Here is a 139,711-nt window from a genome sequence, read left to right on the forward strand (position 1 = left end):
CCTTTTAAAAATGGATCAATTAAGAATTAAGAATTCACATTATACAAATATTGCATTACAAAATTATTCTTCCTTCATAAAAATAGTATGTGAGCTTTAAAGGAACTAAGCTTTTTGCTCAAAGTATTTTTAAAGTAATAATTTTTCAATGAGGATATATGATTTATAAACAGAAATGCCATGAATCATATTAAGAACATAGCCATTGCAAGGAACATGATATAATTTTAACTGATAATTTGCATGAATAGTAAGGAATATCCAAAAATTTTATTGTTTTGTTTTATTAAAATTCTTTTTTAAGATAAACCATAACTTCAACCTAGAATATACTAAATTGTTTAACTTTTAACATTAAAATTCACTTTCAGAAACAGCCTGAATGCCTCTAATTCTGTTACTTTGAATATTTATTGAGGGATTTTCACATAATTACTGAATTTTTCAATTTTAATAGACATTCAGAGTTCAGCTAAGCCCTTTGTCAGTAGCAACATGTTTATATTATTACAGGCACACCTCGAAGACACTGCACATTTGGTTCCACGCAACATCAAAAAAGCAAATATTAGCATAAAGCAAGTCACGTAAATTTTTGGTTTTCCAGTGCATATAAAAGTTAGGTTTACACTATATATTATACTATATTATTTCTAGCTTTGAAATATTGCAATTACCAAAATGAGACCCAAAATGAGCAAATGCTGTTGGAAAATAAAACCAATAGATTTGCTGAATGAAGAGTCACCACAAAATTTCAATTTGTAAAAAAACACAAAATCTGGGCAGCAGAATAAAATAAAGGGCAAGAAAATAAGGTGTGCTTATTTTAAAAACAGAAGGATAAAAACGTGAAACTTTAAGATACTTAAAATTAGATAACTCTGAAATATTAAAGGATTAAATTATGATAGCTGTTGAAACATTGATATCTAGGGAAAGAATATTTACTGAATTTTACTTAAATACCAAGTGAAAACAAAAGTCTTGAAGACTGAGCAGGATGTATTTTTACATGAATCACTGGATATTTTTAGTTTTATTAACATCAAAGCCAAACAGGGTCCTATCAAGAATAGTGACTATATTGTACATCAAATTTTTGACATCATGACATATTGATAAAATGCATAAGGAAAAACTGCTGGGTAATACATATCAGCAGCTGTTAATGCAGCAAAAGTCTTTTTTAATTTTCATTTCCAAAATAAGGTAATTTAGGAGACAATGTGTTTATGTTGTGAGCCTATGCACTAGAAGCAGGATTGTTGATGACAATATTGTTTAATTGTGCATTTGCACATAATTTAGCCTTTTAGATAAGTATACACTACCAAAGTATTTGTTTAGTGATATTTTTTTTGCTCTATATACATATTTTATGCTTTCAGCTGATTTTAATACTTTGAGGAATCACTCTACCAAGAGCTAGTCTTCAAAAATATTAGCAAGAGAACAGATTAATGAGCAATGCCTGCCATTTGTATTTTTACCCGATCTCTGAGTCATATCCCTGAAAATGGTTAACAATCTTTCCTCTGATTTGGCCCATTACGACCAAGGACAACATAAAATCATTTTCTATTCCCATTTTTTAGTCTTGCAAAACTTTATTAAGGTAGTGTTCATTCAAAAATATATAATGAATTGATAAGTATGTATTAACTGGAAATTCATACTATATTGAGAGTACTATCCTAATAAATCAATTATGTCAGCATCTTCCTCTCTTACCACAATGGGTAGAACTCTAGGGACCAGGCAGCATTGAAATGGTTGTTCTTGCATGAAAGGGGATGTTAGGAAAGCCTTGGCCCTTTACGTGTTTTACAAGCAAATCCCAGGGCTTAAGTTATTAGAAACATGAATAAAAGCAATGTTTTACCCACCAAGAAAATTACAGACTGTCATCTATTACATTTACTACACTTAAATAAATGTGATTGAGGTGTAACTGTCTTATCAGAAGCTATTATCAAGAAATCTGAAACCGTGAAATACATACATTGATGAATGGAGGATTCATGTAGAAAATTTCTGATAATTCTAGTGACATTTAAGTATGAATTCCTGAGAGATAGAACATTGAGATTGCATTCATGTATAACTATAATAGACTTTTTTTTTTGATTTTTCTGAAGTTGGAAACAGGGAGGCAGTCAGACAGACTCCTGCATGTGCATGACCGGGAACCACCCGGCACGCCCACCAGAGGCGATGCTCTGCCAATCTGAGGTGTTGCTCTGTTGCAACCAGAGCCATTCTAGTGCCTGAGGCAGAGACCACAAAGCCATCCTCAGCACCCAGGCCAACTTTGCTCCAATGGAGCCTTGGCTGAGGAGGGGAAGAGAGAGATGAAAAGGAAGGAGAGGGGGAAGGGTGGAGAAGCAGATGGGCGCTTCTCCTGTGTCGGGAATCAAACCCGGGACTCCTATAAGCCAGGCTAATGCTCTACCACTGAGCCAACCTGCCAGGGCCTACAATAGACTTTAAAACTATTTGAGTGACTTAAAAGAGGTAAAATTCTCAGAAAAATAATAATAAACAATTATTTTCTATTAGGTACATTTTATATCACTTCTAAAAAATATCACTACCATTCAAATGTTCTCACTTTCTTTCAATATATATCTCTTGACTCTATATATTCACAAATGGATACTTAAGTTGAATTTTTTTTTTAATTTTGACATTAAACATGCAGCAAAATGAACAGAAACTTAGTTATTTATGTCTATGCCTGAACACAAATTGTTTGAAAAAATTTATTTTTAAGTTGAATAAAATTGTTAAGAATATTTTTGTCTAACTTCTAACAAATAGATTTTTTACCAATTTTTAAAAACTTTTTTTTTTTTTGCATTTTTCCGAAGCTGGAAACGGGGAGAGACAGTCAAACTCCAGCATGCGCCAGACCGGGATCCACCCGGCACGCCCACCAGGGGCGATGCTCTGCCCATCAGGGGGCGATGCTCTGCCCCTCCGGGACGTCGCTCTGCCGCGACCAGAGCCACTCTAGCGCCTGGGGCAGAGGCCAAGGAGCCATCCCCAGCGCCCGGGCCATCCTTGCTCCAATGGAGCCTTGGCTGCAGGAGGGGAAGAGAGAGAGAGGAAGGAGAGGGGGTGGGGGTGGAGAAGCAAATGGGCGCTTCTCCTATGTGCCCTGGCCGGGAATCGAACACGGGTCCCCTGCACGCCAGGCCGACGCTCTACCGCTGAGCCAACCGACCAGGGCTAAAATCTTTTAAAGTAATTATAGAGTATGCAGATCAAATCTAATATGTATGAGCGTTCAGATATATTCCAGTATTATTTTTGACAAATAAATGTAGAGTGGGGAAATACGGTTAAATGGTTTAAATACATAGCTTGTTTTCAGTGATATGGAGGAAGATTAAAATATTTTATAATTATTCAAAAGCATAGGTAATGATCATAGTCTGAAAATTAAGCATCAATATGTTGTCTTTCTAAAATAGATATTTAATTGGTTGCACTACTAATTTATAGAAATTAAATCTAGGATATTTCAAAATTTATCCTGAACCAGAGAAATACAATTAATTTTCATTCAAAAACACTATGGCCCTAGCCTATTAGCTCAGTCGGCTGGAACGTCATCCTGTATACCAGGAAGGTTGTGGGTTCAATCCTTAGTTGGGACACATATTGGAAGTGACCAATGCATGCACAACTAAATGTCATGAGAAAAAAAATGCTTCTCTCTCTCTCTCTCTCTCTCTCTCTCTTTGTCTCTCTTCCTCTGTCTCTCTAAAATCAATTTTTAAAAAATTCAAAAATAAGTATGAATTATCTTCTATGTGTAAGCCATTATGCTTAGCACTAAGAAAATGAAGGTGAATAGGATAGTTCTAAGTCCTCAGAAGACACTGAATAGATTATCCAGACATAAAAAAATATAACTAGATTTATGAGATTAGAGATACAGGCAGATGTCATTGTACCACAAATGCTAAAATAGAATTTGAAAGTATCAGCAAAAATTAAGTAACAAAAGTGAATTTAAAAAAAGTTTTGCCTCTTTTCCTCTTCATTGTACACCTTATTGAGAGAGCACAGATGAGTGTTATTTGGAAAATGTCAATAATGATTATTGAAAAGGGGTGAATAGAACAAATAAATGATGATTGATGTTTCATTTAAAAACAAGAAAGCCATTAGTCATCTAAAAAGCAGAACTTCTCAGGCACTGGATTAAAAATCAGCATTCTAACTACCTTTAGCAAGTCATTTAATCTCTAAACTTTTGTTGACATATATACAAAATGGAGATTGTACCATAAGGTTGCTGTGACCCATTTCTGATTACAATGTTAAATGGTTCAATGATTATTGGAAAGAAAACTGAATTTTCTCTTTTCTGTCTTTTTCCTTCCAGTGCTTTCATGGCTATCCATGCAAGACTCAAGGATTTCTACTTTGCTGCTATGGATGTAGATGAAATGAATTAGTAAGTAAATTATTTTCATTTATTGATTCAACATATATTTATTGAGCTTCAACCACATGTCAGGTACCATACTAAGTCCAGTAAATACAACGTCATATAGCCACATAAGGAATATTACCAATAATATTGTAATAACTGTGTATGGTGTCAGGTCGGTACTAGATTTATTGGAAGGATCACTTCATAAATTATATAAATAGCCACAGTGCTGTAACCTGAAACAGATATAATATAGAATGTCAACTCTAATGGAAAAATAAATACATTTTTAAAAAGATATCTTGAAGAGGTACAATCAACAAATTTGGTTATATGGATTGAGAGAAAGGGAAATGTCAAGAATGAAAATTAGGTTTCTGACTTGTATGACAAGATAGATGTCATTGTAATTGTCAGTAAAATAAATAACACTGGAAGAGGAGCCAGTTTCAGGGGCAAAATTATCAGTTTGGTTTTGGACATGTAGAGTTTGAAGTATCTTTAAGACATCCTATGGAGTTTCAAATAGCAGTGCCTTTGAATCTGGACCTCAGAGAATAGGACTGAACAAAACTTATAATTTGTGAATAATCTACATTGACATAATATTTGATTCCATAGACATAGATGAGAAGAGTTAGGATAATGGTTTTCAAACCTGTGTGTACATCAGAATGAACTGGGAAAGATTCGTTAAAACACAGATTTCTGGAACCACCGAACATTTCTGATTCAATAGGTTTAGGATGGTAGCTGAGAATTCACTCATCTAACCAACTTCCTTGTGTTCTCAGGACACAGAACAACTGATCTAGGGCAAGGGCATAAGAATGAAAAGAGTGATAAAAGAAACCTAAAAAATTCCAACATTTAACAGATTAGTAGAGTCCACAGAAATAGAGTCCAGAAAGGTAAGGAGAATTGCAATGGTAGCATAGCACAGTTGTTTGATATGCTGCTAGGGTATTGTAGCAGATATGTATAAGCACAGCTAACATGCAGTAATTTCTCCCTAAGGAAGGAAAAGCAAGGTTTTCCATGGAATTAAGGATGTTATTTTTATTTTTTACACCTACATATTATTTTGCATTTCAAGCATTGGCTCCAGTGGTGAACATATATGTAAATATCTATAGATAAAAGCACGTGTTCATATCCCATCACTTAATTTCTTTCCTAAAATGTGCCTTATTTTAAGGACCAAAACTTTCAATTATGGCTGTTTAATGTCTATTTTATTGGGCTTCTCAACATAAAACTAAAAACCAGAATGAATTTGGACAGCTGGCACACTGTCTCTCCTTAGCATTTATCAATAACCACTATACTTTGACTGACCTTTAGACCACAGAGTGAATAAAAAGGCACTCCGGTGTTGTTGGGAAAAAACTGTCTCCTGTGTTGTTGTAAAGCCATGTGGTATGATTGAAATTAATTGGCTTAATCGAAATAGAACAATGAGCTTCTTTTTTTTTTCAGGCTGATATTGCTTTGGTAAAAAATGTATATATCTTGCTTGATTAGATTTATCCAGATTTTCTTGAATTATACAGAATGAATCATGAAACTGAAAAGTTACTTTATGATTATCTTGCCTATTCTTTTATCTGTAAACTGATTACAGTTCTGTTTCATGAATTAGTTTAAAGTTCATCATCTTAGCAAATAAATAATATTTTATCTATTTCTGTACCAAGAATGGTCTCTATAAAAGTTGATTAATGTATTTCTACTTTGATAACAAAAAAATGCCCATTTGAATAAAATATGCACTACAAAATATTAACTCCAATTAGGGAAAGCAGCAGATTATTGATATTTTAAATTACATCCTACTGATTTAAAGTGTGTTGACTAAAAAATGTGTTTTAAATTCAAGTTTCTATACCTGTATAGAAAATTGTCAACTTAAACTTGTATCAATCTCATTATTATTTCATCTGTATTCCAAACTAAGGCAATACAATTAATAATTTCAAAGGCATATTTGCTTGAGTGTTATATACATAATAATGGATAATGGATAGGGGGTAAGTTCCACTTCTAAATAAGGAGAAGTTAATAAAGTACTAGACTTACCTTCTTGCATGTAATAGCTAAAAATCTGTACAAAATACATGACAGAAAGATATTCGGTACAGTGCGCATTAGGAAATGAATAACAGTAATCCCAGAGACAATGGACACAAAGAACTTGAACCATATTTTCTGCCTTGAGAGAGTTTCCAGGACAAAGAAGAGGAAAGGGAAGCTCAAGCAGGACCTAGCAGACTTCCTGAGTTGAGGAGACAAGAGTGAAGAGTCGGAGGATACCAAGAGAGCTATAATATGTACAGAAAAGAACTAGAGAGGCAAGAGATGCACAAAGAGAGAGCTCTACAGATCTGCATGTTTCCCCTCTAGTATTCAACAAAGTGTTTTTCAGCACATGCCTGTGAGAAAACGACCCAAGGGTGGAGAGAGAACCACCTAAAAGGATTAAAGGAAACTTCCCAGATAGGTGTCCACCTTAAGGACAGGAAAGGTGGCAATGCATCCAATATTCTGGCCAGGCTGAAGATCTCTGAAGGACTAGCATCTGTTCCACTTGACTTTAAGTCATTATAGAACTAACACACTTGTTTTGAAACTACTGAAAAAGTGTTCATTATGGCACATTAAAGATCCTGGAAGATGCAAAAGTTATTTTAAGTGCATAAGAGGCATGCAGTAACACTACAAAAGAATGAGCAAAGACTTGATCTTCCAGGGTGCAGAGGAGTTGAGAAGTATAAAAAGGATATTGGACCTTTCTTTTGACCCCAATGATGGAGATAGCAGAGAGATTAAGAAGACCCAAAAACTTGAGAGCAGCAGAGTATATGGCTCCCCTATTGATGAGAAAATTAATATGCTCACCTGTGACGGAGAGCATTACCCAAGGCTCAGCTAATTTGTTGTTGTAAGGTGGAGCCTGGTTTGATGCTGGCCCGTCAGTGCCATCTGAGGGTATAGAGGGAGCCTCGCCAGAGGTGGCAACCAAAAGATGAGAGTGACCGTTTTTGAGGTGAGAACGCTCTCTCTCCTAGTGCCCGGAACAAACAGTGTCTGCAAGTTTAGCAAGGAAGAGAGTGGGATTCTTACTAGCTCCATGCAATTACTATTACAATAATGCTTACTTATTAAGACTTGCCAGATTCTGAAGGGATTAAACAGAAATAAAAATATAAATGCCCTAATATTGCTTTTAAAGATATACTTTACTAAATTGCTTTAAGAAACAAGTTTTCTTGTATCTGGAAAACAAAATATTTAAAACTAACAATATTTTGAACAGAGACAGAAAAATAATTCTCAGTTCATTTAGTCCTAATTAATATCTGTTTATGTTGATTATTTGTTAGTACTTTTAGGAATTTAGTTATTTCCTAGATGTTCATAAATCTTTATCTGATTCAAAGGTATGATTTGAACATTTATCTTTAGAAACCTATATTTCAGAACAAGTCCGAGTCCTTTCCATGGATCTTCTTGAATATGTAATACATTGGTAAAACATTAGATTAAAACAATGGCTGCCTCTAGATGACAAAAGGAAAACCTTGAAATGAAAGGGGTATAAACTTGAGTATAATGCAATTCATAAAGGAATTTGTTTTTATAACAACATTTTCAGATAACAATCAGAATTACAAACAAAAGTATATTAGAATTGCCTGATCAGGTGGTGGCACAGTGGATAGAGTATCAAACTGAGACGTGGAGAACCCAGGTTTGAATGCTTGAGGTCACCAGCTTGAGCATGGGCCCACCAGCTTGAGTGTGGAGTCACTGGCTTAAGCGGGGTATCATAGACGTGACCCCATGATCACTGGCTTGAGCAAGAGGTCACTCTCTCTGCTGTGGTCCCACAGTCAAGGCACATATGAGAAAGCAATTAATGAACCACTAAGATGCTATAATGAACACTTGATGTTCCTCATCTCTCTCCCTTCTTGCCTGTCTGTCCTTATCTGTCCCACTCTCTGTCTCTGTCTCTGTCACAAAAAAATAATAATAAAAAATTAAAAAGATCTGAAACAATAAATCACATAGAGGTAAACATAGGTACTAAATTTGTGGACCTTGACCATAGAGAATATTTTATGAATTTGACCCCTAAAGCAAGGGAAGTAAAGGCAAAAATAAATGAATGGGACTATATCAAACTAAAAAGCTTCTGCACAACAAAAGAAAATTACAACAATGCAAAATGGAAGTCCACCAACTGGGAGATCATATTCACTAAAAACAGTTCTGATAAAGGGTTAATATCCAAAATATATAAAGAACTTACAAAGCTCAGCAACAAACATGCAAACAATCCAATTAAAAAATGGAGAGGGCCCTGGCCGGTTGGCTCAGTGGTAGAGCGTCGGCCTGGCGTGCAGAAGTCCCGGGTTCGATTCCCAGCCAGGGCACACAGGAGAGGCGCCCATTTGCTTCTCCACCCCTCCCCCTCTCCTTCCTCTCTGTCTCTCTCTTCCCCTCCCGCAGCAAGGCTCCATTGGAGCAAAGATGGCCCGGGCACTGAGGATGGCTCCTTGGCCTCTGCCCCAGGCACTAGAGTGGCTCTGGTCACAACAGAGCGACGCCCCGGAGGGGCAGAGCATCACCTCCTGGTGGGCAGAGCATCGCCCCCTGGTGGGCGTGCCGGGTGGATCCCGGTCGGGCGCATGTGGGAGTCTGTCTGACTGTCTCTCCCCGTTTCCAGCTTCAGAAAAAAGAAAAAAAAATGGAGAGAGGACCTAAACAGATACTTCTCTCATGAAGACATAGAAACAAGATATAAATAGATATGAAAAATACTCATCTTTGCTAGCTATTAGAGAAATGCAAATCAAAACTATAATAGGATACCACCTCACACCTGTTAGATTGGCTGTTATCAGCAAGACAGGTAATAACAAGTGTGGAGTGGTTGTGGAGAAAAAGGAACCTTTATTCACTGGTGGTGGGAATGTAAACTGGTATAGCCATTATGAAAGACAGTATGGTGGTTCCTAAAAAAATTAAGACTAGAATTACCATATGACCTAGCAATCCCTCTACTGGGTATCTATCCAAAAAACTCAAAAACATTGATATGCAAAGACACATGCACCCCCATATTTATCACAGCATTATTCACAGTGGCCAAGACATGGAAATAACCAAAGTGTCCTTCAGTAGAGGATTGGATAAAGAAGATGTGATACATGTGTACAATGCAATACTACTCAGCCATAAGAAATAACATATTGCTACTTAGATGATATGAATAGACCTTTTGAGCACTATACTAAGTGAAATCAGTAAATCAGAAAAATCTAAGAACTATATGATTTCATACATAGGTGGGACATAAAAATGAGACTCATAGACAGATAAGAATGAAGTGGTTGCCAGGGGGAGGGGAGTAAAGAGGGACAAACATATGGTGATGAAAAATAATTTGACTTTGTGTAATGGGTACACAACATAATCAACAGTACAAATGCTATAGAGATATTTACCTGAAACCTACATACTCTTATTGATCAATTTCACTCCATTAAATTTAATTTCTAAATAAAAAACAATTTTTAGCCAAAAAAAGAATATAATTATTATTCTCTGTGAATATTAAATTTAGGAATTACATATAGACATTTCTCTGAAGTTCATAGAAAGTGTATTGGAAAGGTTGTAAATGTGGGCCATCAATAATGATAGCCGGAAGGTTTAGATTAAAATGATCTCACATTATTATGATTTTCCTTGTAGTATACCAATTCATAGTTCCTAATTATACTGTATTTTACTGATTAGGAAATATCCAGCCATCAATAATGCAGTTTTCCTTGATCTCCTGATTAGAGAAGGTTCTTATGTAGTTTATCTTGGTCTCAAATCATTATCTTTATTGCTATTACCCTATAATTAAATTTTCTCCCTAAAGAAAGGCTGAAATTATTCTCTTTGTCATTTTTCCACTTCATGACCACCATGATATTTGGTTTCAAACTATATTCCTTTAAATTTTAAGATATTTTTAATAGCAGCTTGAAGCCACATGATGTGGTGGTGGAGATCGTGGGCTCTTGAGCTAGACTGCCTGGATTAAGTTCACCACCCCTTACTAGCTGCGTAAACTTTCTAAACTTTAATTTCCTCATCTATTAAGCTGGAATAATAATAGTTCCTACCTCTTTTGGCTGATGTGAGTATTAAATGAGAATGCTTTGGATATTAGTCAGTCAATGGAGATTGGCTATTATTAACGATTGTTTTTTCTCTTCTTGCTATTTTTTCTCAGTTGGCTTACAGAAATGTTAGACATAGCAATTGGCTCCTCCTTTGGAAAGAATACTGCTAATAGAGGTAAGGACTTTAAAGTCTGTGGTGTAAAATATTTTTGCAATTTTTAAAAATGCAGAAATATGATTTTAATATAAGTTCAATATTAGCACATCTATTTATTTATAGTATCCTTAAAGATTATCAGAACTGGTATTATAATGCATTTAATAAATGCAAAAAGATTACTTTTTGAGTATAAATTCAAGAATTACTGATTTTTGCCAAAATAGTTTAATTTATAAGTTTGGGCTGAAACTGAGGTATAAGCTGTATATTATGTAACCTTTTAGAGACATCATTGATTTACTAAATTAGAAAACAAGTATTTTATGCATGCAATACCCTTTTATATGCTAACCACTTGCTTCTTGGCTCACTTATTATTTCAAATACACAAACAAATTTCGACCCTATTCCTCACAGACTACACAATCTTAAATATAGTGGATTGTATATCTATATGCTGTTTTCTAATGCTGCATATATTACTTTTATTCTCCTAGATAAAAAATTTCTGAAGGGTAAAACATAAGATTAGATTAGTTTAATTTATATAATCCCAAGGTTACTCAGTACTTCCTTAAAATAAATAAATAAATAAATAAATAAATCACCTGCTCACTTGCATTGACAGAAGAATATTTTTTCAAAAGATTTTGATCCCAAGGCAATACAAGTTATTATATAAAATGTTATCATCTATTCATTATTATTAACAATAATTTTTAAATCTTGCATGTAAGCTAATATGTAAAGTGCAGGAATAAAGATGATAAAACAAACAAAAAAAAGCTTACCCAGAAATATTACATTTAAAATTTTACTTGAACTTTTATCAAAAACAAGTATAAATGGGTTACCAAATTACAATATTTACTGAAAAACAGAGGAAGTGCAGTTTTATTGCAGAGTTGGAGTATGTTTCTGAGTATAAATAAATAAAATAATGTAGAAAATTACTTAAAAGGAGTTATTTCTGATAGCTGATTATTTCATATTCCACCAACACAGAGCGCACACATGCACAATAACAAAGTGGGAAAGTGCAGTCCACATGCTAAACTCACCATTATTCTCCTTGTCAAGCTCAGTTTCAGCTTTCTTTATATTGGTAAACATTGGAGGTCTCAGAGTGCTTAATATCTGTATATGGTTGTCTAGTGAAATCATGGATGCAACAATAGTACTAGCCACATGACAGGAATTTCTAGACTTGCTGAAAACAGTGGCCACTGGCATCCCTGGGTAGGCTGTTACCTGCTAGAAGTGAAGGAAATGCTAAGACGTTTGATTTGTCACCTTAACTGTGTTCAAGCTACAGCATATATTTAAAATTATCACAAAGTTTGCCAACGTATAAGTTACCTTTCCATAGACTCTTCAAATCCAAAGCCTGAACTTTTTTTACAGCATACAGAAGCGTAGCTACTCAGATGTTTATGAGCCACAAGCCGATCGTGAAGAGAGAATTCCCTGAGATTCAGTGTTCCATCTGCAAGGAAACCTCTATGGTTAAGTACAAGTTTCATAATTTCAACTTTGGTCAGCCACAGTCAAATAGAGAAAACTGAAATTTTCAGTTGTATAAAAATGTATTTATGTCACATAGCAGTTTCTGTCTGAAAGGCCTTAGTTTGAAAATTGAATACAATCAACCAAAAAGAATGAAAGAATTCATAGGGAAAAATGACAAAAGGAGGACAATAATTTATCTCTCCCTTTACTTTTTTGAACTAGCTGACATAATTAAGACTGATATGTTCAGTGGACATTTAACACATACAGATTTTTGTTTCTTTGAACATTGATATGATGGTATCAGCATAAATTAGATTGAAAATGTAACTTCAAGTAATAAAATTCTTGCCTGACCAGGACATGGCACAGTAGATAGAGTGTTGGCCTGGGACACTAAGGACCCAGGTTCGAAGCCTCAAGGTCACTGGCTTGAGCATGGGCTCATCCGGATTGAGTGCAGGTTCAACAGCTTGAGCATGGGGTCACCGACTTGAGCGTGGGATCACAGACATGACCCCATGGTCACTGGCTTGTGTGCTCAAGGTTGCTGGATTGAGCAAGGGGTCACTGGCTTGACAGGAACTCCCCAATCAAAGCACATATGAGAAAACAATCAATGAACAGCTAAGGTGCCGCAATGAAAAATTGATGCTTCTTATCTGTCTCCCTTTCTGTCTGCCTGTCCCTATCTGTCCCTCTCTCTTTCTCTCTGTCTCTGTCTCTCTCACGAAAGAAAGGAAGGCTGTTAGATTAGCTATTATCAACAAGACGGGTAATAACAAATGTTGGAGAGGCTGTGGAGAAAAAGGAACCCTCATACACTGTTGGTGGGAATGTAAAGTAGTACAACCACTATGGAGCAAAGTATGGTGGTTCCTCAAAAAACTGAAAATAGAACTACCTTATGACCCAGCAATCCCTCTACTGGGTATATACCCCAAAACCTCAGAATCATTGATACGTAAAGACACATGTAGCCCCATGTTCATAGCAGCACTGTTCACAGTGGCCAAGACATGGAAACAACCAAAAAGCCCTTCAATAGAAGATTGGATAAAGAAGATGTGGCACATATACACTATGGAATACTACTCAGCCATAAGAAATGATGACATTAGATCATTTATAGCAAAATGGTGGGATCTTGATAACATTATACGGAGTGAAATAAGTAAATTAGAAAAAAACAAGAACTACATGATTCCATACATTGGTGGAACATAAAAACGAGACTAAGAGACATGGACAAGAGTGTGGTGGTTACCAGGGGTGGGGGGAGGGAGGACGCAGGAGGGAGGGAGGGAGAGATTTAGGGGGAGGGGGAGGGGCACAGAGAAAACTAGATAGAGGGTGATGGAGGACAATCTGACTCTGGGCGAGGGGTATGCAACATAATTTAATGACAAGATAACCTAGACATGTTTTCTTTGAATATATGTACCCTGAATTATTAATGTCATCCCATTAACATTAATAAAAATTTATTTAAAAAAAAAAAAGAAAGGAAGGAAAGGAGGAAGGGACGGAGGGGGAAGGAAAGAAGGAAGGAAGGAAGGAAGGAAGGAAGGAAGGAAGGAAGGAAGGAAGGAAGGAAGGAAGGAAGGAAGGAAGGAAGGAAGGGAAAATTCTTATCCTTATGTGTTAAATTAAATTGTAAAATTATCTCAGAATGTTAGTTGAAAAGGATAAGGTAGGTGTTTAGTTGCTATTTATCCATTTAATGCTACACTATCAACTGAGAGATAAGATTAGTTCTCACAAAATTCTTTTCCAATTTTTTCACTTTATTATTAGATATATTAGAAGAAAAAAAATGTGTCCATTCAGTATCTCTCTATTTTCATTCTATTTGTGGTGACAATAAAAGGGGGTCTTTGCCTAATTGATTGGAACAGACATTCTTTCAAAAAGTTCTCATAAAATGTTAACAAATGATCTTATTAAAAACATTACCTTTTAAACTATGTTTATAAAAAATGAAGTTAAGCACAATTTTAAAAGAATTCCCAAGAATATAAAATGGTTCAGCTACTTAAAGTAATACTCTGGCAGTTCTTCAAATATTTAAAGATGGAGTTACAGTATGACCCAGGGATTATATTCTGAGGTATGTACCCAAGAAAAATAAAAACTTAAGTTCATACAAGGACTTACTCATGACAGTTCACAGAAACATAATTCCTTCCAACCAAAGAGCATAAATAACCCAAATGTTCCATCATCTAATGAGTGAATAAAAAAATTGATATATCCATATACTGGAATATTATTGGACCATAAAAAAGAATGAAGTATTGATATATATATAATATTAATTAAACTTGAAAACATTATGCTAAGTAAAAGAAGTCAGACACACAAAACACATATTATGATTCGATTCTATATATATATAATCATCAGAACAGGCAATTCCAGAAAAAAATTGGTGAATGGTTCCCAGACAGGTCAATCAATGACAATTCTCTCAGAATGAGTTCTTTGAAGGAGTTCCAACGCGTTCAGCCTCTTCCAGTAATGGTCAGGCCCCTGAATTTCATCATGACTTTAGGCTGTTGGAGTTCATGAATAGTTGGATTTCAAGGCTCCTTGGATCTGAAAAAGAGTGACATGGGAATAGGGAAAATTAAAATACAATAAAGCTTGCTGCTCTTTCTGTCCGTAAGAGTATTTATGCCTACTATGTGATATTTTATGATAATGGGTACTATGACTATGAAAAAATTCAGGCAAAACTACAGTCAAAGTTAGGCATACTTATTTTTCATCCACTTTGTATTTAGTTACTTTTCCAAATCATAAGAAATGTAATGTTTAGATTTAGTAGGATCCTGATAAAGTTATTATATAAGATCAAGTAATGATTAAGCTCGTTCAATTTTGTCAATTGGTACATTTTAACAAATGTCCAAGTTAATTTAAAACCTATACTGTAAAGGCAAAAAGGCAATCAGTGCCCTTTTTATATAAACCCTTATAATAAATTTTAGATTTTCACCTAGATTAAATTAGAGAAATTTGTACTGTATAGCTTGATTAATTGATTGATTGATATTTTATTTATTTACCTTTTATTTTTACACCTGAATGTAGGTGTTTTCTGTTTGTTTGTTTTCCTTTGTCTTCTTTTTTAAAATTAGGCTTCTAGTTGCCTAAAGCTATAATTTTTAGTTTCTGTCTCTGATAACTCAGTGTGGACCTTCTAGATGGTTACAGGAAAAGGGAAAGAAAAGCCACTCTGTGTGGTCTGTCACTAGGCAGTTGTTTCTTGTTTCAAGGTTTCTCAATCCACTTACCAGTAGTTGGGGTTTGAACACAGAGAGCTATAGCAGCCTCTTCTTGGGACAGTGCAGTTAGCCCCCCTTGTCTGAAATATCATTAGTCCTTTCTCATTACCTTTTTTGAATAAAATCTTTTACAGTAGCTTGTATCTTTAGGCAGATGAACATTCCTGATTTCTCTTTGCTATCTATCTATTATCTATCTATCTCATATTTTCTCAATTGTTTTCTTTTAATCTCTTAAGTGTTTACCAGATAAACTGCTGCAGTCTTGAGCAGCCATGTTGATAAGCTTCTCTAGGGTGTCCTAGTTGACTTCTGATATGTCCAGACCCACTTCCAGGAGAGTGATGGTGGCCTTCTCAGTATTTTTGAATCTCAGATATTGAGCCTAAAGACCTAGGCATGCAGGAAGCAGCAGTACTCAGTAAAGCATTTTATATACTCCTCAGGGGTCTTAGGTGGGACAGGGATAGATATTCCCCTCCCTCTTACCTTTTTTATTATGCATTGTGCCATTTATCTCTAAGAGTGACATGTATCTTTGTGCCACACCGGAACAGAAGACTAAATGCAATAGCAGCAAGGCAAGCAGCCACATAAGAATTTATGTCCAGAATGACACCTTTTATTATGGTGTCATTTCATGGCCCCTGGGGTGTATGTTCTTATACTGACACTGAGTGTGCCTCACAACATGTGATCACTTCTTAAGAACATTCTCCCTTTACTCAAGGTAGGCAAAAATGTATGAGGAAAGAACAACCCAGGTGGTTTCACCACTTGTCATGGTTCACTTGACTGATCAGGTCCTTCCCACAGCATCTGGAGAGAAGTCACACCTGGCTCTCTTCAGAAGAGCCATTTACAAGCTCAGTGAGTCAATACAAAGGCTGCCCCCAGGAGCATTACCTAGAAATCTAGTCAGTTGTTTCAGCTCAGAACTTGAGGAGGACTCAGCCTTTGAATTCTGAAATTTGTCTGGGAACTTATGTCAACACCCAGCAAAAATAAGAGCACTCACTGCCATAGCACAAGTGCATGCAACTCATCAGGCAGACTGGTGGAACCAGTTAGTAAGTCAAGATTGATAAGTCCAAAACAGTCTAATGACCTGTCACTTCAGTCTGAAGCCAAACCACCGTGATCACTATGCCAATTGTTTTAATATGTTTTATTATTTAGTTATGATACAGATAACATATCAGGAGATGGTTGTCATTGAAAAAATAGTTTATTATAGATCTTAAGAGCAAGTACTACCCTCCCTCTGGGAGACCACACAAGAAATCACCAGGGTTGGTGAGGAGGATTGGGAAAGAGACTTTGTTGTGGCTTCCATAGAAAGAAACAGCCAAAGCAAGGTAAGCAGGCTTTAAATTGGCTATTCTATATAACTCTGGGGCAGAGGAGCTGTCTCTAGTGGTCTGGTACCTGCCCTTGGGGCTACTAAGATAGTTAGATAGTGGCCCGAAGTGTGAGAACCTGATCAAGGACACAGTTGAGGTGTAGGCTCTGAATTGGTTGCTTTGCTTATGAAAGCCTTGCTCATGGATGAGTTATTTACTGTCTCTAGGGACAGGCTGACCTGGAAATGGCAGTCTCTTCAGAGACAACAAGGGCCCAGGTGTCAAAACATCAGAATCCAGAAAATAGAAGACATGGTTACATATTTTTAAAAAGACTTCTCAGTGCTTTTAATAGACTCTTGTACATTATGAAGACAGAAAATGTACAATATTACAAAGTATTAGTCATGAAATTGTGTGTGTGTGTGTGTGTGTGTGTGTTAGAGTTTCATAAGACTAAGGTTTCAGGAAATACACTTTGGGAAATACTACATTAGAATAATCTATCCCTTGAAGAAAAAAGCAATTCTTTGGGGGATTGGATTTGGATAAATCTGTGTGTCTCTGTGTCTGTGTGTATATATAGTGTCTATTTTAGTATTATACTAGACTCATAGATCTAGGATAGAATGTGTAAAAACAAGAGTATTCAATGTGTTGATGTGATGCAATGAGCTGTATCTATTTTTAGATAGTGACAAAGTTTATAGTTTGCTTTCCAAAATTATCTAACGGTTTAATAATGTGTGTTTTATTGCATTATGTAACGTTTTGAACTTGATTTTTCTTTCAGATTGTTTCTGTGAACCCAGCCTTCCACCAGTGTTATGTCGTAGACGTTTCTACTCACTTCGTCTATTATCATCCTTCCATGGCAGAAGCTCTGGAAGACGCCAGAAGACAAAACGAACTAAAACTAATCATCGCCTCCTATCAAGACACTCAAAACGGTATTCATCAGTAGAACTTGGGGATTATGAGTCAAATGGTGATGGTGACCCTCTACCTATAACTAAAGAGTTAGAGAGCACTACTGCCCTTTCTAAGACTAGACACTTCAGGGCTTCTTTGCCTCCTAGATAAAATGCCAGTTAAATCTCCAGGGGCCCTAGAATCTCAACCCTGAAAAGTTACAGGAATTGTACAGGGTGGCAATAGCCAGAGGGAAAGGGGAATTGGGGGGTGGGGAAGTGGGGACAAAGGGGGAGAAATAGAGGTAGAATGGCTTTGCATAGGGTATGGGGGGCACAATGAGGTATGTGGATGGTGTTATATTGAGTGGGACACTGGAAACCATGCTAACACATGAAATTTAAAATAAAAATTTTAAAAATAAGAAGCCACAGGAACTGGCAGACCAGAGGAAAGGGGAAAGGCCCAGCAATGCTTACATTTGTGCCTGGCGATGAGGAACTTAGATGATACAGAAATTCCAATGTGAAAAATAACGTGGAGCCTTTAGTAAATAAATATTCACTCTCCTTAGAACACGGTCGCCCACAAATCTCAGGACATGTGTGTATGGGATCCCTAGAAAAGGCCGAGATCCCAACGAAGTTTAATTTCGAAGAAGAAAGAAGCTCAATTCTTTTCAGAGGAAGGCGCAACCTCCAGTGTCCTCGGGAAGCGCTCCCGGATGCACCGCTGAACAGGGAAGAACCCCACGTTCTCCGCGCTATTCCAGCAGAAGAAAGAGAGGTTGGGCACCATCATCTGCCACTGGAGGAGAATCAAGCATACATCTCGCGCACAAGAGGCCAGCTCCAGGCTTCTGAAGGCCCTTTCCCACTGTTGCCTCAGCGTCCTATGCTCCGGAGGCAGCTCAGTCACAGCTTGCCATCGCAGAGTGACATCGGAAGCCCTGAATTCAATGCACCTGTGTCAGCAGGAAACCCAGAGGAGAGACACTGCTTCCCAAGTCATCATCCTTTGTGTACACGAGGTAAATTTTTGAACTTGCAATAATAACTCCTATTGTAAATTACATAGAATTTTCCAGACAAGTAGATTTTTGTCAGTAAGTTGATTTGCAAAGTCACACCTAGAAATCTATTTCTTTATCCCATAGAAAAATGAGTTTATTCTTGGAGAATTGGTTACAGTCCTACAATTTTAAATCTTGCATTTGGTGTGATTGTAAGTTGTATAAAGTCAATCAGATGCCAGTAATGTCATGTGCAAAGAAACTCTTAAAATATACAGACTTGTTATAACATCAGACATTTTAAATACATAGTATCTTCTTTAAAAAACTTAGATAAGTGGGTGACCTTGAGAAAGGGACAAGTTCTCACTCTGCTACATTTATTAACCCATGGAGCAGAAAATTTGACCCCCTAGCACACCATCACCCAGTAGCTAAATAATGGGGTTAAATTAGAAAATGAAAGAGTTAATGGACCTGATCCTGCTAATTAAAAAAATAAAAATAAATAAATTCTCCATTTTCTCCTGTATGTAAGCACTATACTGGTAAGAAAATATTAGTTGACAAATAATGATTAAGATAATAGTCTTTGCCTAACTAAAGGTAATATTAATAGAAGTATTTATAAGGTATTTTATCATTTGCTTATAATGTATTATTTTTAATTAAATGAGAGGCAGGGAGACAGAGACAGATACCCATATGTGCTCTGACCGGGATCCACCCAGCAAGTCCCACTAGGGGGCGATGCTCTGCCCATCTGGTGCATTGCTCCATCACTCAGCAACTGAGCTCTTCTTAGTGCCTGAGGCAGAGGCCATGGAGCCATCCTCAGCACCAGGGCCAACTTGCTCCAATTGAGCCATGGCTGCAGGAGGGGGCAAGAGAGAGAGAGAGAGAGAGAAAATCAAGAGAGGGCGGGGTGGAGAAGAAGATGGGCGCTTCTCCTGTGTGCCCTGACTAGGAATCGAGCCTGGGACATCTACACACCAAGGCAACACTTTACTACTGAGCAAACCAGACAGGGCCAAAAAATTTTAATTCTAACTCATGTTAGTAACCTGCCACAGTAACTTTTTGAGGATAGTGTCATCAATTAGAAATCTTTCTTAGAAGTAGCCCTGCCAAACCACTAAAGGTAGTTTGAGAAAAGTATCTAGAATCTTGCCCACACTTTGTTTGAAAATCATAATCTTGACATTATGTAGTTTGCTTCTTTTCTTCCATATATTTAGTGTTTTGAGAAGTTATTTATCAGCAACTGAAATTCAAGTGTAACCTAAAGCCAGCTGAGATCACTCATGTCCAATTTCGTCATCAAGATGTCTGAATTTTTTTGGGTGCTTTCATTCTCATGGCTACCCACTCTTAGATTTCATGTTACCACTGAGTTCTTAATCTTACTAGTTTTTCATGCTGCAAAAGAAATAATATTGTGGATTCTTCAGATGTCGCCACTATAAATTCTCAATAGCTAACATCCTCCTGCAATTCCCCTCCCACTGAATGTTGTTCACCCTCTCTCTCCTTTTCCTTCTTCCCACGTCTATTTTTCATTACTTCCAAGTTTCTGTTAATTGTGTGGGATGATTTAGCCAGACTTTTTTCTTTCCTGTCTATCTTTTACACCTAAAATAGTTTATCAAGCTTATTTTGCTAAACAAAAAATTATAGATGGTGGAACTATAGCCATGCAATTATTCGAATGATTGGATTGAGATCAAATTGGCACATATTTGTATGTCGTTCATATTTATAGAATTTCTTCTCAAAACAGAAGTTAGTCTTCAATAATTTAAAAGCAACTTGTTTTTGTTTGTTTGTCTTAGGTAATGCAAAGGAACGAGACAGCACTGAAGAAGACTGGCAAAACGCCAATTTCTCAGCTTCTGGAGAACATCCTCTTGTCCATTCAAGCTTTGAGGAGCCTTCTGCAATGAGGGGTAACCATCCTGAAAATCGTAGCCAAAGTCCCAGGGCCAGTGTTAGAGATCCCAGGCGTAATGCTGCTACCGTAAATGATACTGGGATTCCCCTGCACACTTTTGCAGTTTCCGTGGGTAATTTGGCAGTTCCCGATAATTTCAGAATTCCTACGGGTAATATTGAACAACCCAGGAGAAATGTCGGAGCTTATGAACGTTTCTTAGCCTTTCTTGACCTCGCAAAGATAGGTGAACACCAAGTGTAAAAACTGACACTTGGCAAAGCAGTCCTGATGGTTAAGTGAATCAGCGAAGACACTAAACATAAAAACAAAGCTGTACCAAATCTCACAATCCAAAATAGTAAATGGAAAACCTAAATTCCAAAAGCATAAGTGAATAGATTAATACATTTATTATGGCTTTCGTATCAGCATTTTTGAAATTTGATCTCAGTCTCCTTGCTAGGTTGCTTCAAAAGGCATCCCTTTACTCATCAAGCCTAAATTTCTACTTAGTAAAGGTACAGTATCTTGATCATTAAAAAAAGTAGCAACTAACCTTCAAATAATATTGTACACTGCTTCTTTGAAATTCATTTAAAGATACATACTTCTTTTTCGTGATACGTATACTATGAATTCTAAACATTTATTGGTGGCCTCAAAAATACATGGAGACAACAACTGTAGACCTGTAAATAGCACACATGGTTGTGATGTAAATAATGTACATAGAAACAAACTGACAGCACTACAGGATGCCTGCAACATTGCAGGCTAAAACAAAATCAAGGACAACTTAAATTAGGGGAAGCACCTAACCCCTTATTGTGTGCCTTACCACATAATACAAGGGGTGATGCTCTGTGGTCTGAGTGAAGACTCTTGCCCACTCACCGGTTCCATTTGGCCTTTGAGGAAGGAGGTAGAGGCTAGCTAGCCTCCCTCTCTCACTCCCTTCTGGTTCAAAGTGGTTACTGATCCAGAGCCTTGGCCTCACAAGAAAAGGAAATGTAGTGAGATTTCTTTCTCCTACTTCTTACATTTTCAGACTATAATAACATGAATCTTGTAGGAGGTGGCAACACCACAGAAGTATTGGAAGAATATAGGCTTCCATACTTCAGTTCCTGCCAACCCTTGACTGAGAAAAACCAAACTAACAGTTCACCTTGTTTAACATATGGTCTGTACTATATGCTTTATTCACACACTGTCTTTGTGCAACAAAACTATTACATTTCTAACCTTCAAAAGGAATCGCCTTGCATGTGCAAAAAGAGTAAATTACAGTGAAAAGTGAGAGATGATTTACTAAGAATTAATATTTACTAAATGGCCAAAAAAAAAGAAAGAAAGAAAATGAAAGGCAGCAAAGAAAAGTATGCTTAACTAACTATATATGACACTGACATATAATTGAAGATGGTCGCTAAAGCAAGAAAACAACATCTTAAGGGGGAAAAACCCACTGTTAGTGTTATTCTTTATGCTTATGATTCATAAAATTTTTAATATTGTGTTTAGTGGCTTAAATTTTAAATATAAAAATTATATATAAAATGGCCAGCTGCTTCTTCATTGTAAAAATTTAAGAAATTGAATAGAATTAACTGCTTAAAAACTCAAATGTGAAGGAGGTCTCCGAAAATAATAATCAACTTTGAAAAGAAAGTTAGTTATAGGGTTGATTTCACTCGGCTAAATATTATTAGTTCAGAGTTGAGCAATGCAAGTATCAGTGACACATAGTTATCTCTCTGCAAAGATTGTGCCTTGTCTTAAGGTTTTCTATGTCAAGTAAACTACCTACAGTCATTCAATAAGATCACAATTTTACAGAAAAGTGAGTAAAGAGCAAAGTATCTAATATATTGAATAAGAAAACTTCATTACAAATTTCACACAAATTGGATCACAGATTTTCACGGAAAAAAATTAATTGTATATCTAAATGCATAATGTTGAAGAAAAATAATGAGCCATTTCTAACTCTTTTGCTCTTACTAAATAAAAGATTAAATTAACCTACTTATACTTCTATATATTAATATATATCCCCTATAAAATTAAAAAAAAACACTTGCTAAAATCTATGATGTTTTAAGTTCACCAATTATTATTACATTGAATCCTCTGATAAGAAATTATACCAAATTAATTTTAATTTTTAAATTAAAATGTACAATGTGTATTCAGAGAAGTCCAAATGATTTTAATTCACAAGCTACTGAGCAATTGTGACCTGGAAAATTAAAAGAAAAATTTTCCTTAATAAGTAAAATTTCCTATAACTATAGAAAAAAATATTTAATCCAAAGAAAAGCCAGTCAAGGGTATTCTTTTTGATGATTAATCTACTAAGGGATGAATGTATAATTGCATGTTTGTTTAAGAATGAAGCAAGTTTATACGATATGCATTATTTTTCTAAAATCCAGTAATTGGTAAGAAAGCTTCATTAAGTGTATGTGATAGTTCTAGCTAGTGTCTATATTTTAAGTATGTTTTAGAAGTGAAAATTCAAAAAATAGCAAAGTGCCTTGTTCAGATGTCAGGGGCAAAGAACTTAACTGATCTGAGTGACACTCTAGAGGTAATATAAGAAGAAAAGAGAAGCACAAATAACAGAACAAAACTGTAGTTTTTGAAGTAAATGATGTTTTCTTAAAAATGGTATTTTGGAAGAATTTTTCCCTTTTTTTGCTCTTTTGAAAGTTGCCACTTTCTTCTCTATTAATAGGAATAAATAAGCCTTAAAATTATTTAAATAATCTGATTTACATCTCTAAATTTTATACTCTTTCCAATCTCCTAATTAATTTTTACCCTTTACACATGTTCTTTATCACAACCGTTGCTCCAGTCCATCCTTCACCTATTTCCCTCCCCATCCCAGCCCTGTCTTCACTCTCTTCTTTGCACTCCTCATCTGGGTCCCCACTTCAGCCTGCCCTTGCTCTTACCCTGTCCTACTTCATTCTGGACATCTTCTTCTTCATCTCTCCCTCTCACCCCATTATTCCCCACATTTTTTTCCTTCCCCATTTCTTTCTGAGCTCATACCCTAGCCCTTATCTCTACCCCTCTTCGGCACACCACCACATTCGTTAGTATCACCCTTTTCTTCAGCCTCTTCTTGAGACTCATTCCAACCTTTACTCTAACCTTTGCTCCCACCCATCCCAAGCATCAGCCCATCTTTGACCCCTCAACTCCACCCCAATACTAATCTTCAACTCTCCTTCAATCTTGACCTGCAGAGATAAGGATAGAATATAGACTAGTCTGAGGACCAAAAATGAAATAAAATTGCCTGTTTCTTATGTTTATTGATTACTAAAACAAATCCCCAAGTTGTATTTTCTCGTATTATTTGAAGATATCCCAAATTATAACATTCATAATATCAATGCAGATAAGTCAAAATTATTATGTCAAAGTATGGGGGCTTGATTACCGTTTGTCCCCCGAAAAATCCTTTATAGGGAAAATAGACTGGTTTATTCTAGCCTTTCAAAGATTATAAAAACACATAAACGTGATTTGAAGACTTTTCTGCTTTATTTTATAAAATTTTTGAAGACTTTTAAAATATTCACAGATTTTTCCTCCTTTCTTACCTAAAGAAACACTCATTTTTGGCTCTTTGAATAAATGAACACATATGCATCACCAATTTCTTAATCTAAATTGTAAAATATGTTAATGAAAAAATAATATATGCACTTTGTGGATTATTTTTTCTATTAATAGTAATATTTTAAAATTTTATTTTTTATGCTTACTCACCTCTAATAGACATTATCTTATGCAATGACAATCCATCTAGAAACCAGGTTCTCTATTATTATACATATATATTAGAATAAAATAAAAGGTTATCTTCTAAAGAAAATTCACTTTAAAAATGCAGTGACATTCAAAATTATAGTTTACATAATACTAAACAATGTTAGAAATATCAGCAGTTAATATTACTAATTTATTCCAAATCTTCAAGATATTAAAATTTTTCATAATCCCTCAGAAGTGTATCTAGTCATTCAAAAATAAATACACATAAATTTGATGATTTTAAAGTTGCAGAATTATAGTGGCCAAACTTCACTCTTTAAACCTAATTTTTCAGTACTATGTAATAAGAGTTATTGCTAATACATGTGTAGTACTCAGAGGGATACAAAAGTCTATGAAGAAGAAAAATTAATAAAAAGTGTTACTGATTTGGAGATAACTATTATTGTAAAAATTTGGTAGCAACACCTCTACACATTACACTTTCTCAAACCTTTAAACGCTTCAAGATCTCAGACCAGGTGTTTCAGTTTGTTGTGACTATGATGTTGAGTGCGTTCAAGGAAGTAGCTCCATATTTCTCTTTTGCTACATTTACCACCAGTAATTACAGAAAAAATCTGTCTTTAGTTGAGGGAAAAAAATAACAGCCCTCCAAACCGCTCCGAGAAGATCAGTGAGAGCTGGTGCCAAGCTTGAGGTATAAGTATTCATATGGATTGGAAGTTTTTTGACAGTGAGACATCTGACTTGGTTTTATTTTCAAAGAAAAGGGAGATAGTAAAACACACTGGTATTGTAAAACACTTTCCATTTTGCATTCATACCACATTACATTTTTAAAATGTACATTGCCATTCATTGCTGGCCATTGCTGAATTCTATCTTATTTATTAAGTATCTACAATAATATGATTAAACATTGTACCATTCAAGGTGAAATTTTAATGTATATGTGGTGTGTGTGTGTTGGCCTTTATTGTATTTTTAAATAAAATGTGTTGTAAGGTGATGTGATACATTTATTTATTCAGGGGTTGAATTAATACAGCACTAGTCTCTAGAATTGCTGGTGCCGAATTTATGAGATTATTTTAATGTGGCAAAGTTTACAACAAATATTTTGATATTTTACTAAGTTAAAATTCTAATAAAGAGTAATACAGAGGGGTTATGATAGTGTAAAAACTTATTACTAAATTAATCTTATTTCTGTAGCAAAATTCACCAAACATTCATTAGGTGTGTTTTCAAAAACAGAAAAAAACAAAATTACTTGTGTAACTGCTGATTGATGCGCCCGTGGCTTCTATTTATTTCTTAAATTCAGGGAGGGAAGATAGAGAGACAGACCCTCGTTTGCTCCCTGATGGGGATCCACTCAGCAACCCTCATCTGAGGCTGATGCTCTATCCCCTGAGACAACTGGACAACACAAACTTGATTAGAAACCTTGTAAGCTAAAACACTAGAAAAGTTTGTTGCTACAGAAATAGAAATTAATTACCCCCCTCTTATATCTTTAAAACTAAATTTCAACTCCTGGATAATACAGTTTCTTCTTGTATTTATACCCTCTTGAGACTTATACTATAGGTTACATAAGCTGAATTATTTTCTCTTTCATCTCTTCAAGTAAATAGCATTATTGACTAACTGATGCCATTTTTCCCTATCATTCATCTGCCACATTATCTTGTTAATATTGTGTTTCTGGTAAAATTTAGTGATAGTAAACGTCACTGTGTTATTCTCATTAGGCGTATATTTTCTGGTACATTGCAATGATGTGTAAGGTGCACTGCAAAAATAATTAATTTGCTTAAAAATATATATTTGGCATAATAGTGGAAGGAATATGTTTCTTCCTAAATTCAAATTTGTCTTCTGCTTTACAAATTTCATTTGTAAATTTAAATTTCAATAAATGGTGTCATCTGCATTCAAAGATTGGGTTGTCTTTTTTTCTTTTAGAAGCGCTTTCTTAGCATTACAAACATCCCTAATTGAAATATATTTAATGTAAGGTGGATAATAATAGGCTTAACTATTTCAGTGCTCGAAAATTTAAGCTATACCCCACACAAAATAGTACAGTCACTTAAAAAAATTATGAAGCAAATTTGATGGTACTTTCTTTAAATATTGTGTACTTGATTGTTTAACCTAGTTGTAGGTAAACAAAGCTTATCAAACAACCTCAGGGTTTCTTAGAATCACAAACTTCTATTACATCTCAGGATTTTTTAAAGCATGGGTGATCAGCTAGAACTTTTTTCAAATTTAATTGTATTTGGTGTATATTACATTAGTTTCAGGAGTACAATATAGTAATTTGATGTTTATATACCTTAAAATGTGATCACCACACTAAGACTAGTAATCATCTGTCATCATGCAAATTTATCACAGTATTATTGACTATATTCTCCTTCACTTTTTTCACCAATCCTTCCCCCATCACCCCTCTGGTAACCATCAGTGTAATCTGTCTCTATGAGTCCGTTTTTGTTTTGTTTTTAGTTTCCATATATAAGTGAAACTGTTCGGCAGTATAGACAGATATAAGGGCAGGAATAGGCAAGTGGGTTTATCTCACCCACTGGAGGATGGAGTCAGCAGTCTTAAGGTCTGCCAAAACAAAATCACCAGGCATTCAAACGGCCTTGAAACCCTGTATGCTAGTCTCCATATCAGAGAAGGGGAGCCTTGAAACTTACAGCTAAAAAGTACAACCTCTAAAACCCCAAAAGGCAGGGCACTCAGACTAGCTGAGTTTGTGTGCTTGTGCCTTGTGGCAAGTCCATAGCTTTGCTTGGTAAACTGCTTTGCTTCAATGCTATGCTCTGTCTCTGGCCTGAATTCTTTCTCACAAGTATGACAAGAACCAAAAAATGAGAAACCCCAGGGACTCAGGTCTTTTCTGGTAATAAAACCATTCGATATTTGTCTTTATCTGACTTATTTCACCTAGCATAGTACCTTCTAGGTCTATCCATGTTGTCTCAAGAAATAAGATTTTATTCCTTTTTATTGCTTAGAAGTAGTTTGCATGTGTGTGTGTGGGTGTGTGTATGTGTATGTGAGTGACCTGTTCTTGCACCATTCATTCATTGATGGACACCTAACTTGCTTCCATATCCTGACTGTTATAAATGATACTGCAATGAACAAAAAGGTGCATATATATGTTTTTGAATTAATATGTTATTTTGTTTTTAGATGAACACCCAGAAGTGAAATTGCTGGATTTTATGGTAGTTCTATTTTTTTTCACAAATTGACACACTACTTTCTATAGTGGATGCAACAAATTATACTTTGCCAACAGTGTACAAGTGTTCCTTTTTCTCCACTTCCTCGCCAACATTTGTTATTTGTTGACTTTTTAATTATAGCCATTCTGACTGGGTGAGGTAGTACCTTCTTATGGATTTTATTTGCTTATCCCTAAAAATTAATGGTGTTGAGCATCTTTCCATGTCTGTTGGTTACCTGTATATCTTTTTGGAGAAATGTTTCTTCATGTCTTCTGTCCATTTTTTGATTGGATTGTTTATTTTTTATTGAGTTATATTGAGTTACAACACATTTCACTGCTTACATACAGTCTTTAAAAAGAACGTATACAACTAAGTGAGAAAAAGAGAAAACACAATGAAAAAAGTGAACAAAAAACTTGAACAAGTACTTCATGAAAGATGATATCCATATGGTCTGATGAAATATGAAATGATGAACAGTTTCATTAGACATCTGGCTTTTGCGTGACTTTTCTACCATTTCTTCCACACGCACAGTGAGCCAGTAAGATTGTTCCCACCTCAAGGTTTTTGCATTTGTTTTCCCTCTGCCCAGACCTTCAAATCTCAGCATGAGCGTCTTCCACATTGCAGAAGTATTCTGTGTTCTCCCAAATTAAAATATTTCCAAACCCAACTTACTTACTCTCTATAGCAGTATTTTTCAACCACGGGTTCATGGACCTGGGCCAGTCCAGGAAAGAATTAACATCAGGTGGTTGACTCTTTCACAGACCAGCACAAATTTTCCAGCTGAACTGCACTGGTCTATAGACCAGCGGTTGAAAGCCACGGCTCTATAGTATTTATCACTGTTCACAATGATCTTGTTTCTTTCTTTTTTCGTTTTCTTGATCAAAATTTTACAATTAAGCTCTACCAGATCAGTGATTGTGTTTGTTCTGTTCTCAGCACAGAGAACAATGACAGGCTGTGGTGTCCCATGGGCAGAGATGCGAGTAATCAGACATGAGTGCAGGCACTAGAAGGTGGAATCTCTTTAGCTAATTTAAAATTAATTTTAAAACAAAATAACATTATTGTGCTTCTTCTTCTCACCACATGCTGGCAATTCTAGACAATGTCAGTGATAAAAGAGTTCTCCTACAGAAAATCTCTTAATTGGTCTAACTTCTAAACAAATTTTATGGTATTCTCAACTTTTAATAACATACATGTAACCTTTCAAACTAGTACATTTTGATAACTATCCTTACCAAACGTGGCATGATTGGTGAAAATTAGTTTGAAGAAGTCCCACTTATATAGCCAGTATCCAAACACATGTTGAGTGGACTACACATATTTTTTTTAGAGAATAAATTCACAAAGTTTATGAATTGTTGGATCATAGTTTTGGTGCAGTTTGTCTCCATTCCCCACAGTGCTACATATCTTGGCATTTTAAAAGAAAATTAGAAATGAACAATGACAGCAGAGTTTGTGTAAAAGACAAAGAAATATGACTGGGTTGCTCCAGATCCTGCCATCTTATGTGATCATATTATGTTTTTATTAGTATTTAAAATTTAAAACACTAAAACAGTGCAAAATTTAAGTGTAAATTTTTATATAAAATATAACTTTTAGTTGATACATGAAATATTTTACTGAATTTGAATTCATCTGGTGTGAAACTTTAAATAAGGTTATTAATCAGACTAAAAAATACAGTATGTGCAAACAGAATTAGTCTTGAGTGATGCAAAGCAAAAAACTAAGCTTTAAATTGTTCCTTGAGGATTGGGTCACAGAAATTGCGGAGAAAGACATTTATTAAGCAACAACACAATATAGGAAGAATGGATATTGACATAGACAAAATATTCAACTATTAATTAAAAACAGTAGCAGGAGAAACAACAGAAGACAGTGGTTTGGAATTGCCAAAATAATCAAAAGGGCAGTATCTGAATGCCCTGATAATTTGCACTAAACACTGGACTCTTGTTCCAAAGTAATGGATCAAATGATGCCAAAGTGCTCTCTCATTCAGACATTTTCACTGATTTTTACAGAAAAACAAGAACTTCTGAAGTTTTTATTAACAATTATAGAAATCTATGATTAGCCTGACCTGTGGTGGTGCAGTGGATCAAGCGTCGACCTGGAACGCTGAGGTCACTGGTTCAAAATCCTGGGCTTGGCCCTGGACGGTTGGCTCAGTGGTAGAGCGTCGGCCTGGCGTGCAGGGGTCCCGGGTTCGATTCCCGGCCAGGGCACACAGGAGAAGCGCCCATCTGCTTCTCCACCCCTCCCCCTCTCCTTACTCTCTGTCTCTCTCTTCCCCTCCCGCAGCGAGGCTCCATTGGAGCAAAGATGGCCCGGGCACTGGGGATGGCTCCTTGGCCTCTGCCCCAGGCGCTAGAGTGGCTCTGGTCTCGGCAGAGCGACGGTACACCCCCGGAGGAGCAAAGTATTGCCCCCTGGTGGGCAGAGCGTCGCCCCCTGGTGGGCGTGCCGGGTGGATCCCGGTCGGGCGCATGCGGGAGTCTGTCTGACTGTCTCTCCCCGTTTCTAGCTTCAGGAAAAAAAAAAAAATCCTGGGCTTGCCTGGTAAAGGTATATATGGGAGTTGATGCTTCCTGCTCCTCCCCCCTTCTCTCTCTCTCTCTCTCTCTCTCTCTCTCTCTCTCTCTCTCTATCTATCTATCTATCTATCTATCTCTCTTCACTGAAATGAATAAATAATTAAAAATAAAAAATAAAATTAATAAAAAATGAAATCTATGATTAAATTTCTGCTGTGACACTTTAGTTGAAATTATCAACTTTGGAAACAAACAATCAATGTGTTATTTCACTCCCTGGGAACATACAACTCTAGCCACACTGGCCTTTTTCATTGCTGTTCTTTCTGCGTGAAACCTTCCTCCCTAAATTATTTCAGCACTTTCCTTAAATGTCACCTTATCAGAAAGCCTTTCCTTAATCTATGTAAACCCATATTGTTTTATTTTCCTTCATAGCATCTGGCACTTTGTGACATTTAGTTGACATTTTTCCTCCTGGAACCATAAACTCCATGAGGGAAGGCCCTGTGGTTTGTTCTGTACGTTGAACAAGTGCCTGGTGTATAGTAGATGCTCAGTGACATAGTCTTAGAATGTGAACTTGTCCATCTATCACAGAGGAAACGTTTTCTTTGTGACTATACAGTTATTTATTAAGGCAGCGGGACTTGAGTTTTCAATCCTTATCTAGAGAAATCACATATGCCGGACACAACCGAAATAATGAAAAGCTCTGCACCCAACAACATAACTTTCAACTAGACGTTGGAGAATGTTCTGAAAGGTTTTATCAGAGGTCCAACCAGCCAATCAGAACAACCAAGCATTTCTCCGAAAGACCGAAGACCAACTGTGCAGCCACTTCCCCAAGAAGCTGCAGTGGGGCGGAGAAAGGGAGGGCGGCGGCCAATGGCCGTGACCAGGCGGGGCTCTAAGAGGGGGAGCGGACTTGAACTGTTTTGTCCCTCTTTGCACTCCGTATGAAAACTTGGGTAGAGAGGGTCAGAGACATGGCAGCCGTAAGGGTAAGTGTTTTTAAAAAAACAACTTGCTGAGTTTCTGTAGGGGCAAACAGCACTATAGTAACTCTAGAAGGAACCCTACAACTAGAGGCGGGATGGAGGTGGGGCCGGGAGGAATCGGCAAAGTCCAGGAATCTTCCTGTCTGAAGCCTGGGGCCACCCGCCGCTCCCCTTAGGAGTTCCTCAGCCGGGGACAGTACCCTGCCCAGTGCCCCGCGTGGCACGGCTTATCCGGCGGCCCCTTGGCCACAGGGGGACTGCTGGTCAAAGCGCTCGGCTGGGCGACAGGCAGAAGTTTGGGTCTTGAGCTGAAACAAAGAGGAAAGAGTCGTGGGCATTGGTCGGGGCGCGCGGGACCAGGCCTCATGACCCTTTGAAGGAATTCGTTCAAACGCCGTTTGGCATGCAATACACCCAGGTCAACACGTGGCACGGTGTCTCTGAAGTGCACGGATTTGTATTCCTGTTGTTCATGTCCGGGCTTGAATGCCAAACCTGTTCCCGTTGAGTTCTGTAGGGAAAGTGCCACTTGGGAACCTGTGCACGGGCAGCGCCTGCGCAGCGGACCGCAGCTCCCTAAGTACGTTTCAGGGACAGTAGCCGAGAAATCTCTACATTTGGAGCGCGGTCTTCGTTGCTCTATGCACAGCTTGCAGGACATACAAATAGTGAATAATTCAGTTCAGTCATTGTTTACATTGGCTTCGTATCCGTCTTGATTCGCCATTCTTGCCCCGTTTCGGCAATTCTGACTCTCATAATTTAGTTATCACAACACCCTTTTAACTGGACTCACCCCTAGCCTGGCTCTCCTGGAATCCACTCTCCCCTGCGCCGCCACAGTAGTCGTTCTACTAAAATGCAAACCTCAGTATGTCCCTCCCCTAATTAAAAACTGTTCCTGCCGCTCCATTATCTGCTGTCTGGCGTCAGGTCGAACTCCTGGGTCTGAAACGCGCTGCCTTCGCCTGACCGCCTCACTCCTCATTTCTTAGGAACGCTCCTAATATTGGCACGCCAGGCCTTTCTGCCTTCTGTTTCTCTGGGCCTGATGTGATGTGCCGCTTCCCATCTCTACTGGGTATTTCTTTTTCACACTTTATTTACTCATTTATCAGATAACTGTGTACTACCCCAACACATAACGACCACAAGTGCCGTTTTCAAGATAGTGTCCTGAACCTCTCCCGTTTAGTTTAAATAACTCCTCTTCGTGCTCCAAGAAGACCCAATCCTCTTATCATAGGACCTATCATAGTGCAAGTAATAGACTATTTTTTTTTTACTATCCTACCATCCCTTCTAAACTACTTGAGGACAGTAATTATAACAATTTTTGCATCTGTACCACATAGCACAGGTATCACTTATGTTAGGTACTCAATAAATTCTACATTAACAAGTGCCAGACAATGAGGAGAGAAGACAATACATTAACCACACCATGTAACAAGTGACTGACTCAGAGTCAGGGACTTTTCCTGGCCTCCAGGGCCAACCAGAGTAGTGTGTTGTCACTGAAACTGAGGAAAGGAGGGAGTCGGACAGTCTTTTCATCTGACCGTTAAGAAATCACTGGCGGACACCATTTATCAAGGGCTTACCACAAAGCCAGTTACCATGCTGAGGTGCTTTGTGATTGTCATGTCTCTGAATTCTCAAGACCACCTTTTGTTGTAGACATCATGATCACCAGTTTGCTAATGAAAAGCTTAGTTTGAGAGAGGTTAAGTAAATTGCCCAGAATTATACTGCTCCTGAAAACTGGAGTGAGACAAAGAGGCGTAAGTAACATGGTAGAAAAAGAGGTAGACTGTAATGGGGTTAAGGAAAGGATGGAGGTGGGAAACTGGCATTCATTTAAGCACCTGCTTTCACCAGTGGATTTACATGTATTATTTCAAGAGTTTAATTGTCTTGATGATCCTAAGAAATTGGTAGTATCCTCATTTTACATTAGAAAAAATTTAGGCTTAGAGAAAGCGCTTGATATGTAATACAACTGATAAGTGGAAGAGCCAGATTCAAACAAATTATCTCTGTTTCAAAAATCCATGCTCTTTCCACTAATTCTTGTTCCCTCTGACAAGGTGGTGTATATTACACTTTAGAGAAGTGTTGTGATGAAAGGAAAGAAGGAAATCTTGGGAAGGGGTAGCAAATTCGAGAAAATAAGTCTTTTCATTTAAAAAATGGAGACTATGTTAATGATATCTTAATTAAACTGAGCAAAAAAAGTCAGGAGACCTGAGCAGAAAGGGGAAATATGCCAAGAACTAGTATAGAGGAAAGATAGTAATAGTAATGAGAGCTATTATGTTATTGAACATTTACTGTGATGAGCATTTTGCTAAGCATTTATGTGAATTTTCTCATGTTTCACAGTACCCTATGAGTAGATATTGTTATTATCAGCATTTTCCAGGTAAGGAAACCAAGGCTTACAAAGTTTGAGTCACTTGTCTACAGTCACAGAGTAGTTTGCAGTCGAGCTGGATCTGAAATTGCAAGATCAAAGTCCAGATCATGGGACTTAAGCTTGAGGAAACATCTGTGAGGCCAAGGTACAGAAAAGGTGATCTGTACTAATTTTGAAACCCCAGAGTTTAATACAAAGAGCAAGGTAGAAAGGACTCCTGAAGGATGGTGGATAACTGAAATATACTTTGCATATACCTGACCAGGCAGTGGCACAGTGGATAGAGCATCAGACTTGGATGCAAAGGACCCAGGTTCGAGACCCTAAGGTCACCAGCTTGAATGCAGGCTCATCTGACTTGAAAGTGGTCTCACCAGCTTGAGCACCGGGTCACTGGCTGAAGTGTGGGATCATAGACATAACCCCATGGTTGCTGGCTTGAGCCCAAAGGTCACTGGCTTGAAGCCCAAGGTTGCTGGCTTGAGCCCAACGTAGCTGGCTTGAGCAAGGAGTCACTCACTCTACTGTCGCCCCCCAGTCAAGGCACATATGAGAAAGCAATCAATGAACAATGAAGGTACTGCAAGGAAGAATTGATGCTTTTCATCTCTCTCCCTGCCTGTCTGTCCCTCTCTCTGTTTCCCTCTCTGTCTCGGTCACAAAAAAAGAAAGAGAAAAGAAGGGCAGGGGAGGTGAGGGGGAGGAGGAGAGGGAGAGGGAAGGAAGGAGGGAGGGACGGAGGGAAACTTGGCATACAGCTTGAAATATAAGAGCTTGTTGAGCGGATAGGATGGTGGAACATTGATGTGTGATTAGCCTTGAGGAACAAGAACTGTGATAATGTCTCCTGTTGACTTTTTTTTTTAATGGTTATCTTACTAGATTTTAGTAGAATTTTTTTCTAAATTTAATAAGATAACGTTGGTTAATAACATTATATAAATTTCAGGTGTGGAACTTTATAGTATGATATCTGTGTACTCACCACCGAGTCTCCATTGCCATGCATTTGACCCACTTTCTCTCTTCATGCACCTCTAGCCCCCGTCCCCTCTAATAACCACTATTCTGTTGTCTGTATCTATGAGTTTTTCTTGTTTGTTTATATATTTGCTTTGTTTGCTCATTTGTTGCTTTTTGTTTTATATTCCACATATGAATTAAATCATACTGTTCTTATCCTTTTCTGTTTTGACTTATTTTACTTAGCTTAATATTCTCAAGGTCCATCCATGTTGACACAAATGGCAATATTTCATCTTTTTATGGCTGAGTAGTATTCCATTATATGTGTGTGTGTGTGTGTGTTTTAAAATTTTTAGAGTAGGTGAAGGAATTAAGAAGCACACATTAGCAGTTACAAAGTAATCACGGGGATGTAAAGTACAGCATAGGGAATATAGTCGATGGAATTCTAATAACTATACATGGTGCCAAGTGGGTACCACTAGATTTACCTGGGGAATCACATTGTAAGTTATATAAATGTCTAACCACTATGCTGTACACCAAAGCTAATATAATATTGAATGTCCACTGTAATTGAAAAATAGAAAAGGTAATAAATATGTTAGGGAAAAGAATTGGGCAGGGGTAGATTTCCAGAAGAAGGATTGCTGGGTCACATCTCACACCTGTTAGAATAGCTTTTATTAATAAGACAAGAAATAATAGGTGTTGGAGAGGATGTAGAGAAAAGGGAAGTCTCACACTGCTGGCAAGAATGTAAACTAGTACAGCCACTGTGGAAAAGAGTATGGGAGTTCCTCAAAAAATTAAAAAGAGAGCTACCATAGGATACTGCCGATTTCTTGAATCAGAATGGCTGGCGTACAGACCTACATTTCAAAAGATTGGAAGGAATGTAGTAGTGTCAGATAAAAGCCACTAACATTTCATTAATGCCAGAGTATGACTGAATTTGAGAAAATTTAGGTCCTGAGAAAGAATTTGTTTGTAATAGAACTTTTAAAATCGAAATGTTGCTACCATTTATAGAGTGCTTCCTACATGTCAGACACTCTGCTACGTTGTTGATGCACATTATTTCACTTCATTCTTACCAAAAGTTTTCTAAGGTATGTAATTTTATTACCTGAAAGGACAGGAGTGGAGCAGTGAGGAAATCAAAGCTGCAGTAAGAGATTCTATTCAGAGAAAAGCTTGCTGAGTTCATGATTTTATCTGTATCAAGTTCTGGGTTCTCATGCAGTGGGTAGCCACAATGGAGTTAATGTGAAAGTTGGAGGTGAGATAAAAGAGCAGTGAGATAAAGCACTTGTTTTTTTATTATTATTCATTTTAGAGAGGAGAGGGAGAGACAGAGGAGAGACAGAAGGGGGGGAGGAGCTGGAAGCATCAACTCCCATATGTGTCTTGACCAGGCAAGCCCAGGGTTTCGAACCGGTGACCTCAGCATTTCTAGGTTAACGCTTTATCCACTGCGCCACCACAGGTCAGGCGAGATAAAGCATTTGGATGGTCCATCCACATGGACATTAAAGTCACTAAAAATTATGGCAGGAGTTAAAGTATAAACTAAGATCTTAACCAGGATCCTTAACCTTTGATTGGAATGAAGTGCCCAGGAGGTAGGTAGATGATAGTGCTAATGATGATCAGATGGATGGTGTGAGCCTCTAAGGAGCAGAATTCTCTTACCTTCATGTAGATTATTTTATTGCAATATAACGTACATGTAAAGCACACAAATCCCAAGTCACTTGGTTAATTTTTACAAAATGATCATACTTGTTCAACAAGTACCCAAATTAAAAAATATATATATATAACATTACCAGCAGCCCAAAAACCCTCCCCTTTATTCCTCCACATAATTATCCTCCACTGTACATTAATTTTGCCTTCATATAAATCGAATTACGCATTATTTACTCTGTTATGTCTGGTTTCTTTCACCCAATATTCTGCTTCTGAGATTCAGCCATTATGCATGTAACACTTGTTCATTCATTCTTATTGCTGTTTGCTATTCCAGAGGGGACTGTATCACAATTTATTTACTGTATTTCTTCATGTATAAGATGCACATTTTTTTTTGAAAAATTTGGGGTCTAGAAACTGGATGCGTCTTATGCAGTGGTTGTAGATTTCTTACTTGCATTACCCGCTTTTTTTGTGCTTGTTTTTGTGCTCATTGTTGAAGACAGTGATTTGTCATCAGACACAGATGAGGACAAGCTAACGGGTGGGAGTTCTGACAGTGAAGAGGAGTTGTCTGAATTTTATGATGAATAAAACTTGAGTTCAATAACTTTATGTAATACTTTTTTTTCTAATTTTGGGCCCCAAATCAATGTGCATTTTTAAATGGGGGAATATGGTATTTTAAAAATGGGAATATCCAGGCTACTATAGATTACCATCTTAAATATTTTTAGTGTTGAGCTATTACAGGTAATACTCCTATGAACATTTTTGTGTACGTCCTTATGGTACATGTAAGTGTAAGTTTCTTTTAAGTGTATATACCTAAGAGAAGGGATACAACGTCATAGGGCACATGCAGCTTTGCTATATACTGCCAAATAGTTTTCCAGAGTGCTTGTATCAGTTTACATTCCCATTCAGGAGGGCTCCAGTTCCACTTCCTCACTAACAAGGACAGAGCTTTTTCCCTCAGGACGGAGAAGCAATGGCTTAGAAGCAGCATTGGAAGTGAGCAAGAAGAGAAACTACCCCGTATCCCTGAGACACATTAAATAGCTTCCACTGGAAGGTACAAGGGAAGCAGTGACTTCAGGGGACAGTCATGTTTTGTTTCAGGCAATGAGAAGGGAGAGTAAATGCTTGGAACAGATTTTTATGTTTTGAGAAGTAGCTGGAAGTTTGGTCAATGGGGAAAAAATGCAGACCACTGTAGGAATTAGAATACAGCAGATGATTCCTGACTCGGATTAAGCGTCCAGGCTCGGGCAAAGGGTAGTATGAACAAGAGGGAACTTGGACATCGTAGGTTTTAAGGTTTCAAAATCCCTGCTAATACCATCTGTATATTGTGTCAACTTTAGTCCTTGGCTCTTTCCCCGACTTTGTTTCATGTGACTTATGCTAGAAAATAGTTAGAACCTGACAAAGCAAAGTTTGTACTTGGAAAGACTGGTGGCTATTCCCAGCAAAATCAATTTTTCTGTTTTCTGTCAGCATTGTTGAACATCTTTATTTTTAGTGTAACTTTGAAATTTATGTTTTGAAACCTTTAGCCTATTCAACCATGTTTGTTATAGGTTCCAGGATGTTATTTTATGCCATAAAATAAAATTTATTTGTGCAATTCCCTCCTCCCACACCATGTGACTGAACTATTTCCTGTGATACCATCTTTAGTGATGGTTGTTAGGTGTTTGGTGACCCTCATTGAATATGGAAATAAAAGACTGTTTTCATGGATTGTAACATTCCTTAATATTGTTGCACAATGTAAGTCAATATTTCATAATCCAACTATATATTAGAATTATCTTGGGAAGCTTTAAAAAGGATTGATTTTTGAACCCCACCCTAGATGGGGTATTTTAATGTTTTGGAAGCCCACCAGGTGATTCTAATGTGTTGCTATAAGTTTGAAAACCACTAGTGGGGGTAGGGTATGTGTGGCTTTTATACAGGTTATAGAGAGCAGAATATTAGGCTTTTCCAGATTTTGAAGAACAGAAGCACATTCAAGTAAAACGTAAGTACTGGCTTAATTAGAAGGATACTGAAACTATTCTGCTTCTGTTAATACACATGCTTTGCATACAGACTTTCCTAGAGAGAGGATCTGATTGGTTGGCTAGTTACTAATTACTACAGACTCTTGGGCAGAAATTGCACATCAAGCCCCTTTATAAGACAGCCTGTAGTTAGCTGACTTTGGTTCAAGTACCGATCCCTATTCCAGTTGGTTTTGGCTGGTGAATCAGCCCCAGAGTTTAAAGCGTAGTGGCCTATGTTAGGAATCACAGGGGGAGCATTGTAATTGGCAGGTGTTCTGAAGGGTCTTAAAAGGGCAAGGCAGTAGATGGATAATTCTGGGGTTCATGGTCTGTCTATTTTAAAATATTTTCCAGAAGTATGTGATGAAGTTATTGAAAATATGGTGAAATATTTTTAGAGTTGCTATTAAAAGCTAGCTTATTAAAGAGCTTGCAATTTAAATTGGGAAATTGGTTCCTTGAGGATAAAAAAACACTTTAAGACAACCAGTGTAGCCCTGGCCGGTTGGCTCAGCGGTAGAGCGTCGGCCTAGCGTGTGGAGGACCCGGATTCGATTCCGGCCAGGGCACACAGGAGAAGCGCCCATTTGCTTCTCCACCCCTCCGCCACGCTTTCCTCTCTGTCTCTCTCTTCCCCTCCCGCAGCCAAGGCTCCATTGGAGCAAAGATGGCCCGGGCGCTGGGGATGGCTCTGTGGCCTCTGCCCCAGGCGCTAGAGTGGCTCTGGTCGCAACATGGCGACGCCCAGGATGGGCAGAGCATCGCCCCCTGGTGGGCAGAGCGTCGCCCCATGGTGGGCAGAGCATCGCCCCCTGGTGGGCAGAGCATCGCACCATGGTGGGCGTGCCGGGTGGATCCCGGTCGGGCGCATGCGGGAGTCTGTCTGACTGTCTCCCCCTGTTTCCAGCTTCAGAAAAATGCAAAAAAAAAAAAAAAAAAAAAAAAAAAAGACAACCAGTGTAAGTAGCAGTCTGTGAAGGATAATGAAAGTTGCCTAATATAATTTGAACACGTCAGGAAAAAATGTGACACATTCCTGTAATCTCTCCTGAATGAAACCATCTGTTATACCGACTTAATGGATATCAGTGCTCCAGGCTGAGGCATGAGCTACACACTTAATGTACATTTGGGTTAGTTGTTTTTGGATCTTGTCATTCAGTCATTCTGAAACTCACCAGGAACTTCTCATATCACTAGGCTAACTGGTAGTGCAGCAAAGCTCCTAAGCTTGACTCCATAGTTCACCTCAATCATTCATGTTTCCAAATCCCTACTTGATAACTTTAGGTACACCAAATTCAACTTGTTCAAAATTTATTTTTACAAAATTTGATTTTTCTCTTGTGTCCCTTATTTCACTTAAGTGCATCAATATCTGATCTTGAGATCATAAAGTATCCCCCATATCCAAACTCTTAATAAGCCTTGTGGATACTTTTTTTTTTTTGTATTTTTCTGAAGCTGGAAATGGGGAGAGACAGTCAGACAGACTCCCGCATGCGTCCCACCGGGATCCACCCGGCACGCCCACCAGGGGGCGATGCTCTGCCCCTCCGGGGCGTCGCCATGTTGCGACCAGAGCCACTCTAGCGCCTGGGGCAGAGGCCAAGGAGCCATCCCCAGAGCCCGGGCCATCTTTGCTCCAATGGAGCTTCGGCTGCGGGAGGGGAAGAGAGAGACAGAGAGGAAGGAGAGGGGGAAGGGTGGAGAAGCAGATGGGCGCTTCTCCTGTGTGCCCTGGCCGGGAATCAAACCCGAGACCTCTGCATGCCAGGCCGACGCTCTACCACTGAGCCAACCGGCCAGGGCCCTTTGTGGATACTTTTATCTTTCATTCTCTCTTACTATTTTGCACATTCATTAAAAAAAAAAATGTTTTCAGGCCCTGGCCGGTTGGCTCAGTGGTAGAGTGTTGGCCTGGTGTGCAGGAGTCCCGGGTTCGATTCCCAGCCAGGGCACACAGGAGAAGCACCCATCTGCTTCTCCACCCCTCCCCCTCTCCTTCCTCTCTGTCTCTCTCTTCCCCTCCCGCAGCCAAGGCTCCATTGGAGCAAAGTTTGCCGGGGCGCTGGGGATGGCTCTGTGGCCTCTGCCTCAGGCGCTAGAATGGCTCTGATTGCGGCAGAGCGACGCCCCAAGATGGGCAGAGCATCGCCCCCTGGTGGGCATGCCGGGTGGATCCCGGTCGGGCGCACGCAGGAGTCTGACTGCCTCCCCGTTTCCAGCTTCAGAAAAATACAAAACAAACAAACAAAAAAACATTTTCATGCCTATAATGTGCAGCATATGATAACTTAGATATGAAAAGATGTTCAAAATAATTACCAGATAACTGCATGTTAAAGCAACGAGATAATATTTTATTAAGTTAGAAAAAGAATGCTGGTGAAGTATAAATGTTGGTCAGGATATGGGAATCTAAGCATCCCCCATGTACTACTGGTAGGAGAGATGAGTGGTACAGCCACTATGGAGATCAATCTGATAGATTTAGTGAAATTAAGTATAATATATGCACTTACCCTGTGGCCTAGTAATTCTGTTCCTGAGGATGAATATCACACAGATGTACAAGTTCATAAGGGAAGTTCCACAAGGATGTTGATCGCAGTGTTATTTATGTGGGGGGGAGTTCAAGGCAGCAATGATGTCCCTCTCTGCGGTGGGTAGGTCAAATAGGAATCTGTATCCTGGAGTCCTGTAGAGCAGCTACAAAACATGGGCTGTGTGTATACATAGGAATGCAGATTAATTTAAAGTGTGTTTTTATTGAAAAGGGTAAGATACAAAAGAACTGTAATATACCATTTACTCTGTGAAAAAAGAAAAAGATATGTAACAAAATCAAAAGTACTACATGTACACATTACTGCAGTGTGCATTTTGTAAGACTCAAAAAGATAACTTAAACATATTCCAGTAGCCATCTGTGGAGGAAGAATAAGAGTGTAATTTGGTGATTAAAGGAAACGAGTGAATGAATCAATCAACATTTAAAAGCAGTCAATCAGTTTTGAAAAAGGGAGGACAGCCCTGGTCGGTGGCTCAGTGGATAGAGCATCAGATCCATGTATGGATGTCCCAGGTTTGATTCCTGGTCAGGCACACAGGAGAAGTGACCATCTGCTTCTCTTCCCTCCCTCTTTCCTTCTCTCCTTCTTCCCCTCCTGCAGCCAGTGGCTTGGTTGCTTTGAGGTTGGGCCTGGGCACTGAGGATAGCTCAGTTGGTCCAAGTACATCACCCTCAGGTGCTGAGGACAGCCCCTGATGAGGTTGCCGGGTGGATCCCGGTCGGGGCACATGTGGAAGTCTGCCTCACTATCTCCCCTCCTCTCACTAAAGAGAGAGAGAGAGAGAGAGAGAGAGAGAACAAAGAAAAGCAAGACCAAATTATCATTCATAACAAATGAATTCTAGTGGGTAAAACTGATATGTAAACAATGAATTCTTTTGAAAATAAAAGATTTCTGAAAGTTACTATGGGAGGGAGAAAAAGAGGAAGCTGTGAAAATGTCTACTGAACATGAGGTTGCTTCATAATATTTGTTTATTTTAATTTGTTCATTTAATTCTTCAACAAGTATATATTAGCACCTTCAGTGGGTTAAGAACTGCTAGTTTCCAAGTGATGGTAGATTATATTTATGATTTTAATATTTGCTCTCTTTTACTGTTAGAGGATTGCATACTCCTGTTAGATTTTCTAGTCTTGCCCTTTGCCACAAGAATGGCATTGCAAGTCAGGGTTGCTTCTTCAGCCTGAGTTCTGGAATGAGCAGATGTGTAGAGCAGAGGAGCAACCAACACTTGTAGCCAACATGTAATGTGAGGTAGAAATAAACTTCGTCATAAGCTGTTGAAATTTTGGAGGTCTTTTCTATCTGCAGCAAAATGATACAGAAATATACTAATTATACTGAAATGAATCAAGCGTCGGCCTTTGAGGGCCTCACTGCCTATTTAAGAGAAGCAAACTATACATACATAACACATAGATACAGGTAACAGGACAGCAAGTCCCAGAGGGAGGGGAGAAGATGGGGGAGAGGGTCAAAGGGGGTGTAATGGGGTGCACACTGTTGCGGGTTGAGGGTGTTATATTGACGGAGACACTTGAATCTATGTTAACACAATAAATTTTAAAAAATACTAAAAAGTAATAAAATTAAGGAAAGAAAATGACATCAAATTCAAGAATAAATAAAAATAATTATGAACAAAAGAAAAGAGGCCGGTTTACAAACATAATTATAATTAGTACCCTATAACAAATGCGTAACGATACGCAAGAGGAGTTGTGGGAGCCTTGGGAATTCTGGGAACACTTTAGAACCATGATAGGGGTTTTGAAGTATGAGAAGGCATTTAGTTCAAGGCCATTTACCCCATAGCTCTACACACCCCGTCTACCATAGGCAGGAGGCAGTGAGTTTTTAAATTTATTCTGACATTAAAAAAACATTTTTATGTTACGTTTTTTGAGTTATGCCTTTTAGAATTTGTAAAAAAAAAAAAAAAAGGATTAAAAATAAAAGCACGACAAAAAGTTATCTTTTTTTTGTATTTTTTTTCTGAAGTTAGAAACAGGGAGGCAGTCAGACAGACTCCCGCATGCGCCTGACCAGGATCCACCCAGCACGCCCACCAGGGGGCGATGCTGTGCTCATCTGGGGCATCGCTCCATTGCAACCAGAGCCATTCTAGCACCTGAGGCAGAGGTCACAGAGCCATCCTCAGTGCCTGGGCAAACTTTGCTCCAATGGAGCCTTGGCTGCGGGAGGGGAAGAGAGAGACAGAGAGGAAGGAGAGGGGGAGGGGTGGAGAAGCAAATGAGCGCTTCTCCTGTATGCCCTGGCTGGGAATCGAACCCAGGACTCCTGCACACCAGGCTGATGCTCTACCATTGAGCCAAACAGCCAGGGCCTATCTTTTTATATATATAGATACATTCTTAATAAGATTTAGCAAATTCGGCAGATCCCGGCGCGAATATGTTGTTTTTTCATTCTTGTGTTTCTGAGAAACAAGAGCCTGATGTGTCCTAGTAATTTCTTCAATGTTTGGGCATATATTTGAAAGGCAAACTCTCATTGCCTTGTCAATACAGTACATTGAGGAATTCCTCTCTTTTTACTCTTAATTGTGTTGAGTGCAGAAAACTCCACCATACATATCATCTTAACTTGACACCAAAGGATAGAAGAAACTTGCCTCCAGTCTCTCCAGGCAACATGGGGAGTAGTGTAAACAATCCAGCACCACAGCTTAACAGCCTTTTGTAACCTAATCAGGCAAGTGAGGTGGGCAGTTGGGCAGACTGTCAGCTTACAGCCAATTCCCCACACCTCTGTCCCCCAAAAATCTAAACTCCAAAAACCCTGTTGCTTTTTTGCTCCCTAACAGGCACATATTTCTCTAGAATATCATAGGGCGCACCTGGAAATCTTCTAGGGCACACACTTTGAGAACCACTGGACTAAACTGAACCTCACACAGATAACAATGGTAGATTTCAAAATAATGGTAAGCTTCCCTGTATCAGAATCTTGCTCCTCTCACTTTGCCATTCCTGCTGCCATGAGATGAAAAGTATCAGCTAACTCTTTTGTAGAAAAAGTTTTCAATTCCACAGTTTGTAGTTCCTGGTTATCTTCCTAAATGCTGTCATCTGCTCTCATTCCATAAAGTCTTCACTGGTTAGTTCTTTGCCGTGGGAGTCGAGTAACTCTATGATATCATTTTCACTGATGTTCAACTGCAGTTGATGACCAATAGCCCTTATGGTGCTCTGTTTGTTAGTATGAGTTGCACATAAGTTAGATGTTTGTAACTCAGGGACTTAACTGTAATGAACATGGTAAATGTAGTTGAAACTTCCTGTGTATTTCCCTAATTCTGGTCGCATTTCCCTAGATCCCTGAAACAACCCCAATAACCTCTTCTCTAACATTGCTATACATGATTTTAGACCTTTACTATGTATGCATATCTTCCTAAACTATACAGTACTGTTATGCCTGCTTTTAAGCTTTACGTAAATTCTATTTATGCTGCATTTTCCCCCTGCAGCTCATTTTTAATCAATTAGCATTGTTTGTGATACTCATTCATATTTATACATGTAGTTCTAGTTAATTCATTTTCACTGTGCATACTTTTCTGTTGTATGTATGTACCACACTTATTTCTTTATTCCCTTAAGGGTTTGTTGTGGTCACTTCCCCCAACAATTTTTCTGTTAAAAATAATGTTGGCCTCACCAGGTGGTGGCACAGTGGATAGAGCGTGTCAGCCTGGGATGCTGAGGATCCAGGTTTGAAACCCCAAGGTCGCCCCGCTTGAGTGCGGGCTCACCAGCTTGATCGCAGGATCTCTGGCTTGAGTGTGGGATCATAGATGTGATCTTAAGGTCATTGGCTTGGCTGTAGCCCCCCAGTCGAGAAAGCAGTCAATGAACAACTAAGTCAGTGACACAACTATGAGTTGACACTTCTCATCTCTTCCCCTTCCTGTCTGTCTGTCCCTGTCTGTCAGCCTGTCTTATGTGTGTTTCTCTCTCTCACTAAAAATTAATAAATAAGTAACAATGCTGTTATGAATAATCATATGCAAGTCTTCTAGAACTCGTGTAAGAGTTCCTTGCTCTACCATATTTCACCTTTATGACTTTGGGAAATAACCTGTCTAATCCTCAGTTTTCTCATCTGAACAGTTAGGATAAGAATAGTACTTATTTCCTAGGGTTTTATACCATGAAATAGTAAGTAGGTAATATATGATGTACCCAACCCTAAGCCCAGGATATATAGTAGCAAATGTCCAATAATTTATAGTTGCTGCTATTATTCTTAGTATTTAAAAGAATCTGAACATTCCCAGCACCCAGTGTAATGCCATATTTCTTCTGACCTTCAGATCCCAATTTAAGTCACACCTCCTTCATGCCGGTGGACTGATAACCTGTTTTTCATGACAGTGAACAGGTATTCTATTATAAATTTTTATTAAAATTAGTATGTTCAGCCTGTTTCTTTTTATACTTATTTTATTTATGTCCAACCCTTAATAGTTTTTGATAATTTTAATAATATAAATAATCTTTAAAAATATTAAATGTAATAGTTTATTTGGTCACTATATCCATTATGTATAAAATGTTCTTTCTCTCTTCATTGTTCAAATACAGTAAGCTAGAAATTTGAATGCAGAGCTTATTGTAGAGATTGTCTACTTGGAAACTATCCTGTGAAACAAAAAAGTTTTCGTGACTTAAGAAAAGTTTATTTAATAACCCAATTTGAAAGAGGTAAAATTCTAGTGAGTGTGAATGAGAGTGCTATTTTCACTGATAGTCTATGGAAACCTAACTGATAAGAGTGCGAATTAAGGCATAAGAGAGCCTCAAATCTTTGAGGCTTGAGATACTAAGTGCCTTGTTTTACCGCGATAGCTTTTCTATGGGTTCTGTATTTTTGATCTTAGACTTCAGTCCTTTGAAATAGACTGTTTAGAATGCTGACATGGAAGCCCCAAATTACATAGATACATTTCTCTGCTGCTATTATTTTGTGAAGCAGAACAGGCAAAGTTTTTAAATTTCCTATTTCAGCAAAGTATCTCTTTTTCATGACCAGCATTATAAATAATGTGATAGCTGATAGACTGCTGTTCTCAGTATGTTTAATGATAGACTCTTCTCTTAGAGATGATTCACTCATTTTCTGAAACAACTAAGTACCATGATATATAGAGATCTCTGTTAGTTGCTCACTGGTGATTATTCTAAAAGATGGCACCCTTGGGTAAGGCTTTTATGCTGCTGTCAATAAATAGCTCTTAGGCTATAGCTACAAAAAGAAGTATTAGCAAACCCTCTGTCGTTTCGAGTTTAGTCAGGAAAAAATCCATTAGTATCTCTGTTAAAACAGAAGATGGATTTATTGCTGCTTGTCATTTTCAGAAACTTTATTACTCTTGGAAAATAGTATAGGAAATGTGGTAGTGCATTTCAGAAGTCAGTAAAGAAGAATTAAAATCTTTATCCGCATGGGCAGGCGTGGCTGCACTTGTGCTATATGACCCAAAGGAGTGGAACCAGGACCAGTGAAAATTATATAGACATATGTTCCGTTCAGTTTATGGAAGAACTTTCTCACAGAGTTGTGAAAAAGATGGGATGATATATTAGTGGAGTTTCCCATTGCTAATGGGCGTTATACATAGACTCGAGGGTCACTTGATAACCTGTTATAGAAGAGATTCTACCATCAGGAATGGTTAGAAGGCCTTAAAGGTCCCTTCGCATTCTAAAACCAAAGCAAGTACAAAGAAGGTGATATGACTGAAATACAGCCCTGTATTTTGAACCCAGTCTCTCTTGGACTACTTTATGTTTGATTCAGTAATCGTTACTTTATTCAAGAGTGGTGCTTGATCTTTCAAGTCCCTTTGTGTTCCTCCTATCTCTTACCTATTTCAGAAGAGGCTAAACTATATCAGTTGTATAGTTATGTCCCTTCATTTGTCCTCCTTCAGAATATTTGTACATTAGGTCTGTGGCAAAGGATATTGCCCAGAAAGAACAGCAGTGATGGCCTGACTGGGCAGTGGTGCCGTGGATAGAGCATCAGCATAGGACGCTGAGGATCCAGATTCAAAACCCCAATGTCGCCGGCTTGAGCGTGGGATCATAGACACGATCCGATGATCCCTGGCTTGAAGCCCAAGGTTGCTGGCTTGAGCAAGGGGTCACTCAGTCTGCTGTAGCCCTCATGGTCAAGGCACATATGAGAACGCAATCAGTGAACAACTAAGGTGCGGCAACAAAGAATTGATGCTTCTCATCTCCCTCCATTCCTGTTTTTCTGTCCCCCTCTCTTAAAAAAAAGGGAAAAAAAAGAAAGATCAGCACTGTTGGAGTCAGTCACAGTCCTTCACCTGCTAATGAGGAAAACAATTAGCCCTTCATAGTTAGAAAGGAAAAACAGGGAGAAGGAAGAAAAAGAAGACAGCAAAGGTAAAATAGAATTGAAAAACAATTGGCACCATTCATAATTATTACAATATTTTTACTATATTACCATATTTGAAAAGTAAAATTAAAATAATAGTAATAATAATTGGAACAAATAGTATTGAAAAAAAAATGAAGAGGTGGGGAGAAAAATGGTTGGGAGAAGAAAAAGCAAAAAATGAAAGCAAATGGAAATGGTAGGCTGATTTACCAGGGAGAGCAGGTTGTAAGTTCCCTCTCTTCCCCTCCCAAGTCTGCTGATCCAGAGTCACCAACAGCCCTGGGGTGCTGAGAGTTTCCTTTGGTCAGATCCTTGGACACCAGCTCCACACTGCAAGAGAAACTTCTTTTCATACCTTTCTAGCTTCCTCCGCTTCTGGATTTTTTTTTTTTTTTTTGGATAGAGAGAGAGAGAGAGAGAGAGAGAGAGAGAGAGAGAGGCAGGAACAGCATGTACCCTGACTGGGGATCAAACTGGCAACCTCTGCGCTTTGGGACAATGCTCCAACAGAGAGAGCTATCTGGCCAGGACTTAAGGATGTTTTGATATCTACAAATGAGTCCTTTAAAAATATGTATTTAAATAATTGTAATATAAAGGAATATTTTTCCTACTGGGTTTCTTTCTCAAGTTATTATTGAGCATTCTAACTTAAAAATGCATCAATTAGATAGAAAGTATTAAGTTTTAAAGCATTTATTTGGGACCTGGCCAGTTGGCTCAGTGGTAGAGCATTGAACCGGCATGTGGATGTTCCAGGATCGATTCCCAGCCAGGCACACAGGAGAAGTGCCCATCTGTGTCTCCACACTTCCTCCCTTTCCTTTCTATCTCTTCCCCTCCTGCAGCCAAGGCTCCATTGAAGCAAAGTTGGCCCAGGTGCTGAGGATGGCTCCATGGCCTCTGCTTCAGGAACTAGAATGGCTCCCGTTGCAACAGAACTACATCCCAGATGGGCAGAGCATCACCCCCTGGTGGGCATGCCAGGTGGATCCTGGTCGGGTGCATGCAGGAGTCTGTCTGACTGCCTCCCCGCTTCTCACTTCAGAAAAATTAAATAAATAAATAAATAAAGCAAGCATTTATTTGATATAGTGTAATAATCATCACATTAATTTGACCAAGAAATTGTATCATGGCACAAGCAAAGTAGAATGCTATCTCTAGCGAGAAATAATTGGGTTTGTTCTGTTTTCCACTCAGATCAAGACTTTAGATGGCTGAGGTTTAGTTTTTTGTTTTATAAGAATACTATCCTCCATTTATCTAGCACTAAACGGTTCATAATATTTTTGACTATTATAGTATTTGATTCCTAGAACATTCCTGTGCAAAAAATTTAATAAGAAGAGAAATATTCCGTAAGGTCTTTTTTTGTGAGTCAGGACAAAATGTATTTGTGATGCATTATAGTTGTGAGTGTGAACGAATTGGTTCTTCCAGTGCTTCTGAGAGTGCGCAGGAGCTGGCAAAGGTGTGCAAAATGGTCGGGGTAACTCTATTTTGGGGAACAATGTAGTAGCAACTAAATTCTAAACTGACAACACCTTGAAAATCGTCTCCTATTGGAGTCTTAGTGTCCTCTCAAGTAAATAGTACTCTCAATACAGTGGTCCCTCGTTTATCTCGGGGGTTAGGTTCCAGAACCCCCAGCAATTGGCGAAATCCACAAAGTAGCAACCTTATATTTATTTTAATATATATATATATATATATATATATATATATATATATATATATATATATATATTAAGGTTTTATAAACCTCCCCACACTCTTATAAACCTTTCCCACACTGTTATTAACCTTTCTGATGCTCTTATAAACACTCCTTATGCTCTTAAACACTTTCTACACCCTTAAAACTATGTAATTTTAGCAAAATATAAAATTCTATATGGGTACTCACCAATGAATACTAATATGTTTTACTTAATATTTTATATTTTTATATTTTCAGTTTTTTAGGCTAGAAAATGCTTATTTTACAGCAAAAATTAAAATAATATATAAAAATACCTATATACCGCAACTGAATTTCTTTTCCACATCCCCACAAAGTAGATATAGCCTCATTTACTTGTTATAGATAGCACACACGTGGGTATATGTGTCTGTGTAAAAGGGAGCTGTAAGGTGTGTTTATTACTCAGTAGCTGATTTTTTTTTTCTGAAGCTGGAAAGGGGGAGGCAGTCAGACAGACTCCCGCATGCGCCCGACCGGGATCCACCCGGCACGCCCACCAGGGGGCGATGCCCTGCCCATCCGGGGCGTTGCTCTGTCGCGACCAGAGCCACTCTAGCGCCTGGGGCAGAGGCCAAGGAGCCATCCCCAGAGCCTGGGTCATCTTTGCTCCAATGGAGCCTCGGCTGCGGGAGGGGAAGAGAGAGACAGAGAGGAAGGAGTGGGGGTGGAGAAGCAGATGGGCGCTTCTCCTGTGTGCCCTGGCCGGGAACCTAACCGGGGACTCCTGCAGCCAGGCCGACGCTCTACCACTGAGCCACCGACCAGGGCCAGTTGCTGATTTTGACAGTGGTTAGTGTTCTTCTGACCCTGCTTATCATAAACTGGCTAACATTTAATTAATGTCCATCTGTTGTGCCATTTAATTTTCTAATTCTTAAATTTTTGCTCATCTAAGATAAACGTTTGATGCTTTCAGGTGTTACTCTGTAGTAATCATATCACAGTTACTGAGTGTTCAGAAAATCAAAAAAGAATTTTATTCTTTCATACATCATAAAGCACTTGGCACTTAAAATGTTTTAATATTATTGCTTTACATTTTTAAAATATTTTAGTTTTAGATGCAACTCCATGATATTTTATTTTTCTTTTGTTGATTTTAGAGAGGAGAAGGAGAGAATGAAAGAGAGACATGAACACGGATCTGCTTCTGTGTGTGCCCTGACCAGAGATCAAACCAGCAACCTCTGTGCTTTAGGACAGTGCTCTAACCAGCTGAGCTATCTGGCCACGGCCTCAAATTTTGAAATAAAGTAAAAAGCTATACAAGACACACTGGGCTGGACAGTTACTTTTTCTGGCTAACTTAAGATTGGCTTTTTAAGTTCTGGAGCTTTAATTTTGATGAAGATTGTATCTCAGATGCACCACATACTGAGTTTAGCCTGATCTTCATCATTCATTACTTTTATTATTTAACTTGACCACTGTAATATGCTGTAGCTGTCATTCTTAATGAAGATGGAAGTGTAGATAGTGAACCAGACAGGTTATTAAACACAGATGTAGCCTTAGAATATGCTATCTTGCAAAGGTTTCTGGTGTCATTTGCTTTCTCCTCATAAATGTGAAAAAAAACAATAGGTAACTTCTAAGCTTTGTTGGCCCTGGAGCGTGCTCGAAAAGCAGCCTTTCTCCAAGTGTTTGTCTGCCCTCCAAAGGTCACTGCTGATGCTTGGGACCCTCTGCTTGTCTGCCCCATTGAGCATACAATGTACACTTCTGCACCATTAATACAAAATACTTTCTCATTCAGAGTAGGCATTCAAAAAATATTTTTTTTACTCCTTTCTTATTACTAATGTATTAGAGCACAAGTCTTGTTTTGTTAGCACATTCGACTTCAGATTATTTCACTTTCCCAGGTGTGTTACACATCACAACTTTCTCTTAGTGTTCCTTAATATTTAAATTCCAAGCATAGACCCAATGCTATGTACTGTTTAAACTGACATTTTTAAGGTGTGCCCCAAAGCAGAGACATGGAAGAGCTTGGCTTCTTGATAAGGTTACTGAGTCAATCAATCCCGAAGTTCTGTCTCTTTCTGGATTTCCTTTTTATGAGAGAAGAGTGATTTTTCATTGTTGAATTAAACTCAGTTTGAGTTGGAGATTTGAAAATTCTAACCCAAAGCATTCAAAATGATAACTACTCTATTGGATCATTGTGAAGATTAAAGGATTCAGTGTAGCTAGAGCATCTGGCACACAGGAAGTGTTCCTTAAACAGAACACCCTGTCTCCCTGATCCCTTCTGGTCTCAGCAACGTGAGTGTATTCAAGTATGACGCAAGCATCACTACGAGCTTGCTGAGCTGTTCTGTTTTCCATTTGTAACTTAATTGCTGGTTCTGTGCCATAGTTTGTCCCTCTGCTACTCTCTTATCTTCCATTCAGCTTTCACTTCGCTCTTATCAGCTCTTGTATGTTGTTAGTTCTTCCATTTCTCAACTTTTGTTTCCTACGTCTCGCCTTTTACAAACACAAGTAGTCAATTGGAATACCCTTGCCTACAATATTCAGCTCTTTGGTTCTCCCATTTTGTTGGTTGCTGGAAATTTAGGGATAGCTGTTTGGCCACAAGAGGTTCTGAAATGTAAGGTCTTGTTTCTTTTTCCTCCCCAGGTTTTAGAACTCCTACATGCCTGAAATTTCTAGACAGCTAAAGTCATAACGTGCCTTACAATAACCATGGCTTCTGAAATAGATTTCCACTAGACACAGGAAAGTTCATCTTACGTTGGAGTCATACCATCTGTCTTAGCTTCAGCTATATAACAGAATACCATACATACACCAGACAGCTTAAACAACATTTATTTCTCCCTGTTCTGGAGGTTAGGGAGTCTAAGATCAAAGTGCTAGCAGAGCTGGTTTACGATGAGGGCTCTCTTTCCGGCTTGCAGACCACCACTATCAAGCTTGACTTGGGGCGATGAACCCGCGGCACAGTGTACACAGATGATATATTATGGGATGGTCCACCTGAAACCTATGCCATTCTATTAACCGATGTCACCCCAATTAATTTTCTAAAAAGCTGTATTCTCACATTTGTCTTGTGTGTGCTTGTTCTGGAGAAGGCTCTCATGTCTCTTTCTCTTCTTATGAAAACACAAATCCCATTATGGGGACTCCACCCCTGTGACTTCTAACCCTAGGCATCCCTCAAAGGCACCACTTTCCAATGCGGGCACATTAGGGAATAAGGCTTCAACATATGAATTTGGGGGATACACAGATTCGATCCATAATAGCATGTATATATTTAAATTTTAAAAGTCTTAACAGTAGTCAGGTTTGGTGTCATTGGAGAAAATTGGTTTTTACACAATATCTCCTCCTGCTTTTTCCAGTTTGGTACTGTACTTGATCATTGTGTGTCCTCATAGGGTTGTTAGACTAGAAGTAATAAAGCTGCTATTCAGCTATTTCTATGAATATTATTTTTGGAAAATGCTGGGTGATAGTGGGTAGCAATCAGAAAGCAGCCTTATGTTAATAGTGCAAATAACAGGCTTCATAAATTTTCCCAGTTGGCACTTTTTTGTTTTTGTTTTTAATAAAAATGTCAGTTCAGGGCTGAGGGATAAATTAACAAATGTATAATTTAATAGTTTTCATGTAAAATAGGTCAACAAATGGTGTCTCAGATTTTGGGTGAATTTGTAGAATTTCGGAGATCATTAGTAAATTTAAACATGTTTGTATTTTTTCAGCCTTGTGTTACGTCCTGTAACAGATTTCAGTGTAGAGATCTGTTTGAGGCATGAAGTTGGCTTATTTCAACTGTAAGCCTATAAAATAATATGTAATAATGTATAAACAGAGAGGTTCTCCTGACTACATACATAGTCTTTGCCCTCTTCTCTGAGATCTAACACTTCAGAAAAGTTGTGATGATTTGTAGTTCAAATGGAAATATGAATAATGAATACAAATGATATGATTACTTCATATTTTAGACCTTGGGTCTCACATTTGTCCAAGGCTAGATTACTTTGACTTGATGATCTTCCTTCATTAATTTATAAGAAGACATGTACTTGCTACAAGGCTGGTGACAAGTAGCTACTGCACTGCTACGATACAATTATTGTCTTCAATGAAAATGCAGTCGATGGGGTTCAAACATACAATGAAAAAATATATCTAATTACAGGACTGGGAAAGACTACATGAACTGTAATTGAAAAATAAAATAAAAATGTCAGATCTAGTAGTTCTAAAGAATAGCCAGCATGTCAGTATGAGGGCGATCCCAGAGGGCGATGACAAGGAGACAGGCAACCAGTTAGTTTAGCTTCATCAAAGAATTTTTGAAAGAGTGTAGCAAACAGAAATAAGGCTAGAAAAGTTGTGATGAATTTCCTCAGAGATGGGGCTTGGGGGAGGTGAGGGCATTTCTTTTTTATTTATTTGTGTGTGTGTGTGTGTGTGTGTGTGTGTGTGTGTGTGTGTCAGAGAGAGAGAGGGGGACACATAGGGACAGACAGAAGACAGGAAGGGAGAAGCATCAGTTCTACATTGTGGCTCCTTAGTAGTTCATTGATCACTTTCTCATATGTGCCTTGACCGGGGGACTACAGCAGAGCGAGTGACCCCTTGCTCAAATCAGTGACCTCGGGCTCAAGCTAGTGAGCTTTGCTCAAACCAGATGAGCCCACGCTCAAGCTGGCGACCTCGGGGTCTCAAACCTGGGTCCTCTGTGTCCCAGTCCGATGCTCTATCCACTGCGCTTCCTCCTGGTTAGGCGGCATTTCTTTTTTAAATTTTTGTATTCCTAGTACCTACCTAGCATAGAGTTTGAATAATAGTTCTTTAATGAATGGGGAAAATGTAAATAAAGTGCGTATTCTAGGTTTGTTTTTATGAGACTATTCTCTGGTTTGTAGATATAGACCATCTTTCAGAACCATTCCCATCAAAGGATAAAAGCTGTCATTTTTGTATTTTCTTTTTACTTTATTGAAAGTACAATGCCCATATGTCCCTCTGCACTGGCATAAACAACACCCAACTCTTTTTTCCTCCTGCTTTCAGGTCAGCATATGTGCTCTGAATGAATGGATATAGAGTTAAAACTGGTATGTTTGAAACTAAAAATCATGTAATTAACTTTTTTTACCATTTTAATGTATTTAAATTTTTTAATTAGTTTATTTTAAATGTCACTTTGTCTTGGTTTCAAGTGTACAGAATATTAATTAGACAATCACACACTTTACGGAGGGACCCCCCTGATACCTCCAGTACCGCCTGGCACCGTACACAGTTATCGCTATATTAGGACTATTCCCTCTGCTGTAGTTGACATCCACATGACTATTTTATAACTGCCAATTTGTACTTAATCCCTTCACCTCTTTTCCCAGTCTCCCAACAATCCTGTCCTCTGGCAACCGCCCATCCATTCTCTATATTCAATTTTATCATATATTTTGTTCTTTAGATTTCGTCCATAAGTGAAATCATACGGTATTTGTCTTTCCCCTTATATAACTTAGCATAATACCCGCTAGGTGTATCTATGCTGTTTCAAAAAGTAAGATGTCCTTTTTTTTATGGCCAAGTAATCACAATTTTTCTAGCCGCTCATCTATTCATAGGCACTTGAGTTGCTTCCAAATCTTGGGTATTGTAAGTAATACTGCAATGAACACAGGGGTGCATATGTTCTTTTGAATTCATATTTTGGTTTTCTTTGGTCAAATTCCCAAAGGTGGAATTGCTGGGACATAAAGAAGTTTTATTTTTAATGTTTTGAAGACACTCTATATTGTTTTTCCACAGTGGCTGCAGCAGTCTGCATTCGTACCAATAGTGCATGAAGGTTACCTTTTTTCTACATTTTCATCATCACTTGTTGATTTATTATTGATGATAGCCATTCTGACAGGTGTGAAGTGATATCACACTGTGTTTTTTTAATACATTTTATTTACTTTTTTTAATTGCATTTTGAGAGGGAGAAAAACAGGAAGGGGGAGGACAGAGGTGAGAAGCATCAATTCATATTTGCTTCACTTTAGTTGTTCTTTGATTGCTTCTCATATGTGCCTTTACCAGAGAGCTCAAGCTGAGACAGTGACTTCTTTTTCAAGACAGCGACCTTGAGCTTCAAGCCAGTGGACCTTGGGATCATGTCAATGTTCCTGGGACCTTGCGATCAGGCACGCGGTTGCTCAAGTGGCAACCATGGGTTTGCAAACCGGGGACCTTAGCATCCCAGGCCTATGCCCTATCTTCTGCACCACCACCGACAGGCTCACATTTTGGTTTTAATTTGCATTTCTCTGATGATTAGTGACATTAAGAATCTTCATATGTCTATTGGCAATCTGTGATCCTCTTGGAAAAGTGTCTATTCAGTTCCTCTTCCCATTTTTTAACAGGTTGTTTGTTTTCTTGCTTTTGGCTTGTATGAGTTCTTCATACATTTTGGCTACTAATCCCTTATCAGATGTACTATTGGCCAATATCTTCTTTCATTATTAGGTTGTCTTTTCATTTTGCTGATGGTATCCTTTGTTGTGCAAAAACTTGAAAAATGTATAGTTTGGTGAACCATGTCAACCCGATAAATTTAAATAAATAAATACATATATAAATATTGTGAGAATTGCCATCCCTCAAATAATCACTTCAGAGCTATGTTATCAAAATGTCTCCAGTAACTGGGAGAGCATCCTTGCTGGCATCGGTTTCAATATGCCTTTTATTGACACCTGACATAGGTATGGAGTGGAAATGTTATTTCGTTAGGGACTACCTACTGGGTATAAGAAGTCAAAAGTGACATGTTTTGGGAAAACAGGCCTAGATAAATCATTGTAATGCTGATATGGACTAGAGGGAGGCTGGAAGAGGGACAGATTGAGCAGACTTGCTCTGGTTAGTACTGAGTCTTCACTCTACCCTGTATTTCTGGAACCTCAATCTAAATCAGAGTCATGCCCGGTTTAAACAAAATACTGCTTAATTAGCTCCTGGATCTTTCTTTACTCTGCTCGGAAAATATTAAAAAATGTTTCATAAATGAAATAAAGGCGCTGTTAGAGAACATTTAGAATACTAGAGCCAATGTCTCTTTCAGTTCTGCACAATTACACTTGTATGGAAGCCGAGAGACCTCTCCCCTCCTGATGTTTGTGGATTTCAGCCAGCCTCCTTTCCATTCTAAAGAAGCAAGCTCTTAAACTATCTGTTCCCTGGAAGGCTTTTTGTTGGCCTGTTGAATAGATCATCTTTGGGAATTGCTTTGGTACTTGAATAAACACTGGAACATTTTGTTCTTAGAGCCATTTTTTGTGCATTTAAAATTTAAATCAAGTTATATTCAAAACACAGGTCACTTTGGGTTTACACTAAGCATGAAACAGGGAAAAAAAAGGAACACATAGGGAAAGTTAAGGGTAAAGAATTTGTAATGGGAGGAAATTCGTTTTATAAATTATGTAAATCGGTAGTTTGTGATGTAACCTGATTCACTCAGAACTTCAGATCAACCTTGCCTTTACTTTCTTCATAATATTTATCAATTTATAATATATGATAAATGCCATGTAATATACTTATTGTACTTATTGTTTGTCTCTGCCTCACTACAATGTCTGCTTTGTGAGAGCACAAATTTCTGTTTTGTTCACTGATGGATCCTAAACACAGAGACTGGGGCCAGGCAATATAGTAGTCAGTGTTTGAGAACTGGGTGAACACCATGATCTTAACCACTTCATCCCTCAAATTTTATATTCACTTCTTGCTGTTAGTGTTATATAACTACATTCCATATGAAGGAGGTGGCCTGACCTGTGGTGGCGCAGTGGCTAAAGCATCGACCTGGAATGCTGAGGTTGTGGGTTCAAAACCCTGGGCTTGCCCGGTCAAGGCACGTATGGGAGTTCATGCTTCCACTCCTCCCCCCTTCTCTCTAAAAATGAAAAAATAAAATTTAAAACATATGTAACAAGTAGTTAACTAATTGGTTCCTATACCATCTAGTCTGAGAATGGAATTTTTAGAAGTTATATTTTAAAAATCTTTGAAGAAGTAACTTGTAATGCTTGAGTTTGAAATAAGTTTAAAGGTTAAGTGAAACCCACATGACTAAAAAATTGATTAGGAAATGGAAGATGGGTAACTTTAATTAGAAATATTTTTTTGAAATATTGTCCTCAGATGGGAAAATTGGCAGCGGTGCCCACAGGTCTGATGTTTGCGTCTGTAAGTGTGCATGCGGCCAACGAAGAGGAATCCAAAAAGCAGCTGGTGAAACCAGAGCAGGTAACTTGCCCACAAATGTTTGTGAATTTTTTTATAACAGAAATATGATAAAATAAGTTTTTTATTATGATGTTGTTACTTCTATTCATCAAAAAAATTTTTTTGAAGTATTTGTTAGGCACATTTTCTAAGTTGAGAATAAAAAATTTAGCCCAAACCTCTAAAATCCTAATTCCAAGGAAAAACCACAGGTGTTTTTTCTCAGTGAATAATCAGTGAAGGGTACAGGGTCTTAATACTTTTAAACAGTCTGATTTTTCTTTCTGGAAAAATGTATACAGTTATATCTGATATTTAGAAGCTTTTGTTTAAGAAATTCATTAAGATTTCATTTTTGAAAATGATGTTCAATGTTTTTTTTTTATTATTAAATGTAATGCAGTGACATTGATAAATCAGGGTACATATGTTGAGAGAAAACATCTCCAGATTATTTTGACATTTGATTATGCTGTATACCCCTCACCCAAAGTCAAATTGTCTTCTGTCACCTTCTAACTGGTTTTCTTTGTGCCCCTCCCCTCCCCCCACGCCCCTCTCCCCTTCCTCGCCTCTTGCAAACCCCCACCCCCGTTATCATCACATTCTTGTCCATGTCTCTGAGTCTCATTTTTATGTCCCATCTATGTATGGATTCATATAGTTGTTAGTTTTTTCTGTTTTACTTATTTTACTCTGTATAGTGTTATCAAGGTCCATCCATGTTATTGTAAATGACCCGATGTCACCATTTCTTATGACTGAGTAGTATTCCATAGTATATATGTACGAAAGCTTTTTAATCCACTCGTTCTCTGATGGACACTTGGGCTGTTTCCAGATCTTCGCTATTGTGAACAATGCTGCCACAAACATGGGGGTGCATTTCTCCTTTTGGAGCAGGTCTATGGTGTTCTTGGAGTATATTCCTAAAAGTGGGATAGCTGGGTCAAAAGGCAGTTCGATTTTCAATTTTTTGAGGAATCTCCATACTGTTTTCCACAGTGCCTGCACCAGTCTGCATTCCCACCAGCAGTGCAGGAGGGTTCCTTTTTCTCCACATCCTCGCCAGCACTTATTTTGTGTTGTTTTGTTGATGAGCGCCATTCTGACTGGTGTGAGGTGATATCTCATTGTGGTTTTAATTTGCACTTCTCTAATGATTAATGATGTTGAGCATTTTTTCATATGCCTATTGGCCATCTGTATGTCCTCTTTGGAGAAGTGTCTATTCATTTCTTTTTCCCATTTTTTGATTGGGTTGTTTGTCTTCCTGGTGTTGAGATTTACAAGTTCTTTATAAATTTTGGTTATTAACCCCTTATCAGACGCTATGTCAAATATGCTCTCTCATTGTGTAGTTTGTCTTTTTATTGTGTTCTTATTGTCTTTAGCTGTGCAAAAGCTTTTTAGTTTGATATAGTCCCATTTGTTTATCCTGTCTTTTATTTCACTTGCCTGTGGAGATAAATCAGCAAATATATTGCTGTGAGAGATGTCGGAAAGCTTACTGCCTATGTTTTCTTCTAAGATGCTTAGGGTTTCACAGCTTACATTGAAGTCTTTTATCCATTTTGAGTTTATTTTTGTGAATGGTGTAAGTTGGTGGTCTAGTTTCATTTTTTTGCAGGTAGCTGCCCAATTTTCCCAACACCATTTATTAAAGAGGCTGTCTTTACTCCATTGTATGCCCTTACCTCTTTTGTCAAATATCAGTTGTCCATAGAGCTGTGGATTTATTTCGGGGTTCTCTGTTCTGTTCTATTGATCTATATGCCTGTTCTTATGCCAGTACCAGGTTTTGAGTACAATGACCTTGTAGTATAACTTGATATCAGGAAGTGATACCTCCCACTTTATTCTTCTTTTTTAAGATTTCTGAAGCTATTCGTGTTCTCTTTTGGTTCCATATAAATTTTTGGAATATGTGATCTATATTTTTGAAGTATGTCATTGGGTATTTTAATTGGTATTGCATTGAATTTATAGATTGCTTTGGGTAATATATATATTTTAATGATGTTTATTCTTCCTAACCATGAGCACGGTATGTGCTTCCACTTGTTTGTATCTTCCTTGATTTCTTTTATCAATGTTTTATAATTTTCCGAGTACAAGTCTTTAGTCTCCTTGGTTAAATGTACTCCTAGGTACTTTTTTTTTTTTTGGTTGTAATAGTGAAGGGGATTGTTTCCTTAATTTCTCTTTCTGACTGTTCATTGTTGGTGTATAAAAATGCCTCTGATTTCTGAGTATTAATTTTATATCCTGCCACTTTGCTGAATTCATTTATCAGGTCCAGTAGTTTTTTGACTGAAACTTTAGGGTTTTCTATATACAATATCATATCATCTGCAAATAATGATAGTTTTACTTTTTCTTTTCCAACTTGAATGCCTTTTATTTCTTCTTCTTGTCTGATTGCTGTGGCTAGGACTTCCAGGACTATGTTGAATAAGAGTGGTGAAAGGGGGCACCCTTGCCTTGTTCCTGATCTTAAGGGGATTGCTTTTAATTTTTGCCCATTGAGTATGATGTAGGCTGTGGGTTTGTCATAGATGGCCTTTATCATGTTGAGGTATGTTCCCTGTATTCCCACTTTGCTGAGAGTTTTGATCATGAATGGGTGCTGGATTTTATCAAATGCTTTTTCTGCATCTTATGAAATTATCATGTGGTTTTTCTCCTTCCTTTTGTTTATGTGATGAATCACATTGATTGATTTGCGAATACTGTACCAGCCTTGCCTCCCCAGAATAAATCCTACTTGATCATGATGTATGATTTTTTCCATATATTGTTGGATCTGGTTTGCTAATATTTTTTTGAGGATTTTAGCATCTCTATTCATCAGGGATATTGGTCAATAATTTTCTTTCTTTGTGTTGTCTTTGCCTGGTTTTGAATCAGAATTATGCTCGCCTCATAAAAGGATCTTGGAAGTCTTCCTTCCTCTTGAATTTTTTGAAATAGCTTGAGAAGGATAGGAGTTAGTTCTTCTTTGAATATTTGGTAGAATTCACTTGTGAAGCCATCAGGCCCCAGACTTTTCTTTGTTGGGAGTTTTTTTGATAATAGTTTTGATCTCATTTGGTGTCATTGGTCTGTCCAGGTTTTCTGATTCTTCCAGATTGATTTTTGGAAGATTGTATGTTGCGAGGAATTTGTGCATTTCACCTAGGTTGTCTGGTTTTTTGGCATACAGTTCTTCATACTATTTTCTTCCAATATTTTGTATTTCTGTTTGTCAGTTGTTATTTCTTCAGTCTCATTTCTAATTTTATTTATTTGAGTCCTCTCTCTTTTTTAATTGGTGAGTCTAGTTAAAGGTTGATCGATCTTGTTTACCTTTTCAAAGAACCAGCTCCTAGTTTCATTGATCCTCTGTATTGTTTCTTTAGCCTCTATGTCATTTATTTCTGCTCTGACCTTTATTATTTCCTTCCTTCTACTACATCTGGGCTTTACTTGCTGTTCTTTTCTTTCAGCCTTCTGTATATCACTCTGATTGCATCTATTGTAGGTACACTAAGTGACCATTTATCTTCTGTATAAATAAAACTGTGGAAAAGGAACCCAAGGCAGCTAGTTCAATTTGCTGAGAGCTCTTACTCAATTCAAGTTCCTTCCTTAGGTAAACAAACCTGAGTCATGTACTAAGTTCTGCCCACTCACTCTGTATCTTTGACATTGGTTCGGCACAGAAAGATTCCATCTCTCTTCTACCAAACAACTCTCCAGATGTCAATTACACTTAAATTACTTTCACTTCCTGGATAAGTATTTTAGGAGCTTTAGTCATTATTCAAATGTCCACAGCTTTTAGTTCCTTCACTTTCATGATCATTCTCTGCCAAACACATTCGTGAGGGTTAGCATTTTTTTCAAGTGTAAATATTCACTTCCCTGCCAACCTGCTCTCAGTATTCTTTCTCCATTTTTAGTCTGAGAGGTGATGTTTTTAACCTTTACTTAGCTAGCCCATCTTTGAAAAGCTCAAAATCTAGGTAGGAAGGTCCCAAATAGCTGAATTTGCATATTTCTGATTTTTAAAATAAATTTGTACTGTTTACTATATTATAGATTCCACAAGATTTCTTCATATATAGTCTTTTCCCCAGTGTATTAGTTTTTAGATTTTACTCATTTTAGAGGAGAGAGTGAGAGAGAGAGAGAGAAAGAAGGGGGGAGGAGCAGGAAGTACCAACTCCCATATGTGCCTTGACCAGGCAAGCCCAGGGTTTTGAACTGGCGACCTCAGTATTCCAAATCAATGCTTTACCTACTGCACCACCACAGGTCAGGCTCCCCAATATATTTTAAATCAAACTTAGTTAACTTGTTAAAATCGGTGTGCTAAGTCCTAGGGACTATTTCCAAAGTCAAGACCCATTCCTTGAGAAATTGAGAATTTCTGGAGAAATGAAAATATAATTTACACGTGATATTTCCAAGTACTGTACTTTCATTGTGTAAAGTGAGTTATGCTTCTGTTTGCATCTATTTACATTAAAACCTCTACTAACCAAAACGCTGTATGGATGAGGTGTTCTGGTTAATTGAATCTTCTGGTAAACTTGTAGCTAACCAGAATGTTCTTTCTTAGTTCAATTCATCTTTTAAAACATCTTTTTAAAAAGTACCAATATACCCTTGCCTTATTAAATACCATCTGGTGAATATATTTGAGTATCTCTTTACTAGAAAACTCTGGGAAGGCGTGGGGTGATCATTTTTTTTAAATCACGGAATTTGCAGTGTTCAACTCTGTATAGTGACTGTTGTGTGTATATGTGATTAGCTATCACTGGATGATTCTTTTTAAAATATTTCTATAATACGAGTTTAACTCATTTTCTTGTCATTTGCTTGTTTTCACCAAAAGATAACAGGGGAGAATATTGATATTGGAGGTCTAGTTACATTCATTCAATTTAATTTAAATGTGGTTTTACAGCTTACTGAATCTAATTGTAATTTCTAATCAAGTACAAGCAAGTTGTATTTAGATACTCCATAATGAGATTGTTCTTCCTTGAATGGAGATAGAATTCTCATAGTAGTGTTGAAATATATTTTCAGCTTTATAGTGATATATTTGATAAATAAGAATTGTATATCTTGAAGGTGTACAGCTTGATGTTTTAATGGATCAATATATACACACACATTGTGAAATGATCACCACAGTCAAGCTAATTAACATATTTGTCATTTCGCATAGTTACCATTTTCTTGTGTGTGTGTATTAACACTTAGAGTTATTCTCTTAGCAAATTGCAGGTCTACAATATAGTGTTGTTAATTATAGTCACCATGCTATACATAGTAGTCAAAACACCAAGGTACTAACATAAAAACAGGCAAAAATCAATAGAACAGAATAGAGAGCTGAGAAATAAACTTGTGCCTTTATGGTCAATTAATATTGGACAAAGGAGGCAAAACATACCATGGGGTAAAGGTAGTTTATTCAGTAAATTGTGTTGGGAAAAGTGGACAGATAACATGCAAAAAAAATGAAACCAGGCAACCTTCTTACACCATATACAAAAATTATTTTAAAATGGATTAAGAACTTATATGTTAGACTGAAAATCATAAAAATCCTAGAAGAAAATGTAGGCAGTGAAATCTTGAAAGTTTCTCATAGCAATATTTTTGATATATTGTCTCAGGCAAGGTGAAAAAAAGAGAAATAAACAAATGGCACTACAGCTAGCTAAAAATCTTTTGTACAACAAAGGAAACCATCACCAAAATTAAAAGAAAAACCTCTGAATGAGAGAACATGTTCATCAATGATACATCTGATAAGAGGTTAACTTGTCAAGAGCTTATACAACTCAACTCCCTCCCCAAAAAATACAATCCAATTATAAAATGGGTAAAGGACCTGAACAGACACTTCTGCAAAGAGGACATACAGATGGCCAATAGACATATGAAAAGATGTCCAACATCACTAATCATCAGAGAAATGCAACTTAAAACTACAGAGGGATATCACGTCACACCTGTCAGAATGGCTATCATCAATAAATCAACAAACAAGTGTTAGTGAGGATGTGGAGAAAGGGGAACCCTCATGCAGTGTTCGGGGGAATGCAGACTGGTGCAGCCACTGTGGGAAGCAGTATAGGATTTCCTCAAAAATGAAACTGCCTTATGACCCTGTAGTTCCATTTCTGGGAATATATCCAAAGAAACCTAAAAAATAATTTAAAAGAATAAATGTACCCCTATGTCCATTGCAGCATTCTTTACAATAGCCAAGATTTAGAAGCCGCCCAAGTGCCCATCAGTAGATAAGTGGGTAGAAAAGCTGTGGTGCATACACACAATGGAATACTATGCTACCATAAAAAGAAAACCTTACCTTTTGCGATGGCATGGGTGGACCTGGAGAGCATTATGCTAAATGATTGAAGCCAGCCAGAGAAAGACAGGTGCCATGTGATTTCACTCATATGTGGAATCTAATGAACACAATAAACTAACAAACCACATAGAAACAGACTCAGAGATAGAGAGAGCAGACTAACAGCTGTCCGAGGGGTTTGTGGGGCTGTGTCAAAAAGCTGAAAGTATTAAGGAAGTACAAAGAAAAGCAGAAAACTCATAGACACCGATAGCAGCATGGTGATTAACAGAGGAAAGGTAGCGTGGGGCAGGAAGGAAGGATAAAGGAGGGAAATGGGGAGGGAAGGAGACTTGACTTGGGGAGATGAACACAGTAGACTGTATAGGTGATGTATTCTAGAGCTGTACACCTGACACCTGTATACTCGTATTAACCAATGTCAAGTCTATGAATTTAACTAAAATGTATATATACCATCAGTATTTTTAGTTGTTTTTTGCAGGAATGAGGAGTCCTATTCTGCTCTACTGTTGGAAAAGTAATTTCAACTATTTTATATTTTTGACCTGAAGTGGTTTTTGTTTTTGTTTTTCTTTGTTATTTTTGCCTCTAGCTTCCCATATATACTCCACCGCCTCTGCAATCTAAATATATTGAAGAGCAGCCTGGTAATTTACAAATGGGCTTTGCTTCCGTCCGCACAACGACTGGTCGTTATATTAGCTGGTGCAAGGTAAGCTTATTCTAATGGTTGTTCAGTCTGGGAGGTTTCCGATTTGTATTGCATGCTATATAGTTGTTCCAGTTCCCCATCGATATGGAGCAAACTCCCCCCGAACTTAGTGGTTTAAAACAACAACCATTCTATTAAATTTTGTGATTTTGTTAATCAGAGATGTGATTGAAGTGGAGCCACGTGATTCTTCTGTTGCATGCGTTGTTCACAGAGGTGACTCAATGGCAACCATCAGGTGACTGGGCTGATTGGCAGGGACCAAGCAGCTTCACGGTCAGCTCTGTCAACTTGTCTGTCCCCTATGCTAGAAGACTGGCCTCAGCTGGGAATGTTGACTAAAGGACCTACACATGGCCTCTTGTGCAAGGTGGCCGGATAACCTACATGGGCAGTTCAGGGCTCCCACAGACAAGGTTACAGGAGGCCCTATGCAGGGTTAGCCCAGTTTCTCACCAATCCTCAAGAAAGTCACTTCTACAGCATCCCATTGTTAAGTCCAGTTTTAAAGGGACGGGGAGAAATGCCACCCCTCAGTACAAGTAGCAGCAAATAATTTGTGGCCGTACTTTTCTACTGTACGACTACTTCATAGATTATAGTCCAACAAGTGCTTAGGTCACGTAGCCTGTACAAAACATTGTTTGGCCTGTCACATGAGGCTCTGGGATTACTTCTGAATTGTTTCTTATTTGACAAAGCACAGTTTTTACTTGTTTCATTTTAGCTCATAAAACCAATCTGACTGTAGTCAGCTATTGGGCAAAATAGAATTCACTTTATTTTACTAGTTAGCCTTCAGTCAGCGGTACCCAGCAGTAGGGCATGGAATAAGTTGCTGCAATGCTAATGTTTCATTATCGTGTTGGCATGTGTCAGCGTCCACATTGCCGGTGTCAACGTCATAATGATTATATTGCTACTGTTGTTTTCCTAATTCAGACCTAATAGCTACACAGGTTTACTTCCAGTGTAGCCTCTCCAATTGTGAACCTGTGTGCTTTCTTTCTAATCCATTCTTTAACAAAAGAAAATTCTAAATGATCTGATTGAAATACCAAATTCATTTTAGCCATTCCAGATGATATTTAAAACATCTGCTGAATATGTGGTGTTATTTTTGAAAACTTGTGCCTGTCAAATAATTCTTATAGCACTAGTTGAACTGCGTACACATTTGTGATAGTTTCATCTCAGAGGGAAATGTCTTAACTAATTAGGGTCTGAATCATGCCAGCGATTAGATGATTCACACTTTAATCTCCGGAGACCTAATTTTCCTTACTGTTCTCAAAGTTGTTTTCAATGAGGTAAATTGTTCCTGAGAGATACTTAAATGGCTATTACAGCTATCACCCAATTTAAGGCTAGAAGAACTTTATATTCTGTTAATATGCTGAAATAATTAGGTTGAAGAAGGGCACTTTGGAATGCGTTTCATCTTTGATGCAAAGAATGTTCCTTCTCTAATTTTCCTCTTACAATGTAATATAATTTTTTAAAAATTACTTCTGAGTCAAATTACATTCTGCATTAAACTTAGAACCATGTAGAGCAAATTCAGTTTCTACTCCAACTCCTTGATGATGTTTTGAAATTTAGAGAGCAGTGTCCCCTAGTGGTAAAAGTGAATTCCTAAACACAGCTAAGGGAATTTTTTTCAGAAGTGACAGTTACAAGATTTCCCAATTAACTTGTCAATAGGTATTATATGAAGGTGAAATTTTCTCGGGCGACAGTCCCTAAAGAGAAGTAGCTCAGTGGCAGTCAGGGACTATGCTGGCTCCTACAGCCGGAAACCACAGTGAACAGAATCAACCGTGTGGGTCTGAGCAACATAAAAATATCTGAGACAAAATTACTAATACCAAGATATCTCAATAACAATAACTTATTCCTTTCCCATCTAATATACTTATTTCTATTTTCTTTGCATTGAAAAAAGTGTTTAATCCCATGGTTTGTTAGCATCTATTCTAAAGGAGACCATATATTTAGATTGTGTTTTCTGGTTCCTTCAATGGAGTACAGCACAGCTATGGGTAGTTATAGTGGATAAGTCATTTCATGCTTCATTTTTCTCCAGATGTAATTGAGATAGTGCCTATCACTCAATAAATGTGTTTAACTATTTTTTTTTGCATTAAAATAAATTAGTTGGAATCAGGTAAGAGGAAAAAAATTTGATTTAAAGCTTTAATCCCGGCCCTGGCCGGTTGGCTCAGCGGTAGAGCGTCGGCCTGGCATGCGGGGGACCCGGGTTCGATTCCCGACCAGGGCACATAGGAGAAGCACCCATTTGCTTCTCCACCCCCACCTCCTTCCTCTCTGTCTCTCTCTTCCCCTCCCGCAGCCAAGGCTCCATTAGAGCAAGGATGGCCCGGGCGCTGGGGATGGCTCCTTGGCCTCTGCCCCAGGCGCTAGAGTGGCTCTGGTCTTGGCAGAGCGACGCCCCGGAGGGGCAGAGCATCGCCCCCTGGTGGGCAGAGCGTCGCCCCTGGTGGGCGTGCCGGGTGGATCCCGTCGGGCGCATGCGGGAGTCTGTCTGACTGTCTCTCCCCTTTTCCAGCTTCAGAAAAAATAAATAAATAAATAAATAAATAAATAAATAAATAAATAAATAAATAAAATAAAGCTTTAATCCCTCCATGGGTTAATTAATCTTGGTTTATAGACAATATATGTGGCTATTTAAAAACAGGATGGATACTAGCCTGTGTGGGGTGATTTCTATCCTGAAATAAATGTCTTAATTAGGTTTTTTTTCTTCATTCTAATGAGCACTTTAAAAAGGGAGATGAACTTTTCTTTAGGCTTTTTGTTGTTTTTTTCTCCACAAATCATTAAGATGTTGCTGCTGCATCTTTATTAATCAAATCTTGCTTCTAAGCTAAAATCTACCTGTCTTTATGCTTTCTTTAAATTCCAGTCAGTTTTCTAGGCCATTATAAAATCAGATGATAAATCTTTGTGTTTCTGCAATAATTTTTTATATGAGCTGTTCTTATTATTTTATAAGCAGTCCTTTACTTATATAAGGAAAATAGTCAACAAGTATTAGCCATGTTAAAGAGAGTGAAAACCAAGAACTGAAGAGAAGCGACGTTCAACAAATGTCCTGACACAGAATGAATAGGGAAATTCAATTTGGGTGCAATGCTAAGTCAACGTTTTAGTTAAATCTGAGCGATGTCAACTGTTTGATTTAATTATCAGCATTTTCAAAAATGTAAATATCCTTTTTCCCATTTTTGCGTAGGGTGTTTATGTCTTTGTGAAAAATGGAATAATGGATACAGTACAATTTGGAAAAGGTAGGTGGGCGAACCATTTATAATTAGGAATGTTCTGTTTTCTTTTTACCTTGTGAGGTTTTTAATGTGAACAAAATAAGCATGGTATCTCCTCCATTGTCTGTTTTAACAACTGTAAGGATACTTTGCATAGCAGTTTATGATAATAATAAATAAAGCAATAGTACCTATAATTTTTTGGCTATAATTGTATGCTAAGTATTTTGCGTAATTTATCTAATTTAGTTGGTATAGCAGTTTTGTGACGGTTAGTATTCTACTTATTCCCCTTTTACAGATGAGGAAAATTGAGCTTTAGAAAGACTGAGTTGGTTACCAAAGCTGCATATCTTGTAAGTGGCAGCATCTGCACTGAGACTCTTTTAGATTATATCCTCATAATGTATTTGGCCTAAGCCAATTGTCAAAATGAGTATAGGGAGGACACAGAGATCAGCTAAAATGTATAAGTCTCCGTGATACTGATGATAATATATATATATATATATATATATTATCATCAGTATCACGGAGACTTATTATCATTATATATTATCATTATGTAACATACATGAGAATTAAGTCCAGATTATATTCCTCATCCATCTTGAGAAATATGATTAAATAAGTGATTGCTTTTAAATAATTAGTTAGCATAGAGGAATGTGGTTTTGGACCACAGAGAACCAATACAATTTAAATATCTAAAAAGCCAAGAGATCGAGACTTCTGCCCACTCTCCATCTTCTTTTTCTCGAGATTCACTCTTCATCCTGAACTTCTTGGTTTAACCAAGATCAACAGCAGCTCTGAGGTTACGAGGCAGTAGTGCCCTGGAGGGCCCAGTAGCTGCATGTGTCTTTAGACTGTTATTGAAAGTTGCCTATAAAGTATCTATTTTAAGTCTTACCAGATCCTACCACTGTTTGAGCAAATAAAGCCAGAATCATTTCTTTGATAGGTATACAAAATTTATACAATCAGGAATTGACTTTAGAGTAATCCATATTATGGTATGGACTCTCGCATTGTAGTTCATGGAAGAGTAATAGTGGCTTGTATTATTAAGGAAACAAATATCATGAAATTAGCTTTGGAAGGAAGATTAATTTTGTAGTAAGTAGCTATTATAACTAGCTTTTTGCTGCTCAAGTCATTATTCTGTTTAGCTTTTTTGAAGTGTTTAAACCATCTGCTATTATGTCTAACTTTTTTGCACTTTATCTATATAGAATGTCCAGTTGTAATAAGTCATTTATATTCACTTTTAACTGATTTCTTGAGATGCATATGTTTATCTGAAGAATCCACCACGAGATTTTCTTCCGAAGCTTGGAGTGATTACAGTTTCAGGGTTGGCTGGCTTGGTTTCAGCGAGAAAAGGTAGGATTTAAAAAAATATATGTATACTCTTTTTCAACTTTGTTATATTAATTTCTGAATTATATTGTCAAAGCAAAATCTCTTATCCTTTATTGAATATTATTAGGATAAGCTACCTTTAAATATTTAAATTATATAATAGGGCACAATTACTCTTAAAAACTTTTAGTGTTTTCAAGAATATAGCTATTCCAAAAGATGTTCAACATTATTACTTGTTAAAAACACAAATGAAAACCATAAGGAGATACCACTACACACCTATTAGAATGTCTAAAATTAAAAAGACTGTGTCTTGGCTGGATAGCTCGGTTGACTAGAGCATCGCCCCGAAGGGTAGAGTATGCTAGTTCAATCCCCAATCAGGGCACATACAGGAGCAGTTTGATGTTCCTGTCTTTCTCTCTCTCTCTCTCTCAAATCACTAAGATAAACATTTAAAAAACCCACTAACTATACCAAGTATATTTGATAATGTTGAGCAACAGAAACTCTCATTCACTGTCGGTGGGAATACAAAATGATACAGTCATTCTGGAAAATAGTTTGAGAAAACTTTGTCACAAAGTTAAACATACACTTACATTGAGACCCAGTAATCCCACTCCTGGAGGTTTATCCAGGAGAAATGACAAACCTCTATCTACCACAATGGACAAACAACTCTTCATCGTCATCTAAAATTGGGAACAAATGTCATTCACAATAAACTAGCTGGGCACATCCACACAAAGGAATACTGCTCGGGCAACAGGAGGAATAACACTGACACATGCAGCCATCTTGATAAATCTGAGTTAAAGAAGCCATTTCAGGAAAGTTTAATATTGTATGATTCCATTTTAGTGGCTTTCTCAAAGAGACAAAACTACTGTGACATAGAACAGGTCTGTGGTTCCCAGAGGTTAAGAATAGGGAGAAGGTATGAATAAAAGTGATAGCATGAGTTATTTGTAGGGACAATAGAGCTGTCTATATGCTGATTGTCATGGTGGTCATAGAGCTCTATACATCTATTAATTTGGAGAGACTATACACCAAAAAAGTTGAATTCCCTGTATTACCATTTTAAAATAAAATATTTAAAACTACATAGCTATCCTTATGAATATTGTAATTTCTCATTTTCTTTCTCATTTTCTAGATAACTGTTTTTTTAAAGATCTTAATAGTCTCTAGCTGTCAAAAAGAAAAAGGTCTTTAGAATTTTATGATAATATAAAAATGTGTACTAACCACTCAAACTACTTCTCCCTGCTTAGTCATGACAACCAATTTCCTGGAGGCTATATTAAGGATCTGAGACAGAGATACTGACGTCTGAGAAAAAAAATATATTTGTTCTTGGTTCCAAGATTGCTGGAACTGACATCAGCCAACTCAAAATGCAGTTTGGAAAGTAGACAGCTCACTCGCTACTTTGAGCACATGGGACTTGGATGTATTTGATTTCTTTTCCCCATCATTGCACTCTTATCTCTACCAAAGTTGTCCTTTCCAACTATACTACTTTTGTAAAGTATCCCCAAGACCAACTCAAGATCTTTCTGTTAGCTAGGAAATCTCAGAGGGCTCAGGGGTCAGGCATGGTCAGATTCATGGCTCAGGTTTGTTACAAGGAAAGGATGCAAAGTAAGTCAACAGAGGGAAAAGGCACACAGGGCAGAGCATAGAGGAAACCAGGTACCGGCCCCCAAGAGTCCCCTGCTCGGAGTCATATGAGATGCACTTAATTCCCCTCTAATGCCTGACCAGACGGTGGCGCAGTAAGCATCGGACTGGGATGCAGAGGACCCAGTTTTGAGACCCCGAGGTCGCCAGCTTGAGCGCGGGCTCATCTGGTTTGAGCAAAGCTCACCAGCTTGGACCCAAGGTCTCTGGCTCGAACAAGGGGTTACTCGGTCTGCTGAAGGCCTGCGGTCAAGGCACGTATGAGAAAGCAATCAATGAACAACTAAGGTGTCACAACGAAAAACTGATGATTGATGCTTCTCATCTCTCTCCGTTCCTGTCTCTCTGGCCCTATCTATCCCTCTCTCTGACTCTCTGTCTCTGTAAATAAATAAGTAAATATATAAATCCCCCGCAAATGACTTGACAACACATGTGAGATGTCAACCAGAGAAGCTCATCAGAGGCTGAGTGACCAAGGTTATTCCTGAAGGCTGGTCCCATAAGTACTGGCTGTCGAGCATCTACCCAGATTCCAGGCTCCCCGAAGGAAAGTAGTTCATTGTGAACCACGTTACTTGCATGAACCATTTAGCGTTTTCTGCCATTGTAGGGAACTAATTACCAATCACATTCCCAGACGCCAGCCAAGAGCCAGCCTCACATGCAGGCCTTTGTAGGAATGGCAGTGTTGGCCGTACTCTGCTGATTCTTTTTCTGCACACGGCTGGACACCTCGCTTTCATAAACATGGGGTGAATTTTGTATTTGCCCGTCTTCCACCTGTGGCTGTAGAGCTGTCTCAGGCAATGCTACTGCCTCTCCTCAGTCAAGCCCTCAGATGTGGTTCTCTGATCAGCAGCCATTTTGGTCACCTTCCATTCATTCTGTGTCCACAACTCAATTGTCAGTCGTTGTCCCCCAACTAAATTACATTAGTTTGGAAGTCACAGTTCCGAACCAGTCTAGAATCTGATATCAGTTAACTTTCTGCTTGATTTGACCAATTTTAGTTCTTAAACTATCCCTAACTCAAGTATACCTAATCAGCTAGAAAACCTATATGAACTATAAGAACATTACAACATTTTAAGTCTAGTATATATATATATATATATACATGTCATCTAATGACCTTGTATTTTCCATATAGCTAATGTCAGTGGCTCCTTATACCCCATTTTTTTATTCTAACACTGTGAACTACTGCTAATTGAATACATATTCAAAATGTCTACTAGGAAAAAATTGAAAACCGGATCACCATATGTAACAGTAAGACTCAAATATTCAATTTTAAAAGAAATGTGCCAAAATGTATTAGTTCTCAGTGAGAAGCTGATGATCCATTTAAGGGGAAATGTTCCTTCAATCATTCACAATATCTCCAAATGTCAGAGCTAGAATAATATAGTGTTTCTCAAACTTCAGATCTTAACTTTAGTAAAGTAAATTAAGTAAATGTTAGAAAAATAAACATGTTGATCTCGGGAAGTATTTTATGAAAAATAAAATAAAGAATCGCAAATATCAGAGTGTTTTGTACTTAGTATGGGTAACTGTCCTGAAACTTTTGTTTCAGTGGGAAAGGAGAGACAATGAGAATGTGTGTGTGAGAGAGAGAGAGAGAGAAGGGAGAGAGAAAGAGAGAGCTAGCCCATAGGTGATTTTAAATTTTGTTCTTTAATATGAGTCATGGTCAAAGATTGAAAACTTGGTTGAGTCTGACTCTGTTATACTACAGATTTCAGATAGAGATCCAGAGAAAGGAAACCCTAAGTGGTTTCATAGCACATAGTGAATAGCTGCTAGTCAGTGGCTGTATCTAGAGACCTTTCCTGCTTAGGGGAATAGGGTTCTTGAACTCAAATGAAGTTTATTCCATTGTAGACTAGCCTTTCACATTAAGTAGAGAAAAGATGAATGTCAGTCTTTTTGGTATTTAAAATGGCATATCAGGAAAAACTGTCACCTTCCACATTTAGGAGAAGAACATTTGAGGAGTTTGGCTCAGTCAAGGGAAATTACATTAAGAGATGTTATGTCAGTACACATCAAGAACCAAACTAGAGGCTGACCAGGCAGTGGCACAGTGGATAGAGCGTCGGACCGGGACACGGAGGACCCAGGTTCAAGACCCCGAGGTCGCCAGCTTGAGCCCAAGGTCACTAGCTTGAGCCCAAGTCACTGGCTTGAGCAAGGGGTCACTGGCTCTGCTGTGGCCTGCCAGTCAAGGCACATATGAGAAAGCAATCAATGAACAACTAAGGTGTCGCAGTGAAAAACCAATGCTTCTCATCTCTCTCCCTTCTGGTCTGTCTGTTCCTATCTGTCCCTCTCCAAATACCACAAAAACCAGTCTGCATTGAAAGAAAAGTAAATTAGAAGTTGAAGCAGCTTACTTAGCCACTTCCCCCAAGCTCAGTCTGTTGTATACATGACTATAGAAGGCCTCCTACTAACAGTTACAGCAGACAAAAGAATACTGTACTACTTGTCTTCATTTTCCCTAAACTGCAAAGTTGCCTGCAAAGTTTGGCAGGTGTTTTTTCTTTAGTCTTGACTGATGTATCATTATCGCCCATTTCATTTTTAAATTAAGGTTGGTACAAGTTTCCTCAGAGAATGAAAGTACTTAGCCCCAATTAGAAATTTCATCATCTAAATTACTCATCAGATTTATAGAGTCCAAGTTACCCAGACAAGCATTTAAAGTACGTATTGATTGGCACCAACGGTCTGTTGGAACTAAGCTCTAGCTTAGAGCGGTGGGTTTCAACCTATTCTGCAGAACCCAGAATTCTGTGGACGTGTTCAGGGTGGTGGGAAGCAAAGGGGGAAACTGCAGATTCGGCGCAATACGGGCATCCCTCCTGCAGGCTAAACAGAGTGGTTCCGAATTGATAGGTTGTTGTTTTTTTATACGAAGTTCCTGTTGACATTCTGTCTCTTAAGATTTTGTCTGAAAAGGAGTTTGCTGTCAAAGAAAGTTTGAAAATGACCCTTAGATGCTTAGATAAGACACTTAGAAATGAATTATCTCAGTTGTTACTTGCAATGATTAAATTATTGCTTCACTATTCTGAATCAGTGACATAAAGGGGTCATGTGCTTTTTAAAGTCCTTAGCTGATTGCATAGTTGGATCTTTTACCTACTTAAACAATTTAAAAAAAGGCTATATAAAGAGAGTCCATTTCAATTCAACATGGTTTAGGACATGAACAAATACTTAGTTCTAAAAACGAAGAAATCATCAATCTCCTTTGTGTAGGTAATTATCATATTAAACTGAGAATACTTAAATTGAATATGACAACTAAGTGTTATTAATTCCATTGTGATCCTTCAGGACATGTAACTACCATCTTGAATGGTATTATTACCTAAAGTGTATAATTTAACATTGGGTGATGGCTTCAAGGGGAACAAAGATAATATTATAATAATTTTAAAAGCATTAAATTTCCGGTAGCATCTCTTAGGAGTTTAATAGTTTGTTTGAATTTCTTAGGTTCGAGATTTAAGAAAATCGCTTATCCATTGGGCCTGGCCACATTAGGAGCAAGTGTTTGTTACCCAGTTCAGTCCGTAATAATTGCAAAGGTAAGTTCTCTTTAAGTGAAACTGCATTTCAGTATTTGTTGAAACTCTCAGTGTGGCAATGTTTAAATGTCACACAGTATCTGTAACATATACTTTTCAGGGAAATACAGTTAGTATCAACTGTTACACTGGCAAAACATATTGGCATCTCAGCATGCTAAGTGCCATTGCTAACTATATGATCATCACAGATAAATAGTATGGATTTGTTTCAGTATAATTCAACATTCTAAATGCTGGTCTCAGGATTAATTGCAGAGACACTGAATTATAATTTATAATTTATGGGGATAAATATCGCTCTATTGTAGAACTATGTAAATTCAATTATTAATTAACAGAAAATTACACCTGCTGGCAGCTGTCAGTTCAGCAGATTAAAACCATATAAGAACTAGCCATTTAGTAGGTGCCCAGACGACATAACAGAGGCTTCTGAAAGTGAAAAAAGAGAAGAATAATACAGAAACGTGTACAAACTCAATTTTGAAACCATCTGGAACTAAGTAACACTTTCCATGAAAATCCTTATTAATAGTTATTTGGTCATTTTCTTGTGAGCTTACCTACAAATACAAATATTTTCCTAATAATGTGAACAGCTTGTCAGTATTTTACTTTATTTTTAACACCTATTCAGAGTGAGAAGGAGAATGTTGGGATGTGCAATTATTTTGTTTTTTCCTGCTTCCCGTAATTACCAACGTTTAACATTTGCCCCTCAGGCTGAATCACCACAAAATGTTACCAAAAGGACTTTCTGTACTTGTATTATAATTACAGCATCTCTTCAATTATTGATGTAGATAAAAATGCCTCTTCAGTACTTTGAGATTGTCGAGGACAGAGTGCCCCGTGTAGTTTATAATGTAATCAAATCATAAAAGCTTGTAACAAATGAAAAGAGCAGTGAATTAAAATCTTGTTATACTTGCCATAATTGTTGGACAAAATGATGCATTTGTTGTTTTAAATGTTTTCAAAAATTGATGTAGGAATTAGCCAATTAAATTCATATAACTTCAATGCTAAAAGAAACCTTTTGAGCTCATTACATTCAACTTTCAAATTTTCTCACCTACCAGTGAAGAAACTGTGGCCCAGAAAAGTTTCACAGTGACTTCATTTAAAGTTTGTTCAGTTTCCGGTGTTGGACTTCCAGTGCATTTCTCTTCCCAGTGCAGAATATTGCCACTGATTCTCTTTGTTCACAGCAATGACATCATTTGTTAAATAAAATTTCTCCCTGCTCATCCTTAAATAATTTAAGCATTACAAAAACGTCTAGAAAAAAGTTAATTCCCTCCCTGAAATTCTTCCATTCAGAAAAATATCCAGTGTTAACATTTGATAGAATGATATTCTAGTCATATTTTCAGGCCTGCATAGACATAGAAAAACAGACAGGTGAATAGGCAGATATAGTTTCATAAGAACAGGATCAGAGCATATGCGGTGCACGTCTCATTTTTAATTAAAAAATGAAACATTAAATTTAACTTTACTTTGACAGAAGGAAATAAAGAGAAGTGCTGGTCTTTAAATTAAAATTTCTAAGTAAAAGAGTTATTAAGATGAGTTCCTAAATGTTCTTCTGTGGTTAAATAATGATTATCACTGAAATTTCTAGAGTTGGGCCCCTTATTTTTCATTTAACAGTCACACATTAATGTCATATGTAACATTTAGTGGATTCTAATATATGTAATGCTATATTAGATATTAGATATAATATGTTTATATATAGTAGACCATATATATAATACATGTTTATATATTGATAAGCATGGGTTCTTAACCTGGACTCATAGGGAACTTCAGAGACCCTGTGACTCACCAACCTATAGCCCATATGAAAAAGTGTATGTATACTAGATGCCTTCTAATTTGATATTATCATGATCCGTAGTTAGCAATTAATCAGAAATGTCACAATAGGAAGTCTTTTAATAATCATAAATATGTTCCTAAATATGTATATCAGAATAAACATGAGTGTGTGTTCATTTTCCTCTTTTGAAGTAGGACTTCTCTATGAGTATGGTTCTCCCTGGTGAAGGTCCATAGCACCTGTCTGATAGTTAGCCATATATATAATATCTCTTCTACTGTTTTCAGTTTAGGTTGTTGTTGGTTTTTTTAAATAGAATAAGCTCTTAAACACATTTTGTAAATAATATGAGAGTAAAATCCTTTTGGATTTTTATCATTTCTCCTAGTCTTTTACAGTTGTCTTGGTCACCCCTAATTTGGCAGCAGTTATTTGTTTTTAGTAATACTCTTACTTTTTAAAATTACATTTATTCGGTGATATTGGTTAATAAAACTATATAGGTTCCAAGTGTACATTTCTATAAGGCATCCTCTGTATACTGCATTGTGTATTTAGCACCCAAATCTCCTGTCATGGCCACATATTTGACCCCCTTTACCCTTCCCCCCCAACCTCTCCTTTCCTCTGGTGACCACCACACAGTTGTCTGTGTCTGAGTTTTTTGTTTCTTTTTTTGGTGTTTTTTTTTTGGTATTTTTCCAAAGTTCGAAGCAGGGAGGCAAAGAGACAGATTCCCACATATACCCAACCAGGATCCACCTGGCATGCCCACCAGAGGGCGATGCTCTGCCCATCTGGGGCGTTGCTCCGTTGCGCTTGGAGCCATTCTAGCACCTGAGGCGGGGGCCATGGAGCCATCCTCAGCGCCTGGGCCAACTTTGCTCCAATGGAGCCTTGGCTGTGGGAGGGAAAGAGAGAGACAGAGAGGAAGGAGAGGGGGAGGGGTGGAGAAGCAGATGGATGCTTCTCATGTGTGCCCAGGCCAGGAATTGAACCCGGGACTTCCACACACTGAGCTGACACTCTACCACTGAGCCAACCAGTCAGGGCCTGTATTTATGAGTTTTTGTCTGTTTATTTGTATTGTTTGTTCATTGCTTTCAATTTTATATCCCATGAATTTGACTGCAAAGACAAGGGAAGCAAGAGCAAATGTAAATGAAGGGGACCATATCAAACTAAAAAGCTCCTGCACAGCAAAAGACACTGTCAGTGAAACAAAAAGACCACCAACTGAAAGGAAGAAGATTTTTGCAGACAACACCTCTATCAGGAGGTTAATATCCAAAATATATAAAGACCTGGTACAGCTCAACTAATAAAACAAATGACCCAATTAAAAAAATGGGGAGAGGTCCTAAACAGACATTTCTCCCAAGAAGACATAGAAATGGTCAACAGATATATGAAAATATGTTCATCTTGACTAGCTAGTAGAGAACTTCTAATCAAAACCACATTTAGATACCACTGCACACCTGTTAGATATGCTGTTATCAACAAGACAGGTAATAACGAGCATTGGAGAGGCTGGGGAGAAAAAGGAACTCTCATTCACTGCTGGTGGGAATATAAACTGGTACAGCCACTGTGGAAAACTGTGGTGGTTCCTCAAAATATTAGGAATGGAGCTATCATATGACCCGGCTATCCCTCTATTGGGTGTCTACCTGAAAATTTTGAAAACATTTATTTGTGAAGATATATGCACCTCTTTGTTCATTGCAGCATTATTCACTGTAGCCAAGACTTGGAAACAATCAAAGTCTCCTTTGATAGAGGGTTGAAATGCTACATATATGTAGTGGATTACTACTTGGCCATAAGAAAGGATGAAATACTGCCATTTGTGACAACATGGATGGACCTTGAGATACAATGCTAAGTGAAATAAATAAGATGGAAAAAGTGAAGAACCATATGAATTCCCTCATATGTGGGTTATAAAATTGAAAGTAATACACTTTTGAGTGTTGACAAAGCATTTAACTGAATTTTGCTATACACAGCAATTTTTTCACCCTCATATTTCATCCTTTTTTTGTTGCACTTAAATTGATATAGTAAAACATGTAGAGACTTGGAAACAAACTTCATTCGTGCTAAGCATATAGATCACTTGTGAGAGGCAGTACTTGAACATATTGAAGAGTATCCACTAGCGATGATTATTCAGCATTCTATGAACATCATTTATTACAAATTTTTAAAACACCTTTATAAGACAAGTCTCTTAGAAAGAAGTCAGGTGAGAGCTCTTCCACAGTATGTGGATTTTTCTGAAGAGGTCCCATGCCTTGCAAGAGATTCCTAAAGGGTGTATGATGTTGCTTTAGTGTTGGTAGTTCATTTTGTGTGTCATGTTTGGGCCGATAAAAGAGAATTATTTCTGTAGAAATACATTGATGCTTTTTTCATTATGACTAGAGAAAGCTACATACATATTTAAAGAAAGCATTTACTTTGTAGCATCATAAGTCTTGTTTTCTCAATCAGCTGTTGATTATCTCAAACTGTCTTTCCCAAACTCTTAAATTAGCATACTTTTAAATCCACAGTGTGAATGCTAACTATACGGTTAGTAAGACTTCATTTTTTAGACCAGTTTTAGGTTCACAAAAATAATTCAGGGCAAGGAACAGAGATTTCCAGAACAAGCCTTGCTCTCATGGGTAACTTCCTCTGAGCCCTCCCTCAACTGGTCCGTTTGTTATGATTGATGAACCTACCCTGACACATCATTACAACCCAAAGGTCATGGTTCACGTTAGGATTCACCCTTGGTTTACTAAGTGTACCTTTATTTTTACCCCTTTACATGAGGCAAGTGATTTTTAATGTAAGATTTAAAATGGAGCTTTATGTTATGCCATCTAGAAGTTCATTCAGATCTTGACTATTGACTCTAACTTGGCTGTTACAAAATCCTGACATAAATTTTTAACATTAAAGGAATTACTTCAACTCTTTAAAAATAGCTTATCTGTCTCACTTTTTGTTTTAATTAGGTAACTGGGAAAAAGGCCTATGCTGCAAGTCAGAACATTTATGAAGCACTTAAATCATTGTGGACAAAAGACAACAAAAAAGAGTCACTTCCTGAACCTAAAGGAAACACTAAGGTCAAGTTTAAATGGACCAACAATGTAGACATTTTGAGTTTTGTTTGAGTGGGTGTTGGTTTGTCCTGAGAGCTCTGGACAGAGGTCAAGAGTAGAATGAAAAAAAGATGAAGGAACATACCTTTGCATGCTATAATTTTATCAGATGTTTTCTTCTTTTTGTCAAATGATTTACTTATGAAGGAAAAAAATCTCTTTGGTAAACAGCCAGGAAGCTCTGCTGGAATAGAAATTCCTGCAAAAGTACCTCACAACTCGAAACACTCAGTGGCTTTACCGAAAGAACTCAGATCTGAAACGAAGACCAAACCAGAAACCCCCTCAGGTTTGTTTGGATATTTTAATTTGGTTTCCATACTTTCTTTAACATTTTTATAATATTGTAATTATTACTTTGAACTTATCTATGTGTTTTTTCATAATGTTTTCTTTATCATATCTGTGGTTTGTATATATTTTTAGGTTATAAGCTACTCGGGTACCTGGGACTTTTCTAACTGTGACCTAGTTCCTAACAGATCCTTGCACAGGGGGGTAGAGAGCAGCACTGGTCAGTTGGGTGAGTGAAGCATTTAATATAACTTTATAAATGAACTTTTTAATCAGGTGGAGAAAAATGTGCCTTTCTGCATTCCATCAGTTAACAAGCTATAAATATGAGTCACATCTACACAGAAGAAATATCAGCCTTCCATTCTTTGTGTGATTTCCCCCCTTAGACTTGGCTGTCACCATGTTTTATTTAGTTTAGATACTGGGAGAAATTTCAACATGCAATAGTAAAAATGACACCCATTATAATACTAATAACTTTGCTAATATTAGTTAATGACAATTAGTACTTTGTGGGACCGATCAGTGAAAATTATACTTTCTAGAAAAATACTATAATGGTTTCACTGTGATCAATAAGACGGTGACAGTGTTTAATGGCGTCTCCACATGCGTTTACAGAGAGCCACCAATCCCTGACTGACGTAGGTCCTTCTCTCTGTACAGTGTCCCTGGCACTGCCCAGGAAGTTGTCTTATTGCAAAGGAAATAGGGCCAACTCGGAGGTAAATAATTAGGAACTAATGCGTACACAACACAATCAACAGTTCAAATGCTATAGAAATGTTTACCTGAAACCTGTGCACTCTACTCTTATTGATAAGTGTCACCCCATTAAATTTAATTTTCTAAATTAAGAAAGAATTAGGAAATAATGATAACATTGTGTAATTCAGGCTCCCCTTATGCAGCACCTCCTCTGTGGTGCAAAGAGCTGTTCGTATGTTGTTATTCAGTCCTCACCCCAAAAACAAAAATAAATAATGTCAATGTCTACATAATTGTAATGTTTATGGTGAAGAGACTGAGGCTCGGGGGACTTGTATAACTTGCCCAAAGTCCTAGGGCTCGGAGGACAGAGCTGTGTTTATAGATGAGATCGCCCCAACACCAAAGTCCAAGTTCTTTCTGCTGTGTATAGAGCGCTAATTGAAAACCAGTTTAGTCTGAATAACAAACTTGATTGGAGTTTCACTCTTTTCCTGTCACTTCTCCTTTTTAATCCAGATAAATTATACAGTTTTTGTACTTTCTCTGAATAATCCACAGTTGACCATCTTCCCAGAAGTGTAGAATAATATATCCTGTCATTTTTCTAAATGCCTGTCCGTTTCAGAGTATCTTTGTGGAGATGAAACATGTTACTGTTTAACTGTCCCTAGCCAATGACTTTCTTTTTCTTCTTTTCCAAGTGAGAGGAGGGGAGACAGAGAAAGAGACTCCCACATGTGCTCCAATTGGGATCCACATGGCAACCCCCATCTGGGGACGATGCTTTGCCCATCTGAAGCCAATGCTCACAACCAAGCTGTTATAAGCACCTGAGACAGAGGCTCTTTGAGCCATGGCTGCAGGAGGGGAACAGACAGAGAGAGGAGGGGAGAGAGAATGGTGAAGAAGCAGATGGTAGCTTCTCCTGTGTGCCCTGACCAGGAATCGAACCCAAAACATCCACACTCCAGGCCAACACTCTACCACTGAGCCAACCGGCCAGGGCTGCCAATGACCCCTTTTTTTATGTATCTGGATTCTGGTACCCTTGACCCCCTTGTCATGGGTAATGTGGAATGCGGAAAGCCTGCTGAGGACATGTGTAGAGGAAAGAGATGTGACTATACCATTCACCTTATCACATATCATTCAGAGGTGATAGACAGTAGACAATGGGATTCACCATTTCCACCATCCTACTTTTCACATGCAGACCCAAAGGTCCAAGACCCGAGAAATAGTAGTGATGATGAACACAAATTTTAAAATAAGACATGGATCTGAAATCCTCAAGCCTCAGTCTCTTCATCTATAAAATGGGGACTACTAACTGTTTTTCTCACTTAGTTGTAGGGATTAAGTGCACTATCACATGTAAAACACAAAGTACAATATCAAGCACATACTAATCTCTTCATGAGTTTTAGATGGTATCATTATCATTTGACTATAGTGAAGCAGGGAAGCAGAGAAACAGACTCCCGCATGCGCCTGACTGAGATCCACCCGGCATGCTCACCAGGGGGAGATGCTCTGCCCATCTGGGGCATTGCTCAGTTGCAACAGGAGCCATTCTAGTGCCTGAGGCGGAGGCCATGGAGCCATCTTCAGCGCCTGGGCCAACTTTGCTCCAGTGGAGCCCTGGCTGTGGGAGGGGAAGAGAGATATAGAGAGGAAGGAGAAGGGGAAGGCTGGAAAAGCAGATGGGCACCTCTCCTGTGTGCCCTGGCTGGGAATAGAACCCAGGACTTCCACATGCTGGGCCGATGCCATGGTGAGAGAGGTTAGGAAACTTGCTCGATGTCAATCAGCTCATCAGCGTAGAGCCAGGAATGAATTCAGGTTTACCTGCCCCTCCAACACAACAGCCCTAGCTCTTCAGTAACAGGAGGGTTAGAGGAGTAACTATCATAATTATTTTTAGTATTCAGTGTAATAATGTGCACAAAGTTCTGCATATAATATCTTGCACATGGAAAATAGGCAAAAAACAATTTTTTTTTTGTATTTTTCTAAAGTTGGAAACGGGGAGGCAGTCAGACCGGGATATGCCTGACCGGGATCCACCCGGCATGCCCACCAGGGGGCGATGCTCTGCCCATCTGGTGTATCGCTCTGCTGCAACCAGAGCCATTCTAGTGCCTGAGGCAGAGGCCACAGAGCCATCCTCAGCACCCGGGCCAATTTTGCTCCAATGGAGCCTTGGCTATGGGAGAGGAAGAGAGACCGAGAGGAAGAAGAGGGGAAGGGGTGGAGAAGCAGATGGGAGCCTCTCCTGTGTGCCCTGGCCGGGAATCAAACTCATGACTCCTGCATGCCAGGCCAACGATCTACCACTGAGCCAACCAGCCAGGGCCAAAACAACTGTTTTTATACTTACATAGTGACATCAGAAACAAATACATTTAAAAAAAATTTATTTTATTTTATTTATTCATTTTAGAGAGGAGAGAGAGAGGCAGACAGAGAGAGAGAAAAGGGGGGAGGAGCTGGAAACATCAACTCCCATGTGTGCCTTGACCAGGCAAGCCCAGGGTTTCGAACCGGCGACCTCAGCATTTCCAGATCAACGCTTTATCCACTGCACCACCACAGGTCAGGCCAGAAACAAATACTTTTAGAAATGTTTTTACTTTAAATTTTTTTAAAATCTGACTCATTTTTAAATAATTTTATTACATGTCCTCAACACATCTTTCTTTTTTCCAGAGAGAAATTTCATTTCCAGTTTATGATGAAAACAAAGAGGAGAAATAGATTTATATACAATGCTTGATTTTACATTTATCATTTTAGAAACATTTATTTTATAAAGTGTGGCATACCTATACGTAACTTCAGCAAATATGTTACAAACCAGATAAAGGGGGTTCTCGGGTTACAATACAGTTCTGTTCCTAGACAGTGACGTAACCTGAATTTTGATGTAAGACGAAACATTCCTTAGCCTAACACAAATGGAACACTGACGCTTTTAACAGTCCAAAATGGTGTGGGTAAGCGTACTGGGGGACACCAACTCCCTCGCTCATACACTGGTTACTACATATTCTTCCGCTGTGAGTAACCATAATAGTTCACCCACGTAGCCCCTAAGGACAATGCTAATGGTATAAGAGGAAACACTCACATCTCAATTTTTTTAGTTTTTATGCAAGTGTTACAAACTTGAAATGTCATATGTCAAGACTGTCATCACCTGTGGACCCTCTGTAACTAATTAATACCCACTACCCGTGGGACTAATATGGTTTTTCATAGGATACAGATGCTTCAATTTAGAGGGTCTGAATAGAATTCATGTGATCTGTGAACTCAGGTGGAGGAACTTGTCTTTATTTTCATTAACCTTGTCTAGAAATGGACATTCAATAACAAGTGTAGGAAATAAATCACAACCGTGTTAACAGTACTTTAGATTTTGTTACTAATAGAAATCACACATATTTTCTTCTTACACTTACCACTACTTCAGAACTATGGGTTTTATTAGATTTTCTGTTAGATATTATTGTTTCATACACTTAAGGAAGCTCATATATTACTGTGCATTTTATTTTACGCACTTAAAACATTTTTTTGAGAAATGGTCCATAGCATACAAAAAGGGTTAAATGTTCTAGCTTCCTTCTCAAATGTACATTTACTGCCACCTTGTGGCAGGCTTTGCTCAGTGCAAGTGAAAAGTTTATGAAATAGTTTTCTTCATCAGACAGACATACTGTAATAAGCATGTGACAAATATTTCATATAAGATTGGGTGTGTCTACTTTGCTTAACAACATTCATAAACTAAGCTCTGCAACACTTCTACCCACTTTTTAAATTTATATTCTTGTCCCAAGTCTAGCCAAATATTCAGCTAACCCATGAAAGGCTCCTTTACCTTTAGATTGCTATCTCTCAAAATTTATTGAAAGGCTTCAATTTTTTTTTGTATTTTTCTGAAGTGAGAAGCAGGGAAGCAGAGAAACAGACTCCCGCATTCGCCTGACTGAGATCCACCTGGTATGCCCACCAGGGGGCGATGCTCTGCCCATCTGGGGCGTTGCTCAGTTGCAACAGGAGCCATTCTAGTGCCTGAGGCAGAGGCCATGGAGCCATCTTCAGCGCCTGGGCCAACTTTGCTCCAGCGGAGCCCTGACTGTGGGAGGGGAAAAGAGATAGAGAGGGAGGAGAGGGGGAAGGCTGGAAAAGCAGATGGGCGCCTCTCCTGTGTGCCGTGGCTGGGAATAGAACCCAGGACTTCCACACGCTGGGCTGATGCTCTACCACTGAGCCAACTGGTCAGGGCCAAAAAAAGGCTTCAAATTTTTAATTTACCCAGAGCTTATGTCAGACATTAAATAGAGGAATAGGCATTGAGAATCCCTCCGGAGTTTTCCCTATAATCACCTGATTTGAGGTCTCACCCCTGGGGATTTTGATTTATAATTCTTAGGTAGAAGGGATTTTAGAAAACAAAAACAAAAGCAAAACTTCAAGTAATTGTGACGTAAATTCCTTTGGTTTAAAACCAGTTAGCTTGGGTCATTTTATTTCTGGCTTTTTAAAAAGATTCATCTCATGACTTTCTGAGTCATTGAGGACTTTCTGAGTCATCCTGTCCTCTTAAGAGTGTCTGCAGCCCTTTAACTGATCAAGGGCTCTCTCTATCCTCCCACAGGATCAGCCATCATAAAACTCTTCTTAAATCTCAATTCCTTAATCATAATGCTTTCCTTTGTACTTTATCTTATTTTAGTCGCTAATTAAAAACACTTTATGATAAAGTTTTTTTGAAGACTTTTTACAAAAGCTGGTGTTGCATCATGAAATAAAGATGATTAAAGTTAAAAAGAGCAGTGAATAATTGTCTCAAAAAGCCATGAGTGATATCTGTTGACTGAAAATTTAGTACACATGTTATTTCATTTATATTTCAAGCAAGTTACAAAATCTTGGACAGCTCAATTTATTGAGAAATGGTCCATAGCATACAAAAAGGGTTAAATGTTCCAGCTTCCTTCTCAAATGTACATTTACTGCCACCTTGTGGCAGGCTTTGCTCAGTGCAAGTGAAAAGTTTATGAAATAGTTTTCTTCATCAGACAGACATACTGTAATAAGCATGTGACAAATATTTCATATAAGATTGGGTGTGTCTACTTTGCTTAACAATATCCATAAACTAAGCTCTTACATCAAATTGCTGAGTGATGTAAAAAATTGTTAGACATTCTAGTTTGGTTTCTGTTTCAAGGGTGTTTCTGTTTCTCACTTAGTTGTAGGGATTAAGTGCACTATCACATGTAAAACACAAAGTACAATATCAAGCACATACTAATCTCTTCATGAGTTTTAGATGGTATCATTATCATTTGACTATAGTGATTAACCATTTGCCAATAAATAAATTTATTCTCACTGAGCATACTTTGGGAGCGTGTAACTTACAGCATGGCCACAACTTAACCACCTTACAGAATATATTGGGTGACTGTCTCATGGCTCTGGATATGAGTTGGTTGTTTTGTTTAGTTTTTTCCTATTATCCATATACATTTATGGGGCAAATTATGTTATTATATTTCATAAATCACAAATTTGGAAATTTGGTGACATGAACCTCTTCATATTATAATGGAAATGGGGAAATCTCTTATAGTGCCACAAGATCAATGTCCCTCTGAAGCCCTTGTGCCAAACATGGCATCTCACCCCTTTCCGTCCACTCCACAGCCAGAAATGGTTTGTACATGATTTAGATGGCTGGAAAAAAAATGAAAAGAAAAATATTTCTTGACACATCAAAATTCTGTGAACTTTAAATCTCAGTGTCAATGAATAAGCCTTGTCTGAGCACAGCCACAGGCGCTGACCCATGTGTCACCTGGCGGCTTGCGCGCTGCGACGGCAGCGTTGAGTGCTTGCAGGGGAGACTTCATGGTTTACGAAGCTGAAAATACTCACTTCTAGCCTTTGCAGAAAAAGTTTGCTGATCCTGACTCAGAGGGAGGAAGTGTGCCATACAGACAAGCCTCATCTCCCTCCTTGTGATATTCGCCAGGTTTTTTATGGATCAGGAAACCAAAGAGTCAGTCTCCAAACCTCCAAAAGGTACAGCCGAGTTTCTTACAGATTTTTGGTGTAAGGGGGACAGAAGTCCCCAGGCTCTCAGCGTAGCTTGGGAGTGCCATGCGAGGGCTGGGTGGGATGGGGGGCGGGATCAGAGGTCGGCTGAGTTACTAAGACTGAGCTCTTACTGAGCTCACTTTGGGAGCGTGTAACCTACAGCATGGCCACCACTTACCACCTTACAGAATAGATTGGGTGACTTTCCCCCCCTCCAAAAATCAATAAATATAAAAAAAAAAAGAAGAGGATATTCTAGAAGTGAAAATTTTAGTACTGAAATTAATAACTTATTAGATGGGTCTAATAGAAGAGTACATACAAGAAAGTATATAAGTTAATGAACTCAAATACAGGATTTTGCAGTGACTAGTACGTTAAGTGTCCCAGTTACAAGAAGCTGGATACTGGATATCATCCCAATTTATACAACAGAAACCAAAGTAGAACGTCTAACAAATTTTTACATCATTCAGCAATTTGTTACTGAGCTGTCCAAGATTTTGTAACTTGCTTGAAATATAAATGAAATAACGTGTGTACTAAATTTTCAGTCAACAGATATCACTTTTGAGATATGGCTTTTTGAGACAATGATTCACTGCTCTTTTTAACTTTAATCATCTTTATTTCGTGATGCAACACCAGCTTTTGTAAAAAGTCTTCAAAAAAACTTTATCATAAAGTGTTTTTAATTAGCGACTAAAATAAGATAAAGTACAAAGGAAAGCATTATGATTAAGGAATTGAGATTTAAGAAGAGGTTTTTTTTTTAATTAAAAGCATAATCAGCAAGTTTAATGTGGTTTATCGATTTTTTTAAATAAATTTTTATTTTAATGGGGTGACATCAATAAATCAGGATACATACATTCAAAGAAAACATTTCCAGGTTATCTTGTCATTTAGTTCTGTTGCATACCCATCACCCAAAGAGAGATCGTCCTCCGCCACCCTCCATCCAGTTCTCTCTGTACCCCTCCCCCTCCCCCTCTCCCTCCTTCCCTCCCCCCACCCCCCGTAACCACCACACTCCTGTCCATGCCTCTTAGTCTCGCTTTTATGTCCCACCAATGTATGGAATCCTGCAGTTCCTGTTTTTTTCTGATTCGCTTATTTCACCCCGCACAATGCTACCAAGACTCCACCATTCTGCTGTAAGTGATCCGATGTCATCATTTCTCCTAGCTGAATAGTATACCATGGTGTATATGTGCCCCATCTTCTTCATCCAGTCCTCTATTTTTTTTTACAATGATTAAAAGCCTTTAAGCAAACTCTTGGCCAGTACAGCAAGAATCCATAAAAGAGTAGTGTCCTTAACATGTTCACAAAGTCCAAGTTGGCCCCATCACCATGCCAAATCCCTGAAAAATGCAACCCAACCACAGTTCAGTCTGTTAGGAGCTGTCACAGGGAGCAGGAGTCCAGGAAAGTTCCCCACAGGAAAAGTCCGCATGGCACTGGAATTTTTGTCACCATTTTATACTTTGCAGCTCATGTCCAAGTCCCAATGACCGCTGCTTCTAGCTGGTCATGATTCAGGTAGACTGGAAAAAAGCCATTTGCAGCATGCGTGGATATGGAGCTTCTGTTCTCCTCTGCCTGGAGAGTTGAGACCAGGTTGCTTTTCCCTGGAGCTCTGTGACTGTGGCATGGTAAAGAAAACCTTGGGATATACTAAGCTGGGTGGCAAAGGTAAATTCATAATACAAGTTGGCAAAAGGAGGAAAGAGAGCTCTAAATTAGGAGTAGGTCCCAGCCTGAAATATGAGTGGGGCATTGAGGTAGGAGGGATAAAGGAAACACTATATATTAAGCAAAGCAGCAGAAAATAGGACTATCAACACCCACAACAGAGATCTTTGAGGGAAGAATAAAAAACCTGACTATTCAGGCAAAACATAGTTAAGTGGCCCTTGTGCAAATGAGATCAGTTTACCTGCTTCTTGGAAGAGATACCCTAGGCTCGTCCACAGTGTTGTAGATGGGGCCGACGGCCCTGGGCACCTTCAGCCTTCAGTGGCAAACCCCAGCTTTCTGGGCAAGGTTAGGTCATAGGTGGCTGGAGCAGGGCTGGAAGAGACTGAACCCTCCCTTAGAGGAGCGAGGGGGAAGCCCACCTTCCATTGTCCCTGTTTCCTCACAGCAGAGGTGTGTAAGCCTGGCAGGCTTTAGCTCAATGACCTTCCTTTCCACTATTGAAGCAGGACCCAGATGGCATCCTATGAGACCCCTTTGGGGCGTTGGAGCCTTTAAGGGTGTATCCTAAAAGCTGGTAGTTCCCCTGATCTCTATTGGGCTTTTTCTGCCTCTAGGTATCTTAAAAGCCATTCTCAGAAGATCTCGCTGAGGGGTTTGAGGATCCCCATCCGCCTATATAAATCTTTTCCATATATCTGGAGCTATTTGGAAAAAGACAAAACAGTGTTATTAGCTAGATCTAATAAAGAAGGTAATAGTTTGCAGGGGAAAAAGATTTGGTGTCTCCTGTTCATCAGCATTCAAGAGAAATGTAATTTTTTTTTTTTTTAAGTTAAAAGCATGATATGGTAGACCCGTAGGAATCATTGGCCTGGTGTGCAGGATTCCCGGGTTCGATTCCTGGCCAGAGCATACAGGAGAAGCGCCCATCTACCTCTCTACCCCTCCCCCTCTCCTTCCTCTTCGTCTCTCTCCTCCCGCCTGCAGCCAAGGCTCCACCGGAGCAAAGCCACCCCAGGCACTGAGAATGGCCCCATGGCCTCTGCCCCAGTCACTAGAATGGCTCCGGTTGTAACAGAGCAACACCCCAGATGGGCAGAGCATTCCCCCCGGTAGGCATGCCAGGTGGATCCCAGTCAGGCGCATGCTGGAGTCTGTCTGACTGCCTCCCCATCTCCATCCTCAGAAAAATACAAAAAATAAATAAATAAAAGAAAAAATACTACAAAAAAAGGGGGGGGCATTCCCTTGTGCTAAAGCTCCAGGGAGCATGGAGTGAGCTTGAGTATGTCCTATGAAACATGGAGCTCTATGTTCCAATATAAGTCTTTGAAGAAGGAGGAACTGCTGAAATAGTTTATCAGCATTTGTCCCTAAGACAGCAGTTTTTATAGTGGAAACACCATACGTAAATATTTGCTGTCTGTCTATAGATTAAGGGGGGAATATGGCAAATGCTGAAAAGCCATGATCTTTGTGCCCCTCACCTCCCCCAAACCCCTCCCTCTCCTCCCCCACCCTGTAACCCCAACACTGTTGTTCATGTCTCTGAGTCTCATCTTTATGTCCCACCTATGTATGGAATCATATAGTTCTTAGTTTTTTCTGATTTACTTCTTTCACTCAGTATAATGTTATCAAGGCCCATCTATGTTGTTTTAAAAGATCCAATGTCATCATTTCTTATGGCTGAGTAGTATTCCATAGTATATATATACCAAAGCTTTTTAATCCACTCGTCCTCTGATGGACACTTGGGCTGTTTCCAGATCTTTGCTATTGTGAACAATGCTGCCATAAACATGGGGGTGCATTTCTTCTTTTCAAACAGTGCTATGGTGTTCTTGGGGTATATTCCTAAGAGTGGTATAGCTGGGTCAAAAGGCAGTTCGATTTTTAATTTCTTGAGGAATCTCCATACTGTTTTCCACAGTGGCTGCACCAGTCTGCATTCCCACCAGCAGTGCAGGAGGATTCCCTTCTCTCCACATCCTCGCCAGCACTTATTCTGTGTTGTTTTATTGATGAGCGCCATTCTGACTGGTGTGAGGTGGTATCTCATTGTGGTTTTAATTTGCATTTCTATAATCATTAGTGATGTTGAACATTTTTTCATATGCCTGTTGGCCATCTGTGTGTCCTCTTTGGAGAAGTGTCTATTCATTTCTTTTGCCCATTTTTGGATTGGATTGTTTGTCTTCCTGGTATTAAGTTTTACAAGTTCTTTATAAATTTTGGTTATTAACCCCTTATCAGACACTATGTCAAATATATTCTCCCATTGTGTAGTTTGTCTTTTTATTCTGTTCTTATTGTCTTTAGCTGTGCAGAAGCTTTTTAGTTTGATAAAGTCCCATTTGTTTATCCTGTCTTTTATTTCACTTGCCTGTGGGGACAAATCAGCAAATATATTGCTGCGAGAGATGTCAGAGAGCTTACTGCCTATGTTTTCTTCTAAGATGCTTATGGTTTCACGGCTTACATTCAAGTCTTTTATCCATTTTGAGTTTATTTTTGTGAGCGGTGTAAGTTGGTGGTCTAGTTTCATATTTTTGCAGGGAGCTGTTCAGTTTTCCCAACACCATTTGTTGAAGAGGCTGTCTTTATTCCATTGTATTGTCTTACCTTCTTTGTCAAATATCAGTTGTCCATAAAGCTGTGGGTTTATTTCTGGGTTCTCTGTTCTGTTCCATTGATCTATGTGCCTGTTCTTATGCCAGTACCATGCTGTTTTGAGTACAATGGCCTTATAATATAACTTGATATCTGGAAGTGTGATACCTCCCACTTTTTGCTTCCTTTTCAAGATTGCTGAGGCTATTCGTGTTCTTTTTTGGTTCCATATAAATTTTTGGAATATGTGTTCTATGTCTTTGAAGTAAGTCATTGGTATTTTAATAAGTATTGCATTGAATTTATAAATTGCTTTGGGTAATATAGACATTTTAATGATGTTTATTCTTCCTAACCATGAGCACGGTATATGCGTCCACTTATTCGTATCTTCCCTGATTTCTTTTATCAATGTTTTATAATTTTCCGAGTACAAGTCTTTAATCTCCTTGGTTAGATTTATTCCTAGGTACTTTATTTTTTTGGTTGCAATGGTAAAGGGGATTGATTCCTTGATTTCTCTTTCTGACAGTTCATTATTAGTGTATAAAAATGCCTCTGATTTCTGGGTATTGATTTTATATCCTGCCACCTTGCCAAATTCATTTATCACATCTAGTAGTTTTTTGACTGAGACTTTAGGGTTTTCTATATACAATATCATGTCATCTGCAAATAATGATAGTTTTTCTTCTTCTTTTCCAATTTGGATGCCTTTTATTTCTTTCTCTTGACTGATTGCTGTGGCTAGGACTTCCAGAACTATGTTGAATAAGAGTGGTGAAAGGGGGCACCCCTGCCTTGTTCCTGATCTTAAGGTGATTGCTTTTAATTTTTGCCCATTGAGTATGATGTTGGCTGTGGGTTTGTCATAGATGGCCTTTATCATGTTAAGGTATGTTCCCTGTATTCCCACTTTGCTGAGAGTTTTGATCATGAATGGGTGCTGGAGTTTGTCAAATGCTTTTTCTGCATCTATTGAAATTATCATGTGGTTTTCCTCCTTTCTTTTGTTTATGTGATGAATCACATTGATTGATTTGTGAATATTGTACCAGCCTTACCTCCCAAGAATAAATCCTACTTGATCATGGTGTATGATTTTTTCCATATATTGCTGGATCCGGTTTGCTAATATTTTGTTGAGGATTTTAGCATCTAAATTCATCAGGGATATTGGCCTTTGCCTGGATGTTGTCTTTGCCTGGTTTTGGAATCAGAATTATGCTCGCTCATAAAAGGAATTTGGAAGTCTTCCTTCCTCTTGAATTTTTTGAAATAGCTTGAGAAGGATAGGAGTTAGTTCTTCTTTGAATATTGGGTAGAGTTCACTTGTGAAGCCATCAGGCCCAGGACTTTTCTTTTTTGGGAGTTTTTTGATAGCTGTTTCAATCTCATTTGTTGTAATTGGTCTGTTTAGGTTTTCTGATTCTTCCAGATTGATTTTTGGAAGATTATGTGATTCAAGGAATTTGTCCATTTCATCTAGGTTGTCTAGTTTTTTGGCGTACAGTTCTTCATACTATTTTCTTACAATATTTTGTATTTCTGTTGTGTCAGTTGTTATTTCTCCACTCTCGTTTCTAATTTTATTTATTTGAGTCCTCTCTCTTTTTTTCTTGGTGAGTCTCATTAAAGGTTCATCGTTCTTGTTTACTTTTTCAAAGAACCAGCTCCTGGTTTCATTGATCCTCTGTATTGTTTCTTTAGCCTCTATGTCATTTATTTCTGTTCTGATCTTTATTATTTCCTTCCTTCTACTAGCTCTGGGCTTTAGTTGCTGTTCTTTTTCTAGTTCTTTTAGATGCAGGGTTAAGTTGTTTATTTGAACTTTTTCTAGCTTCTTGAGGTATGCCTGTAATGCTATAAACTTCCCTCTCAGGACTGCTTTTGCTGTGTCCCATAAATTTTGAGTTGATATATGCTCATTATCGTTTGTTTCTAGGAATTTTTAAATTTCTTCTTTGATCTCAATGTTAACCCATTCAGTGTTTAATAACGTGCTATTTAGTTTCCAAGTGTTTCAATGTTTTTCAATTTTTCTATTGTGTTTGATTTCTAGTTTAATGCCATTGTGATCAGAAAAAGTGCTCGATATGATTTCAATCTTCTTAAATTTGTTGAGCCTGCCTTTGTGCCCTAACATGTGGTCTATTCTAGAGAATGTACCATGAGCTCTTGAAAAGAATGTATATTCTGCTGTTTTAGGATGAAAGGTTCTGAAGATATCTATTAAATCGAGTTGATCTAATATGTCCTTTAAGTCTGCTGTTTCTTTGTTAATTTTCTTTCTTGAGGATCTAGCTAATGATGTTAATGGGGTATTGAAATCCCCTATTATTAAAGTATTGCTGTTGATCTCGCCCTTTAAGTCCATCAAAGTCTGCTTTATATATTTAGGTGCTCCTATATTAGGTGCGTAGATATTTATAATGGTTATATCTTCCTTTTGGATTGCTCCCTTTATCATTATGTAGTAACCTTCTTTATCTCTAACTATGGTCTTGGTTTTAAAGTCCATTTTGTCTGATATAAGTATTGCTACCGCAGCTTTTTTTCATTTCCATTTGCGTGAAATATTTTTTTTCCATCCTTTTATCTTCAGTCTGTGTGCATCTTTTGATTTAAGGTGTGTTTCTTGTAGACAGCATATGTATGGGTCCTGTTTTCTTATCCATGTAGCTACCCTATGTCTCTTGATCGGATCATTTAATCCATTAACATTTAAGGTTATTACTGATTTGTAATTGTTTATTGCCATTTTTTTCTTTAAAACTGTTTTTCTCTTTTGCTATATTCTTTTTTTCCTTTGATCTGTTTACAACAGGTCCCTTAGCATTTCTTGCAGCCTTGGTCTGGTTGCAGTGAAATCCTTGAGTTTGTTTTTTTTTTGTCTGTAAAGCTTTTTATTTCTCCTTCAATTTTAAATGATAGCCTTGCTGGATAAAGTAGTCTTGGTTGTAGGTTCTTGTTCTGCATTACTTTGAATATTTCTTGCCATTCCCTTCTGGTCTCAAGTGTTTCTGTTGAGAAGTCAGAAGTCATCCTTATGGGGACCCCTTTGTAGGTGATAGTCTTTTTTTCTCTAGCAGCTTTTAATATTTTCTCTTTGTCATTTAGCTTTGGTATTTTAATTATGATGTGTCTTGGTGTTGGTTTCTTTGAGTTTCTCCTTAATGGAGTTCTCTGTGCTTCCTGAACATGTGAAATGTTTTCCTGCCTTAATTGGGAGAAGTTTTCCGCTATAATATGTTTGAACAAAGTCTCTATCTCTTGTTCTTTCTCTTCTTCTTCAGGAACCCCTGTGATGCGGATGTTATTTCTCTTCATGTTGTCACAGAGCTCTCTTAGAGTTTCCTCAGACTTTTTGAGTCTCTTTTCGTTTTTCTGCTCTGCTTCCGTGCCTTTATTTATTGTGTCCTCTAATTCACTGATTCGATTCTCTGCTTCATCCATCCTGCTTTTAATTCCTTCCATTGTATTCTTTATTTCAGATATTGTATTTGTCATTTCTGACTGATTCTTTTTTATTATTTCAATGTCCTTTTTCATATGTGTTATCTCTTTATTTAGGTTTTTGTAATGGCCATCTATGGTTGTTCTAATATCTTTGAGCATCCTAACAATCGTTATTTAAACTCTGCATCTGGTAATTTGGTTATATCTGATTCACTTAGGTCCTTTTCTGGGGATTTCTCTTGGTTTATTTGTGTTGTATTTCTCTGCCTCCGCATTTTCTCTTCACGGGAGTGGCTGTGATCATGTGCTCGGGTGCACAAGGGTTGGTGGCCTTGGCCTTTGCCCCGCCCCCGTGTGTGACGTTATGCTCGGTCCTGAGGGCACTGGCAAGCACCTTTGCTCAGCTGCGGGTCTCCGCCTGTTTCCGAGCTTTCGCCCTGCCCTTGCAGGAGGATCCCACTCAAGGAACAGCTGCTAGCCTTGGCTCTACCACCGGGCAGGGCTGCGTGCCCAAGCTCAGCTCTGTAGTGGACCTCTGCCTCTTCTGGGCTTTTGGCTCCACCCCTGCGGGAGGAGCCGGCTACCAAGTCAGTCCGCAAGCCTGGGTTGCATGGGCGGGGCAGGGCTGTGCTCCTCTGCCCTTGCTCCGGGGCTGGTCTCCACCCTTTCCGGGGTTCCCACCCTTCTCCCGGAGGCTGGATTACAGGCTGCCGGCAGCTGAGCTTGACCGCTTTTGCGCTTTTGCACACCCCCTTCTCTCCAGCCGGGCAAGATTGAGCTCACACCTGAGCCCAGTGGTGGCCAGCTGGCTTCCACCCCTGCCAGCAGAACCATGCTTTTGTCTCCCGCTGCCACCCGCTCTCCGGTGTGCCCTCAGCCGCGTGGGTGGGGGCGTTGCAGCTCGGACCCTAAGACTCACTACTGTAGACCTGAAAGCTCCCTCCTTCTATGCGACTCTGCTCTGAATGCCGCGGGGGAGCTTGTTTGGCTGCTCTCCTGCTTCCCTTTGCTGGTATTGCTGTTTCCAGGGGAAATATTCACTTCAGTTTTGGGGAGTGACTCGTCCCAGAGGTTAGGGTAGCTGTCTCCCAAAATATTTCTCCCTGTGCCTCCTAGATTACACTCTCTTCCTGTTACTCTGGTCCTCTCCTCTCTCCCCCCGTCCCCAGGAGCCCCAGGTGATTGTTTTTGAGAGAGATGTTCTGCGTGGTCCCTTTAAGAAGGATCCTGGGTCTGAGAAATCAGACTCTCTCACAAACAATATCCTGACTTGTTTCCAGCTAAATACTGTCCTTATACCTCTTCTGGGCTCTGGGGCTGCAGGCTGAGGCTTTGTTCCTGGGGCTCAGGACCCTTTACCCTCTGCTAAACTCACTTCCCGCCACGCGAGTCTCTCCCTGCTGCCATTCGCTCCAAGGAGCTGGGCAGCCCTCTCTGCGTTTCTGCGTTTCCGCTTTTCCTACCAGTCTCGGTGTGGCTTCTTCAGTGTTCCTTGGTTGAAGAGTCCTCTTAGTTTAGTCCAAAGTTGGTTTTTCCAGATGATAGTTCATAAAATTAGTTTGTAATCCACTTTGGTTCTGGGAGGTAGATGCTGGTACGTCCGCCTACTCCAATGCCATCTTGTTTCCTAAGAAGAGTTTTATGATGGCTGATCCTGTGGGAGGATAGAGAGAACCCTTGATCAGTTAAAGGGCTGCAGACACTCTTAAGTGGAGAGGCACAGTCCTCAATTACTCAGAAACTCATGAGATGAATATTTTTAAAAAGCCAGAAATAAAATGACCCAAGCTAACTGGTTTTAAACCAAAGGAATTTACATCACAATTACTTGAAGTTTTGCTTTTGTTTTTGTTTTCTAAAATCCCTTCTACCTAAGAATTATAAATCAAAATCCCCAGAGGTGAGACCTCAAATCAAGTGATTATAGGGAAAGCTTCGGAGGGATTCTCAATGCCTATTCCTCTATTTAATGTCTAACATAAGCTCTGGGTAAATTAAAAATTTGAAGCCTTTTTTTGGCCCTGGCCGGTTGTCTCAGTGGTAGAGCATCGGCCCAGCATGTGGAAGTCCTAGGTTTTATTCCCAGCTTGGGCATAAGGAGAGGCGCCCATCTGCTTTTCCAGCCTTCCCCCTCTCCTTCCTCTCTCTCTTTTCCCCTCCCACAGTCAGGGCTCCATTGGAGCAAAATTAGCCCAGGCGCTGAAGATGGCTCCATGGCCTCCGCCTCATGCGCTAGAATTGCTCCTGTTGCAACTGAGCAATGCCCCAGATGGGCAGAGCATTGCCCCCTGGTGAGCATGCCAGGTGGATCTCAGTTGGGCACATGCGGGAGTCTGTTTCTCTGCTTCCCTGCTTCTCACTTCAGAAAAATACAAAAAAAAAAAAATTGAAGCCTTTCAATAAATTTTGAGAGATAGCAATCTAAAGGTAAAGGAGCCTTTCATGGGTTAGCTGAATATTTGGCTAGACTTGGGACAAGAATATAAATTTAAAAAGTGGGTAGAAGTGTTGCAGAGCTTAGTTTATGAATGTTGTTAAGCAAAGTAGACACACCCAATCTTATATGAAATATTTGTCACATGCTTATTACAGTATGTCTGTCTGATGAAGAAAACTATTTCATAAACTTTTCATTTGCACTGAGCAAAGCCTGCCACAAGGTGGCAATAAGTGCACATTTCAGAAGGAAGCTAGAACATTTAACCCTTTTTGTACGCTATGGACCACTTCTTAAAAAAATGTTTTAAGTGCGTAAAATAAAATGCACAGTAATATATGAGCTTCCTTAAGTGTATGAAACAATAATATCTAACAGAAAATCTAATAAAACCCATAGTTCTGAAGTAATGGTAAGTGTAAGAAGAAAATATGTGTGATTTCTATTAGTAACAAAATCTAAAGTATTGTTAACACTGTTGTGATTTATTTCCTACACTTGTTATTGAATGTCCATTTCTAGACAAGGTTAATGAAAATAAAGACAAGTTCCTCCACCTGAGTTCACAGATCACATGAATTCTATCCAGACCCTCTAAATTGAAGCATCTGTATCCTATGAAAAACCATATTAGTCCCATGGGTAGTGGGTATTAATTAGTTACAGAGGGTCCACAGGTGATGACAGTCTTGACATATGACATTTCAAGTTTGTAACACTTGCATAAAAACTAAAAAAATTGAGATGTGAGTGTTTCCGCTTATACCATTAGCATTGTCCTTAGGGGCTACTTGGGTGAACTATTATGGTTACTCACAGCGGAAGAATATGTAGTAACCAGTGTATGAGCGAGGGAGTTGGTGTCCCCCAGTACGCTTACCCACACCATTTTGGACTGTTAAAAGCGTCAGTGTTCCATTTGTGTTAGGCAAAGGTATGTTTCATCTTACACCAAAATTCAGGTTACGTCACTGTCGTAGGAACAAAACTGTGTTGTAACCCGAGAACCCCCTTTATCTGGTTTGTAACATATTTGCTGAAGTTACGTATAGGTATGCCACACTTTATAAAATAAATGTTTCTAAAATGATAAAGGTAAAATCAAGCATTGTATATAAATCTATTTCTCCTCTTTGTTTTCATTATAAACTGGAAATGAAATTTCTCTCTGGAAAAAAGAAAGGTGTGTTGATGACATGTAATAAAATCATTTTAAAATGAGTCAGATTTTGAAAAAATTTAAAGTAAAAACATTTCTAAAAGTATTTGTTTCTGATGTCAGTGTAAATATAAAAATAGTTGTTTTGGCCCTGGCCGGTTGGCTCAGTGGTAGATCGTCGGCCTGGCATATGGGAGTCCCGAGTTTGATTCCTGGCCAGGGCACACAGGAAAGGCGCCCATCTGCTTCTCCACCCCTCCCCCTCTTCTTCCTCCCTGTCTCTCTCTTCCCCTCCCGCAGCCATTAGAGCAAGGTTGGCCCGGGCGCTGAGGATGGCTCCATGGCCTCCGCCTCAGGCGCTAGAATGGCTCTAGTTGCCACAGAGCAACGCCCCAGATGGGCAGAGCATCGCCCCCTGGTGGGCGTGCCAGGTGGATCCCAGTCCGGCGCATGCGGGAGTCTGTCTGACTGCCTCCCCGTTTCCAACTTCAGAAAAATGCAAAAAAAAAAAAAAGTTGTTTTTTGCCTACTTTCCTTGTGCAAGATATTATATGCAGAACTTTGTGCACGTTATTACACTGAATACTAAAAATAATTCTATGATATTGTTACTCCTCTAACCCTCATGTTACTGAAGAGCTAGAGGGGCAGGTAAACCTGAATTCATTCCTGGCTCTACACTGATCAGCTGATTGACATTGAGCAAGTTTCCTAAGCTCTCTCAAGTAAAATCTCCCTGTCTGTAAAACATGAATAATATAAACGTATCACCTATGTCTATGTCGCGGTGGTATTCTGAGATAATGCATGAAAATAACATAGCATCTTGCCTGGCACACAGTCAGCTTATCCAGATCATGATCCACACACTCCAGATCTGGAACCCCGTTCTCCGTCTCCACTGCGTGCAGTCCATCTGTAGCTCTTACTATGGCTGATGACTCCCTCCTCCTTGAAACAGTCTCTTTACTTGGCCTTTGGGATGCAACGTTCTCTTCGCTGACTGGCTGCTCCTTTCCCGGCTTCACTACATTCTCCTAATGCTCTTAAGTCCAAAAAATTGGAGTCTCTAGAGTGCGCACTCTGTAGACTCTTCTCCAAGGCTCTAGATCAGGAGTCGGTAACCTATGGCTCATGAGCCAGATGTGGCTCTTTGATGGCTGCATCTGGCTCTCAGACAAATCTTTAATAATAACGTTAAAAATATAAAACAGTTTCATGTATTACAATCCATTCATTTCCTACCGCTCATGTTCATGGTTGTGGGTGGCTGGAGCCAATCACAGCTGTCCTCCAAGACAACACCAAATTTTTATTGGGTAATGCATAATGTACACGGGTCGTTGTATGGCTCTCATGGAATTACATTTTAAAATATGTGGCGTTCATGGTTCTCTCAGCCAAAAAAGGTTCCCGACCCCTGCTCTAGGTCATCTCAGGTAGCCGCATCATTTTAAATGCAATACGTAGTCTAGGACTAAGAAGTTTATATACCAGCTCGGGCCTATCCTAAACTCCAGTTCCCATTGCTCGCTGCTTACCCAACCTCTGTACTTAGACATCTACTTAGGAATTTAAATGGAACATTCCCCAAATGCAACGCTTCATTCGCTTTCCCCACATCTTCCTCTGGCTCAGTAAATGGCAACTCCGTTCTTGCTGTTTAGAGTCTCTCACACAAGCGTTCAGTCCATTTATGGGATGCTGTCCTTCCTACCTTTGAGTTGATCCATAATCCAGGCCCGTTTCCCCACCCTTTGCATCCTAGCATTCCATTTTTTTCTGATTGTGTCACCCGTCAATTACTGTGACCACCGTCACCGCGTCTTGCCGCGCTGGCCACGTTGTGCTTCCTCAGACAGGTCTCAGTCCATTATACTCGCTCTTTTCTCCTCTGAGGCGTTTCCCCGAGCTGTCTACAGGGCTCACGTCCTCACCAGCTTCGACACACCCGCACCTCGTTCAGCTACCACTTTTCAAGGAGGCTTTCCTGGCCACTCTATTAAAAATTGCAGATCACCCCAGCACTGCGTATGTTCCCTCTCTGTTTAAGTTTTCTGCAGAACACTAAACGCTATCCGATATATGGTTTCTTGTACTGAATTGATTGCCACTCTCACCCAACTTGGATGTTACATCCATGTCAGCAGAGATTTGTAACTTTTGTTTTCCACTGCTCTATTCCTAGTACCAACAATAAATTGGTTAAATGAATGACTAATTTTTTTTTCATTTTAATAATTTATCAGGTGCTACACAGTTTCCGCCTGACGCCGAGCTCATGGATCACGGGCAGTCCCACCCAGAAGATGCAGACATGTACAGCACCAGGAGCTGAAACAGTCTACGCACAGACTCACAAGATCTATGAAGTTCCAAATAAGGAGGAAAAAAAATCATGTAATGGGTAATTGTGATGCATAGAGCATAACTTAAAGCAAATTTATCCCATACAACTTCTAATGTATAGTTCAGTGGTAGTCAACCTGGTCCCTACCGCCCACTAGTGGACGTTCCAGCTTTCATGGTGGGCGGTAACAGAGCAACCAAAGAATAAATAAAAAGATAGATTTAACTATACTAAGTTGTTTTGTAAAGATTTATTCTGCCAAACTTAGCGAAAATCCAACATAAAGTACTTGGTAAGTAATTATTATTATATGCTTTAACTTGCTGTAACTCTGCTTTATAAATTTTATAAAGTGAAGTTACTTCCCTACTTTATAAATCACTATTACTGTGGAACCGGTGGGCAAAAATTTTACTCCCAACACAGATACAAAAGTGGGCAGTTGGTATAAAAAGGTTGACTATCCCTGGTATAGTTTGACCAATCACGTAAGCAATTAGAACACAAACAACGAATACAGTCCAAACAATATGAAATGATCAGTGAGGAGCTAAAGGTAGTGGTATTAGGGTGCATTCAATGACTTTTAAGGGTGTTGATAAACAAAAAGGTAAATATGTGAGCACTTACGAGACTAAGATCTGAAAAATGTTTGTGCATATATAAATACTTATACACACATATATTTGCTTTAGCTTTTCTAATTAACATAAACTAAATTAGAATGGTTTGTGGAAGGATATCTTCCCTATCCTTCTCTTTCATTTTTGAGAGCTGGAATAAAATATCCATATTTTATGACACTTGGGCTTGTCTTTGTCTCTGTTTTATTCATGTTGACTCCTCTTCAATGTCCAAAAGCACCTGTGACTATTTAAGAAAACCATGTGCTCCGTGGGACCTCCCGTGCTGCTTAGCAGACCTGCTGGTTCCTAGGTGGTTGTTATAAACCTTTTATTCTCAGGTATCCTATATCTGCCAAAGATGCTGGTGCCTCTTATCATGTAGAGAAAGAACATCAGTTAGTCATGACCATTCACGACTTCGTCCCAGCTGCCTTCAAGCCTTACTCATTCTCAGCATCGCCACACCCCTTTTTTCTATACCTAATGCTCTTATTTGGGTTCCGGATCGCATCCCTGCCCATCTTTTCCAACACCATATTATATCTTCAGTCTTTGCTTTCTGTCTTTTCACTCATCCCTCCCCCTTTCCCTCTAAATACTTTCTGATCTTCTTAATGTAAGAACAGCAGTAACAAAAACCCTTCCCCTACCCCTGCTTCTTCCTCTTGATCTACCTTTTCTTTCTCCATTCTATACTGGTCATATTTCATTGAAAAAGGAATTAATGGCACTTTCTTCCTCACTTTCAATTCCTAACTTGTGACACCCTGACCTTTGTACCTGCTTCACTTTTCTGTGATTAATCACTGTTAACCACTCCCTCCATGAAACACACCCCTCTCTTTGCTCTCTGTTATTCCTGCTTCTCTTGTTATTCTTCATTCTTCTCCTGCTCAGATTCCCTTAAATGCCTAGGCTCCTGGGGTTATATGCCTAGTCTATTCATATGTGCTTTCATTTTCATTCAACATACCTCACTGGCTTCGGTCACCATTTATATGTCTTTGTTATATGTCCAGCTCCAATATTTTTTCCAGAGAAATACATCTATCTCTATAATTATTAGCTGTATCTCTCTTATATCCCATGTATATCTCCAATGCCAATATCCTAAGACTAAATTTTTTCTACCTGTCTTCTTATTTCTGGTTCTCAAATCTAGTCTATCTTCTCTCTTTGCTCTCATTGAAGTCTTCCTCATCACTTCTCTGAGTGGTTGCATGGCCTTCTGGTTAACCCACCTGCCATTAGTCTTGCTATCTGTTACTTTAGAATGTGTTCTGTTTGCAAGTAACAGTGCACCAGTTAATAGTAGCTTAAAAAACAAGAGTCCGTTTGAAGTCTGGGATTAGGCAGGACAGGGTTGGTACAGTAACTCGTGGGTGCCATCAAGGACCTAGATATTTTTTTCTTTCCACTCTGGTCTTCAGCATTTTGATTTGTCATGTCATGTTCACAAAATGGCTACTGTACCTCTGGGAATGCATGCACATTCAAAGTAGGAAGAAGGGTACCACATGTTTCTGACCTCCAGTGATCAGAAAAGTAGCCACTTTCTTAAAACCCTCCTGAGGAGTCTTCTGTGTATCTTTTTTCCTTTTTTTTTTTTTTTTTTTTTTTTTTTTTTTTTTGGCAGAGACAGAGAAAGAGTCAGAGAGGGGGACAGACAGGGATAGACAACCAGAAAGGGAAAGAGATGAGAAGCATCAACACCTCATTGCAACTCCTTAGTTGCTCATTGATTGCTTTCTCATATGTGCCTGTCTGACCCAGGAGGGCTAAAGCAGAGCAAGTGACCCCTTGCTCAAGACAGCAACCTTGGGCTCAAGACAGCAACCATGGGGTCATGTCTATGATCCCACGCTCAAACCAGCAACCCCACACTCAAGCTGGTGAACCCGTGCTCAAGCTGGATGAGCCCAGGCTCAAGTCAGTGACCTCAGGGTTTTGAACCTGGGTTTTCCACATCCTAATCTGGTGCTCTATCCACTGTGCCACCGCCTGGCCAGGCTTCTGTCTGTTTCTTGATTAGAACTCGCCCAATAGCTGCAGCACAGGCAGCTCCAGCAACATTGGCAGAGCACACGGTTTTTTGTGATAAGGAAGGAAGAGGTCAGGGATTTGGAATTGCTATTGCGTTTGAGCTAACATACAGTGGTGTCTGCTACCCTATTCTAACCCATCTGTCGTTTTATTGTAATATAGTTGTCCTTATAACTATTATGTCTTTCTGACATCTTCAGTGGCTCATCATTGCCTGCAGAATCAAATCAAGACTTTTTAGCATGCATACAAAGTCCTTCATAACACCAGCTCAACTTTAATCTCATCTTCCCTCTCTCTCCCCACCGCCTTTCTGCCAAGGTATGTTATATTTTCTCTATAACTTACCACTTGCTCCTTGAACAAAGTTTTTTTCACAGATAAGGTTCCACTTGGTACCTACTTGTGGGAATGAATAAATCATCTTTGTGCAGCCTTTAATGCCCAGGACATACCCTGGTACATAGTAAGAACTCACATGTTCTACTGTGTTGGTTGCAACACAAAATGCAAAAATAATTATAATTCTTTCAAAGGGCTTATATTCTATTAGAAAGGATGGAAACTTACAAAACAGTGACATATGTAGCATCTGCTCTAAATGGATCCAAAGAGCTATAGCTGCTCAGAGATGGAATGTAGTTCTGGGATGACGTCAAAGAGACAGTGGTACTAAAGCTGCTCAAAGTAGGAAAGCAGTTCACATACTAGTTTTTTTATAAGTGATCTCTTCAAAATATAGCTATAGTATTTTTAAATGACTTTTTGTACATGAGATCTGTTTATAAACAAACATCCATATTTCATCAAATCTAAGACACATTACTTAGCTCTAAGAAAAAAAGTGCTACCAGTTATTATACTCACCCCAATTTCAGATATGTTAAGATGTGAAAAATGGCCTTGTCTGGTTTGCTCAGTGGGCAGAGCATCGACCCGGCATGCAGATGTCCCAGGTTCAGTCGCCAGTCGGGGCACACAAGAGATGCGACCATCTGCTTCTTTTCCTCTCCCTCTCCTCCTTCTCTCTCTCTTCCTCTCGCAGCTGGTCCAAGCATTAACCCCAGGTGCTGAGGATAGCTCAGTTGATTTGAGCATTGACCCCAGATGGGGGTTGCCTGGTGGATCCCAGTCGGGGCACATGCAGGAGTCTGCCTATTCCCCCTCCTGTCACTTGAAAAACATTTTAAAGATGTGAAAAATATAAGCATCTTAAATTTAGAGAGATACAGTAGGTAAAAAATAAATATCTAAAGCCAAGTATGAGTGATTTTTGAACTGTGTACTCCTTGTGGATATTAGCTCATCCAGTATCCATTAGTATATTAGTTTGGATAACCGCGAGGTGGCTGTATGCGCAAAATCTGTTCCAGGGTAAAAGATTCATTCAAACCAGAGTTGAATCACTTGCTCTACTGTACTACACTCAAAGCCACACTGCTTCTGGACCTGGGTGATGTTGAAATACTGGAGGCTATGTTGGGACAAGGTGTGATGAGTCCTCTTTTGCTCTTCCCTTGAAGTGTACAGTAGTTTTTCTTTGTTAATCCTGAGAAGATACAGCCCTCCTGGAGGAAAGGTCTCAAATTCTTCCATGAGTGGGGCGGACACAGAAGCCTGGTCCCAATGGCAGCACAGAAGGGGATGAGTTTAAACCCCTTTTAAAGTCCAAAACGGATTTGCAAAGTCCAATGATTGGTTTTTCTATAGATACAATTTCACTGTTTTTTTTTTTTTTTCCATAAAATTTACGTAAAATTCTTACATGTATTTTCAAAATATAAAATGATGTTGTTTGGATTACTATTCCCATATTCATATTGTGGACCTATTTTATGGGTACAATCGCTTTCTAATTTCCCTCTTGCTTATTCCTGCTTTATAATTAAAGAGCTGTGTCATGTGTTTGTGGTTTATATAGAAATCAATGTTTAATTAAATGTAACTCAAATATAACCTATATGAGTATCTGTTTTGAAAATTCAGTTTAATTGAAATACAAAATTTAAGTATATTTTGAGGTTATGTTCAGTTGATGAGGTCAATTATCTAATTGAGGCTCTCTCTGTTAAATAATATTTAATAAAGAAAAGATAACATATAGAATACGGATACAGGTTAGCCTATTAAGCATTCCAGCTCCAGAAGGTGAAGGGATTAAGGGAAAAAATCAATACAGACAGCAGTGTGGTGGTTACCGGAGGGAAAGGTGGTGGGGGAGGTAGAAGAGGCTGTACAGTGGCAAAAACTGTGGCAGAAGGAGATTTGACTCTGGGTGGTGAGCACACAATACAATGTGCAGATGATGTGTTACAGACTGTACAGTTAAGACCTCTGTAATTTTCTTAACCAATGTCTCCCCAATAAATTCAATAAAAAAAAGATATAATGTAAAATTGCAAAATGCAAGTTGAAAAAGTCCACTTTACATGTTATTTGCTTTATTTTGAAATAAATAAAATGTGAACCCTGTAGCTACTTGTTATGTATTCTTAGTAGCCTATGTTGAAACTGAATTCATCAATGTCTAAAATTGGAGAAAGACTTCTTTTACCTGAAGGTTTCTGTTGATTGTGTGCATCTCCAGTAAGGACGTAGAAAAGGGGATTGTGTCAGAATTCATCCCAGAATGAATATGAAATACTAATTCACATACAATATGTTAAAAAGTTTATGGTAAAGGCAAGGAAGGTAGTGTAGGTAGCACGAGGAATTCATCTCTTTATCTGAACAATTGTTCTGATAAAAATCAATCTGAAGTGAATATTTTGGAGCTGTAGAGTTTAATTGAACACTTGCAACTTAGATAACCTAGAAGAAATGAACAAAGTTCTCAACACATTATCTAACCTTATTTAAGAACAAATAAAATCTGCAGACCTATAACAAGGAAAAAATTTAATCAGTAATCATAAAGATCCCAAAAAAGAAAGGTCTGGGACAACCAAAATTGACTGGGGAATTCTAACAAATATTTAAAGGAGAATAACAATCTTCACAACCTTCCAAAATAATTGAAGAGGAGGGAATGTTTCCTAACTCATTCTAAGAAGTCAGCATTCATCTGATACCAAAGACAGATAAAGACATTGCAAGAAAAGAAAATTCAACAAAATATCAAATCTAACATAGTATGTTAATAGGATCACTCACCAACTGGCCTGTGGTGGCACAGAGGATAGAGCGTTGACCTGGAATGCTGAGGTCACCAGTTTTAAACCCTAGGCTTGCCTGGTCAAGGCACATACAGGAAGCAACTACTGCCAAGTTGGTGATTCCCGCTTCTCCCCCCTCCTCTCTAAAAAAAATAAAATAAAAATGTACAGGTGGCAAGCTTGGTGGGTTAGGGCAGCTAAGATTGGGAATACAACCTTTGTAAGACCCTCTAGTTCAACGGTCTCTTGGTCAGGAGCTCAGTATAGGGAAAATGGCCCCTACTCCAGAGCCTAATCCCTCAGCCACTGCTGAATACTCCAATACCATTTCTCTCCAGAGAGGTGAGCAGCAGGTTCAGGTTGGGTGGACCGACATACCCTTTGCAGAAGTTCTTCCAGCTGGGGAACCCCTGGTCTCAGGGGGGAAGAATAAGAGAGTCTTGCTCTGGTGCTGATTGTACCCCCCAGAAAGTGGCTAGGCCCCTCAACTAGTCCCAACAATAGACTCCAGGGAACCCACACTTTGATTGTCCATGCTCCGAGTCTGTCTCCCTTCCCCCTGTGGAACCTAGCCCAGCTGGGCAGGATATTCAGGACCTGGGCCAGCCGACTGCAAAGCTCCATCCTATCCAGTGTACGCATGAGCCGCTGTGCAGGTGCTGACCACAGAGAGTGGAATTCACCTCAGCTGGGCTTGGTGTCCAATGAACCCTCCCTTAGGACACACCGTCAACAAGGGTCATTAGCTCCTGCTCCAATGTTCTCCACTGCTGGCCACTGAGTGTGCCAGCCCTGGGCTTCCCTGAGGGATATTAGTGCAGACCAGTGCAGGACACTGCCCGTGACTGGCCCTCAGCAACCTTCTTGGAGCTACAAGCAATCCTGAGGTACTGGCTGCCTGTGCTGGGCCCAGGGGCACACAGTAATACCAAGCCACACTCCTAGGCTGGCCTTTACACACTCTGGGTCTGAAGGAAGGTTCACAAAAGGCCAAGTTTCCATGAGTCCACCTCCTGCAGCCTTTGTCTGCTGGCTGCTTGTTGGACTTGGCCACTGAAAAACCTCTTGTAGAGTCTAGGGCCTACAGCAATTCAGGGATTAGGAAGGGTGGTGGGTGTGGCTCTACCCTCGGTCCCAGGTGTCAGTCTGTCCAGACTTTTTTCACAGACCTCAGTAGGGTGTGGCCCCAGGAGTCGAGTGGGTGTGGACTCAGACCCAGAGGTGTGGTCTGCACGCTTTCCGGACAGTTTCTACTGAGTCTCCCATGAAGCAGAAGCAACCATCAGTCTCCAGAGCATGTGGGGGGAAATCTATAGCCAGAAAACTGAGTCACTGATGTGCTCCGTGCCTCCTGGCTGACTCTCAGCAGGGCCCAGTCTCCCTGGGTGGGACAATTGCTCTCCCCCTGGCTGATGCTGGATGCTCCACCCAAGAAAGATGGCGACTGCAGCATTGGAGAATGACTCAGCACAGAAGTTCCAGTGGCCATCCCCCACAGTGTCTCTCCCTGGGCCACCAACATCACACTCTCCTCACAGGATTACAGTCCTCTTAGCCCTTCCCCACCAAAGCCCTGGGTAAATGGCTGTGAATGGGATTTTCTGTCTTCCGGGCTCAGGGGCTCTAGGCTGGGGGCTAGGTGGGGGCCCAGGACCCTCCCCTCTCAGAGGACCCTTCCCTCTCAGTGGGCCTTCCCCTCACAGGGGACCCTCCCGCAGTGAGTCCCTCCAGCCCTCGGCCCTGTGCTCCTAGACCCAGCAGGCCTGTCCACATTTCTGCCCTTCCAGCCGTCTCACTGTGGCTTCTTCTGTGATCCTTAGTTATTGACTGCTCTTTGTTTATTTAGTCTGAAGCTGGTTTTGCAGGATGATTGTTCTTAAATTAAGTTGTAATCCAATTTGGTCCTGGGAGTTGGTAATTGGAACATCCGCCTGCCCCATCACCATCTTGGAATCCCAAGTTTTAAAATTTCTTAAATAACTATTTTAAAATAAAAAAGGGGAAATATATTGTTGCACTGACAAAATTGTCATATGTCCTGTACATGTAGATACTGTTATGGCATCAGCTTTGTGTACCAAGGGCAGCAGCTTCCACATATCTGCATTCAGGGAGCACTTTGTGCATTCATGTTTTTCTTTATGTCATGTTTCTTTTCATTTTTTCTGAAGCTGGAAACAGGGAGAGACAGTCAGACAGACTCCCGCATGCGCCCGACTGGGATCCACCCGGCACGCCCACCAGGGGCGGTGCTCTGCCCCCCAGGGGGCCGATGCTCTGCCCATCCTGGGCGTCGCCATATTGCGACCAGAGCCACTCTAGCACCTGAGGCAGAGGCCACAGAGCCATCCCCAGCGCCCGGGCCATCTTTGCTCCAATGGAGCCTTGGCTGCGGGAGGGGAAGAGAGAGACAGAGAGGAAAGCACGGCGGAGGGGTGGAGAAGCAAATGGGCGCTTCTCCTATGTGCCCTGGCCGGGAATCGAACCCGGGTCCTCCGCACGCTAGGCCGACGCTCTACCGCTGAGCCAACCGGCCAGGGCCTCATGTTTCTTTTTATAGCTCCAAAAATACCATCACAGGCCCTGGCTGGTTAGCTCAGTGGTAGAGCATCGGCCCAGTGTGTGGAAGTCCTAGGTTTGATTCCCGGCCAGGGCACACAGGAAAAGCACCCATCTGCTTCTCCCCCCCTCCCCATCTCCTTCCTTTCTATCTCTCTCTTCTTCTTCCCCAGCCAAGGTTCCATTGGAGCGAGGTTGGCCCAAGTGCTGAGGATGGCTCCATCACCTCCGCCTCAGATGCTAGAATGGCTCCAGCCACAACAGAGTGATGCCCAAGATGGGCAGAGCTTCGTCCCCTAATGGGCATGCTAGGTAGATCCAGGTTGAGTGCATGAAGGAGTCTGTCTCTGCCTCCCTGCTTCTAACTTCAGTAAAATACAAAAAAATATATATATATATCATCACACATCTTACTGTTTGCTGTTAACTTCACTGAATTTGGCATGTTTTCAGACAGCTGATTCCTGCCAAAGTGGAGAAAACTTTTAGTTCATAGTTTAGTAACAAATTCTTAAGATGATAATCCTGAAGTTTTCATTGAGTGTTTATTAACATATGATGTCCTCCTGGGAAGTATTAAAAGTAAGTAAGACTTAACCCCAGCCATCTAAAAACTTAAAATCTAAAATAACACATGCAACAAAGGAATATAGAGAAAAGATTAACTCTGTTGATATGTCACTCATATAAAAGTCAGTTGTTCAGGTATGCAACCAGAAATGAGAAAGTGAAGCCTAAAGGTTTCTGAGCATATGAGGTAGATATCAAAAAGTATTATAAAGCTCATACACTTTACAGAAAAGTCTGTTTTGTTACCTGTGATGAGTGTTTCTCTGTTTAAACTTCATTTCTTTGGCTTTTAACTAAAACATTTTTACACATTCAAATTAATTCTTTATGGTTTAGATCTCATGCTTGGAAAGGCATCCACACTTTCAAATTAAAGACAGTCACTCTTGCTCTCTTAATTTTTTCATTTTATTTTTCCAATTCTTTTGAGATATAATTGACATAAAACATTAGTCCAATATGTGCTATGCAATGATTTGATAAATGTATATACTGAGAAATTAGTACAATTTTTTCTTATACTGAAAACTTTTTTTTTCTTCTTTTCCAAGTAAGAGGAGGGGAGACAGTCAGATTTCCACATGTGCTTTAACCGGGATCTATCCGGCAACTCGCATCTGGGGCTGATTGATGCTCTCTCTGCACATCTGGGGCCATGCTCACAACCAGACTATTTTTTTTTTAAATAATTTTATTTTTTTTAATGGGGCGACATCAATAAATCAGGATACATATATTCAAAGATCAACAAGTCCAGGTTATCTTGTCTTTCAATTATGTTGCATACCCATCACCCAAAGTCAGATTGTCCTCTGTCACCTTCTATCTAGTTTTCTTTGTGCCTCTCCCCCTCCCCCTTTCCCTCTCCCTTTCCCCTCTCCCCCTGTAACCACCACACTCTTATCAATGTCTCTTAGTTTCACTTTTATGTCCCACCTACGTATGGAATAGTGCAGTTCCTGTTTTTTTCTGATTTACTTATTTCACTTCGTATAATGTTATCAAGATCCCACCATTTTGCTGTAAATGATCCGATGTCATCATTTTTTATGGCTGAGTAGTATTCCATAGTGTATATGTGCCACATCTTCTTTATCCAGTCATCTATTGATGGGCTTTTTGACAACCAGACTATTTTTAGCACCTGAGGCAGAGCCTCCACAGAGCCATTCTTAGTGCCTATGACCGATGTGCTCAAACCAATAGAGTCCATGTGCAGGAGGGGAAGAGAGAAAGAGAAGAGGAGGGGGAGGGGCGAAAAAGCAGATGGTCATTTCTCCTGTGTACCTTGACTGGGAATCAAACCGAGGACATCCACACACTAGGCTGATACTCTACCATTGAGCCACTGGTCAGGGCCTATACTGAAACTTTTAAGTTCTCGCTTAGCAATTTTGAAATATACAATATAACATTCTTAACTATAGTCATCATACTATACATTACATCCCCAGAACTTATAACTAACTGGAAGTGTTTACCTTTTGACCACCTTCAAGCTCTGACAGCTACCAGTCTGTTTTAAACTCTTTCCTTAACCTCTACCTCCAACCTTTGACAACCACCAGTCTTTTATGCTCTTAGTATTAATAATGTATTAGTTACATTTTTGTGTAAGAAGTAAGATATGATTTCCTCTTTATCTCTTTCCCTCAATTATCCCAACATCATTTCTATAATAACCCATGTTTTATTAACTGTTGACTTCAAATGTCCCCTTTATCATATATTACATTTTCATATACATATACAAGGGGTTGACAATCTGGACATATGATGTTTCCAGGTTACAACACTCATTCCCACAAAAAGTTTAGGACATTGAGATGTGACTGTTTCAGCTTATGCCATTAGTGTCGTACTTACGAACTGCATGGGCAAACTAGTTTGGTTGTGTGCAGCAAAAGAATACACAGTAAGTACAGTATATCTATGTTCTTTTCCTTTTTCTGTGGCTTAGTTGTGTTTTTATGTTATAGATTATGATTTTACAACTGTGTTAAACATAGGTAAGTGACTGAAGTTAGTGTGTGTTTTGACTTACACCAAAATTCGAGTTCCATCACTGTCATTGGAACAGAACCGTGGCGTAACTCAAGGACCCCCTGTACTTAAAAGAGATTCTGGACTTGACATTCTGTTCCTTTGAACTATCTCTGTATCTATGATACTATGTTACCATGTTATTTTTCCTTCTTATTGAATTTATTGGGATGACACTGGTTAACAAAATTACAGCTTTTAATATCTGATAGGGATTATTTTCTCTCACAACTCTGTAATTTTTCTAGACACTCTCATACTATATGTTTATTTTGTGTTAGTATTTGGATATTTTGACTAGAATTAAATTATATTTATAAACAAAAAAGCTTTTAAAATATATAAAGAATACAGTAGTGACTAGATAATATAGAGCATTGATAAGAAATTTCAATTTTATTCTCAGTTCAACCAGAGTTGAATGGAGTTTTGAGAATTTTGCCTGTTATGTATCACACCTCTCCCAAGAGACTGTGTCTTAAAGGCAGTGACAATACTTCAATAATCCTTGTGTCCTTTTTTTTTTTTTTTACAGAGACAGAGTCAGAGAGAGGGACAGATAGGGACAGACAGACAGAAACAGAGAGAGATGAGAAGCATAAATCATCAGTTTTTGTTGTGACACCTTAGTTGTTCATTGATTGCTTTCTCATATGTGCCTTGACCGTGGGTCTTCAGCAGACTGAGTAGCCCCTTACTCAAGCCAGTGACCTTGGGTCCAAGCTGGTGAGCTTTGCTCAAACCAGATGAGCACGCACTCAAGCTGGCGACCTCGAGGTCTTGAACCTGGGTCCTCCGCATCCCAGTCCAACACTCTATCCACTGTGCCACCACCTGGTCAGGCAAACCTTGTGTCCTTTATAGTAGTTATCACATGGGCTTCCCCTAATATACATTCAATGTTTGTATAATGAACAAAAATCAGATATTGATATATGCACCACTTACCTGTGGCTCATCAATGGTCCCAAACCACACTTTGAGAACCAGCATAATAAAAGGCTTTAACTGCAAAGTCTGGTAAACAAGAGGTTATAGCTCTTTACCCATGAAATGACTAGATCCCTCATTAATGCTATGGTGTGGGATTAAAAGCAGGATAAATTGAGTGCATACAGACTACTTGAAAGAATTTTATTGACTGAGCAGTAAATAAAACCTGCAAAATATTCAGCTAAGGAATGAATTACTAGGATGCTAAACTCTCATAAATTCCCTTGCAAAGAGAGAATGTTTTGCAAACTTAGCAATGAATAGGAGTTGGGATAAATGGACAGCTATATATTAGGAACATAAAACTCAAAGCTATTTAATCACTAGATCCATGTGTATGATGGAGAGTAATTAATTTTTTCTTTTTATTATTTTTAAACAATGAATGCTAATTAAAATTATTCCTTAGAGGCCCTGTTTCCTTGGCTCAGTGGTAGAGCAATGGCCCAGTGTATCAATGTCTCCAGGTTCGATTCCCAGTCAGGGCACGCAGGAGAAGCGACCATCAGCTTATCCACCTCTCCCCTTCTGCCTTCTATTGCTTTGTCTCTCTCTTCCCCTCCCACAGCCTTGGCTCGGTTGGAGAAAGTTGGCCTCAGGCACTGAGGATGGCTCCATGGCCTCACCTCAGGCTCTAAAATAGCTAAGTTGCTCAGCAAAGGAGCAATGGCTCCAGGTGGGCAGAGCATCACCCCCAGGGTCTTGCCAGGGTGGGGAGGATCCCAGTCATGGCACATATAGGAGTCTGTCACTCTGCATCCCCGCTTCCCATTTAAAAAAAAAAATTAACTATTCTTAAAAAAAACATAATACACATTCTTGAACTTTGGGCAAATTCAAAAGTAAATATAGGCAGGAACTCCACAGATAAAGATTCTTTAAAGTGGAAGAATCTAATAATGTATTTTTACCTTGATCATATCAATGACATTGTTTGGAAAGGTATGGAAGGTAAGTTTTACAGATAAAGAGATTGACTATCATTTAGTAATAAATTTATTAATTGCCAACTGAGTGTCAGATACTAAGCTACAAAACTGTTTAAAATTATAGTCTACCTGGAAGAATGTTCTGGAATAATTAACATGTTGGGCATAGCATTTTGATTAATGATCTAATTATGAAGATTAGTTCCGGTTAGAGAAATGATGTGGGAACTTGTGGGGATAAAATAGAATGTAAGGCACATAAGGAGAAATAAGACCTTAATAAGGATCTGTAATGGCACCGAACATCATTTCAACAAATGGATTTCACTAGAAAACTTATGGTATTTTATTTAGTTCATTGGAACACATTTTCTAAGGGAAAAGAAATGTGGTCTGATTTCAAGTATGTAAATTAATAGCTGAAAAAATTTTCCAGCCATGTATTTACTCCACTAAAAATGTAGGCTACAGGCCCTGGCCAGTTTGCTTAGTGGTAGAGCATTGGCCCAGCATATGGATGTCCAGGGTTCAATTCCCAGTCAGGGCACAAAGGAGAAGCACCCTTCTGCTTCTCCATCCCTCCCCCTCCACTTCTCTCTCTCTCTCTCTCTCTTTCTCTCTCTCTCAATCTTCCCCTCCTGCAACCATGGTTAGATTGGTTCCAGCATATCAGCTCAGCTGGTGAGGATGGCTCCGTGTAGCCTCCACCTCAGGTGCTAAAAATAGCTCAGTTGCAAGCATGGCAGCAGATGGGCAGAGCATCAGCCCCAGATAGGGGTATTCTGAGTGGATTCCAGTTAGGGCACATGCAGGAGTCTGTCTCTCTATCTCCCCTCCTCTCACTTGGAAAAAGAGGGGGGAAATGTAGGCTACTGTTTTATATGGATTTATTTATTTACATTAATTTTAGAGAGGAGAGAGAGAGGAGAGGAGGAGCAGGAAACATCAATTCCCATATGTGTCTTGACCAGGCAAACCTAGAGTTTTAAACCAGCAATCTCAGAGTTCCAGGTCAATGCTTTATCCACTGCACCACAACAGGCCAGGCTATATGGATTTATTTAGATTGTACATCATATAAAAGATTGTCTTGAATGGTGCAAAACTTCAGCACAATGCCTTATGGCTATCAGTTTGTCCATCTTACTGTACTGGACTGTTTTTCAGGAAAACCATTAAAATAAACTTTTAAATTAGAGAAATTTGAAACCTAGCTCCTTGAATTCCTGGAGACTAGCTATGGATTGGATTTAGGAGTCAAAGAACTGTTTTTAAATTGTATGGAAATTTTTTTTGTGGATGAATATTGGGTTTTTTGAGCAGTCAGTCATTAGCTTCCACAATTAGGTATTAATGAAATGCAAAAAGACTCCCTACCATAAAATCATAGCCACTAATACCTAAAATTCTCTTACTAACAAGTCATTTATGTGAGTTAAGCATGCCCATTCTCGAAGATCCTCTTTTAAAGTTAAAACTTCCCCAGGAGGGAGAATACATTAGGTCCCTAAAATTTATATGAATTAGTTCCCACTTGACTTTTTGAGCTCCATATTATAAGTCAAGCAATTAATGTGTAATTATTTTATATTACTGAATCATTAAAACAATCTTTTTATATGGATAGTACTATGTTATTGATTTTAGATGTGAAAATTAAAGCCTAAAGAGGTTAGTTATGCAATTTCAAGAAGGTTGTGCACATAGGTTATAATAACTAGATACAAGATTCAAACCCGTTTAACCCTAAGCCATTAACTAATGCCATGAAGCTCCTTAGAACAATAAAAAAAGTTTACTTGAATTAGGTGCAGGATTTTTAGTTAGTCTTGAGCCTCTGCAAGTCTTATTGGGGAAAAGTTCAGGCTTTTTTGTCTCTTGTCTGGTTGGCTTGAGTTTGTTTGCCACATGCTTAGCTGACACATGCTTAGCTGACACAAGCCTGGTTGCCTCATACCTGATTGGCTTGGACCTGATTGCTTAATACTTGGCTCACTCTGATGGATTGGCTGGGGTCTAACTGGACCTGGCTCATGGCTGATTTACTCAGACCTGGTAGCTTCATGCCTCGTTGACTTGTACTATATTGGTTTCTCTATAATTTGCTTTTGAATAGTTGCCTTACACTTGATTGGGTTGGGTCTGGTTGGCTCACCCCTGGTTGCTTCATGCCTGGATGGTCCATGTCAGGTAGGTCTGTCCTTGTTTGGTTCATGTCTAGTTGGGTCATACCACATAAGCTGGTGTCTAGCCAGATTGGTTCATACACTGTTGATTTGTGCCTGGTTGGCTGAAGATTGACTTGTTGGTGGATGATGAGTTGGCAGCCAATTGGTTGACCTATGACTAAGTGTTTTGATGGAATAGGCACTTTTAACTATAGTGTTGTGGTGAGTGGCTATAGGATGTTTCTGGTGTTTATCAATTTGATTCATACTTCAAAACACCCATCTATCAAGATGAGAATGGGTAAAATAAATGAAGTCTACCTAAAGAAGATTATTAATGCATCCAATTTACTGAAGTTGACCTCATGAGCAGTCATAGCTTGGCTGGGTGTCAGATTGTCTTTAACCTTTCCCTGCAAACAGGCTGGAAGTGAATGAAAGAAGAAAATGACCTTGGGGGAGTGTTAAGGTCTCACACTCTAGCAAGGTCACTGATTCAGAATTGTGACATCACAAGATTCCAAGATGGCAACTGAGTAGGCAGACATTCCAACAGCCACCTCCCAGGACCAACTTGGATTACAACTTAATTTAAGAACAATCATCCTGAAAAACCAACTTTGGACTAAACTCAGAGGACTCTATAACCAAGGATCACAGAAGAGGCCACACTGAGACTGGTAGGAAGGGTGGGGACATGGAAAGGGCTGCTCTGCTCCCAGGAGCAAGGGGTGGTGGAGGCTCTGGAGGGACTCTCACTGTGGGAGGGTCGCCCTAAGGAGGTGCTCAGACCCAGGCCCGGAGCCCTATCCTAGAACCTCAGAGCCTAGAAGAGGCACCGAGACAGAATTTGGTGGTGAAAAGAGCCGGGTTTCTCTCTGTGAGAAAGAGACAGGTATCTGAGACTCAGATTCTGTCTTAAAGGGCCCGTGCAGAAAATATCATTCACAGCCACTTACTCAGGGCTCCAGGGGAGGGAGAGCTGAGAGGACTGAAATTACAGAAGGAGGGTGTAAAGTTGGACACCCAGAGAGAGATAGGGTGGGAACGGACAACCTAACTCCTGTGCTGAGTCATTCTCCAGTATGACAGTCGCCATCTTTCTTGGGAGGAGCATCCTTTTGGACTGGCATCAGCCTGGGTAAAAGCAACTGCTTTGCCCTTGGGAGTCTCTCCTGCTCCAATCAGGGCCAAGAGTCATTCTGAGAGTCCAGGAAGCAGAGGGCGCATCAGTGACTCAGTTTTCTGGTGTTGAGAGCAGAACTACACCCCCGCACTCTCCCAAGTCTATGAATGGTGTTTGCACCTCACAGAGACTCAGTTGAAACTGTGGGCAGGCAGATCACACCTCTGGGTCACAGAGGCCACAACCACTGGGCTCCTGGGGCCCCATCCTACAGAGTTCTGTGAAAAATCTCTGGACAGACTGACACCTGGTGCTGAGGGGTGGAGCCAAACTCACCACCATTGCTAATATCTGAATTACTGGAGGCTCTATACTCTAGAGACCAACAAGCAGCCAGCAGACAGAGGCTCCAGAAGAAAGGTCTCAGGGAACCTTGAAAATTTTTTTTGTATTTTTCCAAAGTGAGAATCAGGGAGGAGGCAGACAGACAGACTTATGCATGCACCTGACTGGGATTCACCTGGCATGCCCACCAGGGGGCGATGCTCTGCCCATCTGGGGTGTTGCTCCATTGCAACCAGAGCCATTTTAGTGTCTGAGGTGGAGGTCATAGATCGTCCTCAGCTCCTGGGCCAGCTTTGCTCCAATGGGGTCTTCGCTGTGGGAAGGAAAGAAAGGGACAGAGAAAAAGGAGAGGAGGAAGGGTGGAAAAGCAGATGGTCACTTCTGTGTGCCCTGGCCAAGAATCAAACCTGGGACTTCCACATGCCAGGTTGACACTCTACCACTGAGCCGAGCATTCATGACAGAACCTTGGACTTTTAAGTGGACTTTCGCCCAGGCCCGCTGTAGGTAAAACCAGCCTAGGTGCACGGCTGGTATTTCCCTGCATACCTGGGCCCGGAAGAGGCAGTCAAAAACTCTGGATTGCTTGTAGCTCCAAAAACGTTGCTGAGAGCCAGTCATGGGTAGTGTCTCCCACGGGTCTGTGCCAGTTTTCTGCCAGGGAGGCACAGGGCTGGCACTTCCCATGGCCAGCTGCAGAGAACATCAGTTCAGGACCTAAAAACCATTGCTAGAGTGGTATCCTAATGAAGGGCACCTCACATCTGGCCCAGCTGAAGTGAGTTCTGGTCTCTATGATCAACACCTGCACAACAGCTCATGTGCATTGGATAGGGTGGAGCTACAAAGTCAGCTGGCCTGGGTGCTAGAAGTCCTACCCTGCTGGGATAGACTCCAAAGGGGAAAGGAAAGAGCTTGGAGCATGGACATTCAAAGAGTGGGTCCCTGTGAGCCTATTATTGGATCTGGTTGAGGGACAGAGCCACATTCTGGGGGGAAACAGTCAGCCCCAGTATTGGAAACTCTCAGTCTTCCTTTCTGAGACCAGGATCTCTTCAGCTGTAAGAATTTCTGCAGAGGAGACTGTTGGCCATATGGGTCTGAAACTGTTGCTCACCTTGTTAAGGAGAAAGAGAATTGGAGTATACAGCTGTGGCTAAGGGATTAGGCTCTGGTCTAAGGGCCACATTTTCTGTACAGAATTACTGCCCAAGAGACCTCTGAAGTAGGGAGTCCCACTAACATTGTATTCCCAACCTCAGCTCCCCTAAACCAACAAGCTTGCAACCTGTAGAGGGATTGGTTGACTGAAGCAAGTCTGGGCCCACACTACAGTCTTTCTACATAAGACTCTGGGAAGAGCTGCAAGAGGAAGTGGAGCAGCTGCAAAGTGGAGGCAGATATTACAGAGACTGGAGTTTTTAGAGATCTTCTATCAGCTCTAAGCAGGTGGAAGCTGATCCTTATACAAAAGTTGTCCCCTCCAACATTACTCAGATACAGAAAACGCAGACACAAACAGCAAAAAGAGCATTAGCTGTAGACAAGTAGCCCACAGCAGGTTAAAAACAACAGCTGACACCAACCTAAGAAGATCTAGAACCAACACAATTGCTAGCTAGTGGTAGAGAACACCAACCCTAGACTCAGCTAGCTACACAAGGAGGAAGCCCAAAGGAAGAGCTTATACACAGACAAAATGGGTAGACAAAGTAATGTGACCCAAATGAATCAACAAGAGTAATCCCCAGAAAAAGAACTGAATGAGATGGAAGTAACCAAACTAAAAGATGCAGAGTTTAAAACAATGATTTTTAGAATGCTCAAGGATCTTAGAGCAACAATGGATGGACACAATGATAACCTAAATAAAGAGATAGCAAGCATCAAAAAAGACATTGAGCCCTGGCCAGTTGGCTCAGCGGTAGAGCGTCGGCCTGGCGTGCAGGAGATCCGGGTTTGATTCCCGGCCAGGGCACATAGGAGAAGCGCCCATTTGCTTCTCCACCCCCCTCCTTCCTCTCTGTTTCTCTCTTCCCCTCCCACAGCCAAGGCTCCATTGGAGCAAAGATGGCTCGGGCGCTGGGGATGGCTCCTTGGCCTCTGCCCCAGGCGCTAGAGTGGCTCTGGTCGCAGCAGAGCAACGCCCCAGAGGGGCAGAGCATCGCCCCCTGGTGGGCAGAGCATTGCCCCTGGTGGGTGTGCCGGGTGGATCCCGGTCGGGCACATGCAGGAGTCTCTCTGACTGTCTCTCCCTGTTTCCAGCTTCAGAAAAATACACACACACACACACACACACACACACACACACACACAGGACATTGAAATCATAAAAAAAGAACCAGTAAGAAATGACAAATACAATCTCAGAAATGAAGACTGCACTAGAAGGAATAAACAGCAGGCTGGATGAAGCAGAGGATTAAATCAGTAATTTAGAGGACAAAATTAATGAAAGCACAGAAGCAGAGCAGCAAAAAAAAAAAAAAAAAAAAAAAAAAAGAGGCTCAAAAAATCTGAGGAAATTTTAAGAGACCTCTGTGATAACATGAGGAGAAACATCTGCATAATACGGGTTCCTGAAGGAGAATAGAACAACCAAGGGATAAAGAACCTGTTGAAGAAATCATAGCTGAAAAGTTCCCTAAATTGATAAAGAAAAAAGTCACACAAGTTCAAGAAACACAGAGAGTTTGATTAAAGAGAAACCCAAGAAGGCCTATAGCAAGACACAATATAATTAAAGTGCCAAATTTAAGAGACAGAAAAAGAATACTAAAAGCTGAAACTGAAAAGCAGTTAATTAGTTACAGAGGAGCTCCCATAAGGATGACATCTGACTTCTCAATAGAAACACTTGAGTCCAGAAGGGATTGGCAAGAAATATTCAAAGTGATGCAAAACAAGAACCTAAAACCAAGACTTCTTTATCCAGCAAGACTGTCATTCAAAATTTAAAAAGAAATAAAAAGCTTCCTAGACAAAAACAAATCAAGGATTTATTACAACCAAACCAATACTGCAAGAAAAGTAAAAGGTCCTGCTGTAAATAGAAGAAAGAAATAATAATCTAGAAAAATAAGATTGTAGAGTTAAAGAATAAAATGACAATAAACAACTACATATCAATAATAACCTTAAATGTAAATAAATTAAATGCTCCAATCAAAAGACATAGGGTAGTTGTGTGGATAAAAAAACAGGACTCATACATATACTGTCTACAAGAGACCGACCTCAGAACAAAAGATACACATAGACTGAAAGTGAAGGGATGAAAAAAAGTATTTCACACAAATGGAAATGAAAAAAAAGCTGTGTTAGCAATACTTATATCTGACAAAATAGACTTTAAAACAAAGGCTATTGTAGGGGATAAAGAAGGTCACTACATAATCATAAAGGGAGCAGTTTAACAGGAAGATATAACCGTTATAAATACCTATGCATCTAATATAGTAGCACCTAAATATATAAAGCAGACTTTGATGGATATAAAGGGTGAGATCAACAGCAATACCATAATAGTAGGAGATTTTAATACCCCACTAATATCAATGAATAGATCCTCCAAATGAAAAATTAAAAAAGAAACAGTAGCCTTAAATGATGCACTAGATCAACAAGATTTAATTTTTTTATTTATTCATTTTAGAAAGGAGAGAGAGAGAGAGGAGAGAGAGAAGGAGGGGAGGAGCAGGAAGCATCAACTCCCATATGTGCCTTGACCAGGCAAGCCCAGGGTTTCAAACTGGCGACCTCAGCATTTCCAGGTTGGCGCTTTATCCACTGCGCCACCACAGGTCAGGCCAACAAGATTTAATAGATATCTCCGGAACCTTTCACCCTAAAGCAGTAGAATATACATTCTTTTCAAGTGCTCATGGTACATTCTGTAGGATAGACCACATGTTAGGACACAAAATGAGTCTCAATAAATTTAAGAAGATTGAAATCATATCAAGCATCTTCTCTGATCACAATGGCATGAAACTAGAAATCAACTACAATACAAAAACTGAAAAACATTCAAACACTTAGAGGCTAAATAGCATGTTATTAAATAACAAATGGGTTAACAATGAGATCAAGAAAGAAATCAATAATTTCCTTGAAACAAATGAAAATGAACATACAACAACTGAAAATTTATGGGACACAGCAAATGCAATCCTGAGAGGGAAGTTCATAGCATTACAGGCATACCTTAAAAAGCAAAAAAAAAAAAAAAAAAAAAAAAAGCTCAAATAAACAACTTAACTCTACATCTAAAAGAACTAGGAAAAGAACAACAAATAATGCCCAGAGAAAGTAGAAGGAAGGAAATAATAAAGATCAGAGCAAAAATAAATGATATAGAAGCTAAAAAAACCCAAAAACATACAGAAGATCAAGGAAAACAAGAGCTTGTTCTTTGAAAAGGTAAATAAGATTGATGAATCTTTAACCAGATTCATCAAGAAAAAAAGAGAGAGAACTCAAATAAGTAAAATTAGAAATGAAAGTAGAGAAGTAACAACTGACACCACAGAAATACAAAGGATGGTAAGAAAATACTATGGAGATCTGTATGCCAAAAAATAAAATAATCTAGGTGAAATAGATAAATTCCTGGAAACATATAATCTTCCAAAACTCAATCTTGAAGAATCAGAAAACCTAAACAGACCAACTACAACAAATGAAAGTGAAACAGTTACCAAAAAACTGCCAGTAAACGAAAGTCCTGGACCAGATGACTTCAGAGATGAATTTTACCAAATATTCAAAGAAGAACTAAACACCAATCCTTCTCAAGCTATTAGAAATTTCAAGAGGAGGAAAGATTTCCAAACTCCTTTTATGAGGCAAGCATAATCCTCATTCCAAAACCATGTAAAGACACTACGAAGAAAGAAAACTATAGGCCAATATCCCTGATGAACTTAGATGCTAAAATTCTAAACAAAATATTAGCAAATTGGATTTAGCAATACATGAAAAAATTCATACATCCTGATCAAGTGAGATTTATTCTGGGCAGGCAAGGCTGGTATAATAGTCACAAATGAATCAATGTGATTCATCACATAAACAAAAGGTAGGATAAAAATCACATGACTATATCAATAGATGCAGAAAAAGCATTTGATAACATCCAGCACTCATTTATGATCAAAATTCTCAGCAAAGTGGGAATAAAGGAACATATCTGAACATGATAAAGGCCATCTATGACAAACCCACAGCCAACATCATACTTAATGTGCAAAAATTAAAAGCAATCCCCTTAAAATCAAGAACAAGGCAGGGGTGCCCCCTTTCACCACTCTTATTCAACATGGTTCAGGAAGTCCTAGCCACAGCAATCAGACAAGAAGAAATAAAAGACATCCAAATTGGAAAAGAAGAAGTCAAACTATCATTATTTGCTGATGACATGATACTGTACATAGAAAAACATAAAGTCTCAGTCAAAAAACTAATGGACCTGATAAATGAATTCAGCAAGATGGCAGTATAGAATATCAATATTCAGAAATCAGTGGCATTTTTATACACCATGAATAAACTGTCTAAAAGGGAAATTAAGGAAACAATTCCCTTCACTATTGCAACAACAACAAAAAAATAAGAAACCTAGGAGTAAATTTAACCAAGAGGGTGGCAGACTTGTACTCAGAAAATTATAAAACATTGATAAAAGAAATCAAGGAAGATATATACAAGTGGAAGCATATACCATGTTCGTGGATAGGAAGAATAAACATCATTAAAATGTCTATATTAAGGCCCTGGCCAGTTGGCTCAGTGGTAGAGCATCGGCCTGGCGTGTGGGGGACCCGAGTTTGATTCCCGGCGAGGGCACATAGGAGAAGCGCCCATTTGCTTCTGCACCCACCACCCCTCCTTCCTCTCTGTCTCTCTCTTCCCCTCCCGCAGCCAAGGCTCCATTGGAGCAAAGATGGCCCGGGCGCTGGGGATGGCTCCTTGGCCTCTGCCCCAGGCGCTAGAGTGGCTCTGGTCACGGCAGAGCGACGCCCCGGAGGGGCAGAGCATCGCCCCCTGGTGGGCAGAGCGTTGCCCCTGGTGGGCGTGCCGGGTGGATCCCGGTCGGGCACATGTGGGAGTCTGTCTGACTGTCTCTCCCCGTTTCCAGCTTCAGAAAAATAAAAAAAAAATGTCTATATCACACAAATCAATCTATAAATTCAATGTAATTCCTATTAAAATACCAATGGCATACTTCAAAGACATAGAACAGATATTCCAAAAATTTATATGGAACCAAGAAAGAACAAGAAAAGCCTCACCAATCTTGAAATGAAGAATAAAGTGGGAGGTATCACACTTCCTGATATCAACTTATACTACAAGGCCACAGTACTCAAAACAGCTTGGTACTGGCATAAGAACAAGCATACAGATCAATGGAACAGAACTGAGAACCCAGAAATAAGCCCACACCTTTATGGACAATTGATATTTGACAAAGGAGGTAAGAGCATACACTGGAGTAAAGATAGTTTCTTTAATAAATAGTGTTGGGAAAATTGGATAGGTACATACAAAAAAATGAAACTAGACCATTAATTTACACCAGGGGTCCCCAAACTTTTTACACAGGGGGCCAGTTCACTGTCCCTCAGACTGTTGGAGGGCCGTACTATAAAAAAAACTATGAACAAATCCCTATGCACACTGCACATATCTTATTTTAAAGTAAAAAAAAAAAAAAAAACGGGAACAAATACAATATTTAAAATAAAGAACAAGTAAATTTCAATCAACAAACTGACCAGTATTTCAATGGGAACTATGCTCCTCTCACTGACCACCAATGAAAGAGGTGCCCCTCCAGAAGTGCAGCGGGGGCCGGATAAATGGCCTCAGGGGGCCGCATGTGGCCCGCGGGCAGTAGTTTGGGGACCCCTGACTTACACCATTCACAAAAATAAACTCAAATGGACAGAAAACTTAAATGTAAATTGTAAAATCATAAACATCTTGGAAGAAAACATAGGCAGCAAACTCTCTGATATCTCTTGTAGCAATATTTTTGCTGATTCTTCTCCATGGCCAAGTGAAATAAAGGACAGGATAAACAAATTGGGAGTATAGCAAACTGAAAAGCTTTGCACAGCAAAAGACACCATGAACAAAATAAAAAGATAACCCACACAATGGGAGGACGTATTTGTTAATATGTCTGATAAGGGGTTAATAACCAAAATTTATAAAGAACTTCTAAAACTCAACACCAGGAAGGCAAATAATCCAATTAAAAGATGGGCAAGGCCCTGGGCTGTTGGCTCAGCAGTAGAGCGTCGACTGAGCGTGTGGAAGTCCTGGGTTTGATTACCAGACAGGGCACACAGGAGAAGCACCCATCTGCTTCTTTATCCTTCCCCCTCTCCTTCCTCTCTATCTGTCTCTTCCCTTCCTTCCTGCAACCAAGTCTCCACTGGAGCAAATCTGGCCCTCAGGTGCTGAGTTTGGCTCTGTGGTCTCTGCCTCAGGTGCTACAATGGCTCCAGCCACAATGGAGCAACTTCACAGATGGGCAAAGCATCATCCCCTAGTGGGCATGCTGGGTGGATCCCCATTAAGCTCATGCGGATGTGTGTCTGACTGCCTCCCCTCTTCTAACTTCGAGAAAATACCAAAAAAAAAAAAAATGGGCAAAAGAACTAAATAGGCATATGAAAAAATGTTCAAGGTCACTATTCATCAGAAAAATGCAAATTAAAACCACAATGAGATATCACTTCACACCAGTCAGAATGACGCTCATCAACAAAACAACACATCATAAGTGCTAGCGAGGATGTGGAGAAAAGGGAGCCCTCCTGCACTGCTGATGGGAATGCAGACTGGTGCAGCCACTGTGGAGAACTGTATTGGGGTTTCCTCAAGAAATTAAAAGTAGAACTGCCTTTTGACCCAGCTTTCCAGATTTAGGAATATATTCTAAGAATACCAAATCACTGATTCAAAAGAAGATATGCACCCCCATGTTTATGGCAGCATTGTTTACAATAGTGAAGATCTGGAAACAGCCCAAGTGTCCGTCAGTGGATGAGTGAATTAAAAAGCAATGGTATATATACACAATGGAATACTACACAGCCATGAAAAAGAAGAAAAACTTACCTTTTGTGACAGCATGGATGGACCTGGAGATTATTATGCTAAGTGAAATAAGCCAGTCGGAGAAACAAAAATATTATGTGATCTCACTTATATGTGGAGTATAATGAAGAATGTGAACTGAGGAACAAAATAGAGGCAGAGACGAGGTCACAGGGATCAGAGGGACAGTAGTCAGAGAGAAGGGGGATGAGGGGATGAGATCAGAGAAGGTACAAGGATTAGCAAAACTATATATACATAACACAAAGATACAGGTAACAGGACAGCAAATCCCAGAGGAAAGGGGGAGGAAGTTAGATGGAGGGGGGCAAAAGGGGTATAAAAAGGGACACAGGGCTGGGGGTGAGGGAGTTATATTCAGTGGGACACTTGAATCTGTGTAAACACAATAAATTAAAAATTAATAAAAATTTTAAAAAAGATTTAAACAGAGTGGAATATTAAATGAAAAACACAACTTATTAGGAGTCTAAATTAAAACAAATGTATTAAATGAATAAAAACTCATATTCAAGATAACAAAAAAAAAAAGATTTGTGACATCACAATGCTAGTATCTACCTTATTTTCCCATTTATAAGACACATCTTAATTTTGAGACCCAAAATTCGGGGGAAAAAATGTATTACATAAAGTTATTGAACTCAAGTTTTAGTCATCATAAAATTCATACAAATCCTCATCCATGTCAAAAGTCTCACCCATTAGCTTGTCCTCATCTGTGTCTGATGACGAATCAACTGTCTTCATATATTGCCTCGTCCTGAGCTCCATCTATGACATTTGAAATGCCACAACCACTGTGTAAAATGCATCCAGTTTTTAGACCCCAAATTTTTCAAAAAAGGGTGCGTCTGACACATGGGGAAATACGGTATATGCCTGCATGCTCCCCTATGTGGTGAGAGAAGGGCAAGGCAGGGCTCCCTTGACCACCACTCTCTTTTCTCCTCTCCAGGAGCTTAAGAGTGTGAAGCAAGAAGTTGGATGGAGTATCAGAGCTTATGCCTGGCACTCACCCTGAGCACCTACTGTTTTAACCAACCACTCAAGACCACTTGCCCTAACCCTTTCCGCTTTCCCACGCCCCAGTCCTGAAATCATTCAATTTCTATTCTATTCTGATTTCCACTTACCACCTCTTTCATATGGAAATTAGAACGCTTAAAAGGGTTGTCCTCATGAGGTACTCAAGTCCCTAAGCCAGAAAATATTTCTTTATAAATAATTAAGAATAACTCTGATTGCTACTTATTTAGTTCCTTTATAGCCCAGGCTCAGTGGGAAGCATTTGACATTTTCTCATTCAATTTCACAGCAATCCTACTGTCCCCAATTCTAAGGAAACAAGTTCAAAAGATTTGGTAACCTAATCAAGGCCTCAACAGTTTGCAAAGAATCAGAATCATACCCAGTTCTATTTGATTTTATTTTCAAGCATTTTATCATCACATTATTGCCTCTTACACAATACTTATTTTCCACCCCCAAATCTGTGAGATTGGCCATATTGTTCTTTCACCCTGTCATACCTCTCAATTCTCTTTCCCATCATTTTATCTGTTCGTTGATTTCTTCAACAATGCATGTTGGGCAGATAAAATATATTATGCTCACTTTATTAAAGATGGTGCTGCCCACATGGAAGCCTGTTGCCCAGGTGATGTTAATGTATGTTGGGGGCGGGCTGTGGGCAGGCAGGATCCTTGTAGCCTGGGTCTTGGTTTTAGGACTAAGCCTTTCCCACCCTTTTTGATGTGGGGTGGTACAATCCCATCATGCCCCAGTTAAGTGACTTTGTATTAGAGACTTCCTATTTTGTATATTGGACTAAAGGTTTTGATTTCTACACTATAAAATGGGGGCAGAATGGGAGCTTGCTCTCTTGGTTCCTGAGATTATCATTAGAGAGGAGAAAGCAGAGAGGAGAGCAGAGAGAGGCCACATGGAGGAGGCCAGGAGAAGCAGCCAAAATGGTGGAGTGTTGAGTGAGAAGTCAGTTTGTGCAGAGTTTGTGCAGGGAGAAGGAAGGAGATGGGGAACAGAGGTGAATAAAGTCTGGTGAGCTAGAAACCTTTGATTCTAGGAAACTAGGATAAGTCAGTAGTTTTGTGAGCACTGAATGTGAGTGGGTTTTGGAGCCCAGTGTGTATTTTTACTTGCCCACCGGGTGCAAGCTAGGATTAAAGATGATGGCCCACCAGTTTTTGGCTCTGTTGTTTCTTTACCGACTGTCCAAATCCAATGCAAACCTGCATTGGCCAGGTGGCTGTGACAGTGGCCCTGGCTAATGGCTTTACAATGTACATTAGGTAACTATTGCTAATGTACTTGTAAATGAGGTGTCTCTATATATACTAGAAAACATCAGTTGAGGCTTTAGCTAGAGAGAGAGACAGAGGAAGAGACAGGAAGGGAGAGAGATAAGAACCATCAACTCGTAGTTGTGTCACATTAGTTGTTCATGGCTTGCTTCTCATATGTGTCTTGAGTGGGGGGTTCTAGCCAAGCCAGTGACCCCTTTTTCAAGCCAGACACTTGGGCTCAAGCCAACAACCTTCGGATTCAAGCCAGCATACATGGAATCATGTTAACGATCCTATGCTCAAGCTGGTGACCTCGGAGTTTTGAACCTGAATTCGCAGTGTCCCAGGTCAGCACTCTGTCCACTGCACTACCAACACTCAGGCTGATTGAGGCTGTTCTAAGACTCAAACTGTGCTAGGGATGTATATGTGCACTACTTTATTTAATCATCAAAGCAACCTTGTGAAATGCATACTGCTGTTCTCCATTTTATAAAAAAAAAAGAAAGAAAAAAAAGAAAGAAAAAGAAAAAACCTTAACCTTTTTAAAGCTTAGCTCATTTTCCAAAACATAGTAGATGTCAGAAGGGGGGTAGAGTCCAAAGCCTATCCCATAGACAGAAAAGTTCAACTAGAACTATAGAGCACAATTCCCATTTATACTCGGCTGGTTATAAATAGAATCTAGAGAACCCACCTTGTTAGCATGACAGGCGAGTCAAGTCATCACAGAATTCTGCTAAACCTAACACACAGTAGTTGTAGGTACGTTCTGATCTTGATCCATTTGTCATAATAATGAAAGCTAAAATTTTATGAATGCTTCCAGTGGTTTCAGGCATGGTTCTATGGAACAAGTTACTTGTGTTCATTCATTTAATCTTCACAGTAATCCAATCAGATAGGTGATATTATTGTGCCTATTTGCAGGAGAAGGAACTGAGATTCAGAAAGATTAGGTAACTTGACTTAGGTCACACAACTAAAAATCCAGATAAAATAAGGAAAACCCGGTTATTATTTTTTTCCCCCTGAAATGCCAGGAGATGGATAAAAGAATTTTTTGTTTATTTACAAAGTCAAATCATTTGCGTAATTTTTGTGGGAATGATTGACGTTTCTTTTTTGGCTTTTTTTTTTTTGTATATATATATATATATATATATATATATATATATATATATATATATATATATATATATATATATGACACATGTTTGGTTTCTGGTTGATGACTTAAAGCAGTGGTAGTCAACCTGGTCCCTACCTCCCACTAGTGGGAGTTCCAGCTTTCATGGTGGGCGGTAACGGAGCAGCCAAAGTATAAATAAAAAGATTTAACTATAGTAAGTTGTTTTATAAAGATTTATTCTGCCAAACTTAGTGAAAATTCGACATAAAGTACTTGGTAAGTAATTATTATTTTATGCTTTAAGTTGCTGTAACTCTGCTTTATAAATTTTATAAAGTAAAGTTACCTCCCTACTTTATAAATCACCATTACTGTGGAACTGGTGGGTGGTTAGAAAATTTTACTACTAACAGAGATACAAAAGTGGGCAGTAGGTATAAAAAGGTTGACTACCCCTGACTTAAAGGGATAAAAATAGAAATTACAACTTAATGATCTAGAACTGAACTGTTAACAAGGTTTTTTTTGTATTTTTGCTGATGAACCTTTATATTACTTAAAGGCCATTTAGGTGCTATTTTTTTTTTTCTTTTTATAGAATGCTGGATTTGAACAGTGTGATTTTAAGGGAATGCACCAAAAATGCATATTCCTGCTGACAGTTACTTATTAATGCCACTTGTCCCATCTTAGATGCACAGAATAAGATCGCCTCTGTCAGCTATGTAAATATCTCCACACTGTAGCTGGTATACCATCATTGAAATAATAGACTTTTTGTTGTTCATTTGCTTGTACTTTAATATTTAAACAAAAGCTTCAATAATCAGACTTTGCCATAAGGTGGCAGTGTTATGCAATTTAAGAACTGAAAGTCTAAAAGAAATATTGTAAGCTTTTGTATTCATTTTTTTTTCAGGGAGCAGTTTGGAGAAAGAGGTTGAGTATTCCAGGAACTAGGGCAAGAGTGGTAAAATGGAAATGAAAGTTTCTTGGTTTGTGGAGTAAAACCTGCCGAAGTGGTGGTAGGGTAGCTGAAACCTAGGGCAGCAAAGGTTTAGAAGACATCAGTATTCAGTTTTAAATTGTTTCCTATTCAATGTTATGTGGAAATATGCCTAATTCCTCCCCAATAATTTAGTGGAAGTCACTTACTTAGCACACACGAGCCTGTATCTGTGGGTGGTCATTTCGGGGAGTGATAAGAGCTGAGGGACAAATGCACCATGTTGGGCGGAAGTGCTGAAAGGAGACAGCGGCTTCAGGAGTTGAACCCAGGGACTGGGAGCACTGAACGTAGTTTGGACTGATTCATGAACAGGTGTGTCAGACAATGTTCCAGTGACCATAATGTGCAATACATTCTTAAATATAAATCACTTTAAATATTCCTGAAAAACCTAGAAACTTTTTGGAAAAATAATAGTTGATGAAGCTTAGACCAAATCTTTATTTAAGACACTTAAAATCCTTACATTTGATATATATAGGCCACTTAGGTAAAAGATCTTCCTTAGTATTCAAGCTTCAGCAAATATCCAGAGAGATTCAAACTAGAACATCCTTTTTGTGTTAATAAAAAGTGATTTTACTCTAATTCCTTCAAAATGCTGACAATTAGAGAAAATTGGTGGGGAAAAACTATTCTTAAAAAGGGTTTTGAATACCCTTAGTAGTAATTAATGATATTTAAATTTTTTAGTTTCTTTTCATTTTATTATAGTAACAAAGAGTAAAATCAAGATAAATGTATTTTTAAATGAGCCAATAGAAGACTTAAAGGGTAAATAATGCAACTAGTAGAATAAAATAATTCAGAACATCTTTTCAAAATAACTTATCCTCACATTTATTCTTATTAAACAACTTAATGTAATTTAAACCCTGAATTTCCCCCCTTCAAATAGTCTTCCTTTTAAATTGCTAAGTATTATTATAATCTTACTTTTCTAGTCTCTTTGAATATCCCTGCTCCTGCCCCAGTCCTCTGGGACCGCCTCTTTCTCCAGAATACAATGGAGGTGTGAAATGGGGCCAATAACACAGCTACGGCCTCAGGAAAAAAATATATTCTTTTCTTTTTATTTGTATAAACTGTTACTAAACTTTAATCACTTAGTTATTGTCTTTCTGAAATGTCCCAAGTTTAAATCCCATTTCCAAAAAAAAAAAAAGGATAATGGCAGTCTTTCTCTTTCTCTACTTCAATCAAGAACTCATATTCTTGGAGAAAATGAGAAGGAAAGTTAGAAGCTCTTCAGAAGAACGTGATTCCTGGATGAACGCACACCCGAAAGTCTAACAGAGTTGATGACCTTGAGAATTCAGTTTACTTGGGGCTTATTAGGAAATATTCCAGATAGCAGGAAGCAAAGGTAAAGGAAGCACATTTTCAGAAACTGAATTTATGTCACTGGTATTTGAGGACAGTCTGCTGTGTTTGAACTTTGGAAAAGTCTATCTGTTTGGTAAGTAAATAAGATTTTATTTATGTAATAAATTCATTGCTTTTGAACTCTGCACACATGAGAACTTCTCAAAGTTGATCTGTAACAAGCCCATAGGAATTTGCTTAATCAAAAAATCTGTATTATCATAACACATACTATAAAGATTTCAGATATAATGTATATACAATATAAATATTTGTATTCTAAGTATATAAATAGAAAACATATTTTGTTATAGATAATATTTTGTAGACAAAACACTTGCGTGAATGTTCAAATATTTTCAAAATCTATTAGCAAACTTTAGTTTTCTTAACAATGCATCAACACAAAACTTGCAATAATAAAACTGTCCTTTCACAACCAACTCATTCATCCTTGAATCATTCTACTGAAGACCTCACTCAATATGTGATCTATTGCTAAGTAAAGCCTTAAATTTTAATTTCTAATTTTTTAAAAAACAAAATTGTGAACTGCCTGCTCTAAGTATATATTTAGTGAATTCTAAAGGAAAAGAATAGCATGACCAGTGATGTAGCTCAAGGTATTCTAGTAGGCTTCACTAATAATCTTACATTACTCTCAGTCCAGAAGATCTCTTGCCAAAAGCAAAAACAAACAAACAAAAACCTTTTGTGTCTGTCTCAGTACAGACTCAATAAACCCTAAATTATCTCAAAGGTCCCAGAATTGACCTAGCTTCCCAAGAATGAATTTGAGGATTGACCCATGACTACAATAGATTGTAGGTTCTCTCTTCCATCCATAGTATTTCCAATCCATCACTAAAGGGCCTCATCATTTCTTTGGATTTTCTATCTGTCACATCCTTCCTGCCTTGCGTCACCATCTCCTCAGCCTGAATTAATGCAGTAGCTTCTCATTTGGTATCTAGCTTCAGGCCTTATCCATATAGTCTACCCTTTGATGTATTCAAATTGCTCATTATTTTTATGTTTTATTCACATATATAGCATTATGTGCCTGCATTTTTTCTGAACATTATAAACATATTAATTCAATAAACCTGTGATGTAGATGATATTGTTACCTACAGCTGAGGACACTGAGGCTCAAGAGAAATTACATAATTTACCCAAGGTCACCCAGTAAGTAGTAGAGCTGGGATTTAAATGTAGACAGCCTAGCTCCAGAATCTGTGCTTTTAAGCATCATTCTATACTGCTTCTCTCAGTGTAATGAGTCACCTTCCTGCTACTCTGGCCTTACTGATCTTTTCTGTGAATTTCTTCAGCACATATAAACTATACCACTTTTGTACTTGATTTTTATCTAATTGTTTTATACGTATTGATTTGCATAACCCAACCTGGGTGTAAAATCATCAAGGAACAACAACCATGTCTTATCTGAGTTCTGTACTCAGAATGCCAACCACAAGGATATACCTAATAAATTGCCAAAGACTTGAACAAACCTCCAGGGTTTGAAATGCCTAGTGAGCCTTTATCACTTTTATTACAAGTTTTACCCCCCTGTTGTGGTTAAGACAGTATATGTTATTCCAGGAAACATTCACCATACTTAAAATGACTCATGAATCAAAGTTCAAAGTTGTTTTGAAACATTGGAAAACTGACTCAGGGAATATTTTAATTTATCAACTCAACTTCCTCAAAGTCTGACATTTTATAATTCCTCAGTGAAGTATTTTACAAAAAGGAAAATATAAAAATAAAATAAAATAAACTAATTAATTTTTGCTACTAACTTGCTGATTCAGATTCCGATATAGTTTTTTGTGATTTAGTATGTAATTTGGAGCGAAATGACTTGAATCTTAGTCCCAACTCTAAGTATTTACAAGTTACATAACTGTGAGGTTATTTAATTTCTCTCTTGGTCCTCTTGCTTCACCCCATCCCTGCTTTCTCATCTATAAATCAGCAATAATAGTTGCCGTACTTTCAAGATGGTTTTGAAAATCAAAAAAGTTAATGTGTCTGAAAGTACTTTTTAAATGCTAAAGCAATATACAAATATAGGTTTTATTATTATTCATAGTAGCAAACCTGAGAACAAGGAAATGCTAGTTTAGATTTTATATTAGCTCTATTTTTTTTCTTTTTCTTTAAGTAAGAGGAGGGGAAATGGAAAAACAGACTCCCATATGCTCCTTGACTAGGATCCACCACCCGCCATGCCCAACCTGGGGCTGATGCTTGAATCAACTGAGCTATTTTTACCGACTGAGGCTGATGCTAGGTCCAACTAAGCTATCCTCAGTGCATGGGGTCACACTCCAACCAATCAAGCTAGTGGCTGCAGAGGAGGAAGAGGGAAAGAAGGGGGAGAACATATTTATAGAGGAGGGAGAGAAGCAGATGGTTGCTTCTTCTGTGTGCTCTGGGGCTTGAACTGGGGATGTCCATATGCTGGGCCAACACTCTATCCACTGAGACAACTGGTCAGGGCCTAGATTAGCTCTTAATATGAACTGTGCAATCTAGATCAACGCATTTACTTCTCTAAACCTCACTCTCTCATTTTGTATTTTTTTTAACATTTTGTGATCTCATTATCTTAATTTCCTTCATATCCTTTTGGCAAATAACTAAAAATCTGAAACTAAAAAAAAAAATATCTGAATTGTTACTGAATTTTTTTAACCCAAATGATCACAGTGCCATTAAGTAAGTTATTTTATATCAGTGCTTTGTATTGTTACTTCGTAGTTCATAACTCTTTTGCATAAATAAGTTATTTGAATTACTCCTGTGTTCTGTACATATCAGTGGTGATAGATCAAATGCTATACTTATATTACCTTCTATAGAAAATATTTAACTATTTTCATTGCATTATTCAAAAATAAACTGAAAGAAACATTTTAGGGAACTCTTGAAGTAAACAAAATAAAATAATTTTGCACCAGGAGCAGATTATTTCTTCTCTGCTTTAATCTAGAATTAAATCACTAAGAGTATATGAACTCCAATTAATGAGTTTCATTAATAATAACATAATGCTTCTTACAAATTATGTGCATTTATCATGTGTATGTGTACATGCATACACATTCTTTTAAGCTGCCTGCCAATAGGAAACTTCAAGACAGATGTCTTTAAGACACATTAAGCCCAAAAAGAGAAATGTTTGATTCATAAGAAAGGGAAGGCATAAATAGAGGAGAATGTAGAAATTTGAAGGTTAGTTTAAAGAAAGAGGGAAAGCATTCATTCAGTTAAACAGTCATTCATAAAACATTTATTGATCATCTCCAATGTGCCACGCAGATAATATGTCAGCCTCTGAGGAGATAAATATGAATAGGATAAAAGAAAAATCTCAAAAATTTCAGTATTGTTGGAGAGACATAGGCAGACAGACAGACAGATAGAAAGATAGATGACAGATAAATGAGTCAGTGTGTTGTGCTAGAACTATGCGGAGGTTGCCATAGAGCAGGCCAAAATAACATGTTTTAAACTGAAGGGTCAAGTAAAGCTTTTTGGAGAAAGTGACAGTTTGACTTGAGTTATAGGTGAGATATGTGAGTTATTCATATTAAAAGAGGGGGTTGTATTCTAAGTAATAGAAGAAACTTTTATGAGAGTCTGGAGGTAAGAAAAAGCAAGGAGGATTTCAGAGATCCACAGCTTGTTCAATGCTTACAGTGTGAAGGAAGGAGTGACAATCAAGGAAGGTAAAGAGGTAGGCAGGAGCCAGGTTCTGTTTTTCTAATTTATTGGGTTGACATGGTTCACCAAACCATACAGGTTTCAAGCGTACAGCTCAATACTACACAGTCTACCCCCTGCATCATGTTTCCCATGCCCAATGCAAAGTCTCTTCAATTCCTATTTCTCCCCTTTACCCCCTCTCCCTACCTGCGCTTACACCTTCCCTCTGGCTATTGCCACCCTTTTGTGTGTGTCTATGAGTTATGTATATAACTTTACTGGCTAATTCCTTCACCTTCTTTGGTTTCATCCCTTCTTTTCCATCCCCTCTGACAGCTGGCAGTCTGTTCTTCATACCTATGAGTCTGTTTCTGTTTTGTTCCTCAGTTCACTTTGTTCATTAGATTCCACATATAAGTGCCATCATATGATACTTTTCTTTCTCTGACAGGCTTATTTCATTTAACATAATAATCTCCAGATTCATCCATAGTTTCACAAACATAAGACTTAAAAAGGAAAGAAGTTGAGGATTTATCACATAATGATCTCCATTTTGCCTTATGAAGATTATTATTCAGTGTGTAGTATGTGAAGCTAATAGTTGAAGGAAATGACTACGCTTAGGAATTCTTGATTTGTCTGTTGCTAGAGGCTATAAATGTGTCTTACTCTTCACCTCTACTATGTTTTTAATATTTATTTTATTGATTTTAGAGAAAGAGAGAGAAACAGGAACATCTGTTCCTGTATGTGTCCTGATAGGTGTTGGAACCAACTACTCTGTGCTTTGAGATAATGCTCTAACCAACTGAGTTATTCATCCAGGGCCACCTCTACTATTCTTACATCCCATTTCTGATCCATCAGCAAATTATGTCAGCTTTATCGTCAAAATATATCCCAAATTAATCCACTTTTCTATAATTCTACTACCACCACTCTAGTCTCAGAAACAAACATTTACATTTAATTACTGTAAATAGATTTCTCCCCCAATTCCACAAGTTTCTTTCAAGGAGTTCTCTTTGTCTTTAATTCTCTGCAATTTGAATGTCATAGAGCTTTCGGTATTCAACCTGTTTAGTGCTCTCAAAGATTTCCTGATCAGTGCTTTGGTGTTGTTACAAAACAGAAAGAGTTTACCCACCCAGATCTAGGAAAAGCAAGCATTAGACACCAAGAATTGCAGTGGAGAGATGTTGGCTATTGTATTGATGAATGGCACCATCCCGGAGAATGGGAAGCTAATGCTCCAAAGCCTGAACTTCCCAGTGGCGTGCAGGTTACAGATCATGTAGGTCAGAATCACAAGACACCAGGGTTAGGGCTTCAGGGCTGTGCCGGGGGCTCTTTGGTAGAAGGTGAGGTAAAGGCAATGAATCATTTCTTCATGTCATAAGGACAGTCTCAGTGTCTTTCTATCTGGTTTCCTGGGAAAGTAGTCATAGGGATTGTTCTACTTTAGAACTCAGAGACTGAAACATAACCTAGCAACCTAGCTTATATGATGTTATCTTTAGCCTGCTAGAGGCCTGACCCCTTTAACTATCAGTCATGTCTAGGCCACTCTCTTCTGCTGCCTCAGGGGTTGATGATTATTCAGGAAAAATTGTAAGCCTCTGGCACAGGGGGTTGGAGAGACGGAGAGGAGGATGGTAATCAAAATCATAAGGACAAGAACCCTCTGTTTCAGTTCCTCCCTTTCCTTTGATCATTTGTCAGTCTTGAGGGAGAAGGGGTGAAGACTGAAGACTTCTCTATCTGCTAACTTCTGAAAAGGGGCAGAGTTCAAGATTAGAGGAAAGAAACCATCTTACATTCAATTGACAATATTCTTTAGTTCCTGGTTTACCATGAAGCCTCTACTACCATGATGTTTGTTGTTTTTTTCCCCTGGAAGCCCTGCTTTTAGTCCTAAAGATAATATTTAGTCAAAGACATTCCTTCTCTAAAAGTTAGAAAACATATTATGATAAGGATTATCAGTATAATACGTCCTTGTGATAACCCACGAAAAAGGTCTCCCCTTTCAGAAGGTAGTCAGGAAAATAGATAATCTAACATGTTTTTTTTTTCTCACCTCTTGCAGCTAAGTAGCCTTCTGCATGATTCTACTTATCTGAGTCTCAACTCCCCCAGAGGTGTTAATGTAAGTAGGGCATGTTGTATTAGCCACTGTACAGACTCCTCCTTGTTTTACCAGCAAGTCATCTATCATCTAAAACCATCCTAATGCCTAAGGACCCACATGCCTAGTACTCTAAGGTGGTCTGTTGGAGTCTTACAGCTTGAGCAGTAGAATGGACCAAATGGCTGATGGTACAGGTTAAATTCTGTAATATCAAGGATTCAATAAGACATATCTATATGAAAACAAAATAAAAACACAGGTTAATAATCAGAGCAAAACATAAATCCGCTTCTGATTTTGAAAGGATGTCAGTCTAAGTGTCAAGATGTAAGGCTGGAAGCATCTTTTGTAGTTTGAAATGTCTGTATTGATGTCATCAGGTGCTAGGCAAACTGTAGGTGTGGCTTGTACCACATTGGTCACTGGGATTGTTTAAGTGTGAGCTGATGCAATGATTTTCTAAATTTTGTATCAAGTTGATCATCTTTAGCTTGCATGCCTTTGCAAAAAGGCAATTTTGGTTCCCAATGATTCCTAGAGGAAGGTAGAAAAATTGAAAATGTGTTTGGAGAGCCATAGGCAAATTTTTGAGGAAAAGAAGTAAAGATCCAGTCCAGTTTATAAGTAAAAAATAAAACAAAACCCAAAAGACAGTAACAGCTCAAGAATGTAATATCCAGAAAGGTATATTATAGTTTCTATTGAGATATAATTTTCTTTCTCTAATCACTCTTATTTTTACCAAAGATAACCAAATTAAGACCAATTTATTTGGAAATAAGTCTCTAGTTTCAATAAACTTAGCCTGATTATTTGTATAAGTCCCATAAGAATTTTAATTGACCATTTAGGCACTGTTTTATTCATTTGAGAGAGAGAAAGAAAGAAACACTGACTTATTGTTCCATGCATTTATGCATTCATTTGGTGACTCTTGTATGTGCCCTGACTAGAGATTGAACCCCCAACCCTGGCATATGGGCACAATGCTTTAACCAACTGAATTACCTGGTCAGGGCACCATATGGACACTTTTGTAACTCTTTAGTTAGAATCTTTCAATAAGAAATCTTCATATTACAATAAAAAGGCCTCAAAAGTCCAGAAAAGGCTTAGGCAAGGACTTGCCATGAGATGTTGCCTTTAGTGCAGTACCAATAGGTTTTAATTAAGTCCTTCCCATCTTTTTGTTATTATTGTTTAAAATAATATTAAAAAAAACAACAAAGTTTTCAAACATAATATGGCTGCATCACTGCTTGTAGAATGAGGTGTAACCTGACTCTAAACCAAAATTCAACAAAAATATTGTATAGTTACATTAATTTTCAGAGGCCTATGAAAATATTTAAGGACCCTAGCCAGCTGGCTTAGTGGATAGAGCATTAGTTCAGTGTGAGAATATCCTGTGTTCCATCCTGGTAAGGGCACACATGAGAAGCGACCATCTGCTTCTTTCCCTCTCATTCTCCCCCTTCTCTCCCTCTTTCCTTCCTGCAGCCAGTGGCTTGATTGGTTCTAGCATGGTCCTGGCACTAAGGATAGCTCTGTTGGTCCTAGCACTAGCCTCAGGTGCTAAAAATAGCTTGGTTGATTTGAACATTGGCTCCAGGTTGGGGTTGGGGATGGCAGATCTGGATCGGAACACAGGTAAGAGTCTGTCTCCCTATCTCCCCTTTTTTCACTTAAAAAAAGATGTTAAGGATAGTTGGAATGGTCAAAATCCATCTTTTAAGAAACTATAATTTTTAAATTATGAATAGTTTTATTTTTTCAAGATGGGAAGCTAAAATTTGCCTCTAGGGCTGCCTGTATTTTAACTGTGGGAGTAGCCCCTTTGCTGAGGCTGTTATCTTTATACAAAGAAAAAATTCTTACTCTGTGATGGAAATATTGGAGGTAGTAAGAAACTCAGATGATTCCATACTAAGTTTAAATATCGACATCGTTATGGACAGATCTGAATCTCAGAAGTCTATAGTCTACATATAGAGAATGTAGATTTTTATTCTTTCTGAGAATCTTAGAATAAAGATAATTTGGATTCAAACAGAAGAAACTAGTTGGAAGTTACTTCCAGAAAAAAAATAAGAAAAGAAAGATAGTCTGTCCCAGGGGTCCCCAAACTTTTTACGCAGGGGGCCAGTTCACTGTCCCTCAGACCATTGGAGGGCCGGACTATAAAAAAACAATGAACAAATCCCTGTGTACACTGCATATATCTTATTTTAAAGTAAAAAAAAAAACAAAAAGGGAACAAATAAAATATTTAAAATAAAGAACAAGTAAATTTAAATCAACAAACTGACCAGTATTTCAATGAGAACTATGGGCCTTCTTTTGGCTAATGAGATGGTCAATATCCGGTTCCATATTTGTCACTGCTAGCTTAACAAGTGATATGACGCACTTCCAGTGCTGTGATGCATGTGTCCCGTGTCACCGGAAGTAGTACTGTATGTTAGTGACGCCGCACTTTGCGGCGCCGCCACTTAAAGTACTCCAGATGCATCCTGTGCTCGTCTCACTGACCACCAATGAAAGAGGTGACCCTTCTGGAAGTGTGGCAGGGGCCTGATACATGGCCTCAGGGGGCCGAATGAGGCCCGCAGGCCATAGTTTGGGGACCCCTGGTCTGTCCCCTGCACCATGGCAGTTGGCTAGGGTTAATAAATTAATAAGGAAACTTCTAAGGAAGAACTCATCCCATGTATTTGGGGAGCTATAGTATCTGGTATCTATGTTATATCATGTTGCTGTCATTGATGTATCTTCCTGCATTATAACTCTATTTGTTGTTTCAAGTTCCTTTCTTCTTGAGGTCTTCAAATTATCTCAGTTCCTGCACCTGATAAGAAGTGACATTCTTTACTCA

The 139,711-nt window shown here is 38.8% G+C and overlaps 1 protein-coding gene across 1 annotated transcript; it reads left to right on the forward strand.

The window, feature by feature from the left end:
* The first annotated feature begins 31,316 nt into the window (after positions 1-31,316).
* APOOL (apolipoprotein O like) lies at positions 31,317-105,618 on the forward strand. Its single transcript, XM_066356319.1, has 9 exons — positions 31,317-31,429; positions 57,509-57,613; positions 64,570-64,689; positions 67,949-68,003; positions 69,267-69,365; positions 74,550-74,641; positions 79,484-79,597; positions 79,805-79,922; positions 100,377-105,618. The coding sequence occupies exons 1-9, from the start codon at positions 31,385-31,387 to the stop codon at positions 100,463-100,465; spliced, it is 837 nt and encodes a 278-aa protein (XP_066212416.1). The 5' UTR covers positions 31,317-31,384; the 3' UTR covers positions 100,466-105,618.
* The last annotated feature ends 34,093 nt before the right edge of the window (positions 105,619-139,711 follow it).

The sequence above is a fragment of the Saccopteryx leptura genome, chromosome X, assembly GCF_036850995.1.
Source record: "Saccopteryx leptura isolate mSacLep1 chromosome X, mSacLep1_pri_phased_curated, whole genome shotgun sequence".
Classification (NCBI taxonomy): domain Eukaryota; kingdom Metazoa; phylum Chordata; class Mammalia; order Chiroptera; family Emballonuridae; genus Saccopteryx; species Saccopteryx leptura.

Coding starts and splice junctions, on each gene's coding strand:
- APOOL (XM_066356319.1), top strand. CDS start 31,385: ATGAAAACTTGGGTAGAGAGGGTCAGAGACATGGCAGCCGTAAGG. Junction 31,430..57,508: donor GAGACATGGCAGCCGTAAGG/GTAAGTGTTTTT, acceptor TATTGTCCTCAG/ATGGGAAAATTGGCAGCGGT. Junction 79,923..100,376: donor CAAACCAGAAACCCCCTCAG/GTTTGTTTGGAT, acceptor ATAATTTATCAG/GTGCTACACAGTTTCCGCCT.